The sequence below is a fragment of the Rousettus aegyptiacus genome, unplaced genomic scaffold (genome assembly GCF_014176215.1).
Source record: "Rousettus aegyptiacus isolate mRouAeg1 unplaced genomic scaffold, mRouAeg1.p scaffold_m13_p_3, whole genome shotgun sequence".
Lineage (NCBI taxonomy): Eukaryota > Metazoa > Chordata > Mammalia > Chiroptera > Pteropodidae > Rousettus > Rousettus aegyptiacus.
The window spans coordinates 78,949,398-79,093,576 of record NW_023416306.1 but is presented as its reverse complement, the minus strand read 5'-3'; the positions used below and the strand labels follow the sequence as shown (position 1 = coordinate 79,093,576).

The following is a 144,179-nucleotide window of genomic DNA, read 5'->3' as shown; positions in this document are numbered from 1 at the left end:
TAGATATAATCTTGTTACCTTTGTTTATTTTCTGTGGTTACAAGAGAATTAGTCATGCAACAAGCTCTATAGTTCATTGCTGCACCTGGCCTCAGGGCCTAATTGTTATTTATCATCTCCTACAGCTGTCTGATAGAAAATTTTATGCTTATTGAAATATAATTTGCTCATAATAAAATATACCTTTTAAAGGTGTACAATTTTATGAATGTCAAGCAACGTACACAGCCATGTCACCAGCACTATCCTCAAGATATAGAATAATTCTATCACCACAAAACATTCCTTTGTAATCAATCAGTCCCCTTTAATGTCCCCAGTTCCTAACAACCACTGAAGTAATTTCTGTTCTTAGAATTTTTTGTTTCCAGAATGTCATGTAAATGGAATCATTCAGAATGTAGTGTTTGACTCTGGTTTATTTCATTGAAGACAGCGTTTACCAACCTTATTATTATACTCCTCACCCCTCTTGCCCTGGAGCCATTTTAGACATGATTTTCCTCATCACTTCCTCATGAAATTTTAATAGCATAAATATTATTTATATTTGTTTATGGACTGTAGCTTTTTGGAGGACAACAGATGACTGCAATGTCTAGTTTTTGGCATCTAAGAACAGAATTTTTTTATTTTTTTTACCCCTTTGGGGGCAGAATTGCTTTTATTTAAAATGCATGACTTAGCATAAAGCTTTGGAGCTTCCTTTGTGTTGTTGTACATATAAGTAGTTTAACCCTTTTTATTGCTAAATAGTATTTCATTTCATGGGTGTAATATAATTTGTTTATTCACTGACCAGTTGATAGTTTTAGGTTTTCTTTAGGGTTCTGCCCAGAAGTTGTTTTTCGGGTTTTGGTGATGATTAATAAAATTTACAAAAATTAATTTTTAGGAGTTTTTTTTGGATAGGCATTTCGTTTCTCCTGGGAAAAGAAGTAGAATTGCTAATTTATGACAAGTATATGTTTAACTTCATAAGAAACCACAAATCATTTTTCAAAGTAACCATCATAAGGTAAATGCGTGACATGCCAAGAAAAGTTTTAAAAGCAAGCCTTTATTGGAAGAGGCTCCCGGGCGAGGTTCACTGGTCCTGAGAGGAGAGGGGCCAGAGAAGGCACACCCTAGGACAGGAGGGCGTAGTTTTTAAAGGGTAGGTGGGGGTAGGGTATAGAATGGGGAGTGTTAGTTGAGCATCTGGGTTGAGGTAGTGGCCCCAGGGCTTTAGGGTAGGCCCTTATCAGTTGGTCATCTGGCTTTAGGGTGGGCCCTTATCAGTTGGGTGTCTGGATTTAGGGTGGGCCTTTATCATTTGGGCATCAGGATTCCCATGTCAGGCTGGGAGGTCTGGATTCTGATATCAGGCTGGGAAGTCTCCAGGTAGGTATCTGGCTGGTCTTCCCCCTCTGACCTAACATCCCGACCTCTTTGGTATAGGGGCGCCAAGTCAAATCTGGCTACTTCCTGCTGACCAGGAGCGAAGAGGTTGAGAATCTGAGGGTAGGACTTCGGTGGGGAGGCAAGCATATGGATGTAAAAATAGCTGGTTAACTGTGATCCAGGAGACTTCATGGATGCGAAGTACACATGGGGCTATTATTAGTAGTATACAGAGGATAAGGATAGGCCCTAGAATTGGTGCAATTAAGGTAATGAGAGTGGATTTCCACTAAGAGGGGAGTGCCTTGTCCTCTCAGTGGGACTGGCGGAGGTCCTCACTGAGTTTAGAAAGGGTATTTACATTAGTTTCAACTAAGCCTGATTCATTGATATAGTAGCAACATTCTTCTCCAAGGAAGAGACAGGTACCCCCTTTATCCACTGTCAGAAGGTCTAGGGCTCTGCAATTTTGTAAGGCTACCTGAGCTATGGAGGTGATTTGGTGTTGGAGTGAAGCTAGGGATTAGGCTGAGGCATCAACTGTAAATTGAAGATTTTCTGCCAGGTCTCTAGTGGCAGTGATGGAATGGGCTAGTGCACCCCCTTCCAGGCCAGTGGCGACTAGGGAAGATGCTAGGGAAACTCCTACTATTCGAGGAAGTGTCCCGACCCGCGGGACTTGTTATTTGGTGGGGGCGAGGGAGACCCAGCCTGTAAGGAAAAACGGGCGGAGAAAAAGGAGTGGAGGCAAGACAGTATTCTGATCAAGCCTCAAATTTTATTTTTGGATAACAAACATATTTATACGGCAAGAACAAAGGGGGGCAGGCAAAGGGTACCTGTTGCAATATGATTGGTCTTCAGCTGGTGGTGTGAGGAGCGGTAAGGACAGGGGGAAGTACGAGGTGGGGGGGAGAGCAGGAGACTATCAGCACCGTTGGTGGTCAGCCAGCTTCTCGGAAAGACTTGTTTATCATGGGTTTGGTTCTCACAGCCTGAGGGCTTGAGAAACCAAGGGCGCAGCTCCCAACGAGGAAGGAATATGGCTTGGCGAGGATGGCCGGTGATGGGAGGAGAGGTGTAGAGGATACGAAATTCTGCCTGACTGTACAGGGTGAGCTGGGGTACTAAAGTTACAGGGAGACAAAGATCAGATGAGTTGGGGAATGATAGGTTTTTTGAGAGAGTCTCGTTACACCAGAAGAAACCTCCCAGAGGTACCCAGGCATTAGTTGTTTGAGAGGAAGTGTTACATATAGAGTGGTTAGGAGAAGAATAGCAGAAAGGAAATTGGGGAGAGAGCGGGTTAGAGAAGAATGGGATATTTCTGAATGTCTGGTGTGAAGACACTGGGGACAGGGTAGGCAGAGAGATGTTGAAGGCTTCAGGTAGAGGCACCATGATAAGAGGTGTGCGGCCTAAGGCAGCACACATAAAACATCCGGTAAGGTTGTCTAGGCCCGAGACATTGGCAAGTTTGGTACCCTATTGGATGAGGCTGAGCCAGGCAAAAGGGTCATGACGCATCTGTGTGGTGCACTGGAGTTGGGACTTAAAGGATTCTTCTTGAGTTTGGATATCTTGGGGTAGGGACACTAATTGGGACAGAACCTCCAGGAGAACATGGACATAAGAGTGGTAAATAGCTAGTGAACTTGTAGGCCACGAGCTAGTGGGCCATTTGTAGACTTTGCCTTCAACCCCTTGGAGCCACTGATCATCCCAAGGGTTGGGAATTGCCAGAAAATATTTGGAGTTCCCATTAGAGGTCAACTGGTGATGATGGCGTTGATTTTCAGCCATGTCTAACCAGACTACGTGGATGTCACATGACATGTAAAGACATCCCCTGTTTTCTTTAACCCAGTCTTCATGGCAGAAGGTGTGTTTTTGGACATAGACAAAGCAGACTGCTGGATTGGATCAACCCTGGGGGCAAGACTGGAATTGGAAAAATTCAAAGGTTATAGCAGCTTGGCAGTATCCAGGGTGGCAATCAGCTGTGCTCGGGAGGTGTGAAGCTCATTTAGAGTTTTGGTCCTGGTAAGTCTCATGGAGGAAAAAGCACCAACGGAAGGGAGGAACAGCTTGTGGTTGTGTAGGGGCAATGGCTAGGTTACTTGGAGATAGGTGAAGGGTGAGGAGGAGAAGGAGAGACAGAAAGTTGGTGGTGGAGACGGATCCTAGTGGGTCCCAGGGATTCAACAGACCATGCATCATGGGGTGGAGCACGCTTCAGGCAAGTGAGGTGGTACCAGCACTGATGACCCAGGAGTTTTGCAGCTGTCAGTGTGGTCAGTATGACAGCGTGTGGACCTGACCACCGAGGTTCTAGTGACCAAGGCTGTAGCTCCTTGAGGAGGACCTGATCCCCCAGAGACAGTGGATCAATATTTGAGGAAGCTGGTCCAGTAGCTGGGTCTGTGGTAGGGGCAGGGAGGCACGAGTCAGCGTGCTGTCTGAGTAAGCTCTGGAGGAGAGAGAGATAAGGTAGATAAGAGATCACTGGTGAGGGAATTATGGGTAGGTCATGGGTAAGGAGACAGGGTCTCCCATAGAGGAGTTCAAAGGGGCTGAGACCAGAAGGGGTCCAAGGGGAAGCCCAGAGGCGGGTGAGAGTCAGAGGCAAGAGAGTAGGCCACGATATACGAGCCTCTAGGGAGAGTTTGGTGAGCTGATCTTTGAGGAGACCGTTGGCTCGCTCAACCTTACCCGAAGACTGGGGATCGTATAGGATATGGAGCTTCCAGGTGATGTGCAGAGCTTCAGAGACAAGTTGTACTACTTTGGAGACGAAGGCAGGACTGTTGACAGATTGAATGGTCCTGGGGAGACCAAACTTTGGGATGATGTGTTCCAGTAGAGAAGAGGCAACCACGTCAGCCATTTCTTTAGCATGGGGTAGGCTTCTATCCAACCTGTAAAGGTGTCAACAAAGGTCAGAATATACCAAAAGGATCGGTGTCTGCACATATAGGTAAAGTCAATTTGCCAATCTTTGCCAGGCTGGTGGCTATGGAGCTGGTGGGTAGTGGCACAGGATTGGATGGCACCTTGAGAAGATGTTTTGGAACAGGTAGAACACTCAGCATGGACCCGTTGAAGTATAGATTGGAGAGAGGGGTGGTAAAAGAGGGGCTCTAGAAAATGGTATAAAGCTTTGGGTCCAATATGGAGGGTTTGATGGACCTTGGTGACAATAGCAGCCGCCTGGTGTTGAAGAAGTTCATTGAGGAAGAGCCACCCCCTAGGTGTGCGGGTTCCTCCCCTGGAAAGAAGGTCTGTCTGTTTGGGTAGGGACTAAGAAGGTTTGGTCAGGGTGGCGAGGAAGAGAACAGGGACTGGCGGTGGCCGGCCAGTGAGACTGCATGCAATAACATCTGCACAAGTGGTGCCATGAGCTACAGGATTGTCAAGGGACTGGTGTCCCTTGCAGTGAATGATGGCTACCTGTTTGGGAAGCTGTATGGCTTCAATGAGTTTGTGGATAAGAGGGCCATTAATGATAGGAGTGCCCTTGGCGGTGAGGAAGCTGCGCTCCTGCCAGATAACCGAATGGGTGTGAGCTATAAGAAAGGTGTATTTAGAATCAGTGAAGATCTTGACAATCATACCCTCAGAGAGATAGAGGGCCCTAGCTAGGGCTATGAGTTTAGTCTTTTGAGATGTAGTCCCCAGGGGAGGCTCTGAGCCTCAACAGTGTCTTTCAGAGTGACAACAGCATAGGCCACCTGTTGCTGACCATCGGGTCTGATGATGGAGCTGCCGTCAACAAAGAAGGTGTTCTCAGCATTTTGGATAGGCATGTCTGTGAGGTTGGGAGGGGGAGCAGAGAGATCTTCTCTGAGTTGGGGACAAGAGCGAGAGCGGGACCCTGTGTGGAAGGGAGAGGAAGGAGAGTAGCTGGGTTTAGAGGAGGGGAGGGCGACAGAGCAATGTGAGGGTTTTCAATGAAGAGTAAGTGGAAAAGCTGCACCGTGGAAGGGCCTAGATGTCCAAGAGACCAATGACTAAGGAGGTTGGTGAGGTGATGCGATGAGAAAACAGTCAAAGGCTGAGCTAAGGTGATTTTAATGGCCTCTTTAATGAGTTCGGCAGCTGCTGCTAGGGCTCGGAGGCATGGTTGCCATCCTTTTATGGTGAGATCTAGCTGTTTAGACAGATAAGCCACTGATATACGGGACCTACTGGTTGAGCCAGTAGGCTGGTGGCTATGCCTGAACGTTCATCAGTGAATAAGTGAAAGGGTCAAGCGGGGTTAGGTACAATGAGAGAAGGTGCTGAGGCCAGGGCATCTTGGAGCTTAGAAAAATACTGTTTAACAAGAGCAGAAGCCGTAAGAGGGCCTGTAGGGGTTTCTTTGGCCGCCTGATATAGTGGCTTAGCTAACGGGGCAAAGTTAGGAACCCAATGTTAGAAAAACCCTATGAGGCCCAAGAAGGAGAGAATCTGTTCAGCATCTTGGGGCAGTGGGGGGGTGGGGTGGGGTTGCAGATCTCTTAGGAGCTGGATCCTATCAGTTGTGAGAGATTTGGTGGTAGGAGTTAAGGCTGCTCCGAGGTAGGTGACAGAGGAGATACAGAGCTGAGCCGTAAAAGGTGAAACCCGATATCCCTTAGACCCTAGGAAGTTTAGGAGGATCACTGTATCATGTTGGGACTGTTCAAATGAAGGGCTACAAAGGAGCAGGTCCTCTACATATTGTAGGCGTGTGCTCTGTTGCAAGGGACAGGAAGTCAGGACAGTGGCTAAAGCCTGGCCAAATAGATGTGGGCTATCCCTAAACCCCTGAGGGAGGACTGTCCAGGTTAACTGTCTGGAGGCACGGGTGTCTGGGTCTTTCCAGGTAAAGGCAAAGAGGAAGTATAAGTCAGGGTGGAGAGGGATGGTGAAGAATGCATCTTTTAGATCTAATACTGTGAAGTGAGTCATGGAAGGGGGAATATGGGAAAGGAGAGTAAAGGATTGGAGACTACTAGGTGGAGTGGGACAACCACCTCGTTAATAAGGTGGAGGCCTTGGACCAACCTGTAGGCTCCAGAGGGTTTATGGACAGGTAGGATTGGAATATTACAGCGCAAACTAGTAGGGATGAGGATCCCCTGACTGAGAAGTCTGGTAATGATAGGTTTAAGGTTCCTACCATGGGTCTCAGAAAAGGAAATTGCAGGCGAGCTGCATAGTGAGAAGGGTCTTTGAGGCAAATATGGATAGGAGTGTGATGAGTAGCAATAACAGGGGTAGATGTGTCCCAGATGGAGGGATCAACAGGGTCAGAAAGGGTAGGGGGAGGAGGAGTAGAATCTGATGCTAGGAGAGGTAGCAGGAGTGGAGAGACCTGTATTTGTGGCCTTATGTATAAAGAGGCACCTAACTTGTGTAGGAGATCTCTACCTAAAAGAGGAGCAGGGCACGAGGAAATGACTAAGAAGGAGTGTGAGAAGGGGAAGCCATCCAGGGAACATAAGAGAGGAAAGGTTTTAGGTGGGCATGAGGCTATGCCGTCAATCCCCATAACCAAGATAGGTGAGGAGACTGTAGGACCTGAGTGAGATGGCAAAACAGAGAAGGTAGCCCCCATGTCCACCAGGAAGGAGATGGACTTACCCGCTACCTGGAGCATTACCCTAGGCTCGGCGAGAGTGAGAGGGGTCCCCGAGTCTGGGCCTCGTCAGTCATCCGCTAACCTGAGAAGTCCCAGTGACAGTATTGCCTGACTGGATGATCCCCCGAGTGGAGGCGCCGATGGCAATCTGGTCATTGGGCAATCAGATTTCCAGCGGCCTGTCTGCCTGCAGATCGGGAGGGGCTTCGTGGGAGCCCGTGGGTTAGGGCACTGATGGGCCCAGTGTCCTTCATGGCCACATTTGAAGCATGCCCCAGAGGGGGTTAATTTTGGGTTGACCCCAGCCCCTTGGCCCCTGGGGCCCACCAGCCTCAAGGCAGCTACGAAGGCCTGGGTCTGGAATGCTACCTGCTGGTAGAGATGAGCCTGGCAGTGAGTTTTAGCCATCTCCTCTTGGACATTGAAAACTTTAAAGGCCATTTTTACCAAAGCCTTTATTGGGAGAGGGCTCCCGGGCGAGGTTCACTGGTCCTGAGAGGAGAGGGGCCAGAGAAGTCGCACCCTGGGACAGGAGGGCATAGTTTTTATAGGGTTAGGTGGGGGTAGGGTATAGAATGGGGAGTGTCAGTTGAGCATCTGGGTTGGAGTAGTGGCCCCAGGGCTTTAGGGTGGGCCCTTATCAGTTGGGTGTCTGGATTTAGGGTGGGCCTTTATCAGTTGGGCGTCAGGATTCCCATGTCAGGCTGGGAGGTCTGGATTCTGATATCAGGCTGGGAAGTCTCCAGGCAGAAATCTGACAGGCTCTCCCCTGCCGACCTAACAATCATTCCATTTTGTGTTTCTGTCATCAATGTAGGAGATTTAGTTGCTCCTCATCTTCTTGAGTATTTGGTATTGCAGTTTTTTTTTCACTTGAGTCACTCTACTATTTATATATTTGTTTTAATATTTATTTTTAGTTCGTTTATTTGATTTCGTACTTTGATGAAATATACTTTCAAATCTTTTCCCATTGAATTTTTCAATTTAATTTGTTTGCTTATTGCTAAAATTTGATAGTTATTTATATATTTAGATACAAGTCTTTCATTTTGTAGTATTTTTGCAGGTATTTAATCTTAATTTGTGACTTTTTTTTTCAAAAGAGAAATGTTAACATGTAAATTTTGGGGGGTGGTTTGCATATATTCTCACTTCATTTTCAGATACTTTATTCTTTAATTTTTCAATTCAAGTTGACATTCAATATTATTTTATGTTAGTTTCAGGTGTATGGTATTGTGGTTAGACATTTATATAATTTATGAAGTGATCCCTCTAATTAATGTAGTACTCAACTGGCACTATACATAGTTATTACAATATTATTGACTATATTCCCTATACTATACTTCGTATCTCTGTAACTATTTTGTAACTACCAATTTGTATTTTTTAATCCCTTCACCTTTTCCATCCAGGCCCTCAACCCCCTTCCATCTGGCAATCATCAGTTTGTTCTCTGCATCTATGAGTCTGTTTCTGTTCTGTTTGTTTATTTTGTTCTTTAGATGCCACATAAATACCTAGAAGTGAAATTCTAGGTCCTAAGGTAGTTCTATCTTTAATATTTTGAGGAACCCTCATATTGTTTTCCATAGTGGCTGCACCAGTTTGCAATCCCACCATTAGTGCACAAGGGTTCCCTTTTCTCCATAATCTTACCAACACTTGTTTTTTGATTTATCGATGATAGCAATTCTGACAGGTATGAGGTGATATCTCACTGTGATTTTAATTTGCATTTCCCTGATGATTAGCGATGTTGTGCATCTTTTCACGTCTGTTGGCTATCTGTATGTCCTCTTTGGAGAAATGTCCATTCAGGTCCTCTGCCCATTTTTTAATCAGATTGTTTGTTTTCTGGTGTTGAGTTGTATGAGTTTTTTAAAAGATAAGTTTTGGATATTAATCCCTTATTCTCTGTATCACTGGTGAATGTCTTCTCCCATTTGGAAGTTTGTCTTTTTGTTTTGTAGATTTTCTTTACTGTGCAAAACATTTTTAGTTTGATGTAGTCACATTTGTTTATTTTTTCTTTTGTTTCCCTTGCCTGAGGTGCTATATCTCCAAATATGTTACTAAGAGTGATGTCAAAAAGTTTACTGCCTGAGACAACCAAAATGGCATAGATGATAGAGGCTCTGTTCATTCTTCTGGCAACCAAATCAAAATTGTGACAGAAACAAGGAGCAGCAGCACGGAAAAATTGGCTGGGATCTAGATGAACAAGCCATACAACTAGGGAGAAATCCAAGAAATAACCTTGGAAGGGCAGAAGTTAGGACAGGGCGAGGATGCAGGGCTCCCCAGTCTCGAGCGACTGAGTGAGATGGAGGCTGCGGTGGCAGCAAAAGCCTCTTAAAGGGGCCATGTGTTGTGAGAGATGCCTGCAGTCCTGGTAGGATACCTGGTGCTTGGTGCAACAAGGTAATCAGAAGCGGATGTGGACTTGCACACAAGGTCACATTGCAGGGAGGGCAAACACGCCTTACCTATTCTGGGACTTCTTGCTCTAGGGGCAAGAATAAGAAAAAGAGAAGAAATAGCTGATAACATGATGGTGGCCTTGAGGCTGAATTTGAGAGTTGGCTGTAGTTCCTAATTACTAACCTGATAGTAACTAATAATAATAACAAAGCCAGCTTTGTGTGAGAGAGTAAAAAGCCATGGAGACAGGGGTGGGGGATGCTAGCATTGCCATTCATCCCCTCTCTCTTATCCATGTTAGTGAAAGCATTTCCAGACTCCGTGACTCTTCTTCCTAACCATCTCTGCAACTCCGTGTTTGTGAGCAAATTTTCCTGGTGACAGACCCGCTCATTCCGAGCACCAATGCTGAATCAGCTGTGTGGGGGGGTGGCACCAGGGACTTACAGGGAGACATTGTCAGAGTGAGGGCAAGGCGACACTTGCTAGGTACAGAAGTTAAGGTGGTATCCATTGTTCCCTGTTGAGTCTCCCCCTCACCCCCATTACCATTCCTCTGGACACAGCGCCACCATAGTTGTGACATCATTAAAATGGATAACAGAGGTTGCTCCACCCAGAAAATTCCTGAAAACCCGCCTCCTCCAACTTGAGGCTCCACCCAAGCCACATCTAGGTGTATCCTCAGCGAATCAGGTGTTCCTTGCTGAGCAGCGCCTAGACTCACACTGGAGCAAGCTGGCCTCAGTTTCTGGTTTGGCCTTTTGAGGTGACTATAAGCACAGAATCTGTGGATGGCTTGCTGAATAGTAACAGGTGGCCCCAGAGGGGCAGAGATTTGGGCTAAATTTGATCTGGAGCTGAACCCCTTTCAGGATTGTTCCACTGGACACCTACTTCAGCCATCCCCACTAATAAGACTGGGAGACTTAAGAGCTTTGCTTAGTCCATAGAAACAGGCATGGAAAGACAGCCAAAAAGGGAAGACAAAGAAGCAGAATCCATATGACAGAACAGAACAGAGATCCAGATATAATGGAGTCAAGTAATCTAACAGATGCAAGTTTAAAACACTGGTTATAAAGATGCTCAAGGAACTTTTGGGAAGTGTAGATAAATTCAGTAAGAACATCATAAAAAACATAAAAATGAAAATGGAAATTATAAAAGGGAACCAGTCAGAAATGAAGAACACATTATCTGAGAGGAGAAGTATATTAAATTGAATAAACAAAAAAATAAACAGAGTAAATTAAAAAAAGGATCAAATGCCCTATCTAAAGGGTGGAAAAACTGAGGACACTCAATCAGAATGGCAAGAGACAAGATGCCAAGACTATAAAAATAAGTTAAGGAGCATATAGGACACTATTAAGGGTCCAAATATCCATCTGATCAGCATAACTCAAGAAAATCAAGATGTTGGATAACTGTTTGAAGAAATAATAATGGAAAACTTCCCTAACCTGGTGAAGGAAATAGACATACAACCCCAGGAAGCTGAGAGAGCTCCAAAAAAGATGAACCCAAAGAGATCCACACCAAGACATATCATAATTAAAATACCAAAAGTTAAATACAAAGAATGAATATTAAAGGCAGCAAGAGAAAAATAGATAGTTACTTATATGGGAACATCCATAAGACTGGCAGCAGATTTCTCAAAAGAAACCATGAGAACAGAAGGGCTTGGCAAAAAAACTATTCAACAGGATGGAGACCCAGGATCTACAACCAAGAATAATTTATCCAGCAAAGCTATCATTTAGAGTTGAAGGATAGATAAAGAGCTTCCCAGACAAAAATAAACTGAAGGAATTAATCACCACCAAGCCAGTATTACAGGAAATGTTAGAGAGATTTCTTTAAGAAGATAAACATGTATCAAAAACTGGAATCAAATGGTAACAACTACATTCCTATCAATAAGTACCTCAAACGAAAAAGAATTAAGTGCTCCAACTAAAAGAATGGATGAATGGAAAGGAAAGCAAGACCCCTACATGTTACCTATAAGAGACTCACTTCAGATTAAAAGACACACACAGAGTAAAATGAAGGGGATGGAAAGATACTGCTTTGATGGACCTAGGAGGTATTTAAGTCAGAATGAGAAAGATGAACACGATATGATTTCATTTATATGTGGACTCTAAGGAATAAAAGAAAAAACTAATAAAAAAGACTCACAAATATAGTGGACAATTTGCTGACGGACAGAGAGGAGGGGGGTTTGGGGAGCTGGGAGAAAGGGGTGAAGTGTTATAGAAGTATGAATTAGTAGCAGATGGATGGTCACGGGGGTGGGGAGCACGACATAGGGAATGTAGTTAGCATTAATATGTTGGCTAGGTGAAGGGATGGGGAAGGAGGGAGCAATTGGGGGGATCGTTTTATGAACTATATAGATGTCTAACCAATGTACTGTATATTTGAAACTAATTAAAATAAATAATTTTTTTAAAAGTTTACTGCCTATGTTTTCTTCTAGGAGTAGTTTTACTGTTTTGGGTCTTACATTTAAGTCTTTAATCCATTTTGTCCTTATTCTTGAATACGGTGTAAGAAAGTAGTCCAGTTTCATTTTTTTTTGCATGTATCTATCCAGTTTTCCAACACCATTTACTAAAGAGACTGTCTTTACCCCATTATATATTCTTGCCTCTTTTCTCATAGATTAATTGACCATATAGGCCTGGGTTTATTTCTGGGCTCTCTTTCTGTTCCATGGATCTATGTGTTTGTTTTTATGCCAGTACCATGCTGTTTTGATTACTATAACCGCGTGGTATAGTTTAATATCAGGTAGCATGATATCTCCAACTTTGTTCTTTCTCAAGATTGCTTTGCCTATTTGGGGTCTTTGATGGTTTCATATAAACTTTACAATTATGTGTTCTATGTCTGTGAAAAATGCTATTGGTATTTGACAGGAATTACATTTAGGCTATAGATTGCTTTGTGTAGTATCAATATTTTAATGATATTAGTTCTTATCCGTGAGCATGATACATGTTTGCATTTTGGTTGTATCTTCTTTAGTTTCTTTCTTATAATTTTCTGAGTACAGGTCTTTTACCTCCTTGGTTGAAGTTATTCCTAGGTATTTTTTTTTGATACTGTTATAAATAGGATTGTTTTCTTAATTTCTCTTTTTGATAGTTTGTTATTGGTGTATTTTTATGCAACTGATTTCTGAATATTAATTTTGAATCTTTACTTAATTCACTGATCAGTTCTAATCGTTTTCTTTGGTGAAATCTTTAGGGTTCTTCATATACTGTATTATGTCATCAGTGAATGACAGTTTTCTTCCTTTTCAATTTCTTTTTCTTGTCTGGTTGCTGTGGACTGTGTCTATTTTAAGTGATGAGGAGTATTCCATTCTATGCCATGTATTACCAATTATTGACAAGACATTTATGTCATTTCAAGTTTGGTGCTTTTATGAGTAAAGCTGATATGTAAGTACAATCTTATGTCTCCTGGCAAGGATTATAACTCTGTAGTTATATGCAGATTTTCAACTGTGCAAAAAGTCAGCACTCCTAAGCCCATGTTGTTCAAGGGTCAACTGTGAATAAAAAACTGCCAAATATTTCCAAAGAGACTGTGCCATTTTTGTGCCCATTTGGTATATGTAATAGTTCTAGTTGCTCCACATATTCACCAGCATTTTGTTTTGTAAAGCTGATGAGTTTTGACTTTTAGTAGATATTTGTTGAATTTCCTTGGGTTTTAATTAGCATTTTCCTGATTACTAATGATGGTGAACAACTTTAATTTGCTTTTTGGCCATTATATCTTTTATAAAAAGTTTGTTCAGATTCTTGGCCCATTTATTTTGTTGGATTTTTTAAAATTTTTATCTTATAATTCAGTTGAGAGATTTCTTTATACAATCTAGATAAAAGACTTTTATAAGATACAAGTTTTGGAAATTTTTAACTTTTTCTCCAAAACTGTGGTTGGCCTTTTTTTTTTCTTAATAATGTCTTTTGAAGGGCAAAAGTTTTCATCTTGATGAAATCCAATTGATCATTTGCTTTCCTTTTAAATTCCATTTGTCTTCCTATTTGAGAATGCTTTGCATAAGTAAGTCATTCAGATTTTTTCCTATATTTTTCTTCTAGAACTTTTATTGTTTTAGGTTTTACATTTAGACCTTTGACTTTTTCAACTGATTCTTAAATAAGCTATGAAATATGGATTGTGATTTATTTTTTGTAGCTGAAGATCTAATATTAAAAGCATTGTTTTGATGCACTGATTATCTTTTCCCTATTAAATTGGCATCTATGTTGAAAATAAATTGACCACATATGCATAAGTTTATTTTTGAACACCATTTTGGTTTATTGCTCTAAGTATGTATCTTAATGCTAAGAGTCCACTATTTTGATTAATATGCTTGTGTTATAACTTTTTCTTTTTTTCTTTTGGTTATTATAGGTTCTTTTCCTTTCTCTATATGTTTTAAAATAGTTCAATAATTTTTCTTAAAACCCTGGAGGGATTCTTCTAAGGGTTGCCTTGAATCTATGGATCATTTGGGGGAAATTTTACATCTAACAATACTGAGTTTTCTGATTCATGAAAAGTGTTATCTCTCCATTTTGTTAGCTCTTTAACATTCCTTTGCAATGGTTTGTAGTTTTGTAATTTTCAGTATACTTGTCTTAAACTTGTTTTGTGAGATTTATCCTTAAATCTTTGATGCTGTCTTTAGTGATACTTAAAAATTTTTTATTTCTAATTGTTTGTTAGAATTATATAGAAATATAATTGATAGTAATCAATATTGTATTCTTCCACCTTGCTAACTTCATGTGTTACTTCAATTAGATGTTTTGAAGACTACTTAGAATATTTTATATATTAAATAGTGTGATTAGTAAATATTTTATGCTTTTGTAATCTATATGCATTTTAATTTGTTTTGGAACAAGATATAATTTAATGAGAATGACTCCAATTATTCACCACTAAGTACAGTGTTAGTCATAGGCTAGCTGCTTTTGTCAGATTGAGGAATTTCCTTTCTCTTCCTAGTACTATAATATTAGTATCATTTCTTCCTTAAAAGTTCATAGTAGATTTACTATGGAAGCAAATGGACCTGGAGTTTTCTTTGTCAGAGGTTTTTTGTTTGTTTGTTTTTTAAATAACAACTTTGAGATAATTTGTGTACCATAAACTTCAGTCTTTTAATTTATACATTTCAGTTTTTAATATATCCACAGAGATATGAAACCATCACCACTATTTTAGAATATTTTTATCACCCCTAAAAGTAACTCTGTACCCATATGTAGTCATTCCTCATTTTTGTTCCCTGGCCTCTAGCAATCATTGGTCTCCTCTGTCTGTATAGATTTGCCTATTCTGGGGTTTCATATAAATGGAACCACAGAATATATAGACTTTTGTGAGTGACTTCTTTCACTTAGCATGATCTTTTTCAGGTTTATGCATATTGTTACAAGTATCAGTAATCCGAATCAGTTTCTGGCTAAGTGATATTTGAGTGTATGGATATATCATATTTTGTTTATCCATTCATCAGTTGATGGACATATGGATTGTTTCTCTTTTGACTGTTATGAATAATGCTGCTATGAGGATCTGTGTAAAAATTTTTGTGTGTACATAGTTTTTAATTCTCCTGGGTATAGATTTAGAGTGGAATTACTAGGTGATATGGTAACTCTGTTTAACATTTTTAGGAACTGCCAAACCATTTTCCAATATTTCCAGAGCACTGGCACTATTTTACAACCCCACCAGCAATGAATGAGGGGTTTCAGTTTCTCTATATCTACATAAACACTTGTTATTGTCTGTCTTTTTTTTTTATAGTTTAGTCCTAGTGGGTGTGAAGCAGTATCTCATTGCGGTTATGATTGCATTCCCCTAATGATGAATAATGTTGAGCATCTTTTTCATGTGCTTATTGGCTATTTGTATATATTCCTTGAAGAAATATGATGCCATTTTTGGACCTGTGGCTTTTTCTTTAACAATTTCATCCTTTTGATCATATTCTCAGCTTAACTGAGAGATGTGTTAAAAAATTAAGGCATTAGTGCTACTCTCAGCTACTGCTCTATAGCGCTGTTGATTCTTGATATGGCATGACATTTTGGCTTAATTTCTGTGACATTCACAGGTCACACATCTAGGTTCATAACTCTTATGTCAGTCATTCCATATTTCTTTTTTTTGATCTTCCAGTCTTAGGGAGATCATTTGATTGGCAGTTGGTGGGTGCAAACATGCATTTATAAAGCTTTTGAGAGACTATAATGTGTCAGGGGGATTATCGTGATAACTATAAGCAGGGTTATTCCCAATGTCTGTAGTGCATTTTGAAGCCACAGTCCCCAAGACCCAAAGCAGTTAAAGAAAGGCTCATTGGAGGAGTCATTCTTTTAAGTCAAATGGCTTGCTAATGATCTTTTGGAACTAAATTTCAACTTCCTCAGAAGTGTTGATCCAGGTGATGTTGGTCACACATGACTCCTCCTTGCTCAGCTGAAGATAATCAGGGTCTATTCTATTATTAGGAACTTTGGTTAGAGTCTAAGGATCTTTGCTGGGCAGTTAATGCCTCAGCAATGGAATCGGCAATGTCTCCAAGAGTTAAGGAGGGGTTTCTTATTGTATTCCCATTGTCATCTCTTCCTAACCAGGAAAATATGGCTTTTTAAAGTTAGCAAACCCTAAATCATGGGGTGCTTCCTGGTAGGTTCTTTCTAGAACAGTTAGGGGCACAGTTAGAGGCGTTGCCCATCTGTATGCCAGCAATATAGGTATATTCATAGGCCCAAGGAGAATAATGACCACCACAGACAAAAATAAATCCTTTTGGGCACAACTGCTCACTCAAAGCAGAGGTCAGGTTTTCTCCTAGTCAGAAATAAAAAAGTTGTTCTAAAATCCAGAGATTAAAGAAAAGGCCACAGGCATTTAGTGAAATGGTATTGTATCTCTTCAAAGAATATATATGAATAGTAAATAAACACATGAAAAGATGCTCCCCACTTAGCAATGGCCTGGGAGATATGGATGATGGCATTATCTTTCTAGGCCAGTGCCAAAGTAAAGGAAAGAAGGAAGGGTTTTATGTTTAGCTATGGTAGGAAGTCTTGATCTGGCATCTTGGGCAGAAGACTACATCTATATCAGCTCCTTCTTTTTCTAGTCAATTTGATTTGGTTGTCTCTAGCTGGTGTGAAGAAGGTGGAGCCTTCTTCAGGTGTGAAATATACATACACTCAAGGTTCAATGCCTTCTAGTTTTACAACAGTGTCAGTGGTCAGGAGTACTTGGTAAGGTCCCTTTTAATGGGGCTTGAGAGCTGTGCTTCTCTCATGAAGCTTCCAGAATACCCAGTCACAAGGCTCTAGACTACAAGCTACATGATTCCTTGAATTGGGGTCTGGGAAATTTTCCTTAACTTGTCTGAGCATAAGACATTAAAGACATTAAAGTAGCTCATGACAACAAGGGATCAATAAAATGTTATATACCAATAGACATTGGTCTATTACTAACCATCTCGTGGAACATGAAAACACATTTTTTAATAGTTTCTTTGCCACTGTGAAGGCATTAGCCTTGTGGTGGGGAAGGCTTCAGCCCATCCAGAAAACATGCATACAACAGCATATTGATAACCTGTACCAAGTGGCAGTTGAATGAAGTCCAACTTAAATGCAGTACAGAGCATGAAAGAATGCAAAAAAAAAAAAAGGGGGGGGTGGTGGTGGTGGGGCAGGCTGTTTGTGAGGGAACTGTAAGAGAACCAAGTTGCTGTTTTTGGTTTCCCAAAGCCCAGACTATTTGTTGAATTTACAGCCATTGTTTACTCATCTTAATTTGTTTGACTGTTACCATGTTACAAGGACATCAGGATGGCTAATGTCTGGCAATGAAGGATCATTTTTGTGGAAGCGAAATGAACTTCATTCACAAGTGTCCCAATCCATATATTTTATTGTCGTCAACTTTGCATGAAAAATCAACTAGGGCATTTCCCTGATACTCAGATTCATTCCTTTTAGTGTGAGCCTCAATTTTCTTCACAGACATCTTATACCAGGACATATCAGATTTACTTACATAATTTCTGGAACATATAGAAATACAACATAAAGAAGGTTCACTGTTACTTCTTATTTGACAATGCTTCCCATAGTTTAACATATCAAATAAGCCTAATTAGTTCAATGTTTCTTTTCTTATGAGGAGAGAGGTAAACATTTCAAGATTATCCAGAGGCCCTTGGGAATTTGCGAAGTTATTTGGAGTCAAAAAGACTTCTTTTAGGATTTGATTTTGGGAAGTTTGTCAAAAATATGAAAAAATTTGAACATTTGACTAAGGATCACAGCTTATTATGAAACAATGCTTAATTATCTATTTGACTAAAGTGACAATAAAAGATAGAAAGACAAAAACAGAAGTTTAGCTTTTACTAATAAGATTCTTTTTTCTTAAGGAAAAGAACAGATTAAAACAACATAAAACAATTTTGATAAAACACAGAACCTTTTTCAGTAGATTACTCAAAAAGAAAAGGTTTTTAGCGGATGAAAGAAAATTGTTTTAACTTTACATAACTCTACCATCGATATTAAAGCTTAATTTAAAAAACCCTATAATAATTCAACTTTAGCCACCTTAATTACATGAAGCAAAACTCTGAAACACTCAGGATAAAATTGCTTTCAATTCCCTTAATAAAAATGCATATTCATTCCTCATACCTTTTCTTAGCCAAAAACATCCTACTGTATTCATATGAAGGCACCCCTTTTATCATTTCCAATAGTGTAATGGTACAAATCTTCACTTCTTTAAAATGACTCTTTCTCTTTTTCTCCTTAATTCAAACTGGCCTCAGGCTCATTTATTTCTTTTCTGTCCTTATTCTTCTGCACACTGCATGACTACCTCCTTAATCGTTAAGCCTTTAGGTCAACATCGAACATTTTAGAAATGAAGCCTCAGGTTAGTTGACCAGAGAAACAGAGTTTCGATCAAACTAAAGATAACATCTTTGTAGGTACACACACATGAAGGCAGAATGACCCAGACAGATGGATACCATGACTGACTTCAGGACCTGATGTAATGATCAACTGCCTCTACCTCATCCCTGACCAATCAGGAGAGCCCATGACCCCAACTCCCTTAGGTACCACAACTGATGTGTTTTCCCCTCTATAACCTATTCACTAGAAGCCATCAGGGAGCCAGGTCTTTGAGTGCTAACTAACCTGCGTCTCTGGGCTTGGTGCCATTTCCTTAAGTAAACCTCTACTTTCTTTGCTGCAAACTCCCGTTCATGTCTTTTCTGGCTATTGATGCGCGCAGGCGAAAAGAACCACTTAAGTTCGGTAACAGTAGCTTCAATTACATGTATTAGAATTTTTAACTTTTCAAAGCCAGAATTTCTAGTAAAAACTAAGAAGTAAACAATTACGAACTGTGTTTTATATATTCTGTGGCTTGGCAAATTCATAAATTCTTTTTATAGTTTCTAGAAATGTGCAATTTTATAAAAAAATTCTCAGTGTGTCATTAAAACACATTTACTAATAGAGCAAATTTATCTTTAGTTTTTTTGCAATAGGAATCCAAAATATAAACTTACATTAATAATTAATGTTTCAGTCTTTTTTATTATTTATAAATGATCTGTATATTTAATAAGTTTTCATCATTTAACATAACTTCATTGTTTCAGGTTACTGAAAAAGTCTGGGAAACTAATTTGAAAAGTTTACCTAAAACCTTTTATCCTAATTACATTTATTTAATTTACTTGCTCTTAATAATTATGTCTAGATTACTTATAAAAATTTCATTATACTATTACTGGAGAATGGGGATCCTCCCCCAGTACATTGTCCAGTTTCTTGATGTCTTGAACAAAGAATTAAATAAGACACTGAAATACAGTAGAAAAGAAAAATTTTATTAGAGGGGAAAGTACACTTCCATACGTGGAAGCAGGCCTGAGCAAGAGAAGCATGGCTCAAAAGGCCTTGTAACAAAGCCTTCGGGGTTTTATCCTTTTTTTTTTTTTTTTTTTTTTTTTTTTGCTGTGAGTGGTTAGTTTTCTTGGAGGAGTGGGCTTCCTTGATTGTCAGTCTTATTAGACAGGACTCAGTGATTCATCATTTTGCTTTCTGGGCAGGTTTGTTCCCAGAATTCAGTCTGTTATAATGATATTAATGAACTTCCGTGTATATGCATCATATTATAATGATTGTATAATGAAACGGGTGAGTTGAAGGTTGTTAGGGTCTTCATTGCGCAGGTGCGAGTGACTGGCTTAAACTGGTGCCTGATTCTCTGCCTACTGGTTTCTTTGTGTGTGTAAAAAAGAAAAGAAAAAAAAACGCCTTTTGGCTTGCTTAATTGTGAGTGGATTAGGGCAGACTCTTTCTAAGATAGGATGACCTAGTGTCTTTGCAGGCAGACCTGGAAACCCCCTAACTAACTTTCCTGCCTAACTCTTTTCTAAGAGTCATGAACCCCCTTATTAGTGTGGATGTTGAGGGGTAGGAGGTCTATTCTTCCATATCTACTTCTTGCTGAGAATGGCTGCAGTCTCTGCCTACAGGGGTTTCATGGAGTTTTTTCCCTTTCTGCCTCAGTCAGGGTGAAGTCTTGGGTTTCTTGCTGAAGTGCCACCTCAGTCCCTAGACAAGGAAAAGATACAAACTTATTATTTAAATCATATATTTATTAATTTCTCTTATTGATTCGCCTATTAAGAGAGTAAAGGAAAACAGGCTTCATTAATATATTTATGAAAGAGTTAAAAAGACCTTTGGTTTAAAGTCCCCTTCTCCCCTCAGACTCTAAGGACCCTGGTCTGACTTAACACCATTTCTGCTAACAATGGGCTGATGACCCTTATCAATAGCCAGAGGATCAGAGTTCCCAGGGCAATTATCGGGATGAGTGAGAGGGCCTTTTTATCCAAAGAAAAGAGGGAAGAAAACTAGGTTTACTAAAAAGAATACTTGGCCGGAGATGTTACATTTCATTTCTTTCTAAAAGATTAAGAATTTTACAAGTGATGTCCCATCTCAATACCACGTTATTTTTCTTACTGATAAATTTTGTAACAGATAATATAAACTTATTTGACTAGTAAACCTGGGTAGAATAAAATTGTTTATCTTCATTATATTCAATGCTTTAACTCTTAAGACATGTTTAATTAAACAAACTTAAACTAGCTTTTATTTACTAAAGATTAATCCATGATTATGTGAACTTGAAAAAATACATGAGTTAGTGTTTATCTTTCTGACTTTTGGAATATCCAATCCTTACAAGTGCTTGCATTCAAACCAATACATTTTTTAACTTATTAAATTGGTCCGGTGAAAACTAGATTTGTAAAAAAGAGCAGCCATTTTTAATATCTTAAAGGAGTGGGTGGATAACTGGCATCCAAAGACTTGAAAAGGAATTTTCCACTCAAATGGCTAACCTTGTAATCAGCTCTTTGTTCTGCTTCTGTAGACATGCTTGCTGCATAGGCGAAGGGCAGAGTGAAGATCAGCTGAAGACTTACTCTCCCCTTTGATCCTGCTGTCTAGATTACAGATATGTTGCCTAACTTCCTGTCTGAAAATCTCATGCTCTGTAACTGCCCATAGCCCATAGCAACTCCTGCTCTCCGTAACCACCTGAGGACAAATCAACCAACTAACCCATGCCAACTGTGACAGCACGCAGATATAAAAGCAAAATTGCCCCTGAGCTTGAGGCCCAGATCTTCAGAGCACTGGCTCTTCTGGGACCACCGATGTAATAAACCTGAGTTATCCAACTCTCAGAGTGATGCCTGGTTTCTCACTGATCTGATTTCACAGCATTTCTGCCACAGACTGACAACTCCATTCACCTATTTTTGGAATGTTTCCTTTTTTCTGAGTATATTTTGTCAGTCTCTAATATTAGCTTCCAGTTTGGCCAAATTTCTGATTAAAAAGTTATTAAATCTTTTCAGTTATCTTGTCAGATTTCAGCCGGATCAAACAGTAAATTATTCTGGCAGTATTAAATAACCCCATAGACCCAAGAGGGTGCAAAGGTGACTACCTCTGAAAGATTTAAAAGTCACTTCTAAAGATAGCTAAAAGAAAGAACCAACAGCCTGTGCATCCCAGGCAAGCAGAAAGCCAAGAACGGAACAAGAAAGTAGTAGGTAATAGTGAACAACCAAAGTGACTCCGTCTTAAATATAAGACTCCATCTTAAGCACAGGCCAGTTCCCGGAAAAGCTGCAGATAGCAAGAGGATCACCCCACCCTAGACTCAGCCAATCAGAGCAACTATGGAAAGTAACTCTCCAAATTCCCCACCTTGTTCCTTGGTGCCATCACCCAGCCAATCCTGCTAAGAGACAAGCTTGTTGTACCAACCTGAAGTAACGCGAAGACATTGCTCCCCATGCTTACGATTTTTCCCTTCAAATACCCCTGAAGCCCCATGTTCAGGACCGCCTCCTACTCACTGCTGCGTCGGTGTGCGGACTGCGGTCCGGACTTTAGTCTGAAATAAACTCCCTCTTGCTCTTGTATCGGTGTCGGCTTCTTGGTGGTTCGTGGAGATACGAATTGGGGCATAACATTAGTTATGCTGGGAGAGAAAGGATGAGAACCCAATTGGTCTGGAGTTGGAAAGAAAGGGACAACATAAAATTTTATTTCCCCCCCTCACTGGTATCTAGAGGTAATCCATTTAGAAAAACTTGAGGATCTTCCCTGGGTTTAAGAAATTTTCTAAAATTGTGGCTCTTGGATCAGCCTTTGACCTAAGAGTGAAAGATACCTGAGAAGGATTGCCTGTAGCCTAAGGTGGTTTTATTTTAAAAAGGTAATTGTTCAATAGTAGTTTCAGAGTGGAAGGGCAATTCAGACAGAGGATGACTAGAATGAGTACTCAAAGGCTAGAGGGGAGCTGTAGAAGTTATGTCAGTAGTCATGTCTATCCTATCATCTTTTATCTTAGGTACATATTATTTTTAATTTTTCATTACCCTTAAGCAATAAAGCTTTCAATGAAGCTACTTTGAAACACTGAAAACTTTTGCTTCTGCATGCCAATAAAATAGATATCTCTTTCTGTTTGCTAAGTTTGGGACCCCTTATGTTCAAGTACAATTAAACAATTTTTTATCTGAATGGAATACTTCTTATGATGTGGCAGTCTGACCCTGCCTGATTATTTCCTGCTTGAATGAGTTAGTTTCTGACTGCACCCCACATCCCAGGACTCTCTGGGTGACAGACAGGACAGTCTGAAAACATTTAAGTGATTAAGCTGGTTTCCTTATAGTACAGCAGCCAATCAGTGTTCTCCTTATGTTCTTCTTTCTTATATGGCATATCTATAGCAGTGTAGGAATGTGAAAGTACAAGATGGTATAAAACTGCCCTAATCTGAAATTCCGCACCCTTTGTGGGATAAACTGGCCCTCGTTTGGCATTGGATGGCCAGCAGAGGAAGCTCTTGATAGGAAAGTCATTGCAAAGGTTTCTCAAGTCATTATAGGTCAACCTGGCCACCTAGACCAATTTCTTTATATTGATTCTTGAGAGGCAATAATTCACACCTGATCCCCTTGGTTGAGAGTCTGCCCAGAGGAGAACTGTGGAATCCTCCTAGCACCAGCTTTGGCACCCTCCCAAGGTCAGTTGGGAAAAAAACAAAAAAACAAAAAAGAAGCCTGTGTTACCAGCACTAGGCTAGAACAGGCTTCATTCTGCCAGGCCCCCAGAGTCTATAGTCCTAATGATAGTCGTGGTGGCGGGGGCAATCTATTGACTTTATGGTTGACACTAGAGCTGAATGCTCAGTTGTAAACTTGGCCTGTGGGCCCCCTTTCTCAAAGACAAGCTACCATTACAGGAGCAACCGGGGATGAGTCCGTCATCCCTTCCTGCAGTGTCGCCGTTGCAACCTAGGAGGATGAAAAGTGGTCCATAAATTTCTGTATCTGCCCGACTTCCCTGTGGCACTAATAGGACGAGATCTCTTAGGTAAACTACAGGCTCAAATTACCTTTGACACATATGGTCAAACCCCTCTATGAAGCTGCAAAGTGGGGAGAGCGGGAGGGAGTCCGTACTCTGGGAATCTACACAACAGAAGGCCTTTGAAGAAATCAAACAGGCACTCACTAATGCCCCCAGACTAGGACTAGCAGACTTAACCAAACCTTTTTTTCTATACACACACAAGCACATGGATGTCACAGTAGATGTCTTAACTCAACTGCTAGGATCTTGGCACCATCCCGTGGCTTATCTCTCCAAACAGCTTGACTCTGTCAAGCTGGCCTCCCAGCTTGTGAGCACTCACTCACAGACATGGCCTTCCTTGTGTCAGAGGCCAACAAACTGGCTACTTGTTAGGTCTGGGCAGCCAGACCACGATTGCACTGAAGTCATAGATGAAGTGTTTTCCAGCCGATCCGACTTGACACACCAGACCCCTAGTGCATTTGCCCCTTGTAGCAGCTGCTGACCCACACCCGTGCTGCCGTTGCCCATCCCCAGTCCCCCTTCCACCTGAAAAGCAGCTCCCCACCACAGGGCGCACATGCAATCCTCTCGGGGTAAGTAACATGCTTTCAGATTCAGACATAGCTAGGATTGCATTCCCTGGTATCTTAGGTGTTAAGGTTCGGTGCTTTTCCGAGGTTGCCCATGTTCCACTCACAGTAAGGGAAGGCAGGTACCTCAGCCTCACAACCCAGCTGTCAGTGAAATATAGCAGCAGTAGCGAGAACCTGTAGACCCTCCTCCTTCCAAACTAACGATAGGAGAAAGATTAAGAAGTTTGGCCTGTAAACAGTTCACTAAACTATAGTAGTATCCTCCAATTAGATCTTTTTTTGAAAGGAACAGGAAAATAGGAAGAAATCCCATATGTACAAGCTTCTCTGCTCCTTTACCAAGCCCCAGACTTATTAGATGTCCCAATGATAGCAATGCCCTCCAGAGATCTCAAAATAATCAGGAATTTTCTCCTCCATCTTCACCCTCATTTTGAGGGGGTCCAAGTTCTCTAAGGAGAACTCCCTGAGGAAACTAGATATGCACCCTCAGGGAAGTTACAAATACTCATATGGGAAAAGATGAGTATGTGCATGACCCCTGATCCGTATTTGTTGGTGTCATTATTGCAGGAAGTAACACCGGACAGAGGAAATTGGATACTCAGACAGCTTTTTTAGAGGAAGGAGAATTTATTTTTGACAGAGCACGAGGGCGTAATAGCACCAAGCGCGAGCTCCCCTAGGTTAGATTTCTTACAGCTTATATACCCCTGCAGTGTCCATGCAAGGGGCACATGATTCCTTTGTCTGAGGTTGTATGTGCACTTCGTGACTCAGGATGGGGAGAGGGAGTTTCAGCTGGGGGCTGCAAGAGGGAAGGAATTCTAGGACCACTAGTCCTATCTATTTACAGATCCTTTGTCTTGTAGGTGTGGCAAGAATTTCTAGAAGGCCATTAAGAGATCTATAAAATGTGGTTAATCTATAACTTGGCTGAGTCAGTCATTTCTGCAAGCCCTTCCCTTTGCATTTTTCAGATGCCTCCTCTCCTCTCTTATATGTAATATGGAGGTTGAGTTAAGAATTCTAATTATGATGGAAAGAAAAATGTATGTTTTTAGTAACAGAAAGCATAAAGTGTGCAGATATATTTTGAAGGAAATTGAAGGAAAAGTATTTTTCTTAAAGTTGGTTATTTCTGAATAGTGAGAAGAGGCAAACAGAGGTAATGGGTAAAGTTGCAGGTTTGTGAAGAGAAATCCCGAGAGGAAATTTTATGTGATTAAGCTAAACAAGATTGGAAATTTAAATGTCAAAAGTAAGTTAATGCAAAATCGAGTAGTGTTTTAATGTTCCTTAGACTACTGTATTGGTCTGGTACTGATGTTATGGACAAGTTTTCTGAGTAGAAAACAAGGATTCCGTGCCTCATCAAAATAATTGTGTTTTATGTTGCTTTTACCAGTTTTCTGAGCCTTTTAGAGAATATACTAACACTGGCCCAAAGTCCGAGGGCCAGACACTCCTGGCTATACATTTTATAACTCAGGTTGTCCCAGATAGCCAAAGTAAGCTCCAAAAGTTGGGGCCTAGACCCCAAACCCCTCAGGCTGCCTTGGTGCCAGAGGTCTTTAAGGTATCCAGTAACTGAGACAGGGCAGAGAAGGAAACAGAGTACAAAAAGGTGAACATTTTAGGTGCCATAATATAAGGACAATCTCGAGGTGACCCTAGGCAATAAAAACCTTTCAGGCCTGGAGGGCCTTGATCTTGGTTGGCCACAATTGGCATTGTCAGAATTGGGGCACAATCAACCTGCAAATTGTAAAAGGAAGGGCACTGCATGGGCAAGTGTCCATCCAACTCTGTTAAGTTGGGGAGGGTGAACTTCATAAGCCCTCACCTCACATAGCAAGCCTCTCATGAAGGGGCTGCTCTCTCCTCCAACATCAGTGGCCCAAGAACTTGCAAGCTCTGATCCTAGAGAAATCTACCACAATCACAACAGTGGAGCTCACCCTCAACGTGGCAGAAAGGAAAAACAACTTTTACTAGATACTAGAGTTCCCAACTCTGTCCTGACCCATCCTATGGGCCTCTCTCCAATGCTAACTGCATAGTGACAGGAATAAATAGCCTAATGTAATTTACTTTTTCCATCGTGAGACCAGGACTAGCAATGAAATTCTCTGCCACACATAAGGACCAGGGGCCAGTGAGGAGAGTGCCTTGTCCCAAGAAACTTGGACTCAGCCCCCTTGCTCATCACATAATGCACATTTGTGGTGAACCTAAGGCTAGACCATTCATAGACCACGTGGGGAACCTAAGGCTAGACCATTCATAGACCACGTGGGGAACCTAAGGCTAGAACATTCATAGACCACGTGGGGAACCTAAGGCTAGACCATTCATAGACCACCCGCTTCTGTGTCAGAATTTCCTACAAGCACAGCAGCTTCCTCCCTGTGATCTATTGAAAACCAGCCCTCAAGGCAAACAGAAAGGGCCCTACCACGTTTTGTTAAATTCCCAACTGCTGTCAAATTACCAAGAATCAACAGCTGGGTACAGTTATCTCAAATTAAATGTTTTTTTTTTTTTTTTTTTTTTTTTTAATGAGTCCTCACAGCTTCCTCCAGAAAATAAACCGGAAAGTGCGACCTAGTCCTGTGAACCCGTGGAAGATCTTAAGTTCTTGTTCTGGGAACTAGATAAGTTCACATGACTAGATAAGTCAATATGTCCCAGGGAATCAGGGAACTTTTGTAAATAATTATTCTTTTAGCCCAATGTCTATGCCATGGCTCTCTTAAAAAATGACTCAATTTCCTTTCACTAGATATCTTTACCTTGAATTAACAAACTGCCATGAAAAAGTAACTTCATTATCAATTACATCTATTATTAGTTTTGACTTGTCTTTTCTATCTTTTTGATAAGTTTATATCTTCTAATTTGCAGGGCTTCCTACCACTTCTACATGCTGGAATGACCTCACGTTGTCTGCCTCTGGGGCCCTTAGAATAGGCTTTCACAGATTTGTATTCCCAGTAGGCAAGTACTACAGCCCTATCTCAGCTTTGAAGAAGTTAATAGAAGACAGATCTTCCTCCCTCAACATCCCCTTAAAATTAAGGGAACAAAGTCTCTGAGAGGGGAATAAGGTAAGGAGGAGGCAAGAGAATAAAATATTAATCAAGCCACATTCAGGGACTGCAATGTGCTGATCAGCCCTGCAGCCAGGCCAGGAGGAGATCTACAGAAGAAAGAAAGAAAGGTTTCTGCTGGATTACCAACAACTCATTCCCCACACCTGTGAAGGGGAAACAGGACCCTTAAGATGGGAAAACTATGTTAAGACTCAGTTGGGAAAACTATCTACATTGAGATAAAGTCCTCCCCATGGCACTATTAAGAATTAGGTCGGCCACAGCCAAGAAGACTGGGTTCTCTCTCTATGAAGTCCTGTATGGGTGGCTACCACCACTCATCAAAGGACTAAGAGGAAATAGGTGAATTGACTCTGAGACAACAACCTCAGGCCCTAGGAACCACCTTCCAGACTCTCAACCAATGGGTTAGGGAAAGGCTCCTGGTCATTTTAACCACTGAAGTTCATTTTTTTTTTTTTTAAGCCAGGCGACTCTGGGTGAAGGAGTGGAACATTCAGCCCCTAAAACCCCTGTAGAGGGGCCCCTTCGCTGCCATTTCATCTACCCCCATGGCAGTTAAGTCTGCTAAAATAACACCCTGGATCCATCACAGCAAACTTAAACCTGCAGCTGCAGAGTGGGCATGTGTTCCAGACTCTTCTGAGCCCCTCAAGGCAACCCTCTGGAAGGAAACACTGACTATGCACTGACAGACCAAGGGTAAGACTTCAGCTCTGCTTTGGTCACACCAGAAGCTGACCAATCTATGCATGGCAGAAGCCCGAGGAAAATGTCTCATCAGGATGGGACACTAGTAACCTTTTTGGAGTCTGGGTCTCCACTTTTGGTCGCTTTAAGACCTTAGATGGGATAGTACTCCTCCTTGGAACCTATCCCCTCCTCCCATGCCTACTGCTCTTGTGATCTGGTCAACCACCTCCCTCATAGAGGCTATAGTAGAAAGAAAAACTGCAGCAAAACTACTCATGCTATGGAGGTACCAGCCTCTAAACCAAAAGTTAGAAGAAGGATATGATGCTCTCTGACCCAGTCCTGGGTCATCATAGAGCATCAAAGGGGGGCATGTGGCAGCTTGACCCTGCCTGACCATTTCCTGCTCAAATGAGTTAGTTCCTGACTGCACCCCACATCCCAGGACTCTCCCGCTGACACAACAGTCTGAAAACCCACTTAAACGATTAAGCCAGTTTTCTTATAGTTTGGCAGCCAATCAGTGTTCTCCTTATGTTCTCTTTCCTTATATGGATATCTATAGCAGTGTAGGAATGTAAAAGTACAAGATGATATAAAAATGCCCACCATGTGACAATGGGGCTCAGCCTTTGGATAAGAATCCACTGAATTGGTGCTGACATAAAATAAATGCTAATTCCTGCTTATAGCCTTGGTGTCCCATCTTGCCATTAGAGAATCTTACAACAATGATGGACGAGTAATTCTAGGCTGTCTCCAGAAAGGTTTTGCTTCCTTTGCAAAAGTCTTTAGCTTCTGGAACTATAGATCTTAAATATAAAAGAACCAGGTATGCTGGAAGGTGGAATGCTCAAGTTTGTGGATAGAAGTGATCCCAGTTTTTATAATTCACATGTGGTCTATTGGATGCAGTCTAGCTCAAATTGGACACTGTTTGATCCTGGATCCAGTCTGGTTTTTAAGTTGGACCTAGTCCAACTCAGCTGGTAACCAATAAATCCCATGGAGCTTTGGATTGGAGAGAGGATACAATTATAAGAGTGAAAAATTCTCCAGTAAGTTAGTCACAAAGACAAGACAGGGAGTGATATCTTCAAGCACCAGCTCCCAAAGGAAAAAAATAATATCACCGCCAGGATGCAGATAACAGAACTGTCTACCAGGCCCTGTTTGCTATAAGATTTAAGAGTCCTCCAGATTATAGAAGCAGAAGTTGGCTGTACCAGACCATAACAGCCAACTTCTGCTTCTATAATCTGCTTAATGTATAACTAGGGTGTAGTTCTAAGAGATGTCCTGTGCAAAGATATACTAATGGCTAACTTGTGCTGTAAACCTGCTTGCTTGGTTGATGTGGTTTTAGGGTTCATAAGCTGCCTCCTCTGAAAGCTCCAGGATGATTCTCTAGTGGGAAGAATCAGTCACTGGCTGGCTAATAAAGGCTCATAATTAATCTCAATTGGCTCCATGGGTCTTAGATTTGAACGCCCACAACACAATGAGCACACTCACACCAGGAAATGTTAAGGGTGGAACATTTTCAAATGGCCAACTTCTGCTTCCATTGTTTAATGTTAAACAGGGTGTAGTTCTAGGAGATATTCTGTGTAAAGATATGCTAATGTTAAGGGTGTGTTATCCTGTGTTAAGATATGTTAATGGCGAGCCTCTGCTTCTGTAAACCTGCTTCCTTGCTAGAGGGGGTTTTGGGGCTTTTTAAGCTATTCCTTCTAGAGGCTAGGCGCTGATTCTCTAGTGGGGAGATTCAGTCACCGGCTGGCTAATAAAAGGCTCATAATTAATCTCGATCGGCTCTGTGGGTCTTAAATTTGGTCGCACCACAACAGAAATAGTGATTATCAACTGATTTTAAACAAAATGGAGAACTGCACTGTTACCAGTCCAAAGTCCATGTTCCTGATGCTTAGACCAAAAGTCAAACCTTCGGAGTTTACAGTTAGGAAAGGTTTATTGATCTAGAAGGCACCAACCAAGCATATGAAAGACTTAATTGTTCCTCAAATCTATCTTACCAGTATTGCGTTCAGGCTTCTTTTGTCTCCAGGGAAGGGGAAATGGGAACAGCTGTTTTGTAAAAGTCAAGCAGCAATCTTATCTAATGATTAGCATGGCTATGTGAAACTAAGCAGAAACTATTAGCTTGAAGGCCATGAGAACAAAGCAACTTGGACAAGATGGAGTCAGAAAGATCTAACATTTTAGTCTGTTACAGCCCCCACTCTTTTTGTTTGTTTGTTTGTTTGTTTGTTCCTCAATTTTGAGGGAAATAGAGCAACTTGGTCCAGGTTCAATTAAGAGGGATTCAGATTTGTGTGCCCCTCTTATTCAGCTTTTAAGATGGACTCAGATTTGTGTGCCCCTCTTATTCAGCTCTTACAATCTCACATGCCCACCTCTTCCATGATGGTTTCTGATCCTTAAAAGGGGCATTCTGGTGTTCAATTTAGACAAAATAAAAAGCAACATTCAAAATTATGTCCCCCGGTATGCAAATCATGATGAATTGGCCACAGCACAAACACTTCCTTGTTCAGCTAACAAGTAATCTAAAGCAATCCTATTGTCTAAGGACCCAAGTTCCAAGGCCCCTAGATGGTGTGTTGAGTCTTAGAACTTCAGCAGCAAAATGGGCCAAATGGCTGAGCTGACTATATGGGTTAAATCTGATAACATTTAGTTAATATCAGGTGCTCAGGTAGACTTTCTGTGTGGCTTACACAGCATCAGTCACAGAGATCGTTTAAGCACGAGCTGTTATTATGATTTCTCTAAAATTTATATCATGTAAAACAAAAAACTCAAAAGACAATGGACAGGAGTGATGTCAGAAGCACTGCGGAGTGAGAGATGCCCCAGATCTCTCCCCTTGCAATAACAATAAGCTGAACACTTAAAATTCAACAAGTAACACCCAGCCTACATACAAGCACATGTGAGCAAGTGATCTGTGCACGAGTTTCCAGAGGTCAGAACTGCAGGAATCTAGGAGGAACAAAGAAGCTGCCTCTCACAATGGAGGTCTCCCTGCAGTGGTGGAGGAGGAGTGAAGTTGCTACTAGTTCACTGAACAGCCCTGACAGAGGGATCTGTGAGCTCCACACAGTGGAGCCCAGGGACCCAGACAGAAGGCAGTACAAAAACTAACTCAGGGCGGTGACAGATGGGTCTTAGTAGTCTGGTTGAGAAGCACTAGGCTGAGACACAGAGATAGCAGCAAGCCCCACCCACCAACCTAGAGAGCACCTCCCCCTCCATAGCCTCCAAGACTGAACACCATGGAGGCCCAGGGGGACTTGAGCAAATGCTGCCAAATTGTCACTCGCACTAACTGGGACTGAGACTGAGGGTAGCAGTTGTGATTGAATATTTATAAGAAAAAAAAAAGAGGCATTATTAAGTCTCAAAGCAGGGATCCAAGAGGCCTGGGTACTGCCTACTAAAAATCAGAAGAAAAACACCTTCTAAGCAACAGGATAAAGAGAGACCTCTATATAATAAATCTGTCTGAAAAAGAAAAGAAAAGCAGAATACACTCCCATCAATGCCGAGACAGAGAAATAGCCCATCAGCACCATGAATAACCAATGTGACAAGGCAACTCAGACAAGAGAAAAATCTCCAGAAAATAAGCTTAAAGACAGAGATATGTGACTTAAATGACAGAGAACTCAGGATTGTACTTCTGAAAAAAATCAATGAGATCCAAAATAATTCATGTCAATGATTTCAGGAATTGAAAAAGCAACTAGATGAGCAGAATGAGTTTTTTTAGCAAGAAGATTGAAACCCTATAAGAAGTAACAAATAGAACTTCTGAAGATGAAGAACATATTAAAAGAGATGAAGAATGAATCGTCAAGCTTAGGAAATAGAACAAACCAAATAGAAGAAAGGATCGATGATATCAAAGACAGAAATCTAGAAGGAAGAAGAGAGAGACTGAAGAATGGAAAATAATGAAAGGGAAATACAAGAACTAGCTGATACCATCAAGAAAGGAAACATAAGAATAATGGGGCTTCTTGAAGGGGAGGAATAGGAGCATGGATTAGAAAGCATTTTTAGATACATACTTGAAGAGAATTCCCAAAGCCTAAAGAATGAGCTGGAGCTTTGTGTCCAAGAAGCTAACAGAACACTCAATTATCTCAACTTGAAAAGACCTCTAAGACATATTACATTAAAATTATCAAAAATTGATGACAAAAAAAGGATGTTCAAGGCAGCCAGGGAAAAGAAGATGGTAACCTATAAAGGAAAACCCATTAGACTATCTTTGGACTTCTCAGCACAAACTGTACAAGCAAGAAAGAAGTGTAACCAAATATTTAAACTACTAAATGAAAGGAATTACCAGCTAAGAATAATGTATCCAGCAAAGCTCTCCTTTAGATATAAAAGAGAGAGACCTTTCTAGACATATAAAACTTGAAGGAATTCTCTGCTACGAGGCTTGCATTACAGGAAATATGAAAAAGGTTTAACCCACATGAAACAAAATGACAAAAAAAATACATAACTGTGAGTTAGACAACTAGCAGACAGACAGAAGCCGAGTAGTGCAACACGGTATTATAAGCTTACACAATAAGAAGACAATTGCTGTCACAAGATAGAAATGAACATTCAGCATACATAGGACAATCTGGGACAAAATAACAGAAAGGGGGAAGAATCAAAGATTCAAATTCACAAAAGAGAATGAAAATAAGGTACATGCAGAAAAAAACGGACTACTGTATATATAGATATATGTATACACACACACATATATGTGTATATATAATCATCTTTTACATATTCTTAATGGTACCTGCATGCCAAAATTCCAGAAATGAGGCATGTAACATGAAACAAGAGAGACTAGAGGGAAAATCCACAACCCAAGCAAATTAAAAAAAAACAGACAGAAACTAAAGGACAAGGAAACATTGGAAACACTGAGCTACCAGAAAGCAAAAGATAAAAATGGCAATAAGACCTCATATTTCAATAATACCCAAAATATAAGTGGACTGAACCCACAAATTAAAAAGGCACAGAGTTGCAGATTGGATCAAAAAACAACACCCAATCATATGCTGCCTTCAGGAGACACATCTCAGTTCCAAAGAAAAACACAGACTTAAAGTGAAAGGGTGAAAAAAGATATTACAAGCAAATGGCATTCAGAGTAAAGCAGGAATAGCAGTACTAATATAGGATGAAATAGACTTCAAAATAAAAAGTAAAGAAAGAGACTGAGGGACACTTTGTAATGATAAAGGAAATCATACACCAAGAAGATATAACAATTATTAAAATCTATGCTCCCAATCAGAGAGCATAAAATATGTAAAGCAATTACTAACAGAACTAAAAGTAGATACAGGAAAAAAAAAAACTATCACAGTAGGGGATCTAAATACCACATTGTCATATACGGACAGATCATCCAAACAGAAAATCAATAAGGATGACACATTAGACCAACTAATTGACATTTATAGAGCCTTTCATCCTCAAACAGCTACTTCTACATTCCTCTCTAATGCACACGGAACATTTTTAAGGAATGACCACATACTGGGACACAGAGATAGCCTTAACAAATATAAGAAAGTTGAAATCGTACCAACCATATTCTCTGATCAAATGCTTTAAAGCTGGAGGTCAATTGTAAAAAGAAAACAGGAAGAATCACAAACACATGGAGATTAAACGATGTACTACTGAAGAATAACTGAGAAAAAATAAAACAGAGATCAAGAGATACAAAGAAATGAACGATAATGATAGTACAACATATTAAAACTTTTTGGACATGGTAAAAGTGGTCATAAGAGGAAAGTTCATATCATTACAGGCCTACTTCCAAAAACAAGAATGAGTCCAAATAAACAACCTACTGCTTCTTCTTCAAAATCTAGAAAAGGAAGAACAAATGAAGCCTAAAGTCAGCAGAAGAAAAGAAATAATCAAAATTAGAGCAGAATTAAATGAAACTGAAAAAAAACAAAAAAACAAATGCAATAAAGAACTACTTCTTTGACAAGGTTAATAAAATTGAAGAACACCTGGCTAGACTCACAAAAGAAAAAAGAGAAAGGACACAAATAAACAAAATCAGGGATGAAAGAGGGGAAATTACGAAAGACACCACAGAAATCCAAAGCATCATACAAGAATACTATGAAAAAGTACACAACACCAAATTTAATGACCTAGAAGAAATGGACCAGTACTTAGAAAAATACAACCTTCCTAGACTGAATCAAGAACTGGAAAACCCAGATATCAATCAGCAGTATGGAAATTGAAACAATCATCAAAAACCTCCCAAAAAGTAAAAATCCAGGACCAGATGGCTTCACCAGTGAATTCTCCCAAACATTCAAAGTTTTAATACCTATTCTCCTCAAACTTTTGGTAAAAATTGAAGAGGAGGCAATACTTCCCAACTCATTTAATGAAACCAATATTACCCTGATACTAAAACCTGGTAAAGATAACACAAAAAAAGAAAACTACAGACCTATATCTCTTATTATCACAGACGCAAAACTCCTAAATAACATACTAGCAAACTGTAACATATTAAAAAAAGATTATAACCACGATCAAGTGGGCTTCATCCCAGGGACACAGGAATGGATCAACATACGCAAATCGATCAACGTGCTACACCACATAAACAAATTTAAAAACAAGAATCGTATGATCACATCAATAGATACAGAAAAAGCCTTCGACAAGATACAGCATCCATTTATGGTCAAAACACTTAACGAAATCGGTATAGAAGGAAAGGACCTTAAGGCCATATATGATTAACCCTCAGCCAACATTATACTTAATGGTGAAAAACTAAAAACCTTCTCTCAAAGATTAAGAACAAAGCAAGTCTGTCCACTATCACCACTGTTATTCAATATAAACATTGGAGGTCCTAGTGAGTGCAATCAGGCAAAAGAAAGATATAAAACTTATTGGATTTCATTAACCAGTGTCACCATAAAAAATCAATTAATTAATTTAAAAAATCAATAAAATTTATGAGAATTTAGATGTTTAAGGTAATTTATTTTTTTAGTTTTTTTTTTTTTTATGGTGTTGGATAATGAAATACAATATCAGCTGTGCACTTTAACAGTGTGCTCACCTCCCATAGTTAGATTTTTTTTCTGTCACCACATATTTGACCCTCTTTACCCTGTCTACCTCTGCCTTTTCCACTACCCTCTGGTAACCACTAGTCTGTAGTCTATGTCCACGAGTATCTGTTTTTCCTGTCCATTTGTTACTTTTAGGTTTATATCACACATATAAGTGATATCATGTGATTTTCAACTTTTTCTGTCTGGCTTATTTCGCTCAGCATGATTATCTTGCAGTCCATCCATGTTGTCACAAGTGGCAGTATTTCATCTCTTCTTATGGCTGAGTAATATTCCATTGTATATATGCACCACAGCTTCTTTATCCAATCATCTATCTGTCCTGGCCACTGTAAATAATACTGCTATGAACATTGGTGTGCACGTATCATTTTGGATATGGGTTTTCAAGTCTTTGGGGTAAATACCCAGTAGAGGGATTGCTGGATTATATGGTAAATCAATCCTTAGTTTTTGTGGACCCTCCATACTGTTTTCCATCATGGTTATATCAATTTGCAGCCCCACCAGCAGTGTATGAGAATTCCTTTTTTCTCCACATTCTCTCCAACATTTGTTATTACTTGTCCTGTTGATTATAGCTATTCTACCAGGTGTGAGATGGTATCTCATTGTGGTTTTGATTTGCATTTCCCTAACAGCTAGCAATGTTGAGCATCTTTTCATATATTTGTTGATCATTTGTATGTCCTCTAGGGAGAAGTGTCTGTTCAGGTCCTCTGCCTATTCTTTGATTTTTTTAATTGTTGTTGTTGTTGTTGTTATTGAGTTATATGTGTTCTTTGTATATTTTGGATATTAGGCCCTTATTGGAGGTGTTGCTTGCAATTATATTTTCCCATTTGGATGGTTCTCTCTTTACCTTGTTGACAATTTCTTTTGCTGAGTAGAAGCTTTTTAGTTTGATGTAGTTCCATTCATTTATTTAAGCTTTTTCTTCCCTTGCTTTTGAGGTCAAATTCATCAAATCCTCTTTAAGTCCAAGGTCCTGGAGTTTAGTTCCTATGTTTTCTCCTATGCATCTTATTGTTTCAGGTCTCATACTCAAGTCCCTACTCCATTTAGAGTCAATTTTGGTGTGGTGATGAAAAACAGTCTAGTTTCATTCTTTTGCAGGTGGCTTTCCAGTTTTCCCAACACCATTTATTGAAGAGGCTTTCCTTTCTCCACTGTATGTTTTCGGCTTCTTTGTCAAAAATTATCTGCCCATATAAATATGGGTTTTCTTCTGGACTCTCGATTCTTTTCCATTGGTCCGTGTGTCCATTTTGCTGCCAATACCATGCCATTTTGATGACTGTTGCTATGTAGTATAATTTGCAGTTGGGTAGAGTGATAATTCCAGCCTTGCTCTTTTTTCTCTGGATGGCTTTGGCAATTCGGGGTCTTTTGTGTTTCCACATATCTCACGATTTTTTGTTCTATTTAAAAAATGTTGATGGGATTTTGATAGAGATTGCATTAAATCTGTATAATGCTTTAGGTAATATGGTCATTTTAACTATGTTGATTCTTCCAATCCAAGAACATGGAATATTTTTCCATTTCTTTGTATCTTCTTCGATTTCTTTTAATAGGGTCTTTTAGTTTTCACTATATAGGTCCTTCACTTGTTTTGTTAGAATTATTCCTAGGTATTTTATTCCTTTGGTTACAATTGCAAAAGGAATTATTTTTTCCACTTCTTTTTCTGACACTTCATTAGAGTATAGGAACGCTATGGATTTTTGAACAATGACTTTTGTATCCAGAGACTACTGTATTTTCTTATTGTTTCTAGTAGTGTTCTTGTGGAGTCTTTAGGGTTTTCTATAGAGAGGATCATGTCATCCACAAATAGTGACAGTTTGACTTCTTCATTTCCTATTTGGATGCCTTTTATATCTTTCTCTAGTATGATTGCACTCTCTAGGACCTCCAGTGTTAGACCTTAGAGGGAAGGCTTTTAGTTTTTCACCATTAAGTATAATGTTGTCTGAGGGCTTGTCATATATAGCCTTTATAATGTTAAGGTACTTTCCTTCTATACTGATATTGTTGTGTTTTGATTGTAAATGGATGCGGTATCTTGTTGAATGCTTTTTTGGGCATCTATTGGTTCTTATTCATTTTTTTGCTTTTGTGGTGTATCGCAATTATTGGTTTACATATTTTAAACAATCCTTTGCATGAAACTCACATGATCATAGTGTATAATCTTAAAATGTTGTTGTATCCAGTTTGCTAGTATGTTATTAGGATTTTTGAATCTGTGTTCATGAGATGGTGGTCTGTAGTTTTCTTCTTTTTGTGTTATCCTTTAACAGGTTTTGGTATCAGAGTAATATTGGTCTCATAATATAAGATAGGAAGTATAGCCTCCTCTTATTCTTTTTGGAAGAATTTGAGGAAAATAGGTATTAAATCTTTGAATGTTTGGTAGAATTCACTAGTGAAGCCATCTAGTTTTGGACTTGCTTTTTGGTAGGTTTTCAATGATTGTTTCAATTTCCATACTGCTGATCAGTCTATTTAGATATTCCAGTTCTCCTTGATCCAGTCTAGGAAGGTTGTACATTTCTAAGAACTTGTCCATTTCTTCTAGGTTTTTAAATTTGGTATTATGTACACTTTCATAGTACTGTTGTATGGTCCTTTGTATTTCTGCAGTGTCTGTCATAATTTCTCCTCTTTCAATCCTGATTTTGTTTATTTGTGTCCTCCTTTTCCTTTAGCGAGACTAGCTAAGGGTTTTCAATTTTATTAAACTTCTCAAAGAATCAGATATTTGTTGCATTTATATTTTAATTTTTTTGTTGTTCTCAATTTCATTTAATTCTGTTCTAATTTTCATTAGATTATCTCTCTCTTTCTGCTGATTTTAGGCTTCGTTTGTTCTTTTTATAGTTAAGATGAAGAGTTAGGTTTATTTGCACTTTTTTTTTTGAGATAGGCCTGTAATTATATAAACTTTTCTCTTTTACCGCTTTTTCCATGTCCCAGAATTTTCGATATGTACTATCATTGTCATTTGTTTCTGTGTGTCTCTTGATCTCTCTTTTCATTTCTTCCATGACCCAGTCATTCTTCAGTAGCATGTTGTTAATCTCCATGTATTTGTGGTTCTTCCGCTTTCTGTTTAGAATTGATCTCCAACTTCAAAGCATTATGATTAGGAAATATGGTTGGTATGATTTCAGTTCTCTTATATTGACTACGTACTGGGAGATGATAGTGTTTTTCTATAGCCATTGTATCTTTTCCAGTAGCTCGGTGTTTCAATTGCTTCCTTGTCCTTGTGTTTCTGTTTTATTTTATTTTAAATTTTGGTTGGGTTTTGTGGATTTTTCCTCTGGCCCTTCTTGTTTTATGTTATACACTTTAGTTCTGAATCTTCGGTACGTGGTTACCATTACAAATATGTAGAAAATAGTGTGATAGACCATACAAGCAAAAAGAAAAAAGAAAAAGAAAGAAAATGCTATGATCATATCAATAGATGCAGAAAAAGCCTTTGACAAGATACAGCATCCATTTATGGTCAAAACACTTAACAAAAATCAGTACAGAAGGAAAGTACCTTAATATAATAAAGGCCACATATGACAAGCCCTCAGACAACATTACACTTAATGGTGAAAAACTAAAAATCTTCCCTCTAAGGACAGCCTCTTTAATAAAAGTCTCTGGGAAAACTGGAAAGCTGCCTGCAAAAGAATGAAACTAGACTGCTCTCTATCACCACACACCAAAATTCACTCAAAATGGTTTCAGGATCTGAATATAAGACCTGAAACAATAAATTGCGTAGAAGAAAATACAGGAACTAAATTCAAGGTCCTTGGATTTGATGAATTTGACCTCAAAAGCAAGGGAAATAAAAGCTTAAATAAATGAATGAGAGTACATCAAACTTCTGCTCAGCAAAAGAAATCATCAATAAGGTAAAGAGATAGCTATCCGAATGGAAAAATATATTTGCAAGTAACACCTCCAATAAGGGCTACTATCCAAAATATACAAAGAACTCATACAATCCAATTACAACAAAAAAACAAATGATCCAATCAAAAAATAGGTAGTGGACCTGAACAAGTACTTCTCCCTAAAGGACATACAAATGGTCAACAAATATATGAAAAGATGCTCAACATCGCTAGCTATTAGGGAAATGCAAATCAAAACCACAATGAGATACCATCTCACACCTGGTAGAACAGCTACAATCAACAGGACAAGTAATAACAATGTTGGAGAGGATGTGGAAAAAAGGAACCCTCATACACTGCTGGTGGGACTGCAAGGATCTCCCCTGCAACCCCTCTAGGGTACACCCTAAGGGGGCAGAGATCAAACCACTCAGTCTCGTGGGTAAATGGGCAGATTCTATCCTGAACTTAGACAAAATGAGATTGAGAACAAGACAGTCCTTTGCAGGATGCATCTTCAGTTTGACCATAGTTTCTGCTTTACAGCTAAGAGAAGGAAAATGTTAACCTCCTTTTGGCAGAGAAGAATGCATTTTCTGGACAAGGCAATCTTCCTCAGAGAGCAGTTTTGTTTTCAGAAAGCAGAAAGTAGAGGTTGTGCTGAAGATTGAATGATGATTTTCAATAGGATGGTCAGGGAAGGCATCATGAAAGATGAGCAAAAATCTGAAGGAGGTGAAGAAACACAGCAAGTAGGAATCTAGAAGAAGGGGGCAACATGGGAATGCACAGGGCAGTAGGATGCAGGAAGGACACCTGGAGTCTCTGGGCCAATTTGAGGGGCTAGACGTATTGGGAATATGAAGCAGATTTGACACTTTTATCAGCATCCCTCTAGTTATTGTGTGAAAAATGCATCAAAATGACAGGGAAACAGTTAAAGGGTATAAGGCAGCCCCACTGATGACAATCATCTACCATATCCAGAAGTTGTATGGAGTTAGAACTACATGTATCACCTTTCTCCAATGAATTGTTTTGTGTATTTGTCAAAAATCATGTAGCCATACTGTGTGAGACTGTTTCTGTGTTATTTGCTCTGCTTTGTCTCTTGTCCAAGACCACATTTTGATTACTATAGCTACAGAGTAATTCTTAAAATTAGGTAGTATGATGCGCCCTATTTTATTTTTTTCAGAATTGCTATAGCTATCCTGTTTTTCTGTATAACTTTGAAAATCTGCTTGTGCATACATACAAAGATCCTCCTGGAATTTTGTTAAGAATTACATCAAATCTATGTATCAGTTTTGGGAATTTCTTTACCTTGTTGACTTTATAAGCTTTCTTTTAAACTTGAAATATTTCAAGTATTTTATACAATGAAAATATATCATTTTGTATGAAGACTTTTAATGAAGGTAAAATAAAAAATCCAAAATCAAACAAAACCTTAAAGGGTGAGGTTTTAATAGGATACAGTATCTGTTTTGCATGAGAGATGATAGATGGTGCTGAGCCAGAACACAAGGGTTCAGGATCACATCCACTAGCCCATCTCTGCAACTCTGATAGATGCTAGTGGGAAGTATGTTGGTAATGCTGCCACAAGATGAAACGAGTATGGTCTCATTGTACTGGAAGATGAAACTGTCACTTGGCCTCCTCATGGAATTGAGGTAGGAGGTAAATAGGTTGCTGCCACCAGTCAGAAAAGGAGGGCTACGTTTGGAACCCAGTGGATTCTCTGAGGCACCTCTTAGTACTTCTCTGCCCAGTAGAAAAGTTAGGGGCAGGACTGCTGAGGTTTCAGATCCTTTAGGAATGAAGATCTGCATCATCCATCAGGTAGAAAACCCCAAAGAGCTGAGGTTCTGGTGAGAGCCAAGGAAATATGGAATAGGGAGAGACTTAAGTTTAAATACCAACCATGGCCACATGACCAGTCACAAGACCGAGCAGCTAAATACATCTTCTTCTTTTTGCTGCTTTGCATGTAATTGTATTGTATAAACATTTTTTCTTTCTTCCTCTTCATTTTATACACATTTTGTTGGAGGTAAATTTTACCTTTTGGTAAGAGAATTTTCTGATGGGGCTATGATTGATTTGGAGGGAATAATTACCGTAGTCCAGTTAGATATTTTCCTGCTAAGATTCTGCATTTCCTAACTTTGCAGAGAGGTTGGGTGCATCATTGGTAACTAAGATAGTTATCTCATTAGAAAATGGAGTTAGTTGGTGGCTGCAAAGAAGCTCACACATGTGTAGCAGGTGTTGATAGGGCCAGTTATTCAGTATTGTTTCTCAGTTGCAACTTGCCTTTTACTTGGCACACTCTTTCCACTCTGTCAGCTGGATCTGTGTTAGCTCTGCCAATAAAGGATGACAGAAGGAAACTCCAAACTGAAGAGAAAGAGGAGGGATTGACAAACTTCTTATCATCTTCTCATTTCATCAATGCTTCTTCACCATAGTAGTGACAGTTCCTTCCCATAGCAGGAGCTGAACCAAGTTTCAGTTTTTTCAACATGTGCAGAACCAGGTACACTCTACCAGCTCCAGCTATTACTCCCCCAAAGCCTAGAAAAACCACCATTGGTCAGCTGGCAGCCCCTCTTCAGAAGTCTGAGACCCAAAACCACCTTAAGATTCTAGGTTTTAATGATTCAGACATGTACTCTTTGTTTCCTGAGTCCAGAGGAACTGTATTGATATCCCCATGATTCCTTGGAACAGCTGTTCTCGAACTGTGGTCCCAGGACCAGCGACATCAGCATCTCCCAGGAAATTGTTAGAAATGCAGATCCTTAAGGACCACCCAGCCAACTGAGTCGGTAACTCTGATGGTACAGCCAGGAAGCAGTATTTAACAAGCCCTCCAGGTGACCCTGATGCATGCTGACGTTTGAGAACCAACTGCCAACTGCCTGGGAGTTCACATCTTACTCTTCCAGTTATCTTGTTAACAGTATAGTTCACAATTATTTATATTAAATTCTTTGTTTACTGGTGTGGGACACTTGACTAATGTAATAGAATTCTACAAAATGTTTAAAGAAGTATCAACATCAATCCTTCTTAAACCCTTCCAAAAAAAGAGAAGGGAACATTTCCCAACTTATTCTATGAGGCTAGCATTACCAAATCCAGACAAAAATATCATAAACCCAGTATCTCTTATGAATATATAAGCAAAGATACTAAAAAATGTTAGTGTATTGAATTTAGCAGCATATTTAAAAGATTATACACAATGACCAAGTAGTATTTATCCCAGCAATACTAGGGTGGATCAACATATGAAAATACACCAATGTAATATACCACATTAATAGAATGATGGGAAAAAAACCACTCATGTCAATCGATGCAGAAAAAGCATGAAAGAATCCAACACCCTTTCATGCTTAAAAAAAAAAAAAACACTCAACAAACTAAATCCTTACAATATGACAAAGAGCATCTAATGAAAAATCTATAATTAATTAAGATCATAGTCAATGGTAAAAAGCTGAAAGCATTTTCCCCTAAGACCATGAACAAGACAGGGATGCTTGCTTTTGCCACTGCTATTCAACATTTTACTGGACGTTCTAGCCAGAAAATTGGGCAAGAAAAAAATAAAGTTAACCAAATAGGAAAAGATGAAAATTATCTCTATTTGAAAATATGATTTACTATATAAAAAAACCCTAATAAATCCACTTATACACATAGAAAAAAACTTCTATAGCTAATAAATTCAACAAAGTTGCAGGATACATGATCAACATATAAAAATCAGTTATATTTCTCTACACTAGCAATGAACAATCTGAAAATAAAATTAAATGGAAAGACATCCCATGTTCATGGGTAGGAAGGTTTACTATTGTTAAGATGGCAACACTACTCAAAGTCATCTACAGATTCAATACAATCCCTATCAAAATATCAACTCCTTTTTTTTTTTCCTTACAGAAAGGAAAAAGCTAATCTTAAAATTCATATCAAATTGCAAGGGACACTAAATTGCCAAAACAATCTTTAAGAACAAACTCACACTTTCTGATACTGGCCTAAAGACAAACATATAGACCTATAGAGTGGAATTAAAAGCCCGGAAATAAACCCATACATCACTGTTCATCAGATTTTTGACAGGAGCACCGAAACCATTCAATAGCAGAAAGAACCTCTTCAAAAAGTGGTGCTGAGATCACTAGTCACATGCAAAAGAATGACACTGAAATCCCACCTCACATTATATTCAAAAATTAAATAAAGATGGGTCAAAAAATGAGAGGAAAAAATAGATAAATCAAACTTCATTAAAACTAAAACTTTGTGCATGAAAGCATACTATCAAGAAAGTAAAGACAACCCACAGAATGGGGAGAAAATATGTGCAAATCATATATCTGATGAGTGTAGCATCCCGAATAAAGAACTTTTACAACTCGTCAAACATTCCAATCAAAAATGGGCAAAGGAGGGGAGGGGAAAAAATGGCATAAATGATAGAGTCTCTGTTCATCCCTCTGGCAATCAAATCAAAGTCGTGACAGAAACAAGTAGCAAACAGCAAGGAAAATTGCCTGAGAGCTCAATGAACAAGCTGTACAACTAGGAAGAAATCTAAGAAATCACCCTGCAATGGCAGAAGGTAAGATGGGATAAAGATGAGAGGCTGCTCAGTCCCAAGTGGCTGAGTGGGACAGAGGCTGCAGCAGTGGCAGACACCTCTTAAAGGGGCCACATCCACAAGTGGACTTTCACAGTAACGGACCTGCCTGTTCTGAGCACCAGTGCTGGTTCAGCTGCGCAGGGACTTATAGGGTGATACCAAGTTCTCTCCTCGGCAGAAGTACTGGTGGTATCCATTGTTCCTCTGTTGCTCTCTCCCCGCTCTCAGTGCACGGAATAGTGCTGCCATAGCAGAGACATCATCAAACTGGATAAAAGAGGTTGCTCTGCCCAGAGGATTCCCTGAAACTCTGCCTCCTCCAAGTTGTAGCCCCATGCAAGCCACATCCAGGTGTATCCTCAGTGAGTCAGATGCTCCTTGCTGAGCAGGGCCAAGACTCACACTGGTGGCAGCTGGTCTTGGTTTCTGGTGTGACCTTTTGAAGCAACTATAAGCACAGCATCTGTGGATTGTTTGTTGAATCTTAACAGGTGGCCCTGGAGGGGCACAGGCTGGGGCTAAATTTGGCTTGCAGCAAAACCCCTCTCAGCATTGTGCCAATGGATATCTAATACACAAATCCACACTAATAAGACTGGAAGGCTTAGGAACTTTGTTTAGTACATGGAAACAGACACAGAGAGGCAGCCAAATAGGAAGACAAAAAAGCAGAAATCATATGAGAGAACAGAACAGAGATCCAGACATAATGGAGTCAAGTAATCTAACAGATGAAGAGTTCAAAATGCTAGTTTTAAAGATACTCAATGAACTTATGGGAAGGGTACATGAATTCAGTGAAAACTTCAACAAAGAGATAAAAAAACAAAAATGGAAATGGAAATCATAAAAGGGAACCAGTCAGAAATGAAGAACACATTATCTGAGATGAGAAATATATTAAATGGAATAAACAAAGGAATAAACAAAGTGAATAATGAAGATCAAATGACCTATATAGATGGTGGGGAAGCCAAGGACACTCAATCAGAATGGCAAAAAAAAGAAGCCAAGACTATAATAACAATCTAAGGAGCCTGTGGCACACTATTAAAGGTAAAAATATCCGTGTCGTCGGAGTACCTGAGGGAAAACAAGATGTTGAACAGCTATTCGAAAAAAAATAATGATGGAAAACTTCCCTAACCTGGTGAAGGAAATAGACATACAACCCCAGGAAGCTCAGAAAGTCCCAAGAACCAGGAACCCAAACAGACCCACACCAAGACACATCATAATTAAAATATCAAAGGTTAAATACAAAGAATCTTAAAAGCAGTGAGAAAAGCATATAGTTACCTACAAAGGAGCACCCATAAGACTGGCAGATGATTTCTCAAAAGAAAATATGCAGGAAAGAAGGGCTTGGCACAAAATATATTCAACATTTTGAGGTAATGAAAACCCAGCATCTACAACGAAGAATACTATATCCAGCAAAGCTATCATTTAGAGTTGAAGGACAAATAAAGAGATTCCCAGACAAAAATAAGCTAAAGGAATTTATCATCACCAACTCAGTATGTTAGAAAGACTCCTTTAAGAAGAAAAAATATGTACCAAAAACAGGAATAAAGAACGGTAACAACTACATTCTTATCAACAAGTACCTCAAATGGAAAAGAATTAAGTGCTCCAACCAAAAGATAAAAGTGACTAAATGGATAAGAAAACAAGATCCCTACATATGCTGCCTACAAGAGACTCACTTCAGATTAGAAGACACATACAGACTAAAAGAAAGGGGATGAAAAAAGATATCGCCTTGATGGACCTAGAGGGTATATTGCACTGAATCAAATGGGTCCGATAGAGAAAGACAAATATTGCATGATTTCAAGTACATGTGGAAACTAAAGAACAAAATCAACAACAAAAGTGAAAATAAACTCATAGATACAGAGACTATTTTGAGGGATACTTGATGGGATACTAGATCGAAGGGGGTGGGGAGGAAAAAGAGGGCAAAGGGATTGAGAGGTGCAGGCGGATGGCTGCAGAATAGACATGGGGATGTAGAATATAGCATGGGAAAGATGGTTAGTAATATTGGAATAAATATGTGGGAGGGGGGAAGAGGGGGTCCTAGATTTGGTGTGATGAGCACTCTGAGAGTTGTGTAGATCTCTGATCAACAATATGCTGTACAGGCGAGGCTGGTGTGTCGTATACCAACTATAACTGAAAACAAAAACTGAATTGTCCAATGTAAAAAATAAAAAAGAAAGTTCTACAAATCAATAAAGTTAACCTACAGAAGTCAAAAAAAGAGGCAAAGGACGTGGATCAACATTTCTTCAAAGAAAATATACAAATGGTAAACAAGCACATGAAAAGATGCTAAACGTCATTAGTCATTAGAGAAACGCAAATCAAAAGCATAATGAGATTCCACTCTAAACTTACTAGAATGTCTTTAAACAACAAAACAGAAAATAGAAAGTGTTGGCAAGGATATAGAGAAACTGAAGCCCTCCTACATTACTGATGGGAATGTAAAATGGACACCTGCTGTGAATTTGGCAGTTCCTCAAATGGTTAAACATAGAGTTCTCACATAATCCAGAAATTCCACTCCTAAGTATATACCTAGAAGGAATCAAAAACATGTTCACACAAAACTTAGGACAAGAAAGTTCATAGCAACATTATTAATGATAACCTGAAAGTGTAAACAACCCAAATGTGCACTGGAAGTTGACTGCTAAATTATCAATAGACAAACGAATAAAATATTGTGTATACAAACCATGAGATGTTATTCCTCTTTAAAAAGGAATAAAATTTGACACATGATACAACACAGGCCTCAAAGACATGCTATATAAAAGAAGCCAGACACAAAACGTCACATATTGAATGATTCAATTTATATGAAATGTCCAAAATAGGCAAATCTATAGACAGGAAGTATATTATTGATTGCCAGGGGATGGGGATAGAGGGAATTGAGAATGATTGCTAATGAGTAAGGGGTTACTTTTTTGGGATGACAGAAATGTTCTGGAATCAGGGCTAACAGCTACACAGTTATGTGAATAAGCTAAAATCCAGTGAATTGTACACTTTGGAATGGTTAAAATGGTGCATTTTATCTCAATTAAAAAATATATACCTTTAAAATGAAAAAGAATAAATGACATTTGTTATACTGAGTAAAGAAATTGCAATTTTGTAAGTAGTGGTAAATAATAAAGATGCTATGAGAACATTTTTAAAAAACTGTGGCAAAATATACATGACCATTTTAACCATTTTTAAGTAGTTCATTGGCCTTAGTACATTTACATTGTTGTGTAACCACCCTCACCCCTTTCTAGAACTTTTCTCATCCTGCGAAACTGAAAAACTATCTGCTAAATAACTTCCCATACCCTCTTTACCCTAGTCCTGGAAACCACTATTCTGCTTCATGTCTCCATGAATCTGATGAGATTCTTCACAAAAACAGAATCATACCATACCGTATTTGTCCTTTTACGACTAGCTTACTTCACTTAGCATGTCTTCAGTGTTCATCCATGTTGTAGCATGTGTCAAGACTTCCTTTCTAAGGCTGAATAAATATTCCATTGTACGTAAATACCGTATTTTCTTTATCTATTCATCCAACAATGGACATTTGGGTTGCTTCCACCTTTTGGCTCTTGTGAAAAATGCTGCTAATCAACATGGGTGTACAAACATCTGTGTCCCTGCTTTTTTAAAAAATAAAAAAGTTATAATCTATTTTTGAAGGGAGATTTTGGAGGAAGTTTATTAAAAATGAAACTTTTTTGAAAACACACATATATTTTGCATTATCTTAAGGACTAGCAATTTATTTTAGTTGAAAGCCAACCAAGAGAACCCAAAGATCAATGGTATTGTTTGCTTCAAAGAAACACAAAAGACATAAAAGTATCCGTTGTAAATTTATTATGCATTAGGAAGCTTAACTTAAAAACCAACAGCGTAGTAAAAAGATATGTTATTTCTCTTCATAGCAGAACAGGTTTCAAAATATATCTTCTTTTAAATGTATTTAATCAGTACATAATCTTTTATAAAAGTTGTATATATTTTTCTGTCAACACTTTTATTACATTTATAAATACAAGATTTACACAGCACTCCATCAAAAAAAATTTAAAACTCCTTACAAATCTTTACATATATTTCATACCTATAAAACTTTCAAAGAAGTGCTCTTTTAAAAGTAGGCCCCAGTTAATGGTTCATTTATCAGTGCAGCAAAATACATATAAATCTGTAAAATTTTCTTTGTCCATAAAACATCTCAAAAAACTAGCAAGATACTTATGAAACCGAGTTCACCCAAACCATCATATTTTAGAAAGGAATCTGATGTGCATATTCCCATGAGATTCAACAGCTAGATAAATAGAAATAAAGATCTACTGAAAACAAATACATACTACACAAAGCAGTTAAGGCAAGGGTATGATGAATGAGAAAAACTGAGAAGTAGGACAAAAGAGATGTGGGAAAAAACAAATATAAACTCCACTGGTATCCAGTTACTAGCTCTCATCCTCCCTTAGGAATGTTTATATTGTTGAAAACTTTCTTAGACGCATCCTCCAATTTCTATGTTGCTACCAAAATGCTTGATGTGTGTTTTCTTTTATAAAATCACCTTGGATCTAACCAAGACACTAGGGTCCAGGAATCTGAATTGCTAGTTCTTCACGATTTATGTTTATATAAAAAATTTCCTCCAATGGTAAAGGTTATCACTGATCACTACTATCAACATCCAGAGGTGTATATGCTGAATTTCATTCTAGCCGAAAATATTAAGTAGAGACAGGGAAAGAAGAGAAAGACTAGGTTTTTGTTTGACCTTTGAATGAAGGCAATAGATCCCTGATAATGAGTGACTCTTGGAGCAGCCACTCATCGACACCTATGGGCTAGATGGGCACTTTTCAGAGAAAACAGGAAGAAAGAAAACAAGAAAGGATTCTTTATCTCAAATCCTACACCTTCTGCTGAAAAGGACATGGAAAGACTGCTGTCACTTGTACTGTAGAGGCATTAAAGGAAAGCCATCCTTTCTAGCAGAGATATGACTTTTTCTATTTGAGTTTCAGTCTGGACTCCAGATAACTTTGAGAGTTGCATACTATTTGTAGGAATGTATTTCAAATATTAACTTGTTCTAATGTACAAATGGAAAGGAAATGAAGAAAAGAAACAGGAGGAGGAAGAGGAGGGAAGCAGAGAGCCACTTATCAAATCTGGCCCTGAAGGATGCCACTAGCATCTCACCTCCAGCACCACGAAGTTTCCATGTGGTGTGGCTCTCCAATGATTCTCAGAGACGGTGTCTGCAGAATCTCTTTTTCTGCCTAGTTTATAGCTCAGTGCACTGATTCCCAGGTTCCTCGAAGGAAGAGAGCTCCCAGATGCTGCTGTCTTGCAACAGTGGCTCAATGTCCTCATCGCTACCCCGTTCTGGGGTGTTGGTCAGGTTGCTGCTGATGCTGTTGCTAGGTTTTTGAGTTCTACTGCCTTTACTATATTCAGGGATGAATAAGGCAACTAGAAAAGACATAAGAACTATACATGCCCCAAATAAAAATGGTGGGCCTGGGATGACAGCTCCCTGATGGGTGTGGGAAACAAACAGAGATGAATTCGGTTAGTTTTTTCAATACAAAATTAGTTCCAGATGACCCAAAAAACCCACACAATCTCAAAGTGAATCATTTTCTTATAAGCAAATGTTTCATTAAGTTTCAAGGCCAATTCTAGTAGAGTCTAGTGTTTGCAATATGACAGAGGGCAACTAATCACTGCTTTTTCACCACTTCTCAATAGTTTAGTCATACCTGTAAGTAACAGTTGTTTATCTCTAATCCCATTCTATAACCTCAGTTCATGTAGTCTATGCACAAACATTAATTCCAATTTTGTACAGAAATCTATGCTAAATATCACTTGGAAGGTGAGAAAAATTCCAAATAAAGAGTTGAAAAAGTACTCTAGCTCACTTTCTAGCTGGAATTTTAAGTTATTTTATATTTTATTTGGCATGAATTTTTACCAAGGACAGCACTCTGATCAGAGTAATTGTGTAAGTTGAAAACAGAATCTGGACAGAGTTAAGACAAATATTTTACATAATGTATTAAATCACTGAAATGATCCCTTCCCAATCCCAGGAAGTACTGAACACAGTACCTACTACCATCAAATACAACAGTAATATTATACAAATAACACTCTCCAAATTTAAGGTCAGAAGATATTTGCTATAGTCAGACATAATCATTGTTATGAAATTAAACATCACCAAATTACCTGCAGGGCAGCATAGTTGGAATTCAATTCTGGTTCCAACTCAGTCAGTTCCACATGAAACACGTAGAATATGAAGCCATACAGTGCTGGCCCCAGGCCATTACACAGTCCTCTTATTCCAGTTATGATCCCCTGGGCAACACCTATGTCAGAACAAAGATGGAACACGGTTTTCTCTGAAAAGCATCTCAAGATTGGGTACTTAACAGTACTTTCTTAGAAACTGTGGTATACTGATTTAGCAAGGCTGAGAAGTCTGTGCTGAGAAAAGTAGGTTAGGAATTTCACTCATCATATTTTCACTGCACAAATGTTTTCTTGGTCTTGCCATGTTCTTTTAATGTTATCACCCTGTGCCCTAACATCTATAAAAAGATGAAATTACAATGATATTTCTGAAATCCCTTGGTAATAAATTTCCCCCATAACAAACTTTAATATTCTCCATTTACAGGCAATTTCCACTTTTCTGTGGATTAAGATTTCCTACTCATTTGACAGTGCTTTTACAATAAAAATCTGCCCTTTGCCATCTGCAGTTCACGCGAGTCCACAGCAATCCTGATGCTGTGTGGTCCGGGCACCTCCAGGCAGACTTGTTCCTCACTGACCTCTGCATTTCTGATGCAACTCCCTGAAGACCTGCATTGAAAAATCCCTGAATTGCTAATTTCTAGATATCTTTGGTTTCTAATGTGGCAGGTAAAAAATTAGCTTAAACCAAATAAAATGCATGTTTCCGAAAGTCAAAAATGGTCAATGATAATTCAACCTAATATAGTGTTATAATTTTGTATGCTGACATTTAGAAACATCTGTATCAATATATATAAGCATAAAAAGAGCCCAAGAAAATTTATGCCATGAAAGACAGGACAGTGTCTGTCACACCAAGCAGTGCCCATCCTCTACAGATGACTTCACTTTAGTCACAATACTTCCCAAGGATGTTACCATAGCTAGGGTAATACAGAATTTGTGGCCCAGTGACACCATTTTAAAATGTGGACATAAATAAGATGACTGATTTCTGATGTGGAAAAATAGGAACAATAACTAAACTATTTTACAATCTAGATTTTTAAAAAAAATTTTTTAAAGAGCTCTAAGGCATTTAAATTTTTTTTTCTTTTATAATTCACTACTTCCTGATTATAGTAAGGTAAGCTATTAGGAGATGAAGGAAAAGAATTGATTCTGGTAGTGGAAACTGCCTAAAAGGAAAGCCGGAGGCAGAAGAAGGATAAAGTGAGAGTCTACACGGCAGAGTGCTACTCTTCACAGTCGTCTTAATTTTGTCTCTCACTCTGCATTCAATTATCAACAATACACAGATTTATTTTTTCTTTATTCTCTCAAAGAATTATTTCTGAAATTAAGCTAATGGACTTTGAATGGTTCCAAATTAAAGAAACTTCAGTGATTATAGTGATTAAATAGCTCATTGTTTTACTAATGAATCTGTCATTATTTAAAAGACATCTGTTAAATTTTTTTTTTTAAAAAAGATGCAATCTTTTATTTCCTTGTTTCACAAATAAAGGTGGGTGTGCTGGTGTCATCTGTTATTATTAGTCTAGTTAACTCTTATGTTATTACATGAAAGAGGAATCAGAACTGGAAAGAGAGAACAGTCTATTTCCACTTCTTAGTATTCTTAATTATTGAGTCCAGATTTAAAAAATACTATAGAATCAGAGCAGGAATGAAAACAGAATTTTCCTATTTGCCAAAGTAAATAGGTATGATTGTTGAGAAAAGCCTACATGGCTGTCACCTCCTGCCCTGTTGACATGAAGAGAGGCTCAGAGCTGCTCGTGTTTCTGGAAGGTATGTCTCACCTGAAGGAGGAAAATAAGAGAAGGAATGGTGACCTCACCTTGCTGATCTGACTCTGCATTCTGAGAGACGAGGGCACTGACTGCTGGAAATGTGATGCTGGACATGGCAGCCACTGTCCCCGCTGCCCACATCATCCTGCAATGATAGGACAGGCTGCTGTCAGGTGGCAGGCCAGCCTGAAAGAGCTTGCTGCACACCGTACAATCAGCGGCGCAAGCACAAAATGCTTTCTGTTTTTTTTCAAGTTAAGTTGTATTCAATTTTTCCTCTTTAAAAACTGATTTTTTTTTTAAACTTGGAAGGTTATATGTCACCTTCTTAATACTGATCACTTCACAGACTAGGAAAGTTTCACTTCTTTATTTTACCTCTTTCAAAATTTGTTCTTCCTGGCTTTCCTATTATCATTTTTAGATGTAAGCTCAATGAAGTTCAAAAAGATTTCTTGTTTTCTTAAGTCCCACATTTTCCCCATCAATTTCCTACTTTTTCTTTGTACTTCTCCAAGGCTCACATTCACACTGCTCAGTTTGCTACCCCCAACAAAACATCACGTGCCATCAACAAAAAAGAAAAACCTAGAAACCTGGAAGTGCAGGATGACATCCTGCAGACTTCCAAGCCTGTTTTGGACTTTTGTCTTTTTCTCAATGAAAGAGACTTAAGTGTGTGTCAGTGTTAAGTATGAGTGAGAGGAAAGTGAGGCCACAACTGGGCTTAAGGGGATGGCTGACATGCACATGCTTACTGAAAAGGAAAAACCCTTCAGGTTGACAAAATCTTTTTAATATAGCATGAGCTTGACTGAATCAGCTACTGAAGTTCATAGGACTGAAACTTTAAAGAAGAACCAACAATTAACCTCTAAAGCATTTCTAGTTTCTCTAAATTATGAGCATTAACGAATATTTAAATGACGATTAACTCTAATATTTAAAATGGAATATGAACTCTGGTATTTGGATCAAGACACATGGGGAAACTTGCTGCATAACAAAACAGCACTGAGGATTCTTTTTGCTTCTTCTTATTTTGACCTTCCTATTTATGGGAATCTAACACGCAAGCATTAATAATTGTCTCAGGGTACACAAGATTTTGGAAGAGATCTTAGGAGTCATTTAAGTCAATGTTTTATGTTATAAAGGTTATATCACTGCCCAAGGTCACTTAGCTAATTGTGGACACTGAACCATAATGTCATTTTTCCTTGTGCTTTTTTTTTCTTTCTTTCTTTTTTTTTTTTTTACTATATGTCATGTCCCTAAAAACTGACAAATGTATTTAAAAGGTAGATATAAAACTTTTGGGAAGATTGCGGGGAGAAAGCACACACACTTAAGTAACAAATCACTGAAAGTCACTGAGGTAAAGACAATCTTTACAAATAATCTTAAATTACCTAGTTCCACCCTTCCCCAAGACACAAAATCAGTAAAAAAAAAACCCCTTGCTTCCTTCACATCACATTCAACCAACTTGAGCTCCTCTAAAAGAAGCATCTATTAGTTCATGAGAATCCATGGGAGAGGCTTACCAGGCCTGAGATCCAAAACCATACCAGGCTAACTGGAACATCTGGAAACTCAAGCCAAGGAGGACGGTATTCTTATTTCCTAATGATCTCATCAAGATGGTAAGAAAGACTGTCTGCAAAGTGAAGGAGATAATCCTGAGAAAACATGTGAACACACAGATTTGATGCACGCTTTGAGGAAAGCCTAATAATGATAACCAGGGACCTCTAAGGGCCAGACTTGAGACCATGCAGTATGGATGTAGCTCTAAAGGAGTGGAACTTCAGGGGCTTCTCCCCAGGAACCTGCTTATCTGGTGCTTTGTGAGCACTTCTCCAGAAAGGTCATCATAGCCATGATAAGTCAGTGCCTCAGTATCTTTTGAGAAATGCCAATCACTTAACTACCAGTAAATAGCAAGCCCCTGCTGAATATTTACAGAATATGTGGAATTTTGCTGGAGGTTTGCAGTTTCACAAAGTTGGATTGATATAATTTGATTTTAACAAATATATACTCTACTAAAAAACTAGTTGAGATAGCTTGAAAAGGCACAGGATTAAGTCCCATGGTATAATGGTTAGCACTCAGGACTTTGAAAAGGCATAGGATTAAAAGATGAGCCTGGGTTGAGTAACCAGAGTTAATATGAAAAGCCTGAATCACGAGCAACTTGCAAGTTTAACATAATTTACATTTGTTGATACAGTTCAACAACAACAAAAAAGAAAGGCTTTTGGCTTGATGCATTCCTATGAGCCTTTTCAATTCTAACATTTAGGCAAAACAGTTCTGGAGCCTTCTCATTTCACAGAAGAGTGCTCTACCTGGTCTACCATGCTTTAAAGCAGCATGTAGCTGTTTCAGGGAAATAGCCCCAAGGGAATCTCATATGACATAGTGAATGCACTTAAACATGCCAAAGAATTTATTTAAAGAACACTTGCTCTGCCTTTTGTGGTCCTATATTTATAACAGATGAGGAAATGTTTAATGTTCTTTACTCATTGCATATATTCTAATATACTGATTTACCACATTTCTTCAGTCCTGGGGATAGCAGAGGTTCAAACAGTTACTGATTTTCATTTCATTTTTAGTTGAACTTACTTTTCAACATTAAAATTATATTGAAACATTCTAGTTAAATAAATTTCACAATATCTGTAATGAGTTAGGTCGTGATTGGTGGTTATAACAAATTTCCATTTGCTGAACAGACCCAGTAGAAATAACAAGTATCTTAAAAAGTACTGAAAGGTGGTATTTAAGTTCCTCCCAAAGCATAACCTCAATATTCTATTAAACTTAAAATGATTCTATGGACCATAACCATGTCAGTTTACTAGGTTTGATATTGTATCATAGATATATAAGCGGTTATTGTGGCAGGGGAAGAAGAGGGGCTAAAGTAGGAGGGCAGGGGATATTCATGAACATTTCTTCTCAGCTTCCTGTGAACCTACAGTTGTTTCAGAATAAAAATGTTAAAAAAAAAAGAGAGAGAGAAAAAGGCATGAGTAAAATGATACTCACCTGAGCCACAATAGACAGAATTCCTACCATAGCTATGAATGCTGCAATTTTAACAGATCCAAAACCTATGACCTGTGGAACAGAAAAAAACAAAACACTACTGTAATGTAGATATTATAAAAATAAATGCTATGTTCTAGTAAAGCTATAAGCTAAAATAGTTGAACAAAGTTCATAAAACCTTGACAATGGCATATTAAGGTAGTGCTAAAACTTGAATCCATTTAACCAGTAATTTATATCTAAATGTAATTTAAAAAATCATTATAAGTAAGCACAATTTAATAAATATTTTTAAGATAGTATTTCCTATTATAGGCCTACCCTATTGTTTCACATCCCTCCCCATCACCAACCCCCCAAAACCCAAATGTAATGTTATTAAGCATTACAATAGAAATAATTTGACTTTTGATGCTGTCTATACAGAATTTGCTCACAAGCAAAGTCAGTGGACCTCAACTTTAGCTGCACATTAAAATCATGTGGTCATCAGAGAAGGAGAGAAGAGGGGAACAATGAAAGTCTGGAACCCATTTGAGTCTATTTAAATCAGACTCTCTGGGCCAACACATAGGTATGTTTTAAAAAGGTTCCATGGTGATTCTAATGAAAAGCCAAAGTTAGCTGGCATTGATTTCTAAGCCTCTTAACCTTATAGGCAGCTCTAAAATGCCTAAAACTTTTAGTTTTAAATACCATATTTTTTAAAAAAGTTATTTCCCCCTCTACTGAAATTCTATGAAATTCAGAAAAAGGACCTTAAAATTATTGAGACTAAAAAAATAGAAAAGATCAATAAATCTAAGAGCTAATTATATGAAAAGATAAACAAAATTGACAAAACTTTAGTTGGACTCACCAAGATAAATACAGAAAAGACTCAAAATCAGAAATGAGAGGAGATATTACAACTTATGAACCATACAAAGGTTCAAAAAAGACTTCTATGAACAATTATATGGCAACAAACTGGATATCTAGAAGAAATGGATAAATTTCCAGGACCATACAAGCTACCAAGACTGAATCACAATAAAACAGAAAATATGAACAGACTGATTACTAGCAAGGGGTTTGAAACAGTAATCAAAAACACAAGTCTAAGACCATATGGCTTCACTTGTGAATTTCATCAAACATTCAGAGAATTACTACCAATCCTTCTTAAACTCTTCCAAAAAAACCGTAGAGAAAGGAATTCTTCCAAACACATTTTATAAGGCCAGCATTACCCTGATACCAAAACCAGACAAGGATGCCACAAATAAATAGCAGGCTAATATTTGTGTTGAACAAAGATGCAAAAATTCTCAACAAGATTAACAAACTGAATTCGATAATACATTAAAAGGATCAGGCACCATGATCAAGTGAGGCTTATACCAGAAAGGCAAGAATAGTTCATCAGCAAATTAGTCACTGTGATATACCATATTAATCCAATGAAGAGTAAAAATCATATGATCATCTAAATAGACATAAAGCATTTGATAAAATTCAACATCCATTAATGACAAAAACTCAGCAAAGTAGATACTTCAACATAATAAAAACAAACCCAAAGCTAACATCATTCAACAGTGAAAAGCTTTCGCTTTTCCTCTCATATCAAGAACAAGATATGATGTTAGGGTATGTCTACTCTTGCCACTTTTATTCAATATTGGAAGTCCTAGCTGCAGCAAAGAGGCAAGAAAAAGAAATAAAAGGCATCCACACTGGAAATGAAGAAGTAATACTGTCACTATCTGTGGATGACATGATGTATTTAAAAACCCTAAAGACTCCATCAAAAAATTGTTGGAACTAATACACAAATTCAGTAAAGTTGCAGGATATAAAACCAATACAGAAAAAACCATTGTATTCCTATATACTAACAAAATTTCAGAAAGAGAAACAAAGAGAAATAATTCCATTTACAGTCACAACCAGAAGAATAAAATACCTAGGAACAAACTTAATGAAGGAGTGAAGGACATGTACTCCGAAAACTACAAGACATATTTGAAAGAAACTGAAGAAGACACGAGGAAATTAAAAGATATTCAGTGTTCATGGACTGGAAGAATTAATGTTGTTAAAATGGCCATATTACCTAAAGCAACAGACTTAATGCAATCCTTATCAAAATCCCAATAGCATTTTTCACAGAAATAGAACAAAAAAATCTTCAAATTTGTATAGAATCACAAAAGACCCCAAATAGCCAAAGCAATCCTGAGAAAAAAGAACAAAGCCAGAGGTATCACACTCTCTGACTTCAAATTACACTACAAAGCTACAATAACTGAAACTGGCAGAAAACATACACACAAACCAATGGAATAGAACTGAAAGCCCAGCAATAAACCCACAAATATATGGGCAACTGGTAAAGAAGCCAAAAAATATACAATAACGAAAGGAAAGTCTTTTCCATAAATGGTGCTGGGAAAACTGGAAAGCCACATGCAAAAGAATGAAACTAGGCTGCTATCTGACACCATACCCTAAAATTAATTCAAAATGGATCAAAAACTTAAATAACATGACCTGACACAATAAAATACATAGTAGAAAACAAACAGGCACTAAACTTATGGAACTTGGTCTCAGAAGGGTTTTTGTGAATTTGACTTTAAAGGTATGGGAAGTTAAAGAAAAAATGAATGAGACTATTTCAAACTAAAAAGCTCTACACAATGAAAGAATCCATCAACAAACAAAAAGGCAACCAATCAAATGGAAGGATATATTTGTAAACAATACCTCTGATAAGGGGTTAATATCCAAAATATATATAAAGAACTCATACAACTCAATAACAAACAAACAAACAAACAAACAATCCAATTAAAAATAGGCAGATGACTTGAACAGACACTTTACTAAGGAAAACACAGATGGCCAACAGGTACACGAAAAGATGCTCAATATCAATAGTTATTTCTTTTATAACTGTCAGAATGGCTACTATCAAAAAGATAAGGAATAACAAGTGCTGACAAGGATGTGGAAAAAGGAAACACTTGTGCACTATTAGTAGAAATTTAAATTGGTGCAGCCACTATTGGAAACAGTATAAAGGTTCCTCAAAAAATTAAGAGTAGAACTACCATATAACCCAGCAATCCCTCTCTTCTGGGTATCTACCTGAAAAGTTTGAAAACACATATGAAGATATATGTAACTTTGTGTTCACTGCAGCATTATTCACAATAGCTAAGACATGGAAACAATCTAAGTGTCCTTTGATGACGAATGAATGGATAAAGGAGATGTGGCATATATATACAATGGAATACTACTCAGCCATAAAATGATGGAATATTGTCATTTGGTACAATATGGATAGATATTGAGAGTATTATACGAAGTAAAGTAAGTCAGAAAGAAAAGGACAAGACCGTATGACTTTACTCACATGTGGGATATAAAACAAACAAAACAAAAAAGCAACAAATGAACAAATAAACAAATAAAAATCTCCGGAAACCCCAAACTCATCGATACAGACAACAGAATGGTGGTTACCAAAGGGGAATGGGGATAGGGGAGAATGAAGAGGGTAAAGGGGGTCAAATACATGGTGACAAAAGGAGACTAGGATTTGGGTGGTGAGCATACAATAGAGTATATGGAAACTATATCATCAAGTTGTGCATCTGAAATTTATATAATGTTATTCATCAATTTCACCAATAAATTTTTTAAAAAATTATAAAAAACAAAATTAAATACTTAAGGACAAAAATCTGTTATGTTTCTTTACACTAATAATGACCTATCGAAAAGATAAATTAACAATCCCATTTACAACTTCATCAAAAAGAATAAAATAAATTTAACCAAGGAAGTAAAAAACTTGTATATTAAAAACTACAATATTAATGAATGAAACTGAAGACACAAATAATGAAAAGATATTCCATGCTTATGAATTGGAAGAATATTGTGAAAATGTCCATCCTCTACCCAAAGCAATATATGAATTCAATGCATTGCTATAAAATCCAACCGTATTTTTCACGGGAATAGAAGATACAATCTAAAATCTGCATGGTACCATGGAAGATGATGAATAGCCAAAGCAATCTTGAGAAAGAACAAAGCTGGAGTAATCTTGCTCCCTAATTTTAAACCATATTTCAAAGCTATACTAACTAAAACAAGGTGGTATTGGCATAAAAATGAAACATAGATTAATGGAACCAATCAGAGAGCCCAGAAATAAACCCATGCACATATGGTCAATTAATTTCTGACAAAGGAGCCAAGAATATACAATGGATAAAAGACAGTCTCTTCAATACAGTGTTGGGAAAATTAAACAGATACATGCAAAAGAATTAAATTGCCCATTATCTTACACCATACACAAAATTAACTCAAAATGGATTAAGGACATAATGTAAGACCTGAAACCATAAAACTTCTAGAAGAAAACATGGGCCGTAAACTCCTTAACATAGGTCTTGGCAATGACTTTCTGAATCTGACACCAAATCAAAAACAACAAAATCGAAAATAAACAAGTGGGACTATATTGAACTAAAAAGTTTCTGTACAGCAAAGGAAATTGTTGACAAAATGAAAAGGCAATCTATTGAATGGGGAAAAAAAACTAACTGGATGTCATTTATCTGATAAGGGGCTAATATCTAAAATACATAAAGAATTCATACAACTCAACAGAAAAAAACAAACAATCTGATTTAAAAAATGGGCAGAAGACCTGAATGAATATTTTTCCAAAGAAGACATACAGACGGCCAACAGGTACATGAAAAGACGCTGAACATCATTAATCATCAGGGAAATACAAGTCAAAACTGCAATGAGATATCACCTCACATCTGTTAGAATGGCTATTATCAAAGACAAGAAATTACAAGTATTGGCAAGGATGTGGAGAAAAGGGAGCCCTTGTGTACTGTTGGTTGGAATATAAATTGGCATAACCCCTATGGAAAACAGTACAGAGGGCCCTCAAACGATTAAAAATAAAACAAACATAAGATCCAGTGATTCCATTTCTGAGTATTTGTCCAAAGAAAACCAAAACACTAATTTGAAGATATTTGCACCCCAATGTTCACTGCAACATTGTTTACAATAGCTGGGATACTGTAACAACCTAAGTGTCCATCAGTGGATAAATGGATAAAGAAATGTGTTATATATGTGAACTAATCATCCATAAAAAAAAGAATAAAATCTTGGACATTTAGAACAACATAGATGGACCTTGAGGGCATTATGCTAAGTGAAATAAGTCAGACAAAGAGAAATACCACATGATCTCTCATATGTGGAATCTTAAACTAAAAAAAAGGTCATAGACACAGAGAACAGATTGGTGGTTTCCACAGGCGGATGAGAAATGTGCGAACTATTTTTTAGTTTAAGCGAATGGAAAAAAAAACCCATATTAATCGATTTGTGTATATTAAACCATTCCTGTGCCATTGGGATGAAGCCCACTTGATGACGGTGTATAATCTTTTTCATGTGTTGTATTCACTTTGTTCATATTTTCTTTAGGATTTTTGCATCTGTATTCATGAGATATTGGTCTATAGTGTGTGTGTGTGTGTGTGTGTGTGTGTGTGTGTGTGTGTGTGTGATCTTTACCAGGTTTTGGTATCAGGGTAAATTTGGCTTCATAAATGAGTTAGTAGTATTGCCTCTTCTTTGATTTTTTAAAAAAGTTTGAGGACAGGTATTACATCTTCTTCGAATGTTTGTTAGAATTCACTTGTGAAAGCATCTGGTTCTGGACATTTACTTTTTGGTAGGTTTTTGATGATTGTTTCAATTTCCATAATGTCAATCAGCTATTTAGATTTTCCAGTTCTTTGTGATTGTCTAGGAAGGTTGCAGATTTCTAAGAACTTGTCTATTTCTTCTAGGTTATTTAATTTGGTGGCATATTATCTTTCACAGTATTCTTGTATGTTGTATTTCAGTGGTATCTGTCATAACTTCTCTTTCATTTCTGATTTTGTTTGTGTCCTTTCTCTTTTTTCTTTGAGTCTAGCCAGGGGGTTGTCAATATCTTTTCAAAGACTCAGTTCTTGGTTGCACTAATTTTTTCCTATTTCTTTTTGTTCTTAGTTTCATTTAATTCTGCTCTAATATTTATTATTTCCTTCCTTCTGCTGACTTTGGGCTTCACTACTTTTTTTTCTAGATGTAATGTTAGATTGTTTATTTGAGATCTTAAATAAGTACATTTAAAAAGAATAGCATTTAAATACCATACAATTCACCCATTATAAGTGTACAATTCAATGGTTTTATATATTTACAGAGCTGGACAGTTATCACCACAATTTTAGAAAACCTCATCACCCCTCAAAGAAACATGATACCCCATTGGGACTCCCATTCTCCCAGTCTACCCCTCTGCCCAGCCAGTAATATGCTTCCTGTCTCTATGGTTTTGTTTATTCTGAGCATTTCATATATATGGTCCTGGCATCTTTCACTTAGCATTTTTTCAAAGTCTGTCCATATTAGAGAATGTTATTAGTGCTTCATTGCTTTTAATTGACAAATAATAACATTCCATTATATGGATATACAACGTTTTTGATCCATTTCATCAATCGATAGACATTTGGGTTATTTCTACTTTTTGGCTGTTATGAATATTAATAATTTATGTAAAAGTTTCTGTGTAGACATGTTTTTTCATTTCTCTTGGCTATATACTTAAGAATAGATTTGCCAAGGAATCCTATGTTAAACACTCTGGAGAACGATCAGACTCTTTTCCACAGTGGCTATACCATTTTACCATCCCAGCATTTTGACAGTTCTCATTGCTCCAGATCCTTGTCTGTCTTTTTGATTAAAGCCATCTTAGCTTTGCTTAGGTATGAAGTAGAATCTTACTATTGTTTTAATTTGAATTTCCTTGATGGCTAATGATATTAAGCATTCTTTCATGCGTTTATTGGTCATTTGCATATATTCTTGGAGAAATATCTATTTAAAATCCTTTGCTTATGTTTTCAGTTCGGTTATGTGTCTTTTTATTATTGAGTTATAAGAGTTCTATATATATATTGGATATAAGTTTCTTATTCATATGCTTTACAAATATCAAATGCGATTTTAACTAAAATATGTTTGCATGTGTGAACTTTAAAACAAGCACAAATGTAAAATAACAATGATTCTTATTTGTTATAATTGGGTGGTAGTGGTGACATTAAGCATATGTATAGGAAAAAAGGGTAGAAAAAGAAGTTATTCACAGTTGTATATTATACATGTGATGGGATGAGATAAAATTTTTCATTTTCTTATTTGGGCTTTCCCATTTCCCTAAATTAAATGCATAATTTAATTAAATACACATATAATTTTCTACATTAAACACACTATCTCAGCACTATTCTCTCTAAATCTCTAGTATTCACCCACCAAAACTGATCAAAATAGAAACAGAACTGCCTTAAAAAAGGTTTACTTATATGCCATATAAAATATTAGTGTCATACTTTCAGGAAAACTATAAAAATGGTGAATTTAACAAGTTTTATTAAAAAAAAAAGATCTCCAAAAATACAAAAATTTATCATAGGAGGAGGCCTGTTTTGTGTTTTGTCAAAGTGGAGTGAACCTTTAGAAGGCCTTTCAGGGAAACTGGTAAAAGACCAAGACAGGATTGCAATAGACGGCAACTCAGTTCTCAGCAAACCCAATTGCTAGAAAAAGAAGCTTAAAAAAAAAAAGAAAAGAAAAAGGCTTAAGTCAATTGCCTTTTGAGGGTACAAAGTAAAATATAAATTTTTAAAGAAAAAATGCATAGGAGAGAAAAGATTATTTTGATTATGTTTGTGAGCCGCCTTGGAGTCCACAGCAACGCTGAGCGATGGCCTACTGAAGATAGCTCAACAAACTGGCTGTGATCAGGCCCAGGTCAGGGGATTTTTGAGGTAAAAGTTCCCTTTCTGAAATTTAATGAATATTATTAAAGATCTAAAACATTATGGTAAATTGTTTCTGCTAATTTTCTTTCTGCATAATTCTCGAAGAAATTTTTTCCACAGTAAATATCCTATTTTCAAACATCACTTAATCAGGTTTCCTGATTACTAATTATATCTCAGCATCTACATTTATAACTTGAAGCAAATTCATACACTGATTGTCCTCATGTTCAAAAGCTATTAGGCACCCACTACCCACCTGCCTGAGATAGAGAAAAAAACTTGAATACTGTCCAGCTTCAGGAAGGTAAGAAAGAAACACGGTGATGCAGATTAGTAAGACAGTAGAATCTTTTCCAACTTTCTTCAGTGACTGTGAAAAAGCAGAAAGAGAAACACATAAAATGCAAATAGACACTATTGTCACTGATATTTTAAGATACTGACTTCTTTTGTTTTGAACTATTAAGGTGGATAAAAAAAGGTGAATTAATTATATAAGGAAGTGAACCTTAACATTAAATCTGTTACTAGCTCTTTGGAAGTTACAAGTTATACTTTCTGAGGGGTGTGTTTAAAATATGACAACTTAAAACACTCTCTCTCTCTCTCACATCCTGAAACAGACCCTGAACATCCAATGAACAGACCCCTAAAAATATATTGCTCCACGACCTTTTAAGAAAATCTCATCTTTTTCATTCATAATATAGCTTCTTTAAAGCCATAAACAATATAGGGTTTTCATTACACATAAATTCACTCTATTCTTTGAAATGTTAATATTCAATTTGCCTGTAAACTGGTTGACAAATTAAGTATGTTCCAGCCATGGGGTCAGTGACAAGGAGACTCTCTGACCAGCAAACAACTTTTTGAATATTATAATCTTGTCCAAAAATCCTTCTTACTTTCCTTTCTACACAGGATTATTGAGTAGCTGAACAGGTGCACTGTTTTCTAAGAAATGAAAAGTACTGCAGTACATTCTAGATCATCATAACCTTTATACAATGGCAAAAGCACCTAATGACTATTGAAAACTTACTACACACCAGACATTAGACTAGTAAATTTATATACATTCACTGTAACCCTCACAATATCCTAAAAGGTAAGCCATAATAGTTCTAGTTCAAAGAGGAGTTTCCATGGGTAACTTGATCACTGTATGACAAGAAGATGGGAAGCCCACTAGTTCCCGTGTGTACACCTGGTTCCTTCCTTTTACATGTGGCACAAACAGAATGGGTAGGGTCCCCAGGTCATGTCCTGAGGGGGCTTTTAAAAAAACAATTTCTGATGAGTTAACTTTGGTTAATTTTTTTCTGCATATGTTTTCTTTAAGAACAATTTCAGGTAAGGTGAGAGAAGGGGAGAGGTTAAGACTCTTCTTCTAAGTACTTTTTCTAGTTGTTAATGGGATTACTCCCATGCCCCAAACCAAAAAAAGTATAGAAAACAAAGAATCCATTCAAACTGCAAAAGTTCAAATCCTCTGGTCCAAGAGGATGTATAGTAACAATTTAGATAATAACTACTTTAGTCAGATCAATGCTTTTATCCTTTTTGAATTTAAGTGAATGAAACAACCACTTCAAACAGTCGCCTTCATTAATTTTGTTAAAAAAAGGATGAAAACCACCATGCAAAAAAAAAAAAAAATTCCTTCCCTTATCAGGGATTAACTGGACATTTTCTCTCGTTTCCCTTATGACAACCACATGCTTGATTTAAGAAATGTCAATTCTATATATTCCTTGGTGCACAGCCTACATCATCAGTCTATTACTTGCAATTGCATTTTTTTTCTGCTTTCCTAGAGAAAGAAATGGGATGCTTGAGGTTGCACAAATGTTCTTTTATTTCCAGGGCTAAGAAAAATAAATAGGAAAGTAAACGTTTTTATATTATAATTTACCGCAAAAGGGTCTGCTTGTTTCCAAGAAATCTGAACTCCCCAGGAGAGTGGTCTCATTTTCTCTGGGAAAGATTCTGGAACAGCCAATAAGATGAAGCAGATGTCCAGAAGAGCCACCACTGTGGCCACCAGCACAACGAGGTTGTCTCCATAATTGGCTGAGAGGTATGCTCCAATGGCCGGGCTGCTGACCAGACTGGCTGCAAAGGTGGCTGAGACCTGTGGAAAAAGCACACTCTCACCCAGGGTTCTATCTGCTGCAGATGCACACCTACGTTCCTGTTCTTACCCAGGGTGCCCTAGGTGTATACCTATAGCCATTCTCCCTGGCTTTAAACAAGACAAAAGGAATGTGTTGCACACAAATTTAAAGAAAGAGAATCAAAGTAATTTTGTTTTAAGGATTTGTTCACCAACTATTAACTGGAGAAATACTGAAAAGCTACAAGAGTAAAAAATGTTTTACTCTTATTTTACTATTTAAAAATGTTATTAAAAATAATTGTGAAAAGCTTTCTCAGAAATATATGCCTTAGTCTTCTTTAATTGAGTAATAGGGATGTGAGGAGAAAGGCATTTTAAAAATTCCTGCAGGATTTATGATAAAAATCTATGAATTACTCAGGGACTGTGCACAATTTCATCTCCCTAAAACATGCACTGTTCGAACTTCCAGTCAAGATGGCGGAATAGGTAAGTGCTGTGCTTGCCTCCTCCCATGGTGACATCAAAATTACAAATAAATTAAAAACCACCCCCATTGAAAACCACCTAAAGACTAGGTGAACATTAAGTCCCATAACTAAGGACATAAGAAGCCATGTCAAGACTGGTAGGAAGTGGCAGAGAAACGAAACGGGCTGGTCTGACACCCATGTGTAGTGATTAAGAATCAAGAGTGCTATCTCAGCTGCAGAAGTCCTCCCTGAGGATTGAGGGGTCACAACCGCATACCTAGTTCCCTACTTTACTTTCCAAAGGGCGCCAGTGCCAAAATAGAACCCAAAAATTCTGGCTGTGAAAACCAGGGGGAATTATGGCTGAGTGAGGCAGAGGACAGCTAAAGTCCTCCTAAAGGAGCCATGCACAGACTCGGTGATGGACTCACTCATTCTGAGCTCCAGCGCTGGGGCAATAGCTCAAAAGGTGCCAGGAACATATATGCAGGAACTGTATTGTCTAGCTTCAGTGCGAGGGCTGGAGGGTAGCTATATCCTGGACAGAAGTGGAAGCAAACTCCACTGTTCCTTTATTGAGAACCTTCCCCACCCATGCCTATAGGCACAGGTTGGGTAAAGTCTGAGTCTCCAAAAACCTGGCTAACACCATTTGCACCACCCTGGTGATTCTGATACCACAGCTCAAGCAGTTTCCAGTGGCTGGCTTTTTTTTAAAAAAAAAAAAAAAAAACAGCCTATACAGGCTCCTGCTGTGGGTGTCCCTAAAATCTCTTAAAGATTCACAAACTCCAAACGAGCAGTGTTTGGCTTTGGCAAGCCTTGTACCTCTGGCTAAGTGGATTCAAGCCTGGCATCAGTGGCAGCTAGCCTTGGTTCACAGCTTTCACTCTCCCAGGTACCTCAAAGCACAGCACAAGAAATAACCTTCTGCAGATCACTTTGTAGGCTACTACCAGGTAGCTCTGAGAACAGGCAGCATCTGATCTTGGCATGCACCAGTGCCCCTCCCAAGAGGCCCCAGAACCAACATACCCGGTAATGGTCAAATTCAGACCACGGCAGACCACCATCCAACCACATCAGCAAATGACATACCCGAGGGCTTACCTGGCAGGGATAAGAGACCCACTACTGTAAATCCCATTCTGTGGGGTCAGCCCATCTACAACCACTGCACACAGCCAATCAGCCTGAGGGTCAATTCCTCCCACTGATATACCAAGAGCAATCAATGCACAACTACAAAAGGAGGGCACACATGACCCATACAAGGAACACACCCGGAGCACAGAGCTCGGTGACCAGCGAGACTGTGCCACTAGGCCCCATGGGACACCCACTACATAAGGCCACTCCATCCAAACCAGAAGACATAGCAGATATATCTAATATATGTAAACAAACACAGGAAGTAAGCCAAAATGAGGAGATGACGAAACATGTCCCAAATAAAAGAACGAGGCAAAACTCAAAAAACAACAACAACAACAACAAAAAAAAACAACTAAATAAAATGGAGGTAAGCAATCTACCAGATGCAGAGTTCAAAACACTGGTTATAAAGATGCTCAATGAACTTTTGGGAAGAATAAATGAACTCAGTGGGAATATTAACAAAGAGCTAGAGCTAGGAAATATAAAAATGGGGATTAAAAAAAACACTGAAAGTCAGAAATGAAAAATAAATTAGAGGAAATCAATAGTAAAGTAGATGAAGCAGATGATCAAATCAGCGATTTGGAAGACAAGACAACAGAAAACCAATCAAAATAGAAAAGAAAAAAGAATTTAAAAAGTGACTATAGTTTAAGGGACCTCTGGGACAACATTAAGTATACCAACATCTGTATTATAGGAGTACCAGAAGGAGGAGACAGAGAGTAAGAGACTACAAACCTATTTGATGAAGTAATGACTGAAAACTTTCTTAACTTGATGAAGGAAACAGACAGGAAGTGCAGAGTTCCACACAAGATGAACCCAAAGAGGCCCACACCAAGACACAGCATCATTAAAATGCCAAAGGTTAAAGACAAAGAGAGAATTTAAAAGCACCAAGAAAAAGTAGCTTTGTTATCTCCAAGGAAGCTCCCATAAGACTGTCAGCTGATTTCTCAAGAGAAACTGCAGGCCAGAAGGAATTGGCACAAAATATTCAAAGTGATGAAAAGCAATGACCTACAAACAAGATTACTCCACCCAGAAAAGCTATCATTAAGAATCAAAGGATAGATAAAGAACTTTCCAGACAAGAAAAAGCTAAAGGAGTTCATCACTACAAGCCAGTATTACAGGAAATGTTAAAGGAACTTCTTTAAGAGGAAAAACATAAATACAAATAATAAAACAGCAATAACTATATACCTATCAGTAATCACTTTGAATATAATGGGATTACATGCTCCAATAAAAATATAGGGTGGCCGATGGATAAGAAAGTAATAGCCATATATATATATATATATATATATATATATATATATATATATGCTGTCTACAAGAACTGACTTCAGATCAAAAGACAGACTGAAAGTAAAGGGATGGAAAAAGATATTTCATGCAATGTAAACAAACAAAAAGCTAGGATAGCAATACTTGTATCAGACAAAAAAGAGTTTAAAAAAAGGTTATAACAGGAGACAAAGAGGAATACTTCTTAATCATAAAGGGATTAATCCAACAAGAAAATATAACCCTGGTGAACATTTATGCACTCAATATAGGAGCATTCAAATATATAAAGCAAATACTAATAGAGATAAAAGAACAGATCAACAGTAATACAGTAATTGTAGGGGATTTTAATATCCCATTGACATCAATGGATAGAGCATCGAGAGAGAAAATCAACAAGGACACAGCAGCTTTAAATAACACATTATATCAGATGGATATAATAGATAATTTTAGAGCATTTCACCTCCAAGCAGCAGAATCTTTACAAGGGCAAACGAAACACTTTGCAGGATAGTCCACATGTTAGGCTACAAAGCAAATCTCAATAAATTTAAGAATGAAATTATATCAAGCATCTTCTCTGACCACAATGATATGAAAGCAGGAATCAATTATAAAAACTGAAAAACACATAAACAAAATACAGGTTAAATAACATGCTACTAAACAATGAATTGGTTAACAAGGAGATCAAGGAAGTAATCAAAAGATACCTTGAGGCAAATGACAATAAAAACACAATAACCCACAATCTGTTGGACAAGACCAAAGCAGTTCTAACAGGGAAAACTAGTTTAAAATAAAGGTTATAACAAAAGACAAAGAGGAATACTTCTTAATGATAACAGCAATACATGCAAGAAGCAAGAAAATTCTCAAATAAACAATCCATCCTTAACACTTAAAAGAAGTAGAAAAACAAACAAAGCCCTATGTGAGTAGAAAAACATCAGAGTGGAAATAAATGAAATAGTCTCAAAAAACAAAAAACAAAACAAAAAAAACAAACCTGAAGATCAATGAAACCAAGAGCTGGTTCTTTGAAAAGATGAACAAAATTGATAAACCTTTAGTCAGATTCATCAAGAAGAGAGAGGACCCAAATAAATAAAATCAGAAAAAGGAGAAGTAACAACCGAGACCACAGAAAAACCAAGAATTGTAAGAAAATACTATGAACAACTGTATGCCAACAACTTGAACAATCTGGAAGAAATGGATATATTACTAGAAACAATGATCAAAAAAAAAAAGTCTTCTATAACTTTGTAATGCATTCAATAATTACTCGCTAAATGAATGAGTGTAGTCCCTTTTCTGTAACACCATGTCCCAAAAAAGTGACTGAAACACACAATCAGCAGTATAATACCAATGGATTAACATGGCTGAAATTCTAACAACTCTGCAATTTGAATTAGGCACACAGAAAATTCTAATCTTAGCGTTTGCTTACTGTTTAGGGTTTGTGAAGAGATTGGCTAACAAGAAACAAATCAAATCAACTTAAAGAACTTTGAAGCTGATAACTAAGGCATCTTCCTAATCTTCCAACCCTAATAAATTACGAGCCATTTCTACCTCGCTATTTTTAACTTTTTTATTTCAATTGCTTCATATTTTCTTTTGTATAAGCCAATATTTGCCATTTACTTTAAATCTCACTTTTCACTGAATTTTTAATAGAACGTTAATTACTTTTTTGGTTAAAAAACAAAATTTATTATCTTACCCATCCATAAGCAGTACTTCGCTCATGCTCCTGAGTGACATCAGCTACATAGGCAAATATCACAGAGAATGTGACTGAGAAGACTCCAGACACAGAAATCATTGCGAAATACCACCTATAAAAGATTATTTTAATTACCCAGGAAGCAGATCAAAGATTATAAAACAAGAAATAAATTTAAAAATATGCATGTATAAGTACATTTAAGGGTACAAAGGACAACTAATAAAATTATAAACAAGGTGAAGAGGAAGAAGTAGAAACATACTAATTTTGTCATTGCTTAATGGGTGTCAGTAGATGCAATTAAAAAAAAATGACAGCAAGGGATAAGTAAAGAGTTTTAAAGGAAGTCAAAACAAATAAAATAAAAACTTTCTATATTTCCTAGTTTTAGTTAAGAAAAAGACATATACAGCAAATGACTTTACAAAAGCTACAAAAAAACAGAAAGTGTAACAAAAAACATTAATGTAATTAAGACTAAAAATTCCTATCCTGTGCATAGATGCTTTAAAAATATATAGTTAAATACTAGCAAACAGAACATCACAAAACAAAAAGTAGTTTATCTCAGGATATAATGATGTTTCAATATTAGAAAGTCTATTACTATAACTTATTATAGTGATAGATCTAAGGAGAAAAATCAAATGATCTCCACTGATGCAAAAAGGCATCTAATAAAATTTGACATTGTCTCTAACCACTATGCAATACATCTGAAATTAATATAATATTGTCAACTGTATTTGAAAAAAATTAAAAGAGAATTTGCCATCTCATCTTGATTAAAAAAAAAATCTCTAGATAAAATAGGAATGAGAATAGGCTATATGATTTATAATAGAATATAGGTATACTATTCTTATACCATAGTATACTTACAATGTAGTATACACAAAAGTGACTGCTGCCTATCCATGTAAACTATGTGCCTATCAGTGTCCTCAACCAATGAGATGAACAAAGCAAAACATCTGCAGTCAACTAGGCCACAGCAGTGAGTACAGTTGTCATCAGTCCCCTCTTAAGACCCAATCCTTTAACTAACTCATGGCAACACCTTTTATTTCTTTTTTTACCTCAATAACTTATCTTAGGCTTAATTCTGTAATCTCATTTCCTCCTTTATAAAATGGACATGATTGTAACTTCCCAAACTGGCTTTCGGTATTATCAAAGAGATCAAATAAAAACACAGATACGACTGCTTTGAAATGGTTAAGAGATCTGCAGGTGAGTTACTCATGAGTGACTCAAAATAGACAGTTATGACAATGGGACTGAGCCACTTACCATGGGCTAATCCTCATCAGTGGAATTGGGAAGCAGGTAAAAAAGACAGTGCAGAGGAGAAAGGGCTTCCTCCCCCAAACATCAGACAGAGCACCTATGAGTGGGGCACTCAGGAAAGAAAGCAGGCCCTGGAGAAGAAAAGAGAAGCAAAGGTCAGATTTATGATATGATTTGCCAATTACTTGAAATTCTTATTTTCTAAATGAGTATCTAAATGTTACAGTTCATTTTATTGGCCCCCAAACAGAATAATTTGAGACATTAAATAGAAAGCGTCATTTAAAAAAATTCTAACAAAATTTCTAAACATGCTGTTAGAAAGGGAAGAAAGGGGTAGAAGCTTGTTTTCTGGGAGAAACTGAAATGGAGGTGATATGAAATATACACACTCACAGTTGGCCCTTAAGATGAATATACACCAAGTATATGGGAAGAAGCCAGAAACTTAATTCATTTTAATAAATATGTACAGCATATCTATTATGTGCAAAGCTCTGAATTAACTGGTGCAATGAAGACATACAAATACATACCTTCTATTCTCAAAGCGCCTGTAAGCTAATAGGGATAAATGTGTATACCAAATGTCCATAAGAAAAGTTAAAGATCTATCTGCCTGGTGAACTCAGGAAGGAGATAATGCAACTTGACAAGAGTTGAGGCTAAGGGGAAGCAAGAGACAGAACACCACACATAAGCAAAGGGAGTAAACAAAACGCACATTTACTATTTTTTCCACTATTGCCAGTCACTCTGTTGGCTGGCCACTTTCATATCAATTTCCTGTTTGACCTCAGGGCCTTCTGAGGTGGTTACAAGCTTGACTCTCAGACCTTGCTGGTGCAACAGTCCTCACAGTCCACACACCCTGCTCTGTCTGCACACAGTTGCCACTACCTAGATCACAGACAGCTTCCCAATCTCTTTTGTAAGCTCTGTGCCTACAGCCAAATAGACTTCTCTACCTGGACATTTACCATGCGTACTGTTCCCTATACAGCAGTCTCCTCCCATTCATGGGGGATTATGTTCCAAGACTCCCAGTGGATGTCTGAAACCACGGATAGTACCAAACCTTATACATACGTTTTTTTCCTACATGCACATACCCATGAGTTTTATTTATATATTTGGCACAGCAAGAAACTAAAAGTAATAATAATAGAATAATTACAACAATAAATTGTAATAAAACGTATATGAATGTGATCTCTTTTTGTCAAAATTTTACCATACTGTACATACAGTGTGGATATTCTAGACAAAGGGATGATTCACGTGCCAGGTGGGATGGCACGAGATTTTAGCACAATACTCAGAATAGTGCACAATTTAAACCTTACAAATCGTTTACTTCTGGAATTTTTCATTTAATATTTTCAGACTGTGTTTGATAACAAGTAACTGAAACTGAGGAAAGAGAAACCTGACAATACACCCATACTTCCTACCTTGACTAAGAGGCCCTCCAAAGCTTTTTCATCCATTCCTCCGCTCCCCAAGGCGATTTTTCAGAGTATTCACTTGATGACCTCTTTCTGTCCATTCCCTGTTGTGACACACTTTAGCACTGCAACTGGAGTAAAATAAAACCATCTCCTAACTGGCCCCTGACCCTGATTGATCTTACCTCTAATCAATATGTCCTCCACATCCCCAAGGGTAACTGTGATGAGCTGCAAACCTCAGCATTTTGATCCCTTCTTTAAAATCCTGCTATGGTCTCCATTTTGTAGAGTTTAAATCTTTCGGCATGTATTTATGGGTAAAATAATGAGTGTCTGAACTTTGCTTTTTAAATATTACAGATAAAAACAGGAGGGAGAAAACTGGGATAGATAAGAGTGGGAAAATGTTGATAAACAATGAAACTGGATGACGAGTACATGGGCATTCATCATATTATTCTCTACTTCTGTGTATCTGAATTTTCATATGTTTTAAAAATTCCTCAGCATAGCATATAAAAATAGGATCTTCTAAAATTTGGCCCTAACACACACCCTATACTTTGCTATATGCAATACTTCTTAGTTTTTTCAATATACCACGTTCCTTTGTGCCAATGGGTCTTTGCACAGGCCCTTGCTGTGCCTGCATGAACTTCCTATACTTGGACCAGGTAAACTACTGGTCATTCTTCATAACTCACGCCATTTTTGGGGGGGGACACATAAGACAAACTCCCCCCATCTAGCACATTATCTCTTTTATTGTAATTATAACACTCTATGACAATTACTTACTTATCTATCTTCTCTATTGGATTAGAAACTGCGATTAAGGTCAGAGGAATGGTTTCTTCTCATTTTTGTATCCCTGGGAACTATCACAGTGCCTTGTAAATAAGGGCTTTCAAAGAGTTTTGGTGAAATGAATAGAACTTTTACAAGAAAATCAACTCATAGCAGAAAGGGAATAAAATTCCAATCCCAACTAGCCACCAGTAAACCCAGAGCCTGTGGCCAAGAGACAAGTAAACTGAAGCAAGGGGAGGTGAGAGAAAGACTCTGTGGAGGGCGAGAAAGCTGAAAGGCTTTTTGCCCCTCTCAAATAAAATATTAATTCTTGTAATATCTAAGCCAGAGTGGATTTCCAGGGCATTTGGTATATTCTTGTGTCAAGAGAGTAACTAAACAAGGATTAAATGATTTCCTTTAACTAAAAGAAGCAGGGATCAAATTCAGGAACTGTGACTATCAGCTTCATAAAATTTAGAAAAGAATATCTTATGTTGCTTTAAAATTCTCTAAGAATATCAAATATCTGATTACTTGGGTAGTATACAACTGGTCAAAAAAATTTTCAAAGAAATTTAAGAGGAAAAGGCTGTAAAAATAACCACCACCACAAAAATAAAACAAAAATTCTTTAAACACAACCCTGGAAAAGTTTCAGGCAGTTCTGATTTCAGATCTTATACAATGCTTTAAAATATGGAATGTATGCTATTTTTAAACTATGAGAAGGCCAAGCATTGAAGTTATATTTAAATTAACGCAGGTTTAACAGAAAAAGATATTGTCTTCTAGATTAGAGATTTAAACTGTAATTTAACCCATTCATTAAATAAAATTGTTTAAATAAAATTCTCAGTAACAATAATAGATATTGAAAATATCCTCTGGGAGAATCTAATTTTTATATTAAGATGCTAAAATACAATCTAATAAAATACTTGCCTCTATGGAAAACTTGTATTTCCTAAAAATCAAAGATTTTCTTCTGTCCCAGAGTTATTTCTTCACTACTCGATCTGGCCCTAGATTCTATCCAGGGCACATTATTAGAGAAGGACATTTGTACCTTGAATGATTGGGCAAGTACTTCATCAGTCCTAAAGATGCAGCAGAGCACACAATTTGCAAATGAAAAAAAAAAATGTTTAAAAATCAAAACCAGACGACTTCAAAGTCCTGGACTTTATCAGAAATACAGTTGATTCTCATTATTTACAGTAGTTATGTGCTATAAGATTGCCACAAATGCTGAATTAGCAAATACAGAACCACTGCACCTGGAGAAATACAAAGTTAGGTTCCTGCAAAACTCTGGTCACATATTTTCATCAACTGATCAATATATAACCCTGGTTTATGTGTTTTTGTGTTTAAAGGTACCTTGCTTAATATATGTTATTGATTTATTAACATTCAACAGAACTATGACTCATGCCTGAATGAAGTTTATCTAGCACAAGATAGCCCTCTTGCACTTAGAAATATTAGACAGTACTTCACCACTACACGTGGCCCACAATAAACAGCGAATTCAGCAACAGAAGGCACAAAAATGCAAAAAAAAAAAAAAAAAAAAAAAAAAGGCACTAGACTAGAAAAAGGATACATATTTATAGCATGAATCTTGAAATAAAAAGACAGAAGGTTGCCTTCAGCTATGAATGTGAGGTTGGGCAACTCAAATCCTCTCCATATCCTATGCATGAATAATCACAAAAGCATTATGTTGATTTTGTCACATATTATGACAAAATTTTCAGTATTCCTTAATAAGTACCAAGGAACTTGCAACATGTAGCCATGGGTCACCCCCAAATTAGATGGAGTCATTTTGATTTTTCATATAGTATTTTACTAATAATAACTTTTATATCTTTCACTTCTTAAAAGCAGATTAAAGAGAAAACTCTCACAATTGTAGTTTTTATTCCTTTGACAAAAACAAATCTTTTCACATAAAAACATTAAAACGAGGGCCAACTTTCTGACCTAGAGCTCACTGAGACTCTGCACAGTATAGAACTTTCCTTTCTAGAGTGCATAGCAATCAGTTTAACAGGGAAAATGAGAAACATGACAAAGTGACTTAACTGAAATCTGGAAAAGAGGATTTGTGAATCAAGAGGAGGGTCAAAGAACAGCTAGTAGCAGAGACTTCAAGGAAAGAACAATATGGGCAAGAGGGGTGGGAGTGTTTTTATTTTTGTGGTGGGAAGAGAAGTGGGAAAAATTCTCTGAAAGAAAGCAGAAAAAAAGGGGGGGGGGAAGAACAATTGAATTTACTTAATTAAAATATAAACAGGCTCTTTCCTTATTCTTAGAAGTTGTAGGGCCACTACTTCAAATTGATTCCAAGAAAGCTTGGCATGTATTTTTAAGTAATAATCATAATAACAGCTAGCAATCATAATGCCAATTGTTCTATGCTTTCACATGAATATCTTACCCTTAGAGATAGGTAATTATTAGGGTAAATAACTACCCTAAGACCCAGGGATCATAAGCGGTAGAGGCAGAATTCAGCTCCGGTGTGAGGTAGCTCCAGAACCTGAACCCTAATCTCTAAGCTCACAATTCAAAACAGCTATTAAGCTAACTTGTTGACATTTCAGTGGAAAGCACATAAAGTACTACACTTACCTCCTTAACTTTTCTTAAACATGTTTTAATAAATGGATAAATTAGCAGTCTGTTATAAACAACTGTAATTAAAACATAAAATCATCTCTCATGTAGGTTTTTAACAATTTTATTTACAGATAATAAAAAAGAGAGTCTTTTTTTTTTTTCTTTTAAAGAGACTGTTTATTTTCTGTCAACTTTATTTCCATTTGGTTTAAGAATCTGAAGACTACTCAGTGGTTGTTCCTACTCATTCAGTGACCTGACCAGTGGAGGCTGCAGACCAGTCTTCAGTGGCAGGGTGAGTACTCCAGTCTTCAGTAGGAAACTGCTGAATAGGCACAGAGAGCACCTGCATGTTTTCAGACCAGTCTGTTACTTCAGGTTGAGCAGCAGTGAACTCAGGAGCTGGAGCAGTCCATTTATCCTGAAATTCCTCCTTGGTCACAGCCTTTTCAGCAGCAGCAGCAGCCTGCTCTTCTTTTTCAATCTCTTCGAGATCTCTGCAGAAGTAAAGAATAGGCATGACGGTCCACGGGTGTTCTCGGGAGATGGTGTAACGCATGCGCAGGGCGGGCTTCCGGGGCCAGCATTCACATCAGACCCACTGAGTGAGCTCCCTTGTTGTTGCAAGAAATAGCAATGTCCACATGGCAAAGAAGAGTCTGTGTTACACAGGGTGGTGGTAGGGAGGTTAACATAACACACCTCTGTGAGAAGCTAGCAGTCAGCCCTGGGATTGGTAACGACCAAAAGTCTCGGTTCCCAGGTTGCCTGGATCTGGTTAGTAAAGGTCCCAGGAGTGAAGCAACCAGCAACAGGAATGGCTTCAGTGGCAGTTGCAAACTTCAGCACAGCCAATTGGCCAGTATTCCTGGATGATATGACACTGACATCAACTGGATTTTCAATGACAACAATGAGCTGCCAGCAGAAGCTTCTCTTCAAATTTATGATATAGATGCCATCACTTTTCCTTTTGTAGATGTACTGTTCCATCTGGAAGTCAAGGTTGGTGCCACTTAAGTGGGCTCCTGCTGCAAGGAATTCGAGGACATCCTCCTCCTTCATTTGCAGGATATCAAGATAATGTGACGGTTTCCCTTTAAGTTGCGTGGAAACCAAGAATGCCATAAGGACACTTCTTTGGGTAGCATGGAAAAATCAAAAAGGATAGTCTTTATTCAAGTTTCTGTTCAAATTAAGAAGGTAAGAATTATTCTCCCTCCCTCCATGTGTGTATGTATGAAACACATTTTTGTACTTATTAATCCAAAGGGTATCTATGAGGGGACTTTAAATGTATCTTTTTTTTTTTTAATTCTTAAAAACATCAACTAACAATTTCTGTGTGTGCCTATGCTGAGCTACTATCCTAAATACTGCTGATAATTTAATTAATTTAAGTAGCAGGATGGATAGTTTAGCAGCAACTCCTAGGACTACAGAAACTCTTAACATATTAAAAAAGGCACAATTGCTTTAGGAGATAATATGATCTTTAAATGTTCCTGGACAAGGGTTTTGGCAGATCTACGTGGCCTTCTTCTTGGTCAGACTCGATGGTCAAATCTAGACTAAGAAGAAGCACATCTGCTTGAACCCTTTGGCCAAGCCCTGAGCTGGCTCACTAGGTCTTCTATTTTCTCCCTTTTTCCAAGACCTTGCTGTGATGTCAAAGCTAGACCAGATTAGGATTGTATACGTTAGAATACTCTCTTCATACTGATTACTCCAATTGTAAATCAACCCTGGACAGCCAGTACACTTAGTTTAGTCTGGGACACCGATGCAGCTATCTAATTTTGTAATAAATATAAAATACATTAAAGAAAGAAGCTTCAAGAAATTGCAAGGCAATCAGACCAGCTGGTCTTAATGAAGAAAATGATCACAATCACTCCACCTGCTCATGTTAATCAGTGGTCAAACCATAGCATCTCAGTATGGTGTTATACTTCAAAGCGTAGGCAAAACTTCTGTGATGGTTAGCTTTATGTGTCAGCTTGGTTAGACTATAGTACATAGTTTTTTATTCAAACTCTAGTGTGGTGTTGCTGTGAAGGTGTTTTGTGGACGTGGTTAACATCTGCAACAATTAGCTTTAAAGGGTATTACCTCCGATAGCATGAGGAGCTTTATCCAATCAGCCTTAAGATAAAAATTTCAGATTTCCATGATAGGAAAGAATTCTTCCTCAGGACTGTAGCATAACTCCTGCCTGAGTTTCCAGCCAGCCTGCAGGCCTGCCCTACATTTCTTAGACTTGCCAGCCCCATGATCATGAGGGCCAATTCCTTAAAATAAATTTTTACATATATATTTATTCTATCAATTTTGTTTCTCTGGAGAACCCTGACTGACACGGTTTCTTATTATTATTCATATAACAATGTCTGCCACGTTTCAATTTCATAAAAACAAAAACTGAAGTAGAAAAGTGGTAGAAAGGTAAGACTTTGGGAATCTGAGAAGCGAGACAAAGTCTGAGTTTTCTTTCTTTTATAATTAAGATGAACAGATACTAAATTAATCATCATAAAATGTGAGGGGATTATCATAAAGTACATTCTTTAGAAATAAAGAACCAAATGATCCTCGTTAGAAAAATAAAAAACTGGAAGGTACATCATAAAGTAGCCAGAAAATATACATAAAAGTATCCAACCTTAACTTTATTAGTATTTACAGAAAGACATCATTTTCAAGCTACCAGATTGGTGAAAATCTAAAGTCATATTTGTGTGAGAACATGGTGAGACAGACACACACACTGCTGGTGGAAATATGAAATGGCACGATTGCTTTAGGAGATAATGTGGTACTATATATGTAAGACCTTTAAAAATGCCTAAACATTTTTATTTACTAGCTATATCTTTACAACTCCATTTTTAGAAAATAATAAAGAATACATTTATTTTTAAAAAATTTATTACATAATTATCTTTAATAGTTTAAATAAATTATGACACATTCATACAATGGCATAGTATATAACCATTAAAAAATATATAAGCGGTTCTTGCCTTGCATGCTAGTACAGGACTATAAAAATAACTGTAGAAGCTGCAATCTTGTAATTTTAATCAATGAGAAAAACTGTAACTTGTTCTCTGATCTTTAGAATTTTTTTTGTCAGAACACTGAAAACTCTGTCAGTTATAAATGTTTAGTGAAAAGAAAAAAAATTATTTAAGTACACTGTAATTTAAAACATTAAGAATTAAATTTAAAAATGTATTTCTTTGTAAAAAACTTATCAAAAGTCATCTGAGCAGTGTATACCATCTTCATAAGTCAAATTATGTATGATGCACAGTTGAGTATCTTCCAAGCATTGGCAAATTGTCATAAGCCTTGCTCAATTTGGATCAGCTTTTAACATTTTGTCCTTTATGCTTAAAATGTCATGAAATATTATCTCTCAGAGTTCCTGTAATGTGAAGCTTTTTGCTGGCATGACTTTCTCTGGGAAATCTTCATTCTTTTCTTCACAATCATTTTACTCATTTATGCTGATAAGTTTATCTTCACTAAGGTCCTTGGGCTGCACACCTAAAGTTTCTCCAACATGTTCCAGTCAGCTGTTTCTTCCATAATTCCACTGAGGTTCTATGTGGGTCTCACTTCAAGCTTTATTACTATTTCTTTTTTATATTTATTTTTTAAAATTATTTTTTATTATGGTGACATTGGTTAACAAAATCCAGTAATATTCAAGTGTACACTATTTGTTTCTTACTACACTTTTATCTTTGTTGGCAGATTCCCTCTTTTGATGATCCATTTTTGTAAACTGTCTTGTAGTTTATCACTACAGACCAGTGAGCAACACAATTACTACATGCTTTGATATCTGTACCTGAACTAAGATATGCACAGTGACCAGACACTGACACTTTGAAATGCTGTGTCTGGTTACTAATAATAATGTGCATCTATTATTTATTTAGTGTTTTGTAGACTGAGGAGCTAGTCGCAATTTGTACTTTATGCACAGTTGATCTACTACGGTAATGAAAATTCATCGTGGCATTGGGGAAACTGGTGTTATTTAACTGAACTGTGGTAAATGAAACTTGTGCATAGTAGAATGTGCAAAGAGAGGGCTGCCTGTATTTCATAGAATTTTTAATGTCATGGGGAGATTTTTATGATATAATTAGTGACTGCTGACATAAGAAAAAATATACCTCTCCCAGGCGATTCCCTGAGATGCCGCCACCTTTCCCAACATGCTGGTGCACCCAAGCTGCCTCCAGTGGTGCTTTTCATACACATGGCCTATCTTGGCTTATGCCAGGGACTTTCCTAAAATCTCCGAAAGGCTCACAAATCTCAAAGAAGGAGCATCTGGCTTCAGCGTGCCTTGTACCTCTTGCTGAGAAGCCCCAAACCCAACACTAGCAGAAGCTGGCTTCTCAAGGCATCTCCAAGCCCAGCATGGGTAGTAGCCATCTGTGGATTGCTTGGCAACTCTTAGCAGGCTCTGGAAGTGTACAGGCTACAGCTGAACTTGGCCTGTAGTTGGGCCCCTTCCAAAAGGCTATTGGGCTGGCACACCCAGTGGCCTGCTTCCAACAGAGCCCAGCTAAAGTGAATCCTGCTCTGAAGGGATGGCCCTTCACCAGCCAATTCTCACAACCAATCAGCCTGAAGGTCAATCCCTATCATCAAAGTGCAAACAGCAACCAAGGCACAACTACATCAGGAGGGCGCGCACAACCCATATGAGGGACACACCTCAAGCACCTCACTCAGGTGACCAGGGAAGACTGTTCCACTGGGCTCCACAGGACACCTACTCCATAAAGCCATTTTACTAAGACCAGGAGACTTTGAAACCCTACACAATATGGAGCAACAAACACAGGGAGGCAGTCCAATTGGGTAGACAAAGAAACACGTCCCACTTGAAAGAACAGAACAGAGCTCCAGAAAAAGAACTAAACAAAATGGAGACAAGCAATCTACCAGATGCAGAGTGCAAAACATTGGTTATAAGGTTACTAAATGAACTTAAGGGAAGAGTTGATGAACTGAGGGAGAACTTTAACAAAGAGATAGAAAATATAAAAATGGAGATGGAAAACATAAAAGGGAACCAGTCAGAAATGAAGAATACAATAACTGAAAGGAAGAATACCTTAGGGAGAATCAACAGATTGTATGAAATGAAAGATGAAATCAGGGATTTAGAGGATGGGGTAGTGGAAGACACCAATCAGAACAGCAACAAGCAAAAATAATCCGAAAAAACGAGGACAGTTTAAGGGGCCTCTGGGACACCATCAAGCATAATCACATTTGTATCATAGGGGTACCAAAAGGAGAAAAGAGAAAGAAATTGAAAACCCATTTGAAGATGTATAATGATGGAAAACTTCCCTAACCTGATGAAGGAAACAGACACACAAGCCCAAGAATCCAGAAGAGTCCCAAAAAAGATGACCTCAAAGAGGCTCATATCAAGGCACATCATCATTAAAATGCCAAAGGTTAAAAACAAAGAGAGAATCTTAAAAGCAGTAAAAGAAAAACAGTTACTCCCATAAGTCTATAAGCTGATTTCTCAACAGAAATTCTGCAGGCCAGAAGGGCTTAGCACAAAATATTCAGTGATGAAAAGCAAGAACCTACAACCAAGCAAAGCTATCATTTAGAATTTAAGGACAGATAAAGAGCTTTCCAGACAGAAAAAGCTAAAGGAGGCGGCCTACGAGAGACTCAGTTCAGATCAAAAGACACCAGACCAAAATTAAAGGGATGGAAAAAGATATTTCATGAAAATGGAAATGAAAAAAAATCTGGGGTTGCAATACTTATAGTAGACATAATAGACTTTAAAATAAAGGCTATAACAAGAGACAAAGAAGGACCCAGTAATCCTACTTCTTGGTATTTATCTGAAGAAACCCAAAATACTTCTTTGAAGGGACATGGGCATCCTTACGTTCATTGCCAAGATATACAATGAAATATTACTCAGACATAAAAATGAATAATAAATAAAAGAATGAAATCTTGCCATCTTCAACAAAATGGAGGGTATTGTGCTGAGTGAAGTAAATCAAAGACAAATGCCATATAATTTCACTTACATGTGGAATCTAAGAAATAAAATAAATAAAACAGAAACAAACTCATACAGAGACAATTTTAAGGGTTGCCAGATAGGCAGGGTTGGGGGGATGGGTGAAAAAGAGGAAGGTATTAAGAAATACAAATTGGTAGCACAAAATAGTCATGGGAATGTAAAGTATAAGGAATATAGTTAATAATAATGTTATTATGAATGGTGTCAGATGGGTACTAGATTTTTTGGGGTGATCAATTTATAAGTTGTATAAATGTGTAACCACTATGTTGTACACCTGAAACTAATATTATATGCCAACTATGATTGAAAAATAAAAAATGTTTTTAAAAACACACAGAAAAAGACTGGAAAGAAATGTGAATTTGACAAGATTTAGTGAGCACCTATGAAGTGCCAAAACTATTATAAGTGCTGGGAATAGTAGTGAGCAAGGCAAATAAATTCAACGCCTTCAAGAAAGTTCCAGTCTAAAAGAAGAGGGGTGAGGAGGACACACAAAAATATGATAAAGATAAAGCAAAATATAAGGCATGTCAGAGGTGAGATGATAATGTTTTGGAGAAAAATAAAGCAGAGAAGGGGAACTGGGAGTGATGAGAACAGGACACATTATTCAAGACAGTAGTCAATAAGGTTTCACAAAAAAATGACATCTGGGCTAAACACTGAGGATTAGGGAGTGAGACCTGTCAATAACTGCAAGAAAGAAATCCAAGTAGAAAAACAGTACCTGCAAAGCCCTCAGGCAAGCAGAGGCTGATGAAGTTGTGACTGAAGCAAAGTGAGCAGGGAAGTGGAGGAGAGAATATGGATACTGCCAGAAAATAAAGTAGGACTGGTTAAGAAGAAAGCAACAAGCTGGCTTATATTTTATCAGGATCTCTCCTGAAAGGGGACTAGGTAGTGTTTTGATTATAGATCTAGTTTGAATGTAAAATCACAGAATTTGCTGATAGATTTAGTTTGGGATATGAGAGAGAAAGGAGTCAAGACTGACCCCAGGGATTTGATCTGAGCAAGATGGCGTAACCAGTAATCGAAATGAGGATGACTTTTAAGTTGGTAAGGCTGGAGGGGAAGAACCAGAGCTTAGTTTTGGAGATGTTAACTTTGAGATGCTTTTCAGTTATAGAAAGAGATGTCGATTAGGCAACTGGATATATAAGTATGGAGTTCTGGGCCAAGGTGTAGGAAGATATATATTAGATGGTTGAAAGTGATAATTCTCACAATATCATCAAGAGAGTGTAGAGATAAAAGAAATTGTTGTCCAAGGGTTGAGCCACCCATTTTTCAGAAGCCTAGGAGATAAGGAACACATATTACTTGTCAGAAATAGGGTTAAGAAATAAGCCAATTTGAAAACATAATTAAGAAAAACTAAGTTACCATATGACTCAGCAGTTGTACTCCTAGGTATTTACAAAGGACGAAGTGAAAACATGTTCACATGAAAACTTGTATATAAATGTTCACAGCAGCATTATTCACAGTAGCCAAAAATTGGAAACAACTCAAATATCCATCAACTAATGAATGGATAAATTGGTATACAATGGAATAGTATTTTGCCATAAAAAAGAATGACGCAGGTAAACCTTGAAAATAATGTGCCAAATGAAAGAAGCCAGTTCTAAAAGACCATTACACTGTATGATTCCATTTGTATAAAATCTCCAGAAGAGGCAAATAATAGAGAAGTAGATTTGTGCTATCTAAGGCTAAAGAGATTGGGGGGAAACAAGGAGTGACTGTGAAGGGACAGGATTTCTTTTGAGGGTAATGAAATGTTCTAAAGTTGATTGTACTGATGAATCAAAACTGGGTGACTTGGATAGTATCTGAATTATAGCAATAAAGCTACTGAAAAACAAAACATCCCAAACTAAAACAGAAGAATTTGCAAAACTGTTTTAACTCTTGTATCCTTTACTAATGCTCATCACCCCAAATCTAAACCTTCTCTTCCATGCATTATAATAGTAAACTTACAAAGTAAAAGTTAACTGTAAAAAATTTGCAAAGATGAACAAAAGATAAAAAAGAAAACTAAAAGTCATTCATAAAACCACACATTTTCAAACTTCAGGTGATTCCTTTTTAACTTTTTTTCCCTGCTCTAATATACATGTATTTTGGACCACATAAAACTGAAATTGTACTATATAGTTTTACATCCTTTTTGTAGCATACATTATATGTTCTTCAAAAATGTGTTCTTTACATGTCTGTTTTACATCATATGGCTGTACCACAACATATTTATTCTTCCAATTTTAAGGTATTTTAATTATTTCCATCTGTATATTTACAAATAGCCCATTACCTGAATCTCTAAATAACTCTACTTGATTAGAACAATTTTCTAGAAATGGAATTACTTTGTTAAAATATATGAATATTTTTAAGGATCTTAAAATACTGCCTTTTGGAAAAGTTATAACAATTTATCCTCTCATCAACAGTGCATGGGGGTGGGGGGGGGGCAATTTACACACACTGAACCGGTCCTGGTCAGTTTAAACTTTTTAACCAATTTGTATGTAAAAATATTATCTCATTTAACTTGTTATTCATTACTTACGAGTGATAAATTATTTTTACACTGATATCTGTAGACTGCCAGTTTACGTCCTTCTTTGCCCTTCTGGGATACAGGCACTTTCCAATATTATCCTAAGAACATTTTTATGTATTCCTTCTTCTTTAATGTATGTTGAAAAATGTTTTGTTATTTGTCTTTTAATTCTGATGATGGTTTTGACCTACTGAAGTTAAAATATGTAAATAACTCAACCTTCTCCTCTATGAATTCTTGTTCTAAAAAAGAAAATCTTTCCCTGACTAGTATGAAAAATAGTCTTCAAGATTTCCTTCAAACAGTTTTTTGTTTTTACATACTTTTCTTTGCAACATTTATTGAGTACTTAGCACATGAAAGTACTTTACTAATAGCTACATATATACTAGCTAATTTAACCCTCATACTCACCACCCTATTGTAAAGATCTTTTATCCTCCTCATTTTATGAATAATGAAACTGAGGTTAGGGAGGTTAAATTATAAGACTAAGGTAACATAGTTAATAAGGTACAGAGCAGAGATTTAAAGCTAAAGCAATCTAAGGCCATATTCATTCTATCGTACTTGCATGCATATTAAAATACCTTAATAGAGCTATGCTTTGCTGTAGGTTCTATTGTATACAATAACAAATTATTAAAGTACATAAGTCCTTATTAAAGTTCAGTAAGTTGAAGTTCAAGAGTCATTGAAGCTGAATAAGTCCTTGTCCAAGCCCCTGAATAAATCCAAAACCTTTTCTTTTTTCTTTTTTTTTTAAAGAATACCATTGTGACTGTGTCTTAGTTAAAGTGTAAAGTGTAGCATGCTGCTCAGCTTAAGAATGTAGACCTAGTTGGTTTTATTTTGCAGAACCAGACTAAAACATTTTATTAGTTAGCCACAAGACAAAAGAACTATGGAGTAACTTCTTCAACAATCTATTGTAAGGATAAATGTATATATATATATTTTTTATCAGTGCTCACTCTCTTGCATTTAGTTTTCATTTTTGTCAACAGTGCTCATAAACTGGTGCTTAAACAATCACACACCAGATTCTTGATAATATTCCTCTTGCTTTCAGTGACTATTAAAAAAATTCTTGTTTCAGTCTTTATTTAAATTGCCTTGTTTTACTTATGTTGTAATTTTCTCAAATTCTTTTTGACAACAGGCGAAGAATAAATGGTATTCATGACAATGATGCTGCTCAAAACTGTGAATCCAATTTGGCAAATTATTAGGGCATAATTTTAATTTTAAGTGTGCTGCTTAGCACAAAGTAAAATTATGAAGAGATTGATATTCTCTAAACTAGGATGGACAAATTAGATACTATATCAATATATTTAATGTGGGATGGAACATAACATTGTATTTTAATATATTTAAATTAAAAATATATATTTATAAGCTTTTCTGATAAATATCACATTGAAATTTAAACAATAAATTAAGGGAATGAGAACTCAGAAACTTGTGACTAAAATACCAGCCTTGCCAAAAGACTATATACCCAACTAAATCTTGATGCTTCCTTCTTCAATCTCAAAGTATAGTTCAAAAGAAGATGGTAACAGTTGCCCATTTTCTTGTGTTGATAGGTAGAACAATTAAAAGTTCAAAAAACTAAATCCTTTAGAAACTGCTGTCTACATGTTAATAAAAACAAAATGGTGCTTTCCCCGGAAAATCATTTTATGCCTTATGGATGTAGGTTATATTTTATTTTGACTCTGAAAATCCAGCTAAAAATTGAATTAGGTCTCCAGAACAAATAGTAATTGTTTTTCCTAAATCTCATTTAAACTTCCAGGGTTAAACGACTAAGGATTCCTGGTTTCACTCACAATGAACCATATAAAAACTGTTCTTACCTTTACACCTTGAATGAGACCATTCATGAGGAATGTGTGTTGAGGAAACGTTTCATGTAGAACCTACAAAAAGCAAACAAACATCAAGGCAAATTCAAAAGCAAATTGAAGGGAAAAATTTCTGCCTCTGTTTAGTGACAGGCTAGGTAAAGAAGATGGAATCATGCTATGAAAAAATCTTAAGTATCAATGGAATATGAAAAGATAGTGAGGCAGAAATCTAAATAAGGCAAGAACCTAAAAAGACACTCTTGGCACTCAGTTGCTTTTGTCACAAAAGTATTTGCAGCAAAAATAGTTTAAGCAGGTACCAAAAGCAAACCCAGGTAGGGACCTGCAACTCAGTTTTATGTCACCTAGGTAGCCCAGGAAAGGTTAAGCCTTAAATTTGGATTACTGTGATTCCGGACTGGTAGCACCTCCTCTGTATGTCTAAAAGAAAAAAAAAAAATCTAAAATCACTGCTGAAACGGCCATCATCTAGGCCAAATCAACCATGCATATATTTTTTTCAAATATAATGACCAGCACATAATCAAAGGTAGTCAGATACAAAAGGAAATAAGACACCATGAGCGAAAAATAGCAATAAGTAAAAACACAAATAAAAGAGTATCTCAAAGATTTCACATTTTAGAATTACTCAACATTGACTTTAAAATGAATATAATTACTATGCATCAAAATACAGAAAATACGCTTGAAATTTTTGAACTAGAAATTGTAAAAAGTAACACAGATTTAAAAATTCTAGAACAGAAAAAATCTATTAAATTATGAACTCAATGAATATGTTTAAGATTAGACATAGCTGAACAGAGAATTACTGAACTCAAAAGAAGGTCAAAAGATGTTATCCAGAATGTAGCACAGAAAGATGAACAGTAAAATATATATGAAAGAGGAAGGTAAGAGACAAAGAGGATCCAATTAATGAAGTCAGATGCAAGGTCAATTCAACTTGTCCTATAATGAGAATGGGAAAGAGACAATATTTTAGGAGCTAATGGCTGAGAATGTACTAGAACCAATGTTATACTTCAATGCAAAAATTAAAAGTAGCCTAACAAATTCTAAGCAATATAAAAAGAAATCCACACTCACAATCAAATTAAAACTGCAGACAAATCAAAGAAAAACTCTTAAAAAGCTGCCAGAAGAATACAGATTACCTTCAAAGGAAGAACAGTTAGACTAACAGATGGTCCTCTTAACGGTAATGATGGAACTCAAACAAGGAGCATGCTATCCTGTAATCTGTCTAATGAGGAAACCAAAAATGCCAAGGTAAAATTTTATACCCAGTTAAAATGTCCTTTGAGGACAAATGCACAATTATACATTTTTTGGCCTAGCAAAACCAAGTTTACTAACTTACAAATTACAATTAATAAAATAGAAAAGATACTTTTGGAGGAAGAAAGATTATCCACATACAAGATCCAAGAGTCAAAATAAAATAAAGAGCAAAGAAAATGGTAAATATAAATGAACAGTGATGCTACAAAACAAAAATAATGTGCCCTGTAACTTTTACTTTCAATTGTACAATATTAAAATACTTAACAATGGAAGCATAAATTAGGTAAACATAAGTTTTAAATTTTGTTTTAAATTTCAAAATGTTTAAGTTCATTTATGCTAATATTATCCTGGATGAGGGTAAAAATATTAATTAATATTAGACTTTGATAAACTTACATGTAATGCCATGTTAATCACAAAAATGACAGTAGTAGAGTAGAAAACTTCTAATATTACCATAACAATCAATACCAAAAAAGATAGAAAGAAAAAAAAACACTTAGAGCTGTGGTACAAAGAATAATATGGCAACTGAATTCAAATACCCTAAATACACCTGGCAAAGAAGTGTTCCCTAAACCCAAATTTTAGATAGAACCTACATCACAGGATTTAGAACCACAGAATCTCTCATACATTCCTGGTGGGAATCTCAATTAGTATAATCACTCTGAAAAACAACTTAGCAAAATCTGGTTAAACCTGGTATTTGCATACTTATGATCCAGCAATGTTCAACCACAAAAGAAAATGAAGCACACAAACACTAAAATACATGTATAAGAATGTTTATAGAAGCATTGGTAAACAATGAAAAAACTGGAAACAACTTAAATGTCCACCCACAGAAGAGAAAAATAAGTTGTGTTAAATTGCTCAATAGGAAAAAAGTATGCCCCAGAAGACGACATAAGCATTATACATGATATCCTTTTTATAAAGTTCAAAAATAACCAAGATTAAATGTCACTCAGATTTATGTATGTGTTTATATATATAACAATGAGATAAAACTAGAAAATAATGAAGTAAATGACAAATACGAAATTCAGATTTGTGGTTACCTTTGTGGAGGAAGAAGGGTAAGAGATAGGCAGAGGATATAGATCTGTAAATTGTTGTCAGTGTTCTACTTAGGTTATGTATGGGTTCATAGGGAGTCAACGCACCATTAAAAATGTTACAGAAATAATTTTTAAAAATAAAATAAGAGGGATAAAACATAATGGTATTTACATATCATGAATAAAGAGTTATTATTAAATCTATGCAACTAAGGTCCTGTGAATTACAAAAAAAGGAGACAGGATAATATCTTAATGGAGCAACTGTCTCCTAACTTTAGACAGGTGGTAACAAAACAGTTCATCTCTACAAGCTTTAAAAAAAAATGAAAATGCATTCATAGAAATTATTTCCAACTTTTCCTCTAACAACATAATTTTTAAGGTTTAGAAAGTTTCTCATCTCAGCTACTGGTATTTGACCTCTACTTGTTTGTACTAAAAAATAAAAAAGGAAATGAAGGACACAAAATATCTTTGATGATGGAAAATCATCAATGTTCTCAGAAAAAAAATTCCAAAAATAACAAATTTCATAGACACAAAAATATAGAAATGTTCTTTAAAGAAAAAGGAACACAAATCAATATTAGAACTATTGAATAATTTGTCATATATCACAAAAATGTGGTGAAAGAGCAAGATACAAAAGTCAGTATATTTTTAAAAATATTTCTCTGATCCTAGGAGTGACAGTTTTTTATCCATTGTCTCTCAGCCCCACATTCTCCCTTCTACACTCAGTCAAATCAAGGCTGAGAGCCTACAGATATTACTCAGACACTCCTTGTCCATAGGCTTCCTTATAGCTTCTGCCAGTGGGAAATAGAGGGCTAGGGGAGTCCCAGCAACTCGAGGGCTGTCCTCATGCTGTCTAAGGGGCTGCAGTGCTGATTCGTTGCCCCCAGCTCCATCCTCATACTCCCGACCTCTGACCTCCCCTAAACAATTCTACACTCAAAATGATACAAGGATGCATTCACTTGTGCAGCTGATTCAGTCTAGGAATAAGAGATGACTTCCTTAATGTGGTAAAACCATATCCATTTATAAATGTCACCATATGCATTTCTTGAGTTTACATTAAATTAAATAGATCTAATGGAATTTCTGGCAGTATGAGAGGTAATTTCTGGGTAAAAAATCCATGATACAGGCAGTTCCTGCAAAAATTTTCAACCTCTGCTTTTAAAAACTTTTAATTTTTTTCTGAGAGAAGAAAACAATGAAATTTTATCAGAGACATAAGTAAAACAAGTCAATAAATTTTTTTAAAGCTAAGGATTAAATTAATTTATAAAATAAAGCAGCTGTAAATAACAGTAATATTCTATTCTAACTTGTCATAAGTTCAAAAAAATGAAAGTATATAATTTATAAAAGTTGGTAACTGTTACCATAATAAAGTAACCTAATTATAAAAGGTATATTAAATATCTCATATAAGATGAAAGCTTTCATTCATTTTTAACATCTTTCTATATAAAAAACTCGAGATAAATGTCACCTTTATTCTTGGGGAAGACTACTGTAAACATAAAATAAAATAACATTTGCTCATCACTTTAAAAAAATGACTTTGAGAAAACCATCTGGGAGTGACGTCAAGAGCAATAGGGAGTGATAAATGTCCCCAGATCTGTCCCCTTGAAATAACAATAAGCTGAACATTTAAATTTCAACAAACAACACCTGACCTTCACGTGAGCACGTTTGAATACCACATGTTAGAACTGTGAGAGTTGGGTGGTAGACAGGGAGAAACAAAGAAGCAGCCTCTGGCAACCTGAGTTCCCTGCAGGAGGAGGGGGAGGAGAATAAGTAAGGACAGAGGTGGTGGGTCTCCTGAACAGCCCTGCCTGAGAGAGCTGTGAGCTCCATGCAGCAGCACTGCCCATGGATCAGGGCAGAAAGCAGAGAAGCAACAGCTGATTATTACCAGCTTGGGGTTACAAAATGCCAGGCTGTGCCACAGCTCCCATTCTCTAACCTAGAGGGCACTTCTCCCCACATCCTCCAAAACTTAACACTGTGGAGCCCCAGGGGAATCTGAGCAAACGCTATCGAAACTATCGCTAACACTGACAGGGACTGAAACTAAAGGTAGCAAGTGTCATTGAATATTTATAAGGAAAAAAAAAGCATTATTAAATCTTTATACAAAGCAGGGATCCAAGAGGCTAAGACGCCACCTACTGGAAACAAAAAGAAAAACATCTTGGCAGCAGTAGGCTGAAAAGAGACCTTTATATAATAGATCTTCTTTCTGGGGGAAAAAAAGAAAAGCAGAATACACTTTCATTAATGCCCAAAAGGAGAAAAAGTCCATAAACACCATGAACCACCATGGGGACAAGGTAGTTCAGAAAGAAAGAGAAAAATCTCCAGAAAATAAGCTCAAGGACATGGAAATATACAACTTAAATGACAGAGAATTCAGGATGGTACTTTGGAAAAAACTCAATGAGATCCAAAATAATTCATATCAACAATTCCAAAAATTGAAAAAAAAAAAACTAGATTAGTAGAATGAGTTTATTAGCAAGGAGAGTGAAATCCTCAAACAGAACCATATAGGACTTTTGGAGATGAAGAAAACATTGAAAGAGTTGAAAGGGAAATAGCAAGCTTGGGAAATAGAGTCAACCAAATAGAGGAAAGGATCAGTGATATCAAAGACAGATATCTAGAAATAAATCAGAAGGAAGAAGAGAGAAACCAAAGGGAAAAAAAATGAAAGAGAAATACAAGAACTACCTGATACCATCATGAGAAGAAACATAAGAATGGGAATTCTCGAATGGGAGGAAAAGAAGCGGGGATTAGAAAGCATTTTCAAACAAATAGTTGATGAGAATTTCCCAAATCTCAATTATCTCAACCCATAGAGGCCTTCTCCAAGACACATTGTATTAAAGTTATCAAAAATCAATGAAAAAGAGAATTCTCAGAGCAGCCATAGAAAAGATGGTAACCTATAAAGAAAAACCCATTAGATAGATTATCATCGGACTTCTCAGCACAAACTTTACAAGCAAGAAAGGGGTGGAATAAAATATTCAGATTATTAAATGAAAGGAACTACCAGCCAAGAATAATGCATCCAGCTAAGCTCTTTAAACATGAAGGAGAAATAAAGACCTTTCCAGACATACAAAAATTGAGGGAATTCTCCACTACGAGGCCAGCACTACAGGAAATACCAAAAGGGGTCAGCTCACCTAAAACAAAATTGAAAAAAAAAAAAACCCAAAAAGCATAACTAGGACTAAGGAAACTAGCAGGCAAACAAAAGCAGAGGAGTGCGACCCTTAGGAAGAATAAGGTATTGTAAGTTTAAAGAATAAGAAGAGATCTGTTATTGCAAGATAGTAATGAACATTCAGCATACATAGGGACAAATTGAGACAAAACAGAAAAGGGGAGGATTCAAAGATCCAAATTTGCAAAGGGAAGTGGAGATAAGGCATGTGCAGAAGAAAATGGAATATATACATATGTAACTATCCTCACTATATCTGTGATGGTAACCACACACCAAAGATTCAGAACTGAAGTATACAAAAATAAGAAGGACCAGAAGGAAATTTCACAAAACCCAAAACAAAACAAAAAACCCTCAAAACACAAGGACAAGGAAGCAGTGAGAACAAGAACTACCAGAAATCAAAAGATAAAATGGTTATAGAAACACCTCATATTTCAATGATCGCCCTAAATGCAAACAGACTGAACTCACAAATAAAAAAGGCAGAGTTGCAGAATGGACCAAAAAAAATAAAACCCAACCATATGCTGTCTCCAGGAGACACACCTTAGTTCCAGAGACAAATATAGACTGAAAGTGAAAGGGGAGAAAATGATATTTCAAGCAAATGACATTCAGAGAAAAGCAGGAATAGTGGTACTAATATCGAACAAAACAGACTTCGAAATAAAAATGTAAAGAAAAATACTGAGTGACACTTCATAATGATAAAGGGAATCATGCACCAAGAAGACATAACATTTATTAATATCTATGCTCCCAAACAGGGAGCCACGAAATATGTAAAGTAATTATTAATAGAACTAAAGGGAGAAACAGACCAAAACACTATCATAGTGGGGACTTAAATACCCTACTGTCGGATATGGACAGAGCATCCATACAGAAAATCAATGAGGAAACAGCATCCTTAAAGGACATATTAAACCAATTGGACATAATCGACATTTACAGAGCCTTCCATCCCAAAAGAGCTGCTTATACATTCTTCTCTTGCACATGGAACATTCTCAAGGACTGACCACATGCTGGGACACAGAGATGGCCTCAACAAATATAAGAGGGTTGAAATCATACCAGGCATATTCTCTGATCATAATGCTTTGAAACTGGAGATCAACTGCAAAAAGAAAGCAGGAAGAACCACAAATACATGGAGATTAAACAACATGCTACTGAAGAATGACTGGGTCAGAGAAGAAATAAAACATGATTTTAAGGGATATATAGAAATGAATAATGACAGTACCACATATTAAAACTTTTGGGACATGGCAAAAGGAGTAATAAAAGTTTATGTCATTACAGGTCTACCTCAAAAAACAAGAATGAACCCAAATAATCTAATACTTCATCTTAAAAAACTAGAAAATAAAGAACAAATGAAGCCTAAAATAAGCAGTAGGAAAAATAATAAAAATCGAAGCAGAATTAAATGAAATTGAAAACAAATAAATAAACCAAAAAAGAAAGAAAGAAAGAAAAGAAAAGAAAAGAAAAGAAAAGAAAAGAAAAGAAAAGAAAAGAAAGGAAAAGAAAGGAAAGGAAGGAAGAAAGGGAAAAAAATGCAACAAAGAGTTGGTTCTTTGAGAAGGTTAATAAAACTGACAAACTCCTGGCTAGACTCACTAAGGAAAAAAGAGAAAGGACACAAACAAAATCAGGGATGAAAGAGGAGAAATTACAACAGACATCACAGAAATACAAAGGATCATACAAGAATACTATAAAAATGCATATAACACCAAATTTAATAACCTAGAAGAAATGCACCAGTACTTAGAAAGATAAACCTTCCTAGACTGAATCAAGAAGAACTGGAAAATCGAAATAGACCGATCAGCAGTATGGAAACTGAAACAATCATCAAAAACTTAACAAAAAGCAAAAGTCCAGGACCAGATGGCTTCAGCAATGAATTCTACCAAACATTTAAAGAAGATTTAATACCTATTCTCCTCAAACACTTCAAAAAAAGCAAAGAGGAGGCAAAACTTCCTAACTCATTATGAAGCCAATATTACCCTGATACTAAAACCTCGTAAGATAACACAAAAAAACCCTAAAAACTAATATCTCTCATGATCACAGATGCAAAAATCCTAAATAAGATATTAGCAAGCCGAATACAGCAACATAATAAAGAGATTATTTAAAAAAATAAAATAAAATAATAAAATAAAAAGATTATACACCATGATCAAGTGGGTTTCATCCCAGGGACATAGGGATGGTTCAGCATATGCAAATCGATTAATGTGATACACCACATAAACAAAGTAATAAGAATCATTTGATCATATTAACAGATGCAGAAAAAGCATTTGACAAGATTCAGTATCCATTTATGATCAAAAGACTTAACAAAATTGGTATAGAAAGTACATTAACATAATAAAGGCCATCTATGACAAACCCTCGGACAATATTATACTTAATGGTGAAAAACTAAAAACCTTTCCTCTAAGATCAGGAACAAGACAAGGCTGTCTGCTCTCACCACTGTTATTCAATATAACACTGGAGGTCCTAGCAAGTGCAATCAGTCAAGAGAAAAATATAAAACGCATCCAAATAGGAAGTGATTAAGTCAAACGTCACTATTTGTGGATGACAATTCTCTATATAAAAAACCCTAAGGACTCAACAAGGACATTCCTAGAAACAATAAGCAAACACTGTAAAGTTTCTGGATACAAAATCAACATTTAAAAATCCATAGCGTTCTTATACTCTAATAATGCACTGTTAGAAAACGAAGTGGAAAAAAAAGAATCCTTTTGCAATTGCAACAAAAAGAATAAAATACCTAGGAATAAATCTAATGATACATGTGTAGGACCTGTATGATGAAAACTATAAGATCCTCTTAAAAGACATAGAAAAAGATACAAAGAAATGGGAAGATATTCTGTGTTCTTGGATTAGAAGAATCTGCATCATTAAAATGACCTTATTATCTAAAGCATTATACAGATTTAATGCCATCCCTATCAAAATCCCACTAGCATTTTTTAAAAAGAACAAAAAATCATATTTGTATGGAAGCACAAAAGACCCCAAATCGCCAAAGCCATCCTGAGAAAAAAAGAACAAGGATGGAGGCATCACTCTGCTACAAAGTGACAGTAATCAAAACAGCACAGCATTGGCAGAGAAACAGACACACAGACCAGTGGAATAGAATCGAGAGTCCAGAAGTTAACCTGTGTTTATATGGGCACATAATTTTCGTTAAAAGTGCCAAAAACATACAATGGAGAAAAGAAAGCCTCTTCAATAAATAGTACTGGGAAAACTGTAAAGCCACCTGCAAAAGAATGAAACTAGACTTACCTATCATCACACACCAAAATTAACTCAAAATGGATTACAGACCTGAACATAAGGCCTGAAACGATAAAAAGCATAGAAGAAAACATAAGGACTAAACTCAAGAACCTTGGACTTAAAGAGAATTTTATGAATTTGACCTCAAAGGCAAGGAAGTAAAAGCAAAAATAAACGAATTAGATTACATCAAACTAAAAAGCTTTTGCACAGCAAAAGAAAACATCAGCAAGGTAAAGATGTGACCATCCGAATGGGAAAATATATTTGTAAGTAATGCCTCTGATAAGGGCCTAATATCCAAAATATACAGAGAATTCATACAACTCAATAACAACAACAAAAATAGCCCCAAACAATGCAATTAAAAATGGGCAGCGTACCAGAACACTTCTCCCAAGGAGACACAGAAATGGCCAACAAACATATAAAATGATGCTCATCACCACTAGGTATTAGGGAAATGCAAATCAAAACCACAATGAGATATCATCTCACATCCATTAAAATAGCTATAATCAACAGGACAAGTAGTAACAAATGTTGGAGAGGATGCGGAGAAAAAGGAACCCTCACACATTGCTGGTGGGCCTGCAAATTGGCACAGCCACTATGGAAAACAGTTTGGAGTTTCCTCAAAAAACCAAGAATTCATCTACCATATGATCCAGCAATCCTTCTATCAGGTATTTATCCTAATGACCTAAAAATATATCCAAAACTATACTTGCACGTTGATGTTCATAGCAGCATTAATCACAGTGGCCAGGAAACGGATGCAACTTAAGTGTCCTACGATAGATGACTGAATATAGAAGCTGGGGTACATATATACAATGGAATATTACTCAGCCATAAGAAGAGATGAAATACTGCCACTTGTGACATCATGGATGGACTTCAAGATAATCATGCTGAGCGAAATAAGCCAGACAGAAAAAGATGAAAACAACATGGTATTACTTATATGTGGGATATAAACCTAAAAGCAGCAAATGAACAGGACAAACAGAGACTGATGAACATGATTACCAGAGGGTAGGGAGTGGGAGAGGAGTGGGTAGGTAGATGGTTAAAGGGGGTCAAATATAAGGGGGTAGGGGGAGGCTGAAGTCGGTAGAGAGGATCAAACATATGGTAGCTGAAGGAAACTGGACTTTGGGTAGTAATCACACAATAGAATATACAGATGTCAAATTATAATTTCCACCTGAAAATTATGTAACTGTATTAACCAATGTTACCCAATAAACTTAATTAAAAAAAGAGAGGATCAGAAACACAGATAATTTTTTTAAGTTGACTGCCATCTAAGTTTAATTAATCATGCTGTATTTTAAATGTGCCAAAAGATTTAAAAACTTTAGAAGTCTTACCTAAGACTAATATGCAACCCTTTAAAGTTCTCTACTTTTTTAACCTAACTTGGAAACAAAGTTTATTTATATCCATAAGGAATCTCTTCTGTAAGGCAAAATGGTGACTGAAAAGTATTTATTAACCATCGATGATTTTTTTTTTCTCGTTGTAAATTTCTATTGAGATTTGTAATGTTAGAGACATAGGACACCATCAACATAAAAATCTAGAAGGTGATAATTGAACAAAAAGGCTTAATTTGGGTTCAAAAGAATTGCAAATTAGGAAGTATAGGTTCTAGCAGAAGCCCAAATAGTGTCCCACCCACCTCAACTTCAAGGAAAGGGTCAGAAAGATATTAGGGAAAAAAGAGAGGAAGATGAGGTAAGTTGTGCTAAAGAGGAGTTCATTAGTACTACATGAGGTAAGTTTAGGTTTGTATTTCATAGACTGGCTTGAGATTTGGTCATCAAGCTAAAGGCTACACATGTACCTCATTCACTGGTTAGCAATTCAGTCGTTGGAAAAGTCCGATTTCATCAGTCTTTACAAACAGGATATTCTAGTTCTTAGTGACGTCTCAGAAGATAAGGAAAAGAAGACATGCAAGGCAGTTCTGAAATGGCTACTCTGGCTCTATTTTAATATGGCTCCACTTTCATCATCTTCCACAGCATAATCATATGTAAAGGTGTATTTTAAATTAGAGAAATATAAAATCATTTTGAATTGCCAGTTTTAAGGCCAGACTAACCTTTTGTAATTCTAAGTGGAAAAAAATCTACTTATGCAAATGTGTTAGTTTTGCAAAAACAGAATGCAACTGTGAAGTTTACCAAATTGAGCACATTTTGTGAACTAAGGTGACAAATTAATTTTACTAGCTCGGAAGATTACCTGCCAAGACTCACCTTCTTAAACTGTGACAGAAAAGTAATTCAGATGTTATACCCTGGAGTGGGTGAGGACTTTTTTTTTCAATTACAGTTAAAATTTCCTACTATTTTCTATTAGTTTCAGGTGTGCAGCAGTTATGGTTAGATATTTATATAATTTATGAAGTGATCCTTTGATAAGTCTAGTACCCACCTGGCACCATACCTAGTTATTACAATATTATCAATTATATTCAGTATGCTATACTTTACACACACGCCCCATTTTATAACTATCAATTGTACTTCTTATACTATTCACCTTTTCAACCCAGCTCCCCAAATCCCCTTCCATCTGGCAACAATCAGTTTTCTTAGTATACATTGTTCTTCAGATTCCACATGTAAGCGAAATCATATGGTGTTTGCCATTCTCTAATTAATTTCACTTAGCATAATACCTTCTAGGTCTATCCATGTTGTCCTACATGGTTAAGATTTCATTCTTTTTTTATGGCCAAGTAATATTTCACTGCATGCATGCATGTGTGGGTCCACATGTGTGCACATCTTCTTTATCCAATCTCCTACTGATGGGTAATTAGGATGCTTCCACATCTTGGCTATTAGAAATAATGCTGCAATGAGCTTAGAGGTGCATATATCTTTTCAAATTAGTGTTTAGGATTTCTTTGGATAAATACCTAAAAGTGGAATTGCTGGGTCACAAGGTAGTTCAATTTTTAATTTTTTGAGGAACCTCAAAAATGGTTTCCATAGTAGTTGCACCAATTTTCAATCCTACCAACAATGCACAACAGTTCCTTTTTTGCCACATCCTTACCAACGCTTGTTCTTTGTTGATTTACTGATGATAGCCATTCTGACAGGTGTGAGGTAATATCTCATTGTGGCTTAATTTTGCATTTTTTGATGATTAGTGATGTTGCACATCTTTTCATGTGTATACTGACCATCTCTATGTCCTCTTTGGAGAAATGTCTATTCAGGCCCTCTGACCATTTTAATTAATTTCACTTAGCATAATACCTTCTAGGTCTATCCATGTTGTCCCACATGGTTAAGATTTCATTCTTTTTTATGGCCAAGTAAAAACAAACACGGTTTGTTTTTGTGGTAAGTTGTATGACTTATTTATAACTTTTGGATATTAACTCCTTATCAGATGTATCACTGGCAAATATCTTCTCCCATTCAGTAGGCTGTCTTTTCATTTGTTAATGGATTTCTTTGCTGTGCAAATCTTTTTAGTTTGATGTAGTCCCATTTATTTTTTTTCTTTTGTTTCCGTTGACCAATGTAACATATCAGAAAAAATATTAGTAGAGCAATGCCATAAAGTTTACTGTGTGTGTTTTCTTCTAAGAGTTTTATGGTTTCGGGTCTTATACTTACCTCTTTAATTCATTTTGAATTTATCCTTGTACATGGTGTAAGAAGGTGGTCTAGTATTATTTTTTTTTGCATGTATCTGCTCAGTTTTCCTAACACTATTTATTAAATAGATTGTTTTTATACCACTGTATATTCTTGGCTTTATCATAGATTAATTAACCATATAGGCATATGCTTATATCTGGGTTCTCTATATTGTGTTCCATTGATTCCTATGTCTGTTTTTGTGCCAGTACCAAGGCACTTTGATTATTATAGCCTTGTTTTATCAGTTAATGTGATACTTCCAACTTTGTTCTTTCTCAAGATTGCTGTGGCTGTTTAGGGTCTTTTGTGGTTTCACATAAATTTGAGAATTAATTTTTCTACTTCAGTGAAAAATGTTATTGGTATCTGATAGGGATAACATTAAATTCTATAGATTGCTTTAGGTAGTATGAACATTTTAACAATGTTAATACTTCCTATCCATGAGCACAGTTTATACTCCTCTCAGTTATTTTACTTTTTTGATTTTTTTTCTTACTTATTATCGTTTGATTTCTTTGTTGATCTCACTGTCTTATAATTTTCTGAGTACATGTCTTTTACCTACTTGGTTAAATTCAGTCCAAGGTATTTTGTTTTGTTTTTCTGATGTAACTTTAAAATGGAATTATTTGCTTAATTTCTCTTTATGATAGTCCATTTTTGTTGTATAAAAATGCAACTAACTTCAGAATATTAATTTTGTATGCTGCTACTTTGCTGAATTTATCTGTCCTAACAGTTTTTTCGTAGAATCTTTAGGGTTGTGTGTGTGTGTGCACACACACGTGTGTGCGTGTGTATATAAAATATGTCTTCCTTTCCAGTTTGGATGCCCTTTATTTCGTTTTCTTATCTAATTGTTGTGGCTAGGAATGCTAATACTATTTCAGCAGATATATGTATCTGTAAAAGTGGGCTACACCCATTCTTCTCTAGATGCCATTTGCTTAAAAGTACTGTTTTCTACCCTTTCACTTTAAGTCTATATTTCTCTTTGCAGCTGAGATATGTCTCCTAAAGGCAGCATATGGTTGGGTTTTGTGTTTTGATCCAATATGCTACTTTGTGTCTTTTTATTGGTGAGTTTGGTCCATTTATATTTAGGACAATTATTAATATATGAGGTTTTCCTATAGCAATTTTATCTTTTGTTTTTTGGTAGCTCAGTGTCTCCACTGTTTCTTTGCCCACGTGTGCTTTTAGTTTTCTGGTATTCTGTATTTTTTCCCTCTGTTCTTTCTTTTTTACATTATATGTCTCAGGTCTGGATTTTTTGTATGGTTCCCATTAAGTTTATGTAAAAGTAAGTTTCATATGCACAGTTGTCTTTTCTCTTCTGCATGTATCTTAATCTCCATTCCTCTTTGTAAATTCAGAACTTTACCTCCTTCCCTTTTGTTTTTGTTGTCACAAATTATCCTTACTTATGTTGTAAGCTCATTTCCAAGTTGCAGTAGCTATTATTGTCATCTTCTTTTTAAACATGTTACCTCCTTTAACCATTATGTAATATTTAAGTGTATAATACCCTATTCTAAACAAGGGTTGCAATTTCCTGCTTCTGTGTTAGTCATCCTATTCATATTTTTTTTATCTTTTTTTGTTTCAGATAGAATAACCCCCTTCATTATTTCCTGTAATGCAGGCTACATGGCAGAAAATTCCCTTAGCTTCTGTATGCCTGGAAAGGTCTTTATTTCTCCTACATATCTAAAGAATAACTTTGCTGGATAAATTATTCTAAGTTGATAAGTTCTCTTTCAATAGTTTGAATATTTGTTTCCACTACCTCCTAACTTGTAGAGTTTCTGCTTAAAAAATCAATCTAATAAGATTTCCTTTAGAGGCTACCATTATCTTTTCCCTGGCTGCCTTGAGAATTCTGTTATTAATTTTTGAGTTTTAGTATAATGTACCTCGGAGAGGGCCTTTTTGGATTGAGATAATTAGGTGTTCTGTTTGTTTTTGGATTCAAAGATCCAGTTCTTTCCTTAGATTTGTTAAATTCTTGTCAACTATTTGTTTGAATACGCTCTCTGTTCCCCCACTACCTCTCATTTCCTTCTGGTATAACCTATTATTCTTATATTGCTTTTTCCGACAGTGTCAAATAGTTCTTGTAGAGTTCTTTTTTTTTTTTTTCACTCTCAAGTCTCTCTCTTCTTCTGTCTGCTTCATTTCCAGATTTGTCTTTGATATCACTAATTCTTTCCTTCACCTGGTCAGCTTTATTTCTTAAGCTTGCTATTTCATTCCTCAGTTCTTTTCTGGAATTCTTCAGTTCTAGAATTTCTATTTAGTTCTTTATGTTTCAATCTCTTTGGTAAAGTATTCCTTTTGTTTGCTAACTTTATTTCTGAGTTCATTAAACTGCTTGAGTTTTCTTGTATCTTTTAGAACTGCAATCTTGAATTCTGTCATTTAAATCACATATTTCCATGTCTTTAAGTTTGTTTTCTGAAGATAATTTATTTTCTTTCTGAGCTGCTTTGTTACTTTGGTTGTTCATGGTATTTGATGGATTACTTCTCTACTTGGGCATTTATGGGAATTAATAAATTTGCCCTTTATTCTCTGGAGAAGTGGGTGTCTCCTCTGTGACCAGGTTGCCTTGGTCCTGGGCTCCACCCCTGTGCAAGAATGTCATAGATGATGGGGTTCTGAGCCCCTAACGGGCCGGTGCTGCCTCAATAGCCTATGCTGGGACCAGCCTTGATAGATTGAGAGAAGCAGCTCGTGTGTTTGCAGCTTTGTTTTCTTCCTAGTAATGGTGACTACCAGACCTCAGTTGCCTTATCTCTGTATCTCCACCCATCACTGGGATTAGTAGCAGTGTGCATCTGCCTCTCAAAAGCTGTGTCTTCAGTTGTCTGGGCTGTAGATACTTTGCTTTGTAGCCCGACACTTGCTGATAGTTTTTTCTGAGGCCTGCTGTTAGTTCTGGGAAGATACGGAAAAGTGCGTTCTGGGTGGGTAGGGAGAGTTGGCCAGGCTAGGTGAATTTGTTTTCTGCCTGGCAGCAGCAGTTACTAGAACACAGCTGTTGCACTTCTGTATTCTGGTCTCTGCCCCAGTAGATCACTGCAGCAGTCCCCAATTTTTCTGGCACCACAGACCGGTGCTCCTATGAGAATCTAATGCCTGATAATCTGAAGTGGAGCCGAGGTGGTGATGCTAGCAATAGGGAGCAGCTGCAAATATAGAAGCTTCGCTTGCTGCCTGCCACTCACCTCCTGCTGAGTGGCTGGGCTCAAGTATAATATACGTTAATCACTCAGGCAGGAATGCTCAGGGCTAATGAGATTATACCCAGCAACCTGATTCCTCCCCTCTCCTTGTGATTTCTGTGCTGTTTCTGTGGCACTCATCTCTGCTCTTCTCCTTTCCTTTCTCCTAGTTAACCCAGTTTGCCCATCTTCAGATGTTTCAATGTGCAGATCTCTCAGAAGTGTTTGTACGTTAGGCTGAAAATCCTTGTTGAAGTATAGCTATTCAACTTGTTGTAATTTCAAGGGGAGAGACAAAGGAGACCCCTTGCATGGTCATGATAATGATGTGACTATCTTTTCTTTTAAAGTCGTTTTGTCTGTAATAAGTATTGCTAGCCTAGCTTTTTTTCCCCATTGCATGAAATATTTTTTTCCATCCCTTTACTTTCAGTCTCTGTGTCTTTCAATCTGAAGTTGGTTCTTATACACAGCATATGTATGAGTCTTATTTTCCTTACTCATTCAGTCACCTATGTTTTGATTGGAACATTTAATCCCTTTACATTTAAAGTGATTATTGATATGATATGTATTGTTGTTTTATTATTCACATCTACGTTTTTCTTCTTTTTCACCTTAAAAAAGTCCATTTAACATTTCTTGTAATACTGGCTTGGCAGTAATGAACTCCTTTAGCTTTTTCTTGTCTGGAAAACTCTATCTGTCCTTTGATTCTAAATGATAGCTTTGCTAGGTGATCTTGGTTGTAAGTCCTTGCTTTTTATCATTTGAATATTTTGTGCCAATCCCTTCTGGCCTGCAAATTCTGTTGAGAAATCAGCTGACAGTCTTATAGGAACTCCCTTACATGTAACTAACTGCTCTTCTCTTGCTGCTTTTAAATTGTCTTTAAACTGGTATGATGATGTGTCTTGGTGTGGGCCTCTTTGGGTTCATCTTGTTTGGGACTCTGAGCTTCCTGGGCTGTATGTCTATTTCCTTCACCAGGTGAGGCAAGTTTTCAGTCACCACTTCAAATAGAGTTTCAATTCCTTGCTCTCTCTCTTTTGTTTCTGGTACTATGATGTGCTTGGTGTTGGTACACTTGATGCTGTCTCAGAGGTTCCTTAAACAATCCTCATTTTTTAAATTCTTTTTTTTATTTTGCTGTTCTTATTGGGTGTTTTCTGCTCTGTTGTCTTCCAAATCGCTGATTCAATCCTCTGCTTCAATTAATCTACTGTTGATTTTTTCTAGTATATTCTTTGTTACTGTACTCTTTATTGCTGACTGTTTTATAGTTTCTATGTCCTTTTTTACTAACTCTTTGTTAAAGTTCTGAGTTGAATTCTATTCTTCCCTAAGTGCACTGAATATCCTTATAGCCAGTACTTTAAACTCTGTATCTAGTAGATTGGTTACCTCCATTTTGTTTAGCTCTTTTTCTGGAGTTTCCTTCTGTCCTGTCATTTGAGACATGTTTGTCTCACTTTGCCGACCTCTCTGTTTGCTTCTATGTATTAGGCAGACCGACCATATCTACCAGTCGTCCTGTTCACCCAAGCCTGGTGTCTAGGAATGCCCCTTGTGTGGATTGTGTGTGCCCTTCTATCATAGTTGAGCCTTGATTGCTGGTGGTTTGTCCATGGGTAAGGTTGACCCTCCGGCTGACTTGCTGTGAAAACTGGCCATAACTACAGAGGGGGCTGACTCCACAGAGCAGGATTTGCCCTAGCATGTTTTGATGACTTCTGAAACTACCCTCTGGGTATGCTGTTTGTGGAACTAACAGGTGGTACTCTGTAATAGTCTGAGGTAGACCACTGTGTGTGTTGATTCTGGGGCCTCTCGGGAGGGTCTCCAGTAAAGGCTGAGGGCAGTTGCTGCTTGTGCTCGGCCCGGGCCCATCTGAGGGGAGCTACAAAGAAATCCACCTGCATGTGCTGGGCCCGGAGGCATGTGGGAGATTCCACACTGTGACTCAAGGCCAGCTGCTCCTACATTTGGCCTGGGGTCTCTCAGCAAAATGCACAGGGTACACTGAGGTCAGTTGTCGCCTACCTGGCCCAACAGAGCTTTGAAATTTTTAAAGAAAGACTGCAGCATGAGCTACCTGTGAGGGGTAGGCACTGAAATAGCCAAGGACAGAGTACAAGTTGGGTGGAATGAGGTCTCAGCGAATGAGCTATGTTTATCAGGTTAATGAAGGTTCAGATTTGGCATCCACCTGCCCCTCCAGCTGTGTGGGGGGAATGCTCAACACAGGGACAATGCCAGCCTTCACTCTGAAGACACACAAATCAGTTTCTCCCTGTATGTCTCTTGTACCTTCTGATTCTTGCTAGAGCTCAGGGTGAATGATTGGGAGTCAGTATGTGCATGGGCCCTTTTAGAGGATTCCTAAGCTCCCAGCACCCCTCTATCTCACCGTGACAGGACAGAATTGCCTCTGATGTTCACAGCCAGCTATTGTGGGGACTACTTTTCTCCATACTGATCCCTGGGCTGGGACCCTCGCTTTTTGGCATGGACCTTTACAACTGAGATATCCTTCTCAATTCTCAACAACCACATGTTGGTGTGGGACCAGTCCATTTCATGTTTCCACCCCTCCTACTGATCTCGATATGACCTCTTCTTTATAACCTTAGTTATAGGAGTTCCACTTGGCTAGTCTTCAGGTAATTCTCCAGGTTGACTGTTCTCTATTTTAGTTGTAATTTTAATGAGGTCATGAGAAGAGGCAAGCACAGTATTTACTTACTCCGCCATCTTGACTGGCTTCCGGGTAAGGATTTTAACCACCAGTGAGATTTACTGAAAAATTTAAGACTACTGAAATTTAAGGCCTTTCTAAGAAACTGAACACAGCCTCTGCAGAGAAATAACTGTAGGTAAACCACCAAAAATGGAAGTTTGGATATTCTTACAATCATTGCCTTTATTGTTACCAGGTGCTTACCAATCTCCTATTTACTATATTAAGTCAAAGGCAATGACATTCATATAAAGTATGTAATTTACAAACTTCAACAAAGCTTTGTGATAATTTCCTCTAAGACATCTTAATGCTCTTCCTAAATATATATATAGTTCATTTGCTCTGAACCAAGATTCTGGTTCAGTGGGAGTGCCTTGCTGCCCAGGAATATTTAATGAACAGCCCGGGTATTTTGTTGCTGGTGGAAACAACCCAATGGAATAAGCAATCTTAAATCACTGTCAAGAGCTACTCTCAAACACATACTTAGACATACAGCCATACGAACATATGCTTAAGAACTCTTTTGCTCTCATGACCCAGTTTAGCAATACTTACAGTTAACATTGGAGTTGTCAACAGGCCCCACGCAAAGAATTCAAGGAAAATGACAACAGCAGCATGGTATACACTTGGTCGGCTAAAGCCTTGTAGCTAAAAAAGGAAGAAAGTTATTATGAAAAATAGTGCAAAGATTTAAAAAATCCATTCTCCTAAGATGGTATCAAACACACACACATGCACATTATATAAACTTAGGACCTATTATTAATATGCCAGATGAAACTTCATTCTATGGTATCCCTAATTCACTTATTTTCCTTAATTACAGAAAGTACCAAGATTATAGAGTTTCTACTCATCCCATTAATACAGCTTTATTAAAAAATCAACTGGGTCCTGAAGGTGTCAAAATCCAGCTTTCTGTTTCTATTTTGTTTTAAGACTATGCCCATTCTGCTACTTTTCTGCAGTCTGTGACTTCCAGAGGTGAAATCTAAAATTCCCCTCAATTAATATTCTCAGACTCTGTGACAATGCTTATTACAAGAACAGGTGCTTTGCTAGCACTTTGTAGAAATGGAAGTAAGACTTAGACTTTGTAAAACCTACACTATTCCTATGTTTATATTTTTAAATCTTCAAAAGGTAAAAGAACATCTGCATGATTTAACTAGAATTTAATCATGAGAAAATGATCAGACAAATCCAGACTGTGGGACAGTCTACAACAGGGTTCCCAACAGCAGCTGTGTGGCCTGAGCGAGAGAAGCTTCATATGTACTTGCAGCTGCTCCCCAGCACTAGCATTACCTCCTCAGCTCTACCTCAGATCATTACGCATACCTCAGATCACACAGGAGCACCGGTCTCTAATGCCGAAAAGGTTGGGGACCGCTGTTCTACAAGACAACTAGCTTGTTCTCTTTAAAAATCTCAATGTCATAAAAGACAAAAGTAAAGGTAGGGAGACAAGAGTCATAATAACCAAATGGGAGACCTTGGATGGGATCCTAGATGAAAAGTAGACAACAATAAAAAATCTGAATATAGACTATATATATTAGATGGTATTGATGTTAAATTTCTTGTGTGTTTTTGATGTCTGCAACTTACTGTCAAATGGATGGGCCACAAAAAAAAAAAAAAGGTACATATATATTTTCTGAAGCAAATGTTACAAAATGTTTATTGCTGAATTTAGATGAAGGGATTGACTATTCATTTTAATATTCTTTTAATTTTTTGTAGTTTTGAAATTTTTCAAAAAGAACCAAGAATAATTTTAAACGCCACTAAATAAGACATTTGCAAAACAGAAAGCATTTTATGAAGTTCAGAAGAAAAAAAAAGAAACAAACACCTAACAACTCAAAAATAAAAATAAAAAAGCCATTAACATAATACAACCTTCAAAAAGCACCAGTTTACAACCGTCCTTTACCAACAGAATAGTGAATGAGATTGTTAGTAACTATTCAGCTGTGACTAAGCCTCTGAGACCCTGTGTAAGTCATTCCAGCAGAAACCTGGCCAACTGTCCTTTAACTACTCCCTTGCTTGCAGGCTCTCCCCCACTGAATTCTATACCATCTCTTGCCAGGATTACACAGGAGTTTTGCACCCTTGCCTCTTCATCCACTACACAGCAGTCAGAGTGACCCACTTAAATATAAATTAGATTAGTCTTTTGCTCCACTCTCAGTGGCTCCCACTGCATTCAGCTACATATCTTACACATCCAACAAGGTCAGACACTCTCTAGTCCCTTGTTATCCTCTGTTGTTTTCTAACAAACTTTACAATAATTTTTGTTTATTGTCTACCTCTCCTGGAATGGGAAGGATTTTTGTCTGTTTTGTTCAAAGATGTATCCCATATAGCCCTTCTCTCATCTCACTACAGTAACAAGCGCTCAACAAAATATATGAGATAAAAGAAGGCTCTGAGACTAATGTTTTTCCTTGGTTTCTTCAACGAGTGATATATAGGCAAAGGAAAAAAAGGGAGGGAAAACTATGTTAGTAATATAAACAAATTTAAGAAATATTAACCAAAAACAGTATGTGAACTTTGGGTTTTGACTCAAATTACCTGGAAAAAAGCCAATTTTGAGTCAATTATGGAAATGTGAAAATGGAATGGGTATGAGGTGATTACAAAAGTAGAAGTGGTGCCAAAAATAAAGTTAATAGCCTATATGCTTTTACTAACAGTTTCATAATTATTACAGTGAAAATACTGATAGTCACTCACCCCACATTGCAAAGCAATTACTTCAAAATAGTGGGTTGGTGAATATGTCAACAAATAGCCTCACTATTCTTCTGGAATCATTCATTTTATTTATTAAGCATCACACATTACAAGAATCTCAAAAACTCTGAAAAACAGCTACAAGTAGGCAGCACTGAAGAACTACCCTATTTTTCATTTGCAGTTTCTGTGGTCTGGTGCTCTTTTCCAGGCAATGAATCTCTATTTATGGAGACCAATGGGATAGAGATCCATGTGCCTGCAATGCTGATTAAACAGAAAAACAGATATACACTTTAGTCTGTGAACATATATCTTTATGCTATTCTTATTTTTAACACCTTGCAAAAAAACGACGACCCACCTTTGCTCCCACATTGTATGTTTAGAAATATCAACTAACAAAAATCTCTTCTAAAATGCAAAACTTTAATATTCTCACCTCTATATAAAATTACTTTAATTGAACTATAATGCATCCCTACCCAATAATGTATAAGAAAAATGCAGCAAGGGGGCCTTGGTATGATAAGAACTTTGTACAGGAAACTGGATATAAGGTAACAAAAATAAATCTTCCTTACACCCAATTCTTCCTAAGCTCTTAGTGGCCAGCATGCTGAGGGAATAAGTATCACAGATTTCTCCTTTAAATTATCTGAACTAATAGAAAGGCTTTAGCAAAACTTAACCAATTATTTCCTGTTGATCCTGATATAGTACAGCCTCTCTGGATCAGGTCAATGTCTCCTCTCTCCATTTTGCCCTTTTACAAATCTGTATGGAATACCTTGAGACATTTAGAAGCAGAGGATGAAAAAAGTTTGTTTGATGCTTTCAGTTTTATATCTCACATGGTGAAATCATGTGAGATATAAATGTTCACATTACCATCTCTCCCACTGATGACTGAATAGCCTCTTAATCCTGCCTTGACTACTCTTCCCTGCCCTCTTTCAAATCTTTCTTGACATTACACCCAGTGTGATTACTCTAAAATACAAATCTCATCCTATCATTCTCGTATAAGAATACAAAAAATGAACGACAAATTCCTCCCACTCCTGTACACACAACATATTCGCAACATGACTGTGCTGTCAATTCCATCAAAAGGTGGAGTCTGTTTCTCCACTTTGCTGAACTGGGGCTGGCTTAACAACCTGCTCTAGCCAACAGATGTCAGGTGAAGCAACAATATGGACTTCTGAACCTGGGTCTCCAGAGGCTTTTAAGAAGTGGAGAAATACCTTCTAGGCCCAGAAGGCTGACAGTATTTGAGGCCCTTCCTACTGATGCCCTTTAGACCAATCAGTGAACAGCTATCACCAACTGCCTGACACAGAAGCAAAGCCCTCTTAGATAACTCAACTCCAATCAAGACTGCAGATGACTGTGGATGCATGAATAACTCCAAGCAAATCCTGTGAAGAACCCCCAGCTGTTTATAGCCCTAATTGCTAACCAAAAAAACTGTCAAATGGTTGTTTTAAACCACTGAGTTTGGGAGTATTTCATATGCAGCAATTATTAACTGATATAACCCCCTTTGCCCTCATGATTAAATTTAAACTTTAAGACTGTTTTGAGGTCTCTTTTATACTTCTCCAATCTCATCCGTCAGCCCGAACATAAACTCAATAAAATATTTGTGAGATTAAAGAATATTCATTCAAACAACATTTTAATATTTTCTTTAAAGAGATTAGTAGTTAGGTATTACAGACATTTGTGGTCAGAAAGGGCAACAAAAATTGCTGAGATATCACCTTCTGAAGATGAGACTAAAAAAGTAAAAAACTAAAAAGAGAATTACCACATGACCCAGCAATCCTTCTTCTGGGTATTTACCCCAAAAACTTGAAAACATTTATCCACAAAGATATATGCACCCTGATGTTCATAGCGGCATTGTTCACGGTGGCCAAGACATGGAAACAACTAAGTGTCCATCATTAGATGAATGGATAAAGAAAATGTGGTACATATATACAACGGGATATTAGTCATAAGAAAAGATGAAATACTACCATTTGCGATACATGGATGGATCTTGAGATTATCATGCTAAGCAAAATAAGTGAGACAGAAAAAGTTGAGAATTATATGATTTCGCCATGTGAGATATAAAACTGAAAGCATCACACAAACATGGCAAACAAAAGGACTCATGGACACATTAATGGTTACCAGAGGGAAAGGGTAGACAAGGGTAAAAGGAGTCAAATACTTGGTGATGGAAGGGAATTTAACTTTGGGTGGAGAACACACAATATAATATAGATATGACATATTATTGAATTGTACACTTGAAAACTATTTGATTTTGTTAACAAATGTCATCCCAATAATTTTAATAAAGAAAATAAAGGATCCATTGCTTACAACAACAATAGTTCATAGTACTATTAGTGGTATTGGGAGGTGAGGGAGAATGGGTGTCATCTAACTTAAAATATAAGCAGGTAGAACATGCTACAATATGGATGAATCTGGAGGACATTATTCTAAGTGCCATAAGCCAATCATAAAAGGACGAAAACAGTATTTCACTTATGTGAGGTATCTAGAGTAATCAAATGCAGAAAAAAAAAAAAAAGTATAATGGTGGTTGCCAGGGGCTGAGGGTAGTAGCAAACAGGAAATTATGGTTTAATGGCTATAGAGTTTGTTTTGCAACATGAAAAAGTTCTGGAGATTGGCTGCAAAACAATGTAAACATACTTAACACTGCTGAACTATACACTTAAAAACAGTTACAATGGTTAATTTTATGTTATATGCATTTTACTAAAGTTAAAGGAAAACGTGTGTATGTATGTGTGTGCATGTGTGTGTGTGTGTGCATATACACACACATTTTCATATACAGTAGTCCATTACTATCTGTGTGGGATTGGTTCTAGGATAGCCCCCACCCCTCTGATACCAAAATCCAAAGATGTTCAAGTCCCTTATATAAAATGGTATAGTAGTTGCATAAAACCTACACACACCCTCCCATATGTTTAAAATCATCTCTGGATTATTTGTAATACCTAATACAATGCAAATGCTTTGTAAATAGTTATTATACTGTATTATTTAGGGAATAATGATAGGGGGAAAAAGGTACCTGTTTAGTACAGATGCAGCACAGCAACCATAGTAGGCCTAACTATATAGTATATATCAGCAACTATGTAATATTTTTTTCTAGTATTTTCCATCCTCAGTTGGTTGAACCCATGGAAGTGGAACCCATAGATATGAAGGGTCAATTGTAATGCATGTGGAATATCCAAAATCATGTAAGGGATCCCAAAAGAGCAACCTCCTTCTTTAGAAAAAAGATCTTCAAAAGCAGCTAACACTGAAGGAAAGGAATCCCGTGTGATTAAAGACAAGACATTCATATGGAATAAGGCCCATTTCTTTCAAAAATAAACCCCAACTATAAACTCCAAATAGAGCCAAGAGCAGCTGCAGGCCTAGGCTTGTCTTTGAGCTGCCTCTTACACATAGGATTCTCCAGAGTGCTAACTGTAGGGATTTTTTTTTTTTTAACTTAGTGATAATTTTCCTGCCATATTAGAAATTAGCTTGTAAGGGAACAAAAGGACTGTCTGTATGTTATCCAGCATAGGAAACAATAAACAATGACTTTTTTTTTTTTTTTTTCCAATTTGAGGAATTAACACTGCATTGCTTAGGAAGAAAAACAACTTCTAGGCTCAGCTCTGTTAACTAACTACTGTGATTCTCTCCTAAGGAGAGAGATGACTTGAGGTTTAACATCACTCTGGCTATACAGATGTTTGTAACCAGTTATTAAAATAAGACATGGTGCAAAATAACTACACCCTGGGATTTCTTTCAAAGTAGGACACAGCAAATCACCAATGAGTTGCTGCACAAAAACTCCTAAAAGTCAGATGATGGGCTTAAATACAAAGAACAAAATATCAAACTTATGAAAGGGAACTACATGCTTGTATTTATCTCATTTCCTACACGTAATACTTTGTAAAACAGTAGAGACAAACAAGTTTATTGGCTTTTTAAATTCTTTTTTTATGAAATACATATGCTAAAAAAATTACAACTGTGACATGATTATATGAGACTTGTAAAACCATAAAGGGAATAAATATGTTCTACTCTCTAAAAGTAATGATAATGATAAAATTATATATTTTTATGAATGTACATTCACAGGTAAAAACATACTTTTATATAAATGGTAAGAGAACATACATATTACTTCTTTTTCCCCAGCTATGCTTATTTATTTATATATGAAAATCGAGATTTCAGACCAATACTTCCAATTCCAGCCCAACACCACAGGTGACTCTGGCCTCTCCCCTCTCCAGGTCATGCCACCTTTTCCAACTGTGAGAAACCTGGCCCCCAATGGCCTCGACATTTTGCTTACTTTCCTACTGTCCTCTTTACAATCACTCATTCGGGCCCTCTGGGCTGCCACCTTTGACCACATGGGGCCCCACCCACGCTTGGGGAACCTCCTCCCATTTAAAAGATAACCACAGGCCAATGACCTGCCTCGTGGCTTTTTGACAAAAGGATGCCAATAATTAATATTTAATAAAGAGAAGAGAGGTAATAAGATTTTTATTATTTATTTCAGTATTCTCTAAAATTAAGTTTATTGGGATAACATTGGTTAATATAATTATATAATTTACAGGTGGACATTATAATTTGACATCTGTATATTCTATTGTGTGTTTACCACCCAAAGTCCAGTTTCCTTCAGCTACCATATATTTGATCCCCTCTACTCCCTTCACTCTCTCCCTTCTCCCCTATATTTGACCCCCTTTAACCGCCTACCTAACCCCTCCTCACCACCCTTACCCTCTGGTAACCACTAGTCTATAGTCCATGTCCATGAGTCTGTTTCTTTGTCCTGTTCATTTATTGCTTTTAGGTTTATATCCCACATATTATTTCACTTAGCATGATTATCTATCTCGAGGTCCATTGTTGTAGCAAATGGCAGTATTTCATCTCTTCTTAGGACTTAGTAATATTCCATTGTATATATGTACCACAGCTTCTTTAGCCAATTATCTATAGTAGCACACTTTGGTTGCTGCTATGTTCTGGCCACTGTGAATAATGCTGCTACAAACATTGGTGTGCAAATATCTTTTCGGATATGGGTTTTCAAGTCTTTGGGGTAAATACCCAGTAGAGGGATTGCTGGATCATACAGTAGATGAATTCTTAGCTTTTTGAGGAACCTCCATACTGTTTTCCATAGTGGCTGTACCAATTTACAATCCCACCAGCAGTTTATGAGGGTTCCTATTTCTCCACATCCTCTCCAACATGTTATTGCTTGTCCTGTTGATTAGCTATTCTAACAGGTGTAAGATGGTATCTCATTGTGATTTTGATTTGCATTTCACTAATAGCTAGAGATGTTGAGGATCTTTTCAAATATTACTGGCCACTTGTATGTCCTCTAGGCAGAAGTGTCTGTTCAGGTTTCATCTGCCTATTTTTTGATCGGATCATTTGTTTTGTTGTTGTTATTGAGTTGTATGAGTACTTTGTATATTTTGGATATTAAGCCCTTATCAGAGTATTGCTTCCAAATATATTTTCCCATTAGGATGGTTGTCTCTTTACCTTGTTGATAATTTCTTTTGCTGAGAAGCTTTATAGTGTGATGCAGTCCCATTCATTTAACTTCCCTTGCTTTTGAGGTCAAATTCATCAAGTACTCTATAAGTCCAAGGTCCTGGAGTTTAGTTCCTACGTTTTTTTCTATGCATTTTTATTGTTTCAGGCCTTATATTCAGGTCTTTAATCCATTATGAGTTAATTTTGGTGTGTAGTTTCATTCTTTTGCATGTGGCTTTCCAGTTTTCCCAGCACCATTTATTGAAGAGACTTTCCTTTCTCCACTGTATGTTTTTGGCTTCTTTGTCAAAAATTATTTGCTCATAGAAATATAGGTTTACTTCTGGACTTTCGATTCTGTTCCACTGGTCTGTGTGTCTGTTTTTCTACCAATACCATGCTGTTTTGATTATTGTTGCTTTGTACTATAATTTGAAGTCAGGCGAAGTGATGCCTCCAGCCTTTTTTTCCCCCCTCAGAATGGCTTTGGCAATTTAAGGTAATTTGTGCTTCCATACAAATCTGATGACTTTTTGTTCTATTTCTTTAAAAAAATGCCAATGAGATGTTGATGGGGATTGCTTTAAATCTGTATAATGCTTTAAGTAATATGGTCATTTTAACTAAGTTGATTCTTCCAATCCAAGAACATAGAATATCTTTCTATTTCTTTGTTGTTTCTTCTTTTAATAGGGTCTTGTAGTTTTTATTATATAGGTTCTTTATATGTTTCGTTAAATTTATTCCTAGGTATTTTATTCTTTTTGTTGGAATCGCAAAAGGAATTATTTTTTCCACTTCTTTTTCTGACACTTCATTATTAGAGTATGGGAAAGATATGGATTTTTGAACGTTGATTTTGTATCCAGGAACTTTACTCTATTTGCTTATTGTTTTTAGCAGTGTTCTTGTGGAGTTTTTAGGGTTTTTATATATAGATACTCATGTTATCTGTAAATAGTGACAGCTTTACTTCGTCGTTTTCTATTTGGATGCCTTTTATATCTTTCTCTTGCCTGACTGCAGTTGCTAAGACCTCCAAATACATATTACTTTTTTCTTTATTCTTTCTTTCCATGTCACTGTATACAAATCCTTATTCTCTGTAAACAGGTACACAGTATATTCCACTGTATGAATGTACCATACTTTTAACCATTCCACCATTGATGAATGTCTATGGAGTTTCCACTTTTTTAATATTGATACAGTCAATAACTTCTAAACTTTTTATTTTGAAATAATTTTAAATCTACAGAAAAATTACAAAACCAGTACGGAGTTCCTGTATATCCTTCACCCAGCTTCCCCAAATGTTAACATCTTATATAACTATGGTACAATTTTCCAAATCTGGAAATTAACATTGCCATTCTACTTTAGTGAATCTACATAATATCTGAATTTCACCACTTTTCCACTAATTTTTTACTTTTGTTCTGGTTCAGGACAAATCCAGGATTTCACACTGCACTTAGTTCTCACGTTTTCATGGGCTTTTCAGATCTGAGATAGTTCCTAAGACTTTTATTTTCATTATCTTGACTTGAGTACTAGTATACTCTTTACCAGTTATTTTGTAGAACGTCCTTCAATTTGGATTTATCTATCGTTTTGTCATAACTAGATTGATGATATGCATTTTTAATTTTTTTATTGAGATATCATTCCTATAAAATTCATCATTTTCAAGTATACAATTCACTGTTTTTAGTATATTTACAAAGTTGTAAAACCATCATCAGTCTCTAATTTTGGAATATTCTCATCTCCCCCATGAAAATCCTGTACCCATTAGCAGTTACTCCCAGTCTTCCCTTTCCCCATTCCCTGAAAACTATTAATCTAATTTCTGTCTCTATAGATTTGCCTATTCTGAAATCATAAACGAAATCATACAACATGTGACCTATTGTGAATACTTCCATTAAGCATAATGTTTCCGAGGTTCACCTATGTTTATTATTCAATTTAATGGCCAAACAATAGTCCATTGTTTGGATATGTTGCACTGCCTTTATTCAGTCATCGGTTAATAGACACTTGGGTTGTTTCTATTTGACTATTGTGAATAATGATGCTATAAACACTGATGTACAAGTTTTTGTAAGAACATGTTTCCAATTCCTTTGGGTATATATCCAGAAGCAGAACTGTTGGGATAATTAATATCCTTTTGTATATACAACTGTACAGCATTCTAGGATAAATTCCCAGAAGTGGAATTGCAGAGCTGAAGGTTACCACATTTTGAATTACTGTCAATAAAAACCGATTATAATAAAAAAAAAAAGCTGTACAACTGGGTAAAAAAAGTACTTCAAATTATGTCAGCTAATCAACTAATATTTCTAACATAAAATACTTCTAAAAAAATCAAGAAGAAAAAGGCTAATAACTCAACAGAAAGGCAGGTAAGAGATATGAACAAACAGTTCATAGAACAAGACATTAAACAGCCCTTCAACAACCACATTTCTAATAACAAAAACACAAAATTAAGCTACACTCATATATGATTTCTATCAGAACGGCAAAAACTCAAAAGTTTTATATGTTCTTACACTGCTAATAGTAGTGAAAAATGGTACAATGAAGAAATAAATACCTAGCAAGATTACTTACATACTTATGCTATGAAGCAACAATCCCATTTTAATGATTTGTCCCAAAGACAATATGGTGAAAATATGATGTGTTCTATAAACAAGGGTATAGCACCACCATACTAACCAAAAACAAAAGGGGGGTGTCTGTTCCTAGTATATTATAAAGTAGTAAAAAACTTGCCATATATTGCTTTGGAGCAATGCCTAGGATATGTTGTCAAGTAAAAAAGAAGCCAAGTATATAATACTGTGAAATGTATAGTACTTTTTATCCGTATTCAAAGAATATGAATATCTATGAACACACACACACACATATATTTTTGTACTAAAAATATATATAAGATGAAGGAAAAATAAGCTCCAATGAAAAGCAATTATATTTAAGAGGATGGAAAGGGAGTAGAGGCGACAGACTTGAAGCTAAACCTGGGATCTGAACTATTCTTTTGTTCAACATACCCATGATGGACTACCTGCCCATTAGTCTCACACACACACACACACACACACACACCCACACACCAGATTCACATAACTTTTATTACAATTTATTGTTATAACTGTTCTATTTTATTATTAGTTGTTGTTAATCTCTTACTGTGCCTAATTTATAAATTAACCTTTAACACAGGTATGTATGTCTAGGAAAAAAAAAACAGTATATATAGAATTCAGTACTATCTGCAGTTTCAGGTATCTGGGGGTCTGAGAAGGGTATCCTCCATGGATAAGGGGGCACTACTGTAGTAAAATAAACAAACTACTATGAAATAGTGAATCCAGGCAATCACCTTTAATAGTTATTAAAATCGTTAACTAAAAGCTGATGAGGCATTTTATAAGTGAATAACTGGACTGAAAAACCTGAAGCCTGATCAAGCATAACATCACAAAGTCAAAGATTCTTTGCTGCATTATGTGATGCAACAAGAAATAATGAAACCAGAAAGAAACTGAGTCTGGGGCTCCCGCTACCGTGCCACTCACAGCCAAAAGATAGACACGGGAGTTGGGCTAAATAGAATAAGCATTTATTAGAGAGCTGCAACTCACGGAGACACAGGCGGGCTATTACTACAAAAGTCTGGCTCCCTGAGTGTCTTGGGAGTACTCATTATATAGGGAAATCAGTAGTCATGGAAACTAAGGGAGTGGGGGTAGCCAAGCTCATTTATCTTGTCTTTTCAGCCAGGTCTTGTTTCCCAGGCCACCTGGAGGGGAGGCAAGAGGAACCGGGTGTCTGGTTCTGGAATCCGCAGTTGCGTCATCCCATGACCTTGCTCCCTGGCAAAACTCATCAGGGAGTAACTGCCTTCTCAAGTGAGTGAGAGCAATATGTGCTGCTTAGTTACAAGAGCAGATAGGCTTTTTGAGAAGGGTGGATCAGCTGCTTTCTCCAGTGGAGCAGGCAGTGAATGTCTATGAGAATGGCTGAAAGAGCATACGGTGCCCATAGCAACAGCAGAAAATGTCCTTGGGTGTAGGTATTACCCAGAGAGTGCTTTGTTCATTGTCTTCCTTGGGACTACTGACCCTGCCTGGCCATTTCCTGCTCGAACGAGTTTGTTCCTGACTGCCCTCACCCCTACCTCAAAGACTCTCTGGCTAACATCAGTTATTTCATAGCTTGCCTACCAATTAATGTTCTTCCTTATATCTGTGCTGGGTAGGAATGACAAACTGTATAAAACTGCCTGTATGTTACAATCAGGTCTCAGCCTTTGGATAAGAATCTGCTGAGCCAGTGCCGGCATCAGTAAACATTGCTTCCTGCTTATAGCCTCAGTGTCCCATCTCTTCGTTTGATAATTCTGCAACATTTCTGGGGGCTCGTCCGGGATCCGGAGATAGTGGTTTTTGCCTCTCTTGTCTTTGGGGTCTGGCCCTCAGGACACTGAAAAGAGCAGACTTTACATGGCACACCAGCAGACCTATTGTCTGTGGGGGAGGATGACTCTTTCAGCAGATAGGAGTGGCGGCTCCGAGAGCACAATGTAAACCAGAGGGGCACAGGAACCAACCCAGGAGCACCTCCCGGCTGAGTGGTAAGGACCCAGGTCCCAGGAACAGCCTGTCCACTATAGGACAGAAGGGGAATATGATCAACTCCCGAGGCCACCTGGGTACTCTACATTTGTTAGAAGAAACTGTGACCTCTCAAGTATATAGAGTGGAGGATGGAGTATGTTTGGTGTGTGATTGTGTGTGACTGAGACATGGCCTTGCTACGACGCGAGAGTTGAGCCCCTATCCCTGGTTCCATGGCAAACCTCATACGGCTTAGGGTGGTGTCACTGGATCTCCATGAGGCGTTTACTCCAGTGATCTGAGTTGGGGGTTTATACTGACCCACCTAATTGCTAAGAAGTGCCTCAAAGATCCCCACGAGGGGAGTGGCTGGAGACGGGTGAAGCGAATCTCAGTGCATGTACGTCACCAACCACAGGTGGGAAAATGAGTGGACAGCAGAGTAAAGAGACACCTTTAGGTTGTATGCTTAAGAATTTCAAAAATGGTTATTCAGGAGATTATGGAGTTAAACTCAGCCCACAGAAACTCCGCACTTTTTGTAAGATCAACTGGCCCTCTTGTGGCATTGGATGGCCAGCAGAGGGAGCTCTTGATAAGGAAATCATTGCAAAAGTCTCTCAAATCATTACCAGTCAGTCAACCTGGCCCCGCAGACCAATTCCCTTACATTGATTCTTGGGAGGCAATAGTTAGTACCCGACCCCTTTGGTTGAGAGTCTGCCTAGAGGAGAACTGTCGGGTTCTCTTAGCTTGAGCCTTGGCACCTTCCCAAGGTCAGTTGAAGAAAAAGAAGCCTGTGTTGCCAGTACTAGGATTTGGAGCCTACAGTCCAAATAGTCGGGGGCCAACCTACTGACACCAGAGCTGAACACTCAGTTGTAGCATGGCCTGTGGGCTCCCCTTCTCAAAGACAAGCTACCATTATGGGAGCAACCGAGGGACAAGTCCTGCAGCCCCACCACCGGTGCAACCTAGGAGGACGAGAAATCGTCCACAAATTTTTCTATCTGCCCAACCCCATAGCACTGATGGGATGAAATCTTTTGGAAAAACTACAGGCTCAAATTACTTTTGATACACGTGGCCAAGCAGCCCTAACCTTAGGGAGGCCAGAAGCAAAAATCATGTCATTCACATTGGTTCCCCAAGGAGAAGAGTGGTGCTCTGATAATCTCATAGAAGGGCCCCCAAAGAGACCTGAACTCCCTTTTAAGATGCCCGACTTGACAGACCAGCCCCTCAAGGACCCTGATGTAGAATATTACACCGATGGTAGCAGCTTTGTGAGGGAAGGAAGACTCCTTGCAGGATAAGCTGCATTCCACTATTGAGACAAAACCTTTGCCTAGGGGAACCTCAGCACAAAAGGCAGAGCTCATTGCCTTGACCCGAGCACTTCAGCTGGCAGCAGGAGTGTGTGCTAACATATACACTGACTCTAAGTATGCCTTCACCACTCTCCATGTACACAGAGCTCTCTACAAAGAGAAAGATCTAATCAAGTCTGGGGGAAAACACATAAAAATATGGAAAGGAAATTCTTGAACTCTTAGATGCTGTATGAGTCCCCAAGAAAGGAGTCATACACTGCAAAGGACATCAAAAAAGGGACACCATAATGGCCTGGGGCAACCGCAGGGCAGACCATGTTGCTAAACTGACAGCAGCCAAAGAAATAGCCAGCCCTACAGCTCTAACTGCTTTCCTGTTTCCCAGTCCCTTAGCCAAATGAGACCCCAAGTACTCGCCTTAAGAAGAAGCCTGGCTTAAGACTGAAGACGGGAGTCTCCTCTCTGGTAAAGGGTAGAAGTTCAAGGATGGGCGGATTACAGTCCTTGTGACCCAAGTCCCAGCTTTTGTCAAGCAGTTTCACCAAAAGACTCATCGGTGCCCTAGAAACCACTCTAGGCTGGTACTTCTATGTTCCCCGGCTCTTTAGCATCTCCCAAGCAGCGTATGAATGGCATGAAGTCTGTGCCCGCAACAACCCTAGGCAAAAGCCATGTGCCCCACTGGAGGTCCAAAGTGTCAGTGACACCTCCTTTGAAGAACCTGAAGTAGACTTCACTGAAATGCCTTGATCACAGGGCCTCAAGAATCTCTTGGTCTTTGTATGCACCTATTCTGGTTAGGTAGAGGCTTATCCCACTCAGACTGAGAAGGCCGGAGAAGTAGCCAGACTGCTCCTCTGAGAAATTGTTTCATGATTTGGCTTACCAACTACCATTGGCTCAGACAACGAGCCAGCCTTTGTAGCAGAAATAGTGCAGCCGCTAGCCAAGAGTTTAAATATTAAATGGAAATTGCATACTGCCTATCAACCACAGAGTTCAGGTCAAGTGGAATGCATAAACGGGACCCTTACGACTCAGTTGGTGGAAGGAAGTCCTCCCCATGGCACTATTAAGGATTAAGTTGGCCCCAATCAACAGACCAAGGGTAAGACTTTGGCCCCATTTTGGTCACACCAAAAACTGACCAACCTACGCACTGCAGAAGGCTGAGGACAACGTTTCATCAGGATGGCACCCCTAAAGACTCTTTTTCTTCTCCTCTTACTCCACATGTGTGGCACCAGTCTCCTCACTTCTTTACCTTGGACCCATTGCATGCAAAGGTACAGGATAGGGTCCAACATTGCCACTGGCTTCACTTCTGTAACCAGCCTACCTGAAGAGTACACCCTAAACACTACACTCTGCACTCATCAGGGGTTCCAATATTGGATGGGGCACATATAGGTTAAATCTGAGAGTGGCCAATCCTGCCAACAGCCTGAAAAATTAGGGGAAACCTGGGCGTGTTGGCGATGGACCTCAAGCTGAGGAAAGGTCCATAACCATGCAGAAGGCCCAGCAGTTGGAGATATTGTTCAATGTCTGCATAATCCAACCTCATCTAAGCCTACACTGTCTCCTAGGCCCCAAAGGCCAGAAATGTATGATCAGATAAAGAACACATTGGGCCAGAACCTAGGGAAGAACCTCTTTGTTGACCTAGCTGAGGGACAGCCCATGAACTTGGTGTCACTAAATGCTGGGTTTGTGGAGAAGTACATATAAGTGAATATTGGCCTTGGAAGGGAACTAGCCTAGATGCCTTTTACCTCCTCCAGGGGGACCACATGGAGGCTCGCTGCAAAGAGGTCAACCCCAGAGCTGGGTCCTCTCCTCAGAAGTAGTAGGGGAAGAATGTCTTGGCCAGATGGGTCCAGGATACACTCAGTGGGTTGGAGAAACCCCATGTAAAAGAATGCTATTTTTTTTTAATCACAAAGACCTAAACTGGTGGCCCAAGGCTCCTTCCTGGTATTGGGACAATAATACTGCAGCAAAAGTCGTCATGCTATGGAGATACGAGCCTCTAAACTAAAAGTTAGAAGAAGGAGATGATGCTCTCTTGTTGCAGAAATGTTGCAAAATCGGACTGACAAGAAACCAAGCACCACTTGGAGAGCGGGAGAACTCAAGTTTATTACTCTAGTGGTCCCAGAGGAGCTAGCAATCTGAAGATCTGGGCCCAGAGCTCAGGAGCAATTTCGCTTTTATAGAGCTTAGTTGGCATGAGCCGACTGGTTAATTTGTCCTCAGAAGGTTACAGACCTCAGGAGTTGCTATGGGTTATGGGCAGTTACAGAGCATGAGATTTTCACCCAGGAACTTAAGCAATACATCTGTTATCTAGACAGAACACTCAAAGGGGAGGGTGAGTTTTCAGTTGATCTCCAGATCACTCTGTCTTTGGGCCTATGCAGTAAGCATATCTACAGAAGCATAACAAAGACCTGATTATACAAGATTAGCGATGGGTGGAAAATTCCTGTTCACTCTGACCTAGTCCTGGGTCCAGGCATCAAAGAGGGGAATGTGGTAGCCTGACCCTGCCTGGTCATTTCCTGCTCAAAAGAGTTTGCTTCTGACTATCCTCTCCCCCACCTCAAGGACTCTCTGGTTAATATCAGTTATTTCATAGTTTGCCAACCATTTAATGTTCTTCCTTGTACCTGTAGCTCTGTAGGAAATGACAAGACTGTATAAAACTGACTGTATGTTACAATCGAGGCTCAGCCTTTAGATAAGAATCTGCTGACCCAGTGCTGGCATCAATAAACGCTGCTTCCTGCTTATAGTCTCAGTGTCCCGACCCGACTCTCTGGTTGAGAATCCCGCAACAGGGCTATGCTTGAATTAACCCTATATTCTACCCTGACATAGTTCTTTTATGTCACACATTCTTTGTATCATTTTTCCAGACCTTGTACCAACCAGGTCCTTCTTCAATAACACTACTTTTAAAGTATTCTTGCCAAAATCAAAAAACTTGGATTTACTTCAGCTCATTCTTAATGACCAGTTTATAGAAAATGCAGGTAAAATAAGACAGGCCTTGTGTGTTTCCAATTGTTGAAGCCGGATCATGAATATGGGGGAAGACTTATAACAAAATCTAAGTGAAAAAAAGAAAAGCTTTAAAAAGACTGTCAAAATACATATATATATATTTTATATTAAGAGTCTTATTGTAAGAAATTGGCTTACACATCTGTGGGAGCTTGTTTTATTTTGCATTTCCTTGATTACGAGTGAAGTTAAGCTTCTTTCCTATGGTTATTAGAAATTTACATTTTTGTATGAATTGTTTGCTCTTTTTTTTTCACTGAGAGGGTAATCTTTCATAGTGATTATAGGCCTTTCTTACTGTCAACATCAAATGTATTTATATTGCAGAATACTAAATTATTCATTGTCCCTCACCCACTGGCACCAATACTCTTTAAAAATAAAGGCAAATATACAAGTCATCAGTAATTGTTGAAGCCTTCAATACCCACTTTCAATAATGGATAGAATAATTAGACACTCCACAAGGAAATGTAAGATTTCAGTAACATTTATAGACATTTATATAACTAGATATTATAGACATTTATTGAAGACTCTACTCAACTACAGCAGAACATACATTCTTGGTGCACATGGAAAGACCATAAAACAAATCTGAATACATTTAAAAGGACAGAAATCATACGAACTATGTTCTTGACTATAATGTAATGAAACTAGAAATCAGTAACACAGGAAATTTGGAAAATTCACTAATATGTGGATATTAAACAACATACTCCTAAATAAACATGGGTCAAAGAAAAAAATCACAAGGAACGTTATAAAACTTTATAAAACACAACATAGCTGCTGAAGGCAGCTAAAGCGGTGTTTAGAGGTAAATTTATAGTTGTAAATGCCTAATTACAAGAGGATCTGAAATCAATAATCTAACGTTTTACTGTAAGAAACTAGGAAAGAGCAGACTAAACACAAAGCAAGAAAAAATAAAGATTAGAACAGAAATAAATGCCCAATACAGAATAAAAAAGCAACAAAGGAACACCTAAATCAAAGGTTGATTTTACGAAAATATCAAAAAATGATAAATCTTTAGTGAAACTAACCAAAAAATAAATAAAAGACTTAAATGACTAAAATTGTAAAAAAAAAAAAATTTTTAAAGAGTGGTTATATAGGCAATTGTGGGCAATTATAAGTCAATAGAATGGATGAACTAGATGAAATGGACAAATTCCTGTATTTACACAATCCACTAAGAGTGAATAATGAAAAAATAGAACATCTGAATAAACCTAGAACTAGTAAGGAGATTGAATCAATGACCAAACTTTCTGACAAATAAAGGCCCTGGACATGATGACTTCACTGGTAAATTCTAACAAACATTTAAAGAAGAACACCAATCCTTCCTAAATTCTTTTCAAAAGCAACTGAAGGCAACACTTCCTAACTAATTCTATGAAGTAATGGTTACCTGTACCAAAGCCAGATAAAGGTACTACAAGAAAAAGCCTCATACTAATGTAGGAAGGAGGCAAGTGAATTAAAATGTTAACTAAGCCACATTCAGAGGCTGCAATGTGCTGATCAGCCCTGCAGCCAGGCCAGGAGGATACCTTCAGAACAAAGGAAGAGTTAGTTCTATTGGGATTGCTAACAGCCCATTCTCCACACCAGTGAAGGTGAAAACAGGAACCAAGAGTCATTATCTATATCAAAAGAAATCGGTTAACAAAGTCTTTTAAACAATAACACACAGGAACTAAAGAATGATATATAAACTGAACTCTCTGAACACTCACCACCCCCCTACTTACTATCTTTCCAAGCCTCTCTAGGTCCCTCCCTCTCACTCTCTGAGAGAAGACCCCACTCTGTGGAGTGTTGCTTCTTTTCTAACAAACATTCCTTTTGACTCTAACTTTGGCATATATGTTGAATTCTTTCTACACTCTCAAACAAAAGACCCTCTTCTCGTGGTACAGGGCTTGGTCTCCCCGTCACTTGGGAAAATTTGCCTTGTGCTATATCAATACTATTGATGCAAAAAATCCTAAACAAAATACTAGCAAATTGAATTTGGCAGTATAGTAAAAGGGTTATACACCATGACTAATTGAAATTTATTCCTAAAATGTAACAACAATTCACATATGAAAATCAATCAATGGAATGCCACATAGAAATTAAGGGGGGAAAAACCCCCACATAATCATCTCACTTGATACAGAAAGGGCATATGACAAAATTAACACACTTTCATGATAAAAAAAAATCCAAAAACAAAGGCCACATATGAAAAATCTACACCTAACATCACAATAGTGAAAGGCTGAAGAAGCTTTTCCTCTTAGACTAGAAAGAAAAAAAGGATACCTGCTTTCACCACTTCTATACAACACAGTATCGGAAGTACTAGCCAGAGTAATTAGAGAAGGAAAAGGAATAAAAGGCATCCAAACTTATATATCTTATATATAGAAAACCTGAAGGTTACACACACACACACACACACACACACACACACACACACACCCTAATAGAGCTAATAAATGAATTCAGCAAAATTAGGAACAGAGCTACAATATGACCCAGCAACCCCTCTTCTGGGTATCTACTAGAAAAATTTGAAAACATTCATTTGTAAAGATATATGTATCCCTATGTTCACTGTAGCATTTTTCATGGTAGCCAAGACACGGAAATATCCAATCTTCAGTGGATGACTGGATAAAGAAGATGTGGTACATATATACAATGGAAAACTACTCGGTCATAAGAAGAATAAATACTGTAATATGTGTCGACATAGATGGATCCCAAGACTATTATGCTAAGCGAAATAAGCCAGTTGAAAAGGAAAAGAACAATAAGATTTCACTCCTATGTGGTATATAAAACAGAAAGCAACAAGTGAACAAACAAAACAAACTCACAGATAACAAAATGGTGGTTGTCGGAGGGATGGGCGAGTGGGGCGAGGATGAAGAGAGTAAAGAGAGTCAAATATACAGGCGCGGACAGAGACTAGACTTTGGGCAGTGAGCACACAATGCGATATATAGATAAGTTACAGAACTGTACACTTGAAAATCATATAATGTTATTAACCAATGTCACGCCAATAAATCTATTTATTTATTTATTTTTTAAAAAAGCACCTTGGTCCTTGACAACACTGTTTAACTGCTAAATGAACTAATCTTGGAACTGTCTTTCCTCTAGATTTCTTGTTAAATAAGTTAATAAATCTCCTAATTATAAAACAATGGACGGGAGGATCTGAACAAACTCCTAAGCAAAGATGATATACAGATGGCAAATAAGCATATGAAAGGATGCTCAATAAGTCATTAAAAAATACAAAGTTGAAGGGGTAGGGTTAAATAAGTGATAGCATAGGAGACTTTTTCAGGCAGCAAAACTATTCTATATGATACTGCAATGGTAGATAAATGACATTACGTCTTTGTCAAAATGCACAGGCCTTCAGAGCAGAGTGAACCTTACTAAATGCTAATTAGAAAAAAAAATTGTTTAGGTGGTCAGGTAATCCCAGCACAGAATGTAGAATGTGACAGAGAAGCTACTTTACTACAAATGTATTAATCAATTTCATTGACAAAGGCAGGGAAAAGTTGATGATCTAAGTAACATTAGGAATTAGTGGAGACTCTAAGCACTATCTCTAATTGATAAGGTTGTTCTCCACAAGGGTAGAGGTAACAATTTTGAAACCACTATACATATATACTGGAATTGAACAATTAAGTAAATGGTGGCAAATGGTGGGAATCCGTTTCTTACTGCTGAAGTGGAAGGTTATAACTAAACAAGGGAAGGAAGCTAGGATGAATGATGTAATAATGGATCAGAGTTGGAGATGTCTTCATGAACTCAGCTTCATAAAGATACGGGTGGTCACATACAGAAATATTTACAGATGTATGTATATACATGGCCTAGTATATACACATATATATACTTCCTCTGTTAGCTGAGAGGGGCTAAAAGCAATAACGCTGCAGTAGCCCAACAGTAATAAGCATCTAGTGTCTAGGCCTTGGTTTCAAATACCACTTCTCTGATAAAAGGAATCAGGGTTCCTAGGTGAAACAGTCAATTCTACAACTGGGGCAGGAAATATACAAGAGGAGCCTGAACATTCTATAGTGCCAGAATATTAAGTACACAAAAAAATGGTGGGGTGAGGTATTACAAAGAACTCTCAATGGTCAAACCTGGAACAATATGAGCACTGAAATAAACAAACAGTAATAGATTATAATCCCAATTATAAAGTAAATATCTGGGTCTATACAAATAAAATGGTTTAATAAACAATCAAGGGAGAATGGATAAATCTGAGCATAGGAATTCCAAATAATTTATGTAGATACCCTGCCCTCAAGGAGATGGAGTGTAACTTCCATTTCTTAAATATAAGCTGCACATAGTGACTCCCTTCCAGAGTACAGAATAAAAAAAGGAAAAAGTAACTTTACAGTGGGGAACCTGACAAACACTAAACTCAGACAGAAGATCACCATCTGTATCCTTCATATGATGTAATGAAAATTGTTCTTCAATTCTGTGGGCTTCCTCCCCTAAACCCGTAATCCCACTTTAATCAAGAAGAAAATAAAAGGTGAATCCCAATTAATGGACATTCACCAAATTCCTAACTAGTACTTGTCAAAATTGTGAAGCTCATCAAAAACAAGAAAAGTCTGAGAAACTATCACAACGCAGAGGAACTTCAGGACATGTGACAAGTGAATGTAATGAAATACTGGAACGGAAAAGGCATTCAATAAAAACCAAGAAAACCTGAATAAAGTATGGGCTTTAGTTGATAATAATGTATGCATATAGGTTCAATTAAGTTTGACAAATATACTATACTAACATAAGATGCTACTAGGAGGAAATAGGTGTGAGGTATATGAAAACTATACTACCTTTGCAATTTTTCTATAAATTAAAACTATTCTAAAATAAACCTAATTTAATGGAATTATCATATGACTCAGCAATCTCTCTTCTAGGTATCTACTCTAAAAATTTGAAAACATTTATCCATAAAGATATATGCACCGATGTCCACTGCAGCATTATTCATGGTGGCCAAGACATGGAAACAACCTAAGTGCCCTTTGTTAGATGATTGGATAAAGAAAATGGAGTGTGTGTGTGTGTGTGTGTGTAATGAACTATTACTTAGACATAAGAAAAGATGAAATAACTGCCATTTGTGACAACATGGATAGATCTTGAGATTATCATGCCAAAACAAAATAAGTCACACAGAAAAAGTTGAGAATCGTATGATTTCACTCACACGTGAGGTATAAAACTGAAACCAACCAACGAACAAGATAAACAAAAACTCACACACAGACAACAGTTTAGTGGTTACTAGAGGGAAGTAGAAGTAGGAGGTACAAAAGGGTAAAGGGGGTCAACTATATGGTGATGGAAGGAGATTTGACTTTGGTGGGTGGCGAACACAATATGAATGATGTATTATTGAATCGTACACTTGAAACCTATATAATTTTATTAACCAATGTCACCTCAGTAAATTTAAAAACTCTTATTTAAAAAGCGATTAAGACTACAAAATATCTGAAGGAAGAAAAGGAAAGAGTAGTGGAAAAACTAAGTGCGATTAATATTAGAGCAGGGGTTGGCAAACTACAGTGAACAGCCCAAATCCACTGCCAGTTTCTCATTCATTTATGTACATCTATGGCTATTTTTGTATTATACTGGCAGAACTGAGTAGCTACAACAGAGACTACACGGCTGCCAAGCCTAAATTATTTACTGATAAGTTCCTTAGAGAAAACAGTTTGCTGACCCTAATATAAATAAATGGCATACAAAAGGGAGTTTGTTAAATATCAATAACTTAATATACCAATATCTGAGAAGCTACTGGCAGTCCTTGTCTTCCCTGAGCAGAGGCAAGTACTTCCTTCCACATCCCTGTAATCATTTAACACAAATCTTCCTCTTATACTACACGACACCTCTCAAAGGTAGGTATTGCATGGTATTTCTCTAAATGTACCCTGAACTCAGCAGATAATAGGTTTTTGTAGCAGAAAATGTTGACTTCTCGTACTGCCCAAGAGATATGTGCTAACGAATTTCAAATTGTGTTCATGTTTCAGCAATTGTGTGCCTGGGCAGAGTAGTCACACCTCCTTGAGACTGCAGGCTAGAGAGCTCTTCAGGCCCAGGAGTTGAATTCTGAATAGGAAAACTGACAATAATTCAATGATCTAAGTTAGGAATGAGCCACGTAGCCCAAATATGGTCAATGAAATATGAGGGGAAATTAGTGGGAAGGTTTATGGACTTTTCTTCACTCTTCTGGGAACATGAAACAAAACACTGTTTCCTGTTTGGGGGCACTGTTGTTTAAGGATGATACTTAGTATTATCAACCTTCTTAAGACTACAAGGGGTCAATCCTAAAGACCAAAGCCTGTATACTGAGAAAGGCAGAGCATATGAATGTAATTAACCCACCAAGTCCTTTGTGATATCAAACTGCTACACCAAGTACACTAGTCCTAGACTTCCTATAATGTGCAATAATAGATCCCCCTATCATCAAATACATCATTACATCATGCACAATGCTAGCATAATTAAAAATGAAATATATGAATTTTATGAGTAAGCTAAGGAACCAAGACTATAACTGTATAAACTGATGGTTCTATTGTACATCTAAGCAGAAAAAGAAATTATTTTAAAATATGCTAATTGAAAACTAGTACTCCATAGTTGGAAAGCGCTGCCACAAGATTGAGTCCACACATACAAAGACATACATGAAAAGTACGTTTCACTATAAGCTCTCATTATGTTAATAATGTACACATTTGCTATTTTTTATCTATATGTATCTGGTTAGTGAAATGTTCCATCAAAAACAAAATGTTTTTGAAAACCAAATAAATGACTTCACCTAAAGGCTTTGCTTTTCTTCCTCTTAATATTAGAATGGAAGTAGGAAAAATAATTTTACTGTGTATTTCTCCAGATAAACAACTTTTCCACAAAAATTATACATTTGTTCTCAGCACATTAAATAGTTGGATAAATGAGATAGTTATCATGTTGGACAGACTAAGCATTCATTAACTATTTCTAAAATAACTGCTTTTCACTCAACTTTCAAATTCTTAATTTACCAACCACCACCCAACTTAAAGCAAAGCAAAGCACCAAGAACTATTTTTTAAATATTCCTATCTCTATCAACATTTTTTAAGAATGGAAATGTTCAATTCCAACTGATTAATTCATTCAACATGTTTGTTGAGCTCTATTATATGTCAGTAAGATGCTGGAGACAATGGTAGCAATAAAAGAACCCACCTCTGTTTATTTCCATTTTTTTACATACCTATTTCATGGAATGTAAAAAAAATGGAAATAAACACTCTGAAGGACAAGGCCAGTCTGATACAAAGGATCCTGAGCTATACACAGGCAAAAATTATCCTATAATAGCAGCAACAGATACCATGCCACACATTACAATCTTTTGAGATAGGAACTATTATCATCCCTATTTTAGTAGATGTCAAAACTCAGGCGCATTGAGTAACTTGCCCAATTCAAATGGTAAGTCCATCCAGAGTCATATACATCCAGAGTACTAACCACTGTATTACTTACAGTACGTTTCTTAGAGAGTTCAAATTTCTCCATAAATAGAATTAGCAAAGATATATACATATGGCAGGTAGCCTACCTGCAGCAACCTGAGCAAGAGATAACAGGAGTCAACTGTAGACAGATCCTCAAAGTAAAAAGTGCAGACCTTTACTTACCCACTCATCCACCCCTTTCCCCACACTAAGGAGACTAGCTTGGCCAGTGTGTACCTGGGCAAAGTGACAGTCTCTACCAACCCACACACCTGCTTTCTCAATATGATCTGAAAAGTTCAGATGAACTAGAGCATATGGCTTTTGCCAATCAGGTCATCTGCTGTCAACTGGAAAAAGATAAGGTTGAAAGTTACTCCCATTTGTCCCACACATGATCCTGAACTTAAAGACCATAGTACCCAGTAAACATCAGTGACTTGACAATATGGAAGCAAAAGAGAGAGAGAGACTGTCATGTACACCAACTGAATAGAATTTGGAGTCCACATATAAACCCATATATGTGTGTCCAACTGACTTTCGGCTATAGTACCAAATCCATTCAATGCGAGAAAGGACAGTCTCTTTAAAAAACAGTGCTGAGACAACTGAATTTCTACATATGAAGAATGAAGTTAGAACCCTATCTCAGATCATATACAAAAATTAACTCAAAAAGAATGAATGACCTCAGCTAAAGCCATAAAACTCCTAGAAGAAAAAACAGAGGTAAATCTTGGATTTAGTAATAGATTCTTTGACATGACTCCAAAATTATAAGCAACAAAAGAAAAAGCAGATAATGGCTTCATAAAAATTACAAACTTTAAATAAGACTTCATCAAAATTTAAAACTTCTGTGCATTAAAGGACACAGTCAATAGAGTGAAAAGCAACCTGTGGAGAAAACATTTGTAAAACATGTATTTGATAAGGTGCTAATATCCCGAATATATAAGGAACTTTTACAACTTAACTACAAAAAAACTCCAATAACCCCATTTAAAATGGGCAAAAGACCTGAATAGACATTTCTCCAAAAAAGATATACAAACAGCCAACAAACATGAAAAATGCTCAACATCACTATTAGATGACTGAAAAATCAAAACCACAAGATAACTCATACCCACCAGGATGGGTACTATCCAGAACAAAAACAAAACAACAGAAAATAACAAGGCTGATGAGGATGTGGAGAAATTAGAAATCTGTGCACTACGGGAATGGTACAGCCATTATGGGAAATGGTATGGTAGTTCAAATAATTAAAACTAGAATTACCCAGGGATCCCACAATTCCATTTCTGGATAGATATACAAAAGAATTGAAAGCAGGTTCTCAAAGAGATAACTATACACTCATGTGTCAGCAGCATTATTCACAATAGCCAAAAGATAGAGGCAACCCAAGTGCTAATCAACAGGCATATAAAATGAAATAGTCAATCAAAAAGGAAAGAAATCATGACACATGCCACACATGCCTTCGACAGCCTTGAAGAAAAAAGGTGTCAACAACAACTAGATGACATCAAGTCTAAGTGAAATAAACCAGTCACAAAAAGACAAAAAGTATATGATTTCACTTATATAAGGTATCTAGAGTAGTCAGCCTCAGAAACTGAAAGCAGAATGGTGGTTACTATGGGATTGGGGATGGCATAAATTGGGAGTAGCTGTTTAACAGATACACTTTCAGTTTCACAAGATTAAAAAACTCTGGAAATTGATTGTACAACAATGTGAATATACTTAACACTAATGAATTGTACACTTAAAATCAGTTAAAATGGTAAACTTTGCTACATGGCAATTAAAATATATCCTAAATCTACTGTATTTCCATATATTGGCAACAAACAATTGTGAATTTAATTTTTTAAAGAATTTACATTTATATTACATTGCTATTACATGTATAACAAAATCAAGAAATATGAAATAGAGAATAATCTGACCAATGATGTGAAAGAATTGTACAATGAAAATTATAAAACACAAGTGAGAGAAATTAAAGATCTAGAATAAATGAAAGCTACCTTGTCCATGGATCACAAGACTCAATATTGTTTTCAATTCTTTCCAAACTGATCTTCAGTGTCAACAAAATTCCAATGAAAATACCAGAAGGCTTCTTTTTGTAGAAATTTATAAGTTGATTCTACAATTCTAAAATGCAAAGGACCTAGAATAGCCAAAACAATTTTAAGAAAAATCAAGGTTGTAGAACTAACTCTACTTGTTTTAGATCTTATTATGAACCTCCAATAATGGATATTGAGTGGTACTGATATAAAAGATAAACAGATCAATGAAACATAATAGAGAATCCAGAATAGACTGACACACATATGAATAACTGAATTTTGACAAAGCTACAAAAGCAATTTGGTGACTAAAAAAGTCTTCGAAAAATTATGCAATAATTGGTTATCTTTATACAAAAATAAAACCACTTCCATCCATACATTGCATCACATAAAAAATTATTTTACGCTTCCCCTTTATTGAAGATAATAATACCTTTCCCTTCTATTATTCAAGTCAATACTTCTCTTTGCCAAACAAGGTAGAAAAAAGTTGTCAACCCTGTACATGGACAGTCCTCCCCTAGACTATTAGTAGCATCTAAGAACCTGAAACCATGAAATCAAGCTATAAGGAAATTCCAACACATTAAAATAAAATCAAGTCCTGGGTTATACAAAATAGCACCTGGAAGTGATAAGACACAGAAACTGCAAGAAGAAAAGATGTATAATTTGGGGGGTAATGGCATATGACATAAACATATACGACTAAAGATGTTCACTGCTTTCACATACATTCCAGATAGCTAGCACCAGTGGCAAGACTGCCATTTGCTCATGCTACTCATCTAAGTAAAGCAAGCACCAAGAAAACTCATTTTCTGTATTCATAAGCATTAATACTGATCCTATGCACCTTCAGAGACAAGGCAAGCCTGTCTAGGTTTCTTCGAGTACACATCCCTCAAAAGTTCCTACTCTGAGCATAGAAAACGAACAATTTTAATTTTTAGGTGGGGTTCTACTTCCTGTATAGATTAGTAAATGGGGAAGAACTGAATACTTTTGTCAGTCAGGGATTATCCATACATTCTGACCAATCATTCATGCCAAAAATATTGAGAAATAAGAATAACACTTAATATTTATTGAGGGCTTACTAGATGCCAGGTTGCAGTAACTTTCACAATCCTCTGAGGTAAACACTATTATTCATTTGCCCAAAGTTAAACAGGTAATAAAAGGAGGAAACTGGGATTCCAAGCATGCTCATCTAATCACTATGCTATAATGCTTTAACCTGCCAAGTTATTTACTATCCTTTAAGCCAAGGGAAGCCAATGGAAAAAATTAAGGATGGCAGTAATATTTACATGTTAGATCACACTATAATACACACTGTGGAGGGCAGACTGATGGTGAGGAAATCAAGTCTCAAGAGAGGTCAAAAACTAGGTCAAATATGCTGAGGAACTGAACCACAAGAATGCAGAGAGGAGAAAACCTTAATCTTTACCTGGTAAACTTAGCTAGACTTAGTAGCATGTTGAACGTTGTTAAGTATAAGAAGGGGTGAAGGAGGCTACTGCTCAGGTTACTAGCTTGGCCATTGGTTCGTGATTACTGTCTATCAATTCAAAAAAGGAAGAGCTGGCAATTTGGTTTTGTTTAGGGGCAGGAAGATGACAAGTCTACTTTTACATAATCAGAAATAAAACAATAAAAACTAATTTTATAGACTATTCCTCCCCCTACCAAGATAAATTTCCCACTTTCCAGAAATCTTATCTTTGAAATAAGGACCCCAAGTGCTTTTTCAAAAATAAGAAGTCACTTGGGGGTGGGAGGAACACACAGGACGGGACTTCAACATTACCTAGCCCTCTTTTTACAAATTAGGTACTGAGTGTCAAGGCTGTGTCAGTACCCTGCCTGGTGCACACTGGCTCTGGTAGAACCAGGAATAGAAACCAGCTCTGCTGGCTCCATTCTTCTATGACTCTTTCTACTTTACCTGTCCTCCAAATTCTACTAATGAGACTCACATCACCAAATATAATCAATAAGCATTCTTTGAAAGCAAATTTAGATATGTAAGCTAAAAGTTTGAAGCTGACTGCATATATTTAATTTTCATAAAATTTCTATTTTTCTTTGGAAAAACGTTTGCCTGGTGTTAGTTTCTAGTCATTGTCACGTTTCTATATTTCCTGTCCTAAATAGACACACACATAGAAAAAGGTCTTGAAGAAATGACACTCATGCTTAGAGTTTCACCATAAAAAACCACAGGGCCACTGAAAAAACTTGTTCTGCCGAATCCAGGCTAATTAAAACGGGGCTTCAGACGCCATCTGACTGAATTTCACGTAAAACTGGGAGAAGAGACCGGCCTGAACATGCTCCTCAGCCGGACCCTGAGACCCGCGGCTTCCTCTGAAATCCTATTCCCCAACCGCTCGCTCCTGTGACCGCTTAGAAAACGAGGACCGAACAGGGAGGGAGGCGCTACCCAGCCTCTATCGCCAACTTCCTTGTCGAGGTCCGAACGCCGGTTCTAAAGGCGCCCCACACATCATTTAAATAGGCTTGACCAGAAACTGAACTGTGAAAATGGCAGCGACTGTCTTGCATGAATGGCAAATTCTGAGAACAAATTGCTTATACTCATGGTCCCAAGTCTGGCGTCTGTTGAAACAACCAAACCACTTAGTTTGTCTAGCGATGAGCGGCGCTAGAAAAGCCTAGTGATGAATTCGCCCGGCTCACTCAGAAAATGACGGGCTTCCAAGAGCCTGAGACTCTGCCCAGAGCCGACGCGCACGGTCAGCGTCTTCCCTAACCCCCGGAGGCGAGTCCGGGCACCGCTCCGAAGCTGCCTCGGATTCTGACCGCGACCCCGCCCAACCTCCCTTGACTAGGAGCCTCGAGCTGAACAACGCTGCTGGACCCCTGCCCATGCTCACCGAACTGCCGCCCGCGGCCTGCGCGCCAGCGCGCTTCTCTGGCATGGCTCCGGTTTCGGGCTCCAACGCCGCCTTCTCCTGTGGCTTCGCGCTCATGCTGCGGCCTTGCCCGCGCCGCCTAGGGAAACTGTGCGACAACCGCGACGCCGCAAAAGCGGCGGCGGGATCCACGCCCTCATGGGCTCCGCGGCCCGTAACGGCCTGCGGGTCGGGGGGCCGAAGATCCGAAGATGGAGCGGGGAGGGGGGCGAGAAGACGCAAGCAGCCGTGAACGTGGCCAGTCCCAGCTACCAGCGGCGTCTGCGGATGGTGCCCCGCGGTCAGGAGTCGGCACCTCCCCCTCCTCGAGCACTGGGACACCACCGGGAAGCTTCCAGCAGCGCTCCGCCCACCTCAGACCCCGCCTCCATGCCTGCTCGCGGGCGTGGCGAGAGGGCTTCGCAGCGCGCCGGAAGTACGTCATTTCCAAGGGCCCGGATCCCCCTTTTTTTTTCTTAATGAAATAGAGACTGGTTTGCGAAACCGTAGTCTTAGACATGAGGAGTTTTGGTAGAGGCAGCAGCTCTGGTCATGGTTTGGCTCCAAACCGCCAAACAAGTGATTCCTGATGATCCTGTCAAGTATATATGTGGGCACGTTCTGACGTGTAAAGAGAGCCCCCTATTCCCAGCCCCCTTTCTAGAATCTTGAACTGTGGAAGTGCCGATATTCTGTTCCTCGCCAAAATCTGAAGAGAAGCTCAAGGAGAGCTTGCCTAGGCTGTGGGATGCGTGGGAAGGGCAACCTTAGGAAATATGCGGGTTTCTGTTACAGTCCAGAGCTACAGTACCATCATGGTGAAAGTGAACTGATTACTCAAAATCACTACCCTCATCTGTAAAATGGGGACAGTAGCATACTTTGGGTAAGGTGAGGATGTACGGAAATCAGCTAACACTAATCCTGGCTCCGTAGATAGTATGATTACAGACTGACTGGCAAGATACATCTCATTTCACAGAAGCCAACCCCACTGTTAAAAAGGAAGCTAGTCAGGTAGGTGACTAGTCACAAAGCTAGGGTAACAAGACCCACCCGGAGTACAAATATAATCACTACATTTTTCCCATTAGATGTTCGAGCATTCAATGCCTCCTTGAAATAAGTCAAATACCTTGAAAACCTGAAGACCTTATATCATCCTCTTTATTAAAGAGACCCAGGTGGGCTTAATTGGAGAATGGAGTAAGTCCAATCTATTGATTTGCAAATTGCAGTGTTGTAAAAATGTTGTGCACAATTCTAAAGAGCTTTATGTGCTCTGCTGTAGTGTATCCTCTGGCTTAAGTCCCTCCCAGGCTTGGGCTAGTAGAACTTTGGTGCCTTAGCTAAGCCTATCAAATAATAACTATAGACTGAATGGCTTAAACTTCCAAAGAGGGCGACTAGATAGCCCTTTTTTGGGTCCTGGTTTCCCTGGTGGACCTTAGTATATCTGGCAGATCTTAGTGTCCCTGGTGGATTCCCATGTCCTTCACAACCTGACAGACCTGGAGGTCCCTCATGTCCATGGTAGACCCTGATGTATCTGGTAAATCTAGGTATCCCTGGTAAACTTGGTGTCCCTGAAGGACCCTAGCATCCCTGTTGGATCCTGGGATTTCAGGAGAACCCAGGTGACTCTTGAGGTTCCCAGTGTCCCTGGAAGAATATGGATTCCTGATGGATTTAATGTCACGGGTAGATTTTAGCGTTCCTTTTGGATCCAGTTAAGCCTGAAGGATGCCAGTGTTTCTGGTAAATCCCAGTGTCCCCGAGGATCCTGGTATCCCTGGCAACCTGTTGTCCCTGGGAGATACCATTGTCCTTGGACAATCCAAGTGTTCCTAAAGAACCTCAGTGCTCCCTGAGAGACCCCAGTGTCCCTAAAAGATTCTGGTGTCCCTGATGAATCATAGTGTCTTTGCATGGATGCATGTAACCCTGGTGGGCTATTGTGATTTTAGTGGACCATTTTGTCCCTGGTGGATCCAAGTGTCCACCGAGGACCTGGTGTCTCTGGTGGATCCTGCTGTCCCTTGTGAATCCCAGTGTCCCTGGATGACCAAGTATCCTGGTGGAACCCAGTTTTTCTTGTGGATTCAGTGTTCCTGGTAGATAATTGTGTTCGTGGTGAATCCAGGAGTTTTAGAGCACTGCATTGTTTCTGGTAAACTGTGATGTCCATGAGGGAAGCCCTGAAAGACCCTGATGGAACTTGATATCCTTGGTGGATCCAAGGGTCCCCGGAAAAACCGAGTGTCTCGGTGGACCATAGTATCCCTGAATGACCTCAGTGTCCTAGTGGAACCCAGGGTCCATGGTGGATTCAAATGTCCAAGGTGGATCATGTTGTCCTTGGTAGATCCAGAAGTCCCTTGTGGACAGCAGTGTTTCTGGTGGACCTGGGGCCCTTGGAGGATATCAGTGTCTCGGGAGGAACTAAATGTCCTTTGTGTACTGTAGAATCCCTGGTGGATTCAAATGTCCCTTATGGATATTGGTGTCTCTGGTATATCCATGTATCCCTGGGAACCCAGTGTTTCTGTTGGATTCTCATGTCCTTGGTGGATCTTGGTGAAATTTTAACCTGGCAAACTTGGAGACCCTATCGTCCCTGGAGAATCTAAGACTCCCTGGAAGACACCATTGTTTCTGGAGAACCACGGTATCCCTGGCGGGTCCTGGTGTCTCTGGTGGATACAAGTGTCCCTAGTAGGCCCCAGTGTCCCTGGTGAACTCCACTGTCCCTGGTAGATCCACATATACCTGAAGCACTCTGATGTCCTTTGTTGATACAGGTGTCCCTGATGAACTCAAGTGACACTGGAGGACTGTGGTTATCCCCAGTGTCTCTGGTTGATCCAAGTATCACTGGAGGACCCTGGGTTCTCTGGCAGACCATGGTGTCCTCAAAAGATTCAAGTTTTCCTGATTAACCCCTATGACCATTGCGGCCCTCAATGTCTCTGGTGGACCTCTGTCCGTGGTGTATCCTGGTGTCCCTGATGAATCCAATTGTTCCTGATAGATTTGGGCATTCCTGGAGGACCCCAGTGTTCATGGTGGATCCCAGTATCTTTGTGGAGCCAGTATCGCCTATGGATCCTAGTTTCCCTAGTGGAAACCTATGTCCTGATGACACTGGTGTCTGTGTTGGATCCAAATGTCCCTAGAGAACCCAGGTGCCCCTGGTGAATACATGTGTTTTTGGAGCATCTCAATGTTTTTGATGGATCTATGTGCCACTGTTAATCCCAGTGTCCTTTTTGGTTCTAGGTGTCCCTGGAAGACTCCGTGTTCTGGGTGGACCCCTGTGTTCCTAGTTAACCTCTGGTGTCCCTGGAGTTCTGAGTATCCCAAGAAAACCACAGTGACACTGCAGGATCATGGTATCCCTCGGAGACCCTAGTGTCTCAGGAAAATTCTAGTGTTTCTTATGGTCCTCAGTGTTCCTGGTAGATCTGAGTGTCCCTGGAGGCCCCTGAATTCTCTGGTGAACCCAGTGTTTGATGGATCATGGTATTTCTGATGGTCCTTAGTGTCTTTGGACACCACTGTGTTTCTCGTGTATTCCAGTGTGTCAAATGTATCTGCTGCTATTGGAGGACCTTGGTATCCCTACAGGAACATGTTCTCCCTGGTGAATCTAAGTGTCCACAGAAGATCCTGGTGTTCCTGTGGATCACAGTATCCTTAGTAAATGCAGTCATCCCTGGTGGATACCATTATCCCTGGAAGATACCAGTGTCCCTGGAAGATCTCCCTGTCCCTAGTGGTTCCTGAGTTTCCTCACTACTGGTGGCTCTGGAGGACCCTGGTGTTCCTGAAAGAGCCCAGTGTTCCTAAGGATACTGGTGTCCTTGGTGGATCCAGGTGTCTCTGGAGGACCCAAGTGTCCCTACAGGTTCCCACTTACCCTGCTGTATCTTGGTGTCCCCGATGGATCCTAGAGTCCTTGGTGAATCCAAGTGTCGTAGGGGGACCATTATGTCCCTGGTGAACCCTCATCTCCTTGGTGGATCCAAGGGTCCTTTGAGAACCCTCCTGTCCTTGGAGGATTTCAGTGTCCCTGATGGAAGGGCATCATCATTCCAAGAGTACCTCAAATCTTTGGCGATCCTAACTCTAAACCTAACCCTAACCCCACATTTAACTTAAAACTCTAACCTTAATTTCAACCTCAAATTTAACTCAAATCCTAACCCTAAATATTATCCTACACTAAACCTGATTCTACCTCACCCCCTAAGCCTAACTGTAACCTATAATGGTAACTTTAACCTTAAGCCTAAATCTAGCACTAATCCTAACACAAAACCCAACCCTAACTTTAATCTAACCATAACACTATACTAACCCTATTTCCAAACCAAACCCTAAACTAAACTTAACTCTAACCCTAAAACCTAACCCAACTCTAACTTTAACTTCAACTCTATTCTTACATCTACCCATTACACTGTTCTCTAATCCTAATCCTAACCCTAACCCTAAACCGAAGCCTAACCCTAAATTCCTATTTTCAAATTCTAACCCTAAACCTAACACTAACCCTAACCTTAAAACTAACTTTAACTTTAAACCTACCTCGAACCTAATCTTAATTATAAACCTAACCATAACTATAACTCTAACACTAGTCGAAAACTTAACCCCCACCCTAAACTTAACCTAACCTACCACTAACCATAAACTTGAGCCTAACACTAAAACCTTACTCTAAAATTAACTGTAACCATAACTTTAATTTATAATTCTAAACCTAATACTAACACTAACCTTAATTCTAAATCTAATCCAACAATAACCCTAATGCCTGTTATTTATTTTTAATTAATTAATTAATTAATATTTTCATTTATTTTTTTATGGTGACATTTGTTAACAAAATCCAGTAAGGTTCAGGTGTACCTAACACTATTTATAACTCTTATCGCTAGCCCTAACCCAAACCTTAACCTAAACTACATAATTAAACACAGCCTTAACCCTATAATAAACTCACTCCAAACAATAATCCTAACCCTAACCTTAAAACTACAAGAACCATAACCCTAACTTCATTTTATAATTGTAATTTTAACCTTAACATTTATCCTAATCGTAATCCTATTTTAAACCTAACCCTAACATTTCTAACACTAACCTTAATCCTAACCCTAAACTCAGCCTAAAAATAACCCTATTCCTAAACCAAACTCTAAATTTACCTTTAAACCTAACTCTAAACATAATCCTAACGCTAACCCTGTGCTGTGTTATTTTATAAATTGCTGATTCAGTTCTCTGCTTCATCTAATCTCCTCTTGATTCTCTCTAATATATTCTTATATTTCAGTTATTGCATTCCCCATTTCTAACTAGTTCTTTTTCATGTTTTCTGTCTCCATTCTCACATTTCCTGTGTCTTTGTTGAAGTTCTCACTGAGATCATTGAGCATCCTTATAAGCAGTGTTTTGAACTGTGAAAGAGGGAGATTTCTTGTCTCTATTTTGTTTAGTTCTTTTCTTGGAGATTTGTTCTGTTCTTTAATGTGGGACATGTTTCTTTCTCTCTTCATTTTGGCTTCTCCCGACCCATGCTTGTTTCTATGTATTAGGTAGATTTGCTATGTCTCCCAGTCTTAGTAGATTGGCCTTACATAGTAGATGTTCTATACAAAGTCTCCCTGGTCACCTAAGTCAGGTGCTCCAGGTGTGTCCCATGTATAGGTTATGTATGCCTTCCTTTTATAGTTGAGCTTTCATGCAAGTTAATGGGAGAGATTTACCCTCAGGATGATTGGTTGTGAGGACTGGTCATGACTACAGTGGAGGTGCTGATATTCAGGAGCAGACCATCAGAGCAGAATTCACTCTAGCTAGGCTCTTGTGCCTGCCTAGTCTGCCCTTTGGGTGTATCATTCGTGGAAGCATTTCAGTGGTGCTCTGTTGTGGTCCGAAGCTGGTCATTGATTACATTGGTACTGGGGCCTCTTGGAAGGGGCTTTGTTGTGGTCTAAGTTTGTCCCTGTCCAGGGCCATTTGATATGAACTGCAAAGTAATCTCCAGGCGGTTGCCACTTATGCTGGGTTTGGAAGTGACTGGGAAAGGCTGATCTGTGAACTGAAGCTGGCCGTCACTGGTACCAGGATTTGGCTGCTTAGTAAGAGGTACCTGGCATGCAGAAGCCAGACACTGCTTATTTGGGGTTTGTGAATCTTTGAGAGATTTTAGGAAAGTCTGCAGCACGAGCCAAGATAGGCCAAGAAAAGACACTGGAGGTGGCTTGGATTGGCCTGTAATTTGTATGGGGCATGGTCTTAGGGAATCACCAGGGCTGGGAAAATGGTGTTAGGTTCATGGAGAATCAGATCTGGCTTCTGCCTGCCTCTGCACACTGGATAGGGGAGGGCTCAACAAAGGAACAAAGGCTTCTGCCAGTACTTCTGTCTTGGAGGAAGCCGTCCCTCCAGCTCTCACCCTGAAGCCAGATAATTCTGTTCCTTCCCGTATATCCCTGATGTACCCTAAGCTGCCATCCCAGTGCTGGAGCTCAGAGCAAGTGAGTCCATTAGTGAGTAGGTTGTGCATGGGTCATTTAAGAGGAACACCTGTTCTCCAGCAGCCCCTCCCCACCATCTCACAAAACTACAATCCTCACTGGCTTTCACTGACAGAAATTGTGAGGTGTTCTCTTCACAGCACTTCAACCCTGGGCTTGGGAGCCTGGTGTGTGCCTGGGACCCCTTGCTCATTAGGGGAGATCTCAGCAGCCAAGATATCCCTCCCGATTTTTAACCACCACATTTGAGTGTGGGCTGGTCCATTCTCTGTCTGAATCTTTCCTACCAGTCTTGAGGGGGCGGCTTCTACATATTCTTATACAGAACTTCTGTTCAGCAAGTCTTAAGGTGATTCCCAATGATGGTTATTCTGTAGTTTAGTTGTAATTTTGATGTAGTCATGAGAAGAAGCAAGCACAGCCTTTACCTACTCTGCCTTTTGGACCATAACCCAACATTGTTTTTTGACCTTAATCCTAACTCTAATGCTAACCCTAACCCTATTCCTACTCAAATCTGAAACTTACCTTTAATCATATCACTAACTGAAAACTAACCATAAACCCTAATTTTAACTCTACCATAACCTTAAACCTGATCTTAACCCTAACCTCAACACTACCCCTACCATAAACCTAACCTTTCATAGTAACTTTAACTCTAAACCTAATTCTAATCCTAAACTTAATTCTGAACCTAATTATAATCTTAACATTCTAACACTAACTTTAATCCTATATCTATTCCATTCCCTAACCTAACATGGAACTTATTTCTAACCAAAATCTTAAACTTATCTTTAACCCTAACCCTAAGCAAATACCTAACCCTAACCTTAACTTTAACCTCAACCCTAACTGTAACAGTACCCTAACCCTAACATTTACTTCTAAATTTAACTTTAACTCTCTAACTCTAAGCTTATTCTTAACCTAACACTAATGCTAAACACATTCTAAGCAAAATCTAAACTAATAGTTAAACCTAATCATATGTAACCATAAACCTAACATTAATTTTGACTTCAACCCTAACAATAACCCTAACCTAACTGTAAACCTATATTTGAATTCTAACCCTAACACTAACCCTAACACAAACCTGACCCTACCCTTTAATTATAACCTTAACCCTAACCCAAAACTTAACCTTAACTTTTTAACCATATTCTTGAAACTAATCAAGCACTAACCCTAACCCTAACCCCAACAATAACCTTGACCCAAATCCTACCTAACCTCTAACACTAATCCTTACATTAACTCTAACCCTAATCATATATGTAATCCTAACCCTAATTCTAATCCTTACTCTAACCCAAACCCTAAGTTATCCTCTACATTAACCCTAAATGTGACACTAAACTCATACCTAAACCTAACCTAACCCTAAACATAATCCTAAACCAAATCCTAAACTAACCTCTAACACACATTCTATGCTGGCTGGAAAATTACTGCTTGGTTATCGCCCATGGAAACATAACACTCTAACAATAAGCTTTCTGCTTCTGTGCTCCTGCTTGCACAACTGACCTGTGGGTTGACAGTTAATAAAAAGAAGAAAAATAGACTTGTGTGTTCAAACAGGATGAAGAATAGGGGTTTAGGATTTAAAAACCCTGTACCTCTGCATTTCAGGGCTGCTTAATATGGGGGTCTGCATATCTCTGGCAGACCCAGCTAGCTGAATAAAATAGTGTGTTTCCTATAACTCACTGATTTCTGGTGGTTCGTGTGACTATCGGAGGATGATGGCTACAACAATTCTTATTTAAACTTATACATAACCTCAACGCTTACTCTAACCCTAAGTTTAACCCTAAACCTAACCCTGTACTGACCACAACCTTGACCCATAACCTAATCTTAAACCTAAATTCTAATCCTAACCTTAAGTTTAGCCATAAACCTAACCTTAATTCTAACCCTAATGATAATCCTAAACCTAACCTGAACTTTCTAACTCTACTTTTAATTCTAATCCTAACCCTAATACTGAACCTATCATGAACTCTAACCCTACCCACAACATAAATTTATCTCTAATCCTGGCACTAACCATAACAATAATATCAACCTTAAACCTAACCCTATACCTAACCTCAACCCTAACCTTCACACTAACTCTAACTCTTACTTTCTAACCCTAACAATAACTCAAACCTAAACCTACTCCTAGTTTTAAACCTAACCATAACTCTAACCCTAATACTAAATTTACCCATAAACCTAATCCTAATTCTAAACCAAACCTTAATCAAACAGTAACACTAACACTAAATCTAAACTTAAATCTAATGCGAACATAACACAATAAAAATAAAACCTAATTATATCTCAAACTGTAACCCTAACCATAATAATATGCTAACCCTGACCCTAACTCATACACTAACCATAACACTAAACTATAATTTTAACTTTACCCTAACCTAACCTAATCTTAATCCTAATATTAACAAATGACGTAACCCTAGCATTCATTTTCAAACTTTAAACATAATTGTAATCTTAAAAATAACACTAACCCTATTCCTAACCCAAATTCTAAAGTAACCTTTAATCCTAAACCTATCACCATACCAAACCCTAAACCTAACACTAACTTTAACTTCAACCTCAACCCTTATGTTTAGGATTACTAAACGTAAACTCTAATCCTAACACT

General features: G+C 37.6%; 1 protein-coding gene across 2 annotated transcripts; it reads right to left on the bottom strand.

The window, feature by feature from the left end:
* Positions 1 to 47,533: 47,533 nt before the first annotated feature.
* Positions 47,534 to 135,317, bottom strand: MFSD14B (major facilitator superfamily domain containing 14B). 2 transcript variants are annotated; one of them, XM_016126011.2, is made up of 12 exons: positions 134,943 to 135,316; positions 105,443 to 105,538; positions 86,268 to 86,330; positions 70,860 to 70,987; positions 69,561 to 69,675; positions 64,692 to 64,910; positions 63,030 to 63,143; positions 54,843 to 54,914; positions 53,327 to 53,439; positions 51,827 to 51,924; positions 49,948 to 50,090; positions 47,534 to 49,249 (listed from the first exon to the last, which is right to left on the bottom strand). In XM_016126011.2, the coding sequence occupies exons 1-12, from the start codon at positions 135,036 to 135,038 to the stop codon at positions 48,998 to 49,000; spliced, it is 1,509 nt and encodes a 502-aa protein (XP_015981497.1). In that variant the 5' UTR covers positions 135,039 to 135,316; the 3' UTR covers positions 47,534 to 48,997. The 2 variants fall into 2 exon arrangements, with proteins under 2 accessions (XP_015981497.1, XP_015981499.1); XM_016126013.2 differs by lacking the exons at positions 69,561 to 69,675; positions 70,860 to 70,987 and having other exon boundaries at positions 134,943 to 135,317.
* Between the last annotated feature and the right edge of the window lie 8,862 nt (positions 135,318 to 144,179).

Coding starts and splice junctions, on each gene's coding strand:
- MFSD14B (XM_016126011.2), bottom strand. CDS start 135,038: ATGAGCGCGAAGCCACAGGAGAAGGCGGCGTTGGAGCCCGAAACCGGA. Junction 53,440..54,842: donor TTCTGTCTATTGTGGCTCAG/GTGAGTATCATT, acceptor TTCACTTTGCAG/ACAGTCTTTCTTACCATCTT. Junction 49,250..49,947: donor CCAACTATGCTGCCCTGCAG/GTAATTTGGTGA, acceptor CACACCCATCAG/GGAGCTGTCATCCCAGGCCC.